The sequence below is a fragment of the Seriola dumerili genome, unplaced genomic scaffold, assembly GCF_002260705.1.
Source record: "Seriola dumerili isolate Sdu_G_001 unplaced genomic scaffold, Sdu_1.0 BDQW01000003.1, whole genome shotgun sequence".
Taxonomy (NCBI): Eukaryota; Metazoa; Chordata; class Actinopteri; order Carangiformes; family Carangidae; genus Seriola; species Seriola dumerili.
This window is the reverse complement of record NW_019174258.1, coordinates 2,202,851-2,347,029: the sequence shown is the minus strand read 5'-3', so window position 1 is coordinate 2,347,029 and position 144,179 is coordinate 2,202,851. Positions and strand designations below refer to the sequence as shown.

The 144,179-nt window shown below is 39.4% G+C and overlaps 6 protein-coding genes across 8 annotated transcripts; 4 read left to right on the top strand and 2 right to left on the bottom strand.

Moving 5' to 3' along the window:
• The first annotated feature begins 79,967 nt into the window (after positions 1–79,967).
• On the top strand, positions 79,968–110,912 carry cdyl2 (chromodomain Y like 2). Of its 2 annotated transcripts, XM_022740544.1 has the most exons (8): positions 80,366–80,439; positions 80,548–80,639; positions 94,732–95,338; positions 100,413–100,630; positions 107,212–107,384; positions 107,480–107,690; positions 107,856–107,999; positions 108,089–110,912. In XM_022740544.1, the coding sequence occupies exons 2-8, from the start codon at positions 80,628–80,630 to the stop codon at positions 108,245–108,247; spliced, it is 1,524 nt and encodes a 507-aa protein (XP_022596265.1). In that variant the 5' UTR covers positions 80,366–80,439; positions 80,548–80,627; the 3' UTR covers positions 108,248–110,912. The 2 variants fall into 2 exon arrangements, with proteins under 2 accessions (XP_022596256.1, XP_022596265.1); XM_022740535.1 differs by lacking the exons at positions 80,366–80,439; positions 80,548–80,639 and adding an exon at positions 79,968–80,287.
• A 101-nt stretch (positions 110,913–111,013) lies between these two features.
• On the bottom strand, positions 111,014–114,300 carry cmc2 (C-X9-C motif containing 2). Of its 2 annotated transcripts, XM_022740555.1 has the most exons (5): positions 114,019–114,300; positions 113,665–113,738; positions 113,090–113,160; positions 112,929–113,000; positions 111,014–112,769 (listed from the first exon to the last, which is right to left on the bottom strand). In XM_022740555.1, the coding sequence occupies exons 2-5, from the start codon at positions 113,699–113,701 to the stop codon at positions 112,686–112,688; spliced, it is 264 nt and encodes an 87-aa protein (XP_022596276.1). In that variant the 5' UTR covers positions 113,702–113,738; positions 114,019–114,300; the 3' UTR covers positions 111,014–112,685. The 2 variants fall into 2 exon arrangements, with proteins under 2 accessions (XP_022596276.1, XP_022596284.1); XM_022740563.1 differs by lacking the exon at positions 113,665–113,738 and having other exon boundaries at positions 113,090–113,206.
• Positions 114,301–116,460: 2,160 nt separating this feature from the next.
• Positions 116,461–120,505, top strand: cenpn (centromere protein N). The gene is made up of 10 exons (XM_022744850.1): positions 116,461–116,724; positions 116,984–117,029; positions 117,118–117,177; positions 117,490–117,563; positions 117,682–117,855; positions 117,960–118,061; positions 118,817–118,871; positions 119,025–119,134; positions 119,317–119,440; positions 120,100–120,505. The coding sequence occupies exons 1-10, from the start codon at positions 116,554–116,556 to the stop codon at positions 120,219–120,221; spliced, it is 1,038 nt and encodes a 345-aa protein (XP_022600571.1). The 5' UTR covers positions 116,461–116,553; the 3' UTR covers positions 120,222–120,505.
• Positions 120,506–121,591: 1,086 nt separating this feature from the next.
• atmin (ATM interactor) lies at positions 121,592–129,923 on the top strand. Its single transcript, XM_022743887.1, has 4 exons — positions 121,592–121,957; positions 124,323–124,448; positions 125,665–125,864; positions 125,972–129,923. The coding sequence occupies exons 1-4, from the start codon at positions 121,673–121,675 to the stop codon at positions 127,743–127,745; spliced, it is 2,385 nt and encodes a 794-aa protein (XP_022599608.1). The 5' UTR covers positions 121,592–121,672; the 3' UTR covers positions 127,746–129,923.
• A 72-nt stretch (positions 129,924–129,995) lies between these two features.
• Positions 129,996–133,581, bottom strand: LOC111220702. Its single transcript, XM_022743901.1, has 3 exons — positions 133,427–133,581; positions 133,060–133,285; positions 129,996–132,633 (listed from the first exon to the last, which is right to left on the bottom strand). Exons 2-3 carry the CDS (start codon positions 133,261–133,263, stop codon positions 131,764–131,766), a joined length of 1,074 nt encoding a protein of 357 aa, XP_022599622.1. The 5' UTR covers positions 133,264–133,285; positions 133,427–133,581; the 3' UTR covers positions 129,996–131,763.
• Positions 133,582–133,937: 356 nt separating this feature from the next.
• LOC111221041 (protein phosphatase 1 regulatory subunit 3E-like) lies at positions 133,938–138,913 on the top strand. The gene has a single exon (XM_022744370.1). It carries the CDS (start codon positions 134,309–134,311, stop codon positions 135,233–135,235), a length of 927 nt encoding a protein of 308 aa, XP_022600091.1. The 5' UTR covers positions 133,938–134,308; the 3' UTR covers positions 135,236–138,913.
• The last annotated feature ends 5,266 nt before the right edge of the window (positions 138,914–144,179 follow it).

Sequence of the window (144,179 nt, the reverse complement as noted above, 5' to 3'; positions counted from 1 at the left end):
CCCCGGGTAGAAAGATGAGCATCCTGTAAACACACACTCATAATGACACATCTCGCACTTGGCAAATAGAGAGATGACAGGACCTCCCTGATGATGTTTATGTTGAGGTTAAGTTTGCGAAGGCAACACAAAAGATATGCCACTAATATACTGTAATCTGATGATTGTAGAAATATACCAGTGTCAAGCTTTTAACAAGCGCACTAGTTAACTGGAATTCCTCTGAGTTACAGCTTGCAAAATGTTTGAATGAAACCAACTATAACCCCAGCTACTTCTTAACTGCAAAAAGAGGTTGGCTGTATATTGGATAAGTAGAGCTTCCTTCTTTTGGCCAGCCTCACTGCTTCACTACACCAATAATAAAAGCAAAAACCTGTTTAACATCGATTTGATGAGAGTAAGTTTACACTAAACAGACGCCATACAGAAAGAACAGACCAGACCACATATATTGAGTATTTTCTCAGTGTCTGTTATTACTTTATGTTCAATTCAATACATCTCGTCTCTCCGTGCCTGTTTCCATTCCCTCATCATCCCAGACCACAGTGAGGTAGATATTAGACAATCTTCTAATTAACAGTAAAACCACAGTCTAGTGGTCACATGTGTAATTTCTCCATAGGACACATTCCCCATCCCCAGTGTTCAGTGTGTGGAAGCTATGGGCTTTAATCGCATTGCCCCTTACGCTAGAATAACTGTGAGTACTTTCTTGGCAAAGGCGTCCACAGCTCAAGGGTTACTGCATGGTCGATCCTCCAGCGAGGTCCTTTCCATTCTGATTCAATCAATCTTTATTCCATCCACTGCCAAAATCAATTGCACTCCGCCTGGGATGCCTGGTTAAAATGTGGGGCGGCGCAGAATCAGGCAGGGTACTCCGTGCTATAGCTATATCTCAGTACTCTGAAAGGGATCCCTTAGTCAGTATACATTGTAATGTGTAGCCGTATGCCTCTGTTCAGACAATCACGCTTTATATTATTTTTGTGCCATCACAGCAAATCATTTTTGTGATTATCACAAAATTTTAGTTTTTTGGGTTTTTTTTGTTGCATTTGTTTGGCTGTTTTGGTTAGGTGGTATGAATACAATCACTATGAATGTGCTTGATACTACTATACTTCAAGTTACAATTAAATTTTTTCTACTATTTCGTTGTGTCCATTTAAAATGAATTTCAAAATAAAACAAAAATGTGAAATTTGTTTTATACTGGTCTTTCTTTCTTTGAGAAAGTGACAGTGCTTCAAATTGATGAACTGATTTTCCCTCATCTTAATAACCTTCCCAGTGCTGCATGTACTAGACTAGATAAACAAATATTAAATAAATGCACAAGAAATTAAACCCTTGTAGTTGGAAACTGACATGCTTTGACAGTCTGTAGTTTCAGTAGCTTGTAGCTAGCTCTAGCCAGGCCCATTTCCTCAAGCACTCTGCTCCCCTCCTAACTGTGTAGTTTCCTTGTAGTAACCTTGTAGTTTCCACCCCTGCCTGGTGTGGACACACTGGCCTCTTCATCCCAGGCCACGACCGCCGGCAGGCACCTGGCAGCTGAAAAAATATGAGGCCTACTTAATGAGTTCTTTAAGAGAGTTGGAAGTGGCTGGTGTTCATGCTCCAATGCCTAGAGTTATGAGATAACCATGCGGCAGCAGGCCGTCCACCGCAGGCTGCAGCTCTGAGCCGGTCCAGGGCTGAAACTACAGAGGAAGATCTGGATAATGATTTTAACCAGCTGTTCTGATAACTATAACCTTGCTTATGATTGGGTTGTTTAGTTAGTTAAACCATGTGAATTCACATGTTTTCCAAGATCAGTCCAAATTACTGCTCAACTTAAAACTGCAATCCTTCTGTACTTCGAATATAAAAAAACTGGTGAAAACTGAATGAATCAACAATAAAATAAATAAAAATACAATTTTCAGTCCAATACTATCTTAACTACAAGTCAGCATTTGTTTGTTTATCCAATTTATTCTTTGTAACAATAGTAAGCAGAGTTATCTTGCAACATCCAACAACTTTTGGATGTTTTGGGAAATAAAATCCTGGTCAAAATCGTTTTATACCAATGTGCCCCTATGGAATATATGAGTATGAGGAGTATGGGCCTTAAATATTATTTATTCATAACTCTTATACTTTTGATTTTATTGCTTTTCTTGCATATTTACAATATCTAACTAGCTCCTGCCGTTGATGATGAAGTGATGGAAAGATGGAGAAGTCTCTTTGAGGCAAGGTAATGACTGCCCCTACATTTAGCTGCTTTGCAGCAACCATCCCATATGGGAAAGGAGGGCAGATAGAAGAGGCTATTGGCCCACATCCAACACAAACACGGCCTTGAATACATAGCACAGAGCTCTCTGCCAAAACACTGGTTCTCTGTGAAGGCAGAAAAAAGAGGGATAGGAAGGGAGGAGGAGAGGAGACTTGATTAGGAAACCTTAATGGGACCCTGTCACATTGCATGGGTGTCTGGGCCATTGTCCAAAGCATTACTGACACTGCACTAAAGTAACAAGAGGAAGGTGAGGATCATACAACTGCTGTACTAAGAGACTTTCCAAAACTCAATTCTTCACTCTGTATGAGTCTAATTGCATTATTCACACAATTAGCCTTTAAAATAAACTAGAGGTGAGGCAGCACTTTATTATATGATACAACTATCACCAGTAAGATGGGCTATGTACCCAGAGAGGCTGTATGCAATCAAATGCATGTCTGATAGTTCTTCTTATCTTCTTTTAACCATATTTACATTCTTATGCCACTGACAGTTACTTGTTGTGGAGAGAAACACAAACAGGAATGGTACACCATGCAAACTGGAATTTCAACCACTTAAAATATAACCATGGTGCCACATGTTAAAACAATTACACAACTATTTAAAGTGTGGGCATGTAGATGGCCAATTTGGGCACTTTGATTTTCCTGTTCCTGAGTCTAAAAGCAGAATGCCAATCTCCAGTGCACAGATGAAATGCATTAGGTGACTGGACGGCCCAGTGCAGGTTCACTGACAGCTGGGAATGTTGAAGGTTAAGGTGTGGCCCCACAGCGCTGAAACCCTCATACCATGCTTCAGAAAATCAAATAGTCAAGAAACACTGTTCCAGACAGGTGAGGCAGGAATAAAACAAAAAACACATAACACATTATACTATAACAACCAAAAATTCATAAAAAGAGCTATTTTTCAAGGTTCTCCAATTCTCCTTTGTGTTTCGACTGTGTTGAGTAACAGCGATTGTTTTTGGCTGGGAAAGGCAGTTCACTCCTAAAGCAAACTGTGAGATACAAGATAAACAAAGTTAAATGAAAAGGGGCGAAAAGAGAGTAACTCAGACCATGGTAATTGCTCATTTGTAACCCAAAGCCTGGCTCCCCTGGTGGGTGCAGTGGAGAGAGTGATGGGGTGTGCTAGCTGTGGCCCAGTGTGATTGGGTGCTCTGAGCCAGTACACCCTCACTTGGTTTCCAGGATGGTTTGCTTGATTTGAAGAGTGACCTTGAGTGAGACAGTGCTCCTCTTTCGTCCATGCTCTCCTCCCTAAACCATCTTTTCCCTCCCTCTGTCTAGGGAATGAAAGCTTTGCCAAGCCACCGTCAACACAAGAGCTTCAGGGGAATTACAAGCTGCCCAAACCAGGGCTTTTTCGATGAATGGGACTAGTGTCCTCACTCCTACTGTGTTTTATGCCTCCATCCCTATGTCACCCTGCTCCAGCACTGTATTCAAAACCTAGGAGAAGGTACGCATAAACCACAGCACAACAATGCCCCTCTCTGATGGGATACTCTATTCCTTTTGGTAAAAAAAAAAAAAAAAAAAATGCCTGACTGTGAATAAATTCCTGACAGTCAATAGCCACATACTTGAGTTCCTTTCTGTTCAACTCTGTAAGGGAGTGGTTGCATCTGGCCAGAAAATTACCCTTCCCCAGACCACTGGCAAAACAAAGTCCCTGTCAGGAATTGGGGAGGCACACAGCCATAGTAAATGTGGGGGTGAAGAGGAGAAACGGGTTAGAGTGCCACTCCAGTAAGAGATAGAGGTGAGGCCATCAGAGAACAAGACATTTCATGTGGATTTTCTGCATGGATTTACCTCCGCTCTTACTGTCATAGTTATATGACAAATACAAAATAATGTGCGTTTCATATAAAATTCTTCAACTTGTAGCTATGAAGCCTGAACATGAGCCCTTCAGCCTCAACTGAATAAATCTTATTCCAATCCAGCCATTCCCTAATTAGAGACAATTACTGAATAAAGGGTGCTATGAGACCAAAGGAGACAGCTTGAAAGTGAGAAAGAGCAGCAGCCCACAGCCATACAGTAACACTGAGTCAGTAATGCAGAGTACAGATAACTAATTCATGGAACAAGCATAGACATTGGAAAATATGGCCCCATGATGACAAAATAATCACAGGATGACAAAATAATAATAGGAAAGAGGAATCATCCTGGACAGGCCTTAAAGCCCCCTAGATTTACTCCATCATATCTTTTAACATGTACACACTGCCATAAGCAGAAAGAGCCATTTCCACTGCTTTGGAGGACTGTCTGGGTTTACATGAGGATTAAGGTTTGGCTGTCATGTCAGAATCCAATGCGAAGCCTTCTATAACAAACTGAAGTAATTAACAGCTCACTTCTAAGGCTAACCACTTTCATCTAGTGTCCTATGGAGCTTCCCAGGAGTGAGGACCTTAACAAATGGCTTTAATAGGCAGACCTTCATAATGTAAACCCATAGTCTTGTGGGACAGCTCACGGCTTTGACCACAGAGCAAATATGAGTAATTTGTATACAAGTCAGCTGGGAGCCATAACAACCGCACTGGGAGGAATTACTTTATGTAATTACTTGAGAAAATATCTTGGTAAAACACATGCAAGGCTATGTCATGCTATGAAAGAGAAAAACAGAGGAAGAGACAGAGAGAGAAAGAGAACGAGAAAGAGAGAGGGGAGATTATGTGATCTATCCCTATGGTGGTTAGGGCGCTCGGTGGAGAGGCTATGAGGCAATCACAAAGGCTCTTCAAATGCATCGAGCAAATTTACTCACATGGAAAATTAAGCAGAGACGGCATTCTGTCCCCCTAAAGACTTTAAGATATATGGCTGCTTTTCTAATTATCATGGGTCAGGTCCTAAATTGAGATATGTTCATATACCAGTGATTTCAGCGTAAATCTTCCTCTATGTGTGATGATTCTTTCAACAGCATACTTGCACGTATATATGGCTTTTCATTTTACATACTCTGTTATCTGTGTGTGTGTGTGTGTGTGTGTGTGTGTGTGTGTGTGTGTGTGTGTGTGTGTGTGTGTCTGCAGTGGGTAATATATGAGTTGCGGTAGGATTGAGAGAGCCCTGTCGACAGCTGCTGGCTGCCATTCACACCTGAGAGGACCCATGTCCTGATGAGAATTAATGTACTCTGACATCCTATGGGACTCTGGCAGCCCCCAGAGGGCCTAATGAAGAAATACAACCTTGCCAAGAGAGAGGGGGCATATCAAAAGGCTCCCTGAGGCCCCTGGAGAGGGCATATAGAGAGGGCATGGGTAGACAGAGGAGACGTAGAACAAGGATATTTGGGAGTGAGAGCAGAAAGCCTCAGATTTATTGTTAGGCGTGCATACTTTCGTTGCATTTTCTTTGTTTCTCTCAGACACAATGTGAGCATCAGATGTTCATCATTATGCTGATCTACCTCACTGTGTTAATTAAACATGCACAAAGTTTCACCAACATATGCTGGAAATGTCTCACCTGCTCATTAAAAACCTAATAATCAATCATTTTTTTTTTTTTTTTTTTTACAACTCTTGAGAATGAATCAATTGCCTGCAGGTTACATTTTCTGACCTCCCAGTGAGCCAGTATAGAGAAGGGGTCCTAAAGGTCTGCAAGGTTAGAGGACCAACCTCTTTGGATCATCTGTGCCCTAGGAAAGGTCACATATGGCCCATCTAAGAAGGACCTGTGTTTGGAATTAAAGTATTGGTCATTATGCAAAATCTATTTGGGTCCCATGTGATGTACCTCCAAGTACCAATTAAAATGCTTCCCTTTAAATTCAGGGTGACTTGTACATCTCTAAAGGGACAGATGGTAAAGCATAATGGTATATTTGTCCAGACGAGCCTACCCAGCTCTCAATAGACTACAAAGTCAGGGCAGGAGGTAAGAACAAATATTCCAGTCCCTCAACCTCAGCTCTCCCAACATCACTCATCTGCTCATCACTTTTCTTCACCCACATCCTTCCCTCAATCTTTCTCCCTGAAACAAAAAGCAGCACATTAGATTTCCCATGCTCCACTACTCTTGGAAAACAGGGTGACTTCCACAAGTGAGACAGGCAGAGTTTCTAATCTCAGAAAGGGGTTTGTAAAACGCTGAAACTAAGACTCAATTTGAAAGTCTGACCACCAGGATGAGCAAAAGAAAGAAAGGCAGACAGACATAGCAGTAGGGTAAACAAAGAAGGTGATGGTGTTGACGGATGAAGATGTCGACACAGTACATAGCATTGTTGACTATAAATGAGACCCAGGATTTTGGCTCGAGTACAGGGGTGCCTGGGGGTTGCCTGGGGCCAGTACAGTTGAGGTGCTCCCAGAGGTTCAGTAGAGGACCAAGGCAGAGAACAGAGTACACTGGAACTTTTGCCAAGAGACCAGCAGCCTCTGGATCCCCTCATGATGTTGACTAGCCATCCACAAACCACCAGGAAATGGCGGTAAGAGCTGACCCAGACAGAATTCCAGGCGTGTGACCATGTGACGTCAGCACAACCAACATCTATCATTAGCACATCCACAAGCTCTACCCGCATGTCTCTCTGTCCATTCAAGCAAAGTTGGAGAATGCCATTTGATGAAGCAGTTTGGGGCGGTGAAAGTGACCATATGCCCGAGTTTTTGCTATTGCACAACAGCTACTGTGAAGTTCACTTCAACTGCTTTTTTAACAGCTGCTCAATAGTCGCACAGCAACACTCGTTGCCAGGATATCCCTGTCTGAATTCGGCTCTGCCACTAATCCCTGAAAATTACAGTGTAACTGCATCCATGGAAAGTCATGGTGGCCACTCAGGCCATCCTGTTCACCCACAGTGAAATACAACCATTTTCACTGAACCTATGGAGAAACATATTTCCAAGTTCAGATTTAATTCTCTGCTCCCTTGACACATCCTTTTATAAAGCTAGCAGCTTTTTTTTTTTTTTTTTTTTTAAATTTAGTTTATTTTATTTCATGTCTTCAACTGGGATTTCTCTCCCAATTCATTTTAAAAGAAACTGTTTTAGAAAAGCAACCACGACCTTCAAAAAATACTTTTAAATACTAATAAATAGATACACTTCTGCCATGAAATTACATGGCAATAGACAAAAACTGAGAAGTGTGGATCCATTTCACTTTAAAATAGTCTATTCTTTAAAACTGTCCTGTCCGCTTCTATCTATCCTCTTTGCACTTCAACTCCATTTGTCAAAAGCAAAAAATCTATTGAAGTCCACAGCTAAACAGTGACGTAGAAGGGGAAGGAGTTGCTTTCTTCTCGGGGTCCAATGTTTGGAAAGAAATTGCTCTTTCATCCTCCATTAAAATTTCCCACACATTTCTGTCAAAACAGTCCCTTCAAAGTCCCCTGTCAAACACGTATGCAGATGAGAAAACACTCTTACCCAGTCATCCTGTAGGCAAATATTGCTTCCAGCTGTGCAAACACGCCGAGACAGAACAAGCTATACATGACAGACGGCTCTAGTTTCTTACTCCATATTGGTCAAACACTATACAGCATAAATACATATACTGTACTGTGTACCTTTGCCATGTTACAGCCTCTAGCTTCATGCTAGCTATACTTTTAGAACAGACAGGCAAGTTTTAGTTGATTTTTTAAAATTAATTCAGTTGATGTAAAAAATACATAAATAATCTTAAAATAGGAATCAAGTTAGTCTGAAGATCTGAATATATATATATATATAAAAAATCAGCTGCACTAAATTAAGCTTGACCTAATGCAAATTCTGGTTGTTACTTATCTGATCTATGTGATACGTAAGTTATCATTCCTCCCACAGTGTTTTATAGCACATATCTACAATATGCAACTATACAACAAAAGAAGAGGCACTACTTCACTCAATCAATGGCATGAATTTAATAAGAGTGACTATTGTTTAGGCCGGATTCTACAAATTACACCAATCACAACATGAGCTGTGTCAAGGTTTGATTGGCTTACCCTCTCTGCTTAACAACTTACTGAGATAAATCTTGTATCTGACTGGGAGATGAAATGGAAATCATGTTGAGGTTATGTTCACATGTAGCACTGGGGTTGTTATGTACTGTATACTGTTTTGAGAAGGTACTTCATGATCCTATTAATGTTTAAATTTCCTATCGTTTGTGTTTTTGCCCATAGATGTAAGCACTGGGCACTAATTGCATCTTATTATGATTTATGCACTGTTCTTTGCATGGATTTTTAGACCAAATAAGACCAAACCTTAATCAAGGTTTGGTCTTAATTGGTCTAAGTGCAGTTTTACGGAATAGTCAATGATCCTCTAGACACCAGTTTGATGTGATCATTTTGCAGCTGCAGGTCAAGTGAACTATGACCCTACATCCCTACATGATAATAGTGAGAGCAGACCCTTGGCCTCTCTCAGTGTTAAACCTTTCATATTGGTCACAATGGTCATGTACAATGTCCACTGTGACCAATAATTAATGAAGAATCTTAAGCCCTTATTTATTGAAATGCATCACTGAAGTGATTGGTGCATGTGTGTGTGTGAAATTTATCTTTTTTTTTTTTTTTAAGCAAAAAAAGAAATTAAAAACATAAAAAGTTCAACATGGAGCCCTTCACTGTCCTGTACAGATAAAGTCTATTTCATTTTTTTTTATAGTTGTTGAATAATCTATTCAGCAAATCACTAATAAACAGTAAACATCGATACTTTTTTCAAAGCTCTGTTTCATTGTAACCTCTGACCCAAGATAAAGAAAGTGGACAGATTCTCTGAACATGAGCCAACTACATCAAAGTGGCTCTGCAGATCTTTTGGACACTTCTGACACCCCTGTGTTGTATAGAAGCACAAAAGCAGCTAATGCAGCAATCTACAGTAACTGTCTAAATAAGCTGGGCACATTATATTCTCCTCCTATGGGACTTCATGTAGACTGCTGCAATGGGAAGGAGGGCGAGAAACTAAGGCATGTCTCAACTCTATAAAGTTTATACTGCAGGATGATCTTTATCATGCACTATTTTTGGGAGATAGTCGGCAATAAGTGAACATACTGTGTGGTTCTCGTATGTTTCTAACATTAGAAATTCATGCAAAGTGTAGGTAATTGGTTGTCATATTAATCTACTAATCTATATCACTTGATGGAAAAGAAGAATAAAGTCAGTAGTATTATTACCCTGACAAGGTTAACAGTCCAGTCGTGTGTTTGAGTTGTTTTTAAAAAGGAGGAAGAATGAGTCGAACTATGAAGACGTTTCGGGATTCTGAATAAGAATCTGGAGTGGTGCTTGTAATCGAGAGAGTGGGTGTAGGAGAGTTATGGCTTTAGCTAGCCTGTAGTTTATGTGCACTCTGGGTAAAATGCAGAGCACTTTGAGAACATTTATCATAAAACACAGGGAAGGGACTGGGATGTAAAATGGCTGCTCGCTCGGCCTCAGTATCTGCGATAAACTCTTCAGATAAATAATGTATGACTCCACTGTTGGAAAAAATGTCAGAGTGCCTCTTATTTCTTGCTCTGACAATTATAATGCTTTGTAAGGTTTTTGTTTTCCTCTTTTCTCATTTGGAAAAAGCTCGACTGTTCCTTTATTGTACTGAGAGCCAAACAATGTGGTTTTGCTCATCCTAATCTTAAGTTCAGGAAAACTAAAAACTTTCACAATGCACAGAATAGTTTTTACATACATTGGTGTAATATGTTTAAGGAAGTGTAAGGTAAGCCATTAAGTAGACGGACTGATTAACAGTGCTCAGATAGAGCTCAGATGGGGGATAGATAAATGTTTATAACATGCCAGAGTTTTATTTAATATTTCAAGCATATAGGAAGGTAACATTATGCTCCCTTATGGAACTCACCTTGTACTAAGTACATGATGAATTGTACCTATAAGAATACGATTGTCCCTTAGCAGAGAAGAAACAGATAGATACTTTATCCCCTAGAGGAAATTCATGAAATAATGACAGATGAAATTAAAGTTGCGACTAAATTTGATTATTATTTAATCCACCAAATTTCTTCATTTACCTGATTATTTTTTTTAAATGTTAGAAAACAATTCTTCATTGTAAATTTGTTTTACCAAAAGTCCAAGACGTAAATGTATTTAATTGACAATGATATAACACACAGAAGGACTCATTCATTTTCTGTTAATTCAACAATTAAAACAACTGTTTCAGGATTAGATGAAACTCTTAGCCTTCCCCATCTCTCTACACTGTTCGTTGTGCGTTTTCCCAAAGACATAAATAAAACCTACATCTCCTCTCTCTAAAGGACACAGGCAGTGGGGACTCCATGCACATTGGCAGCATTTAGCAGGTGACAAATGGAGTTTCCCAGGCTGAACCAGCCCAGAGGCCTCACTCAGATGGGTTGATGAATGTAGAAGTGAGCCCCGACAGGCAGGTTTATTTTTATTACGTCTGTCATTATATCTTTGCAATGTCTCCACAGCAAACACACAGACAGTGTATGCTACACCAGGAGGAGGGAAGTCGTCTTGAATCACAATGAAGGATGTCTAGAGATGCCATTACAACTGTTGGTCTTTGCACTGTTGGTAAAAATAAGGAATCTTACAGCAAAGGAGTCAGATCAATGCATATAACCAATTTCCTTTCTATTTCCTCAAAGAAAACACTGAGGAATGAGGTAATAGGAAACACATAGGAGAATGAATAAAAAAATATAAGGTTAATGTACAAATAAACAGATGTAAAAAAAAAAATTAAAAAATGACAGAGCTCTTGAAGATCCATGTCAGAGTGAGAGAAAACAGATTCGGGTGCTCCAACTACTGACTGAATACATAAAGAAGACTATGAATGCCAAGGTTACAAGCAGTGGCAAGAAAACATCCACCACGATTTCATTCCCTTTCTCTCCCATCGAGAGAAACGCATGATGGCAGGGAAAAACACTGTTTCTTTATTTGGCTGCGCACAGAGTACTTTATCTATTTGACAGAGGATGTGAAATCACAGGAAAGGAGAGTGGAGAAAGGGGGGAAATATCCTTTTTAAGAAAATGATTCATGGGCTTGAGGCTGTGCAACTCATGAGTCAACAATGTACTGTGGGTGTCTTTGGGGGTGTGTTCAGCAAGGGTGTGTATCAATAGGTAATAAATCTCAGAGCATTCCCAGGATGAGGACAGCCTCACAGGTGTTACACTCTCACCAGCAGCTTCAGCAGTACACACAGGTCGTGGAAATACTGTGAATCAGTGTAGACCACAGGTCAGTTTGGAAAAGGGATGTCACGAGAACAAATGCTTCTGTACCTAGTACCTCCCTAAATTCCGAAAATGTGACGGTATTTGTTTTTCTACAGTACCATAGGTACAGAAGATGGCATTAGCACTCGAGAAGTGATTCTTCCAGGACTGACGAGCGTAGCATAACAACCCTGCAAGTGTCCTAGTCTGACAACAAACTTGAAGAGAAGAAGAAGGCAGGCACAGTAAACAACTGATCCACCACGACTTATGTGTGTCACGTATGTTGTATGGAGATATTTTGTATTTGATGCGGATCATCAGGGACAATATACAAGTGACAACCAAAAGCCAGTATGCTAACAGTGCCATATAGCATTTCAAATGAAAAGAGGAAAAAACAGCTGCTAAGCAGCTCAAAGACAGGCATCCAGATCTGTACACAGAATTCAGGGTGAGCAAGTTTCAATTGTCAACTTTATATTACCAACATGCCATCAACATATTCACATCCTGAAATGTTTCCATTGTTTGTGAATTGGGACAGCTGGCATCTGTTGTAACAATGTTCCGCACACAACATTCAAAAAGGCTATGGTTAGCTTGTTCATGCTAACATAGCTCACAACATTAGTAGACTACCATCATTACAGTTCAGTCTGTCAGAATATAACAGAGTTTTTTAAATCACCTTGTTAGTGAATTTAGACTACTGCTTGCACACTGACGATGGAGGTGTGTGCATATGTGTGAGTGTGGTTGTGCACGTACATGTGCATGTTTGCACACAGCATGCAATGGCCTGTTTTCTGTTTTTTGCTGTGGTGTCACATTTTGTATTGAGAATTGTGGAATTTCTTTGTTATTTGTACCGAGCACCAAATTTCTGTAATTTTGACATGATTTAGTGGATCATCAAAAATTAATGACACTGATTTTAACTTGCTTGAATGTAAAAAATGTTGATGGCAGCCATGGGATGAAATGCGCTGTTTTTATATGTATTTGCTCTTTATACGGCAAGTGTTGCATCTGAAGAGCATCTCTAGTACGTTACGAGATTGTGAGAATATTTTCTTTCCTATGACCCAGAAAATATAAGTCTGACCTGGCAAGCTTTGAAGTGGGTACTAATAAAGATAGTATGGATGTGAAAGGCGTCATGCTTAATGCACTGAAAATCATGACAATGAAGAGAGTAAAGAGAGAAGTACGTACACAGCTATCAAAGGTATTGACTGAAAATTCGGACACACTCTTGCTTTCACCTTGTCTCATGTCAAGCTTCACCACCAAACTCAATCAAAGTAAGAGCAGCCAAGCTGAGACCCACTCTTTTCCATGCAAACGAGCAAGGAGAGACACCATGACCTGCTTAATGGTAATAGAATAGTCTTTAATGGGACTGGCGTGAGACAGATTTAATGTAGTGACTTAATGCTGAGGTCTCTCACCTCTCCCCAAGGCTCCAGGGAAAGCTACCATTATGTGATCAAAACCCCCTGCCACCTGATGGGCTGGCTGCAGACCCTGTATAATTAAGGTCGGCATGGGCCCCTGGATAACGCAGTATGGTTCAGGCCTACAACTAACAATCATTTATATTATTGACTAATCTATTGTTAAACTATAAATTGTCAAAAATAGCATCACATGCCCATCAGTGGCCACAGTGATTATTTATTTCCATAGTGAGTAAGGAATCACTAAGAGAGGTCTTTACAGTGATATAAAACAAAGACAAGCAAATTTTTTTTTTTTTTTTAAACTTTGACAAGATGTTGATACAATTACACTTGATTTATCTTATATTCTTTTCATATCGGTTCCAAACACTATGAGATCATTTTTCTTCATTGTTAATAATAGAATTCTTCATACATTAACATAAGAAGCACATTATCCAGTACCACACAACTCACTGCCCTTAAATGAACACTCCTATAACTGTAGCATTTGTCAAACAAGCCTTGGATCTTAAGCCTAAACTGTAGCACAAAATAAAATAAATAAATAAAAATTAAAAACTGTAAAATAAAAACAATGAAATGAATAGAAAGAAAAGAAAAAGGAGGTGACTAGTGTTTTTGTGTGTTTTGTGGCATTGCTTGTAGTAATGGTGAGCATCTTTCAGCAAACCTGTCTGTTCTCAACGGTGATCTTGCTGTGATTTGCAATAAATAAATCAGATCTCCATCTGTCATATTATCAGGTAATATACACAGTATGAAAAGTGCTTGATCTAAACTAAATTCGATGAGATTTGATTTAGATTTCTCTTCTGTTCATTCACTGCATTTTGTTAATTGATGAAAATAAACTATGAACACTTCCATTTTTGAAAGCATTCTTTGTTTACAGCATTTTTTCACACCTGCCTGAAACTTTTACACAGTACTGTACAGTGAGTTTTAGAAATTTAAAATCAAATCAATATTTGGTGTGACCACCCTTTGCCTTCAAAACAGCATCAATTCTTCTAGGTCGACTTGCACACAATTTTTGAAGGAACTCAGCTGGTACGTTGTTCCAAACATCTTGGAAAACTAACCACAGATCTTCTGTGGATGTAGGCTTCCTCAAATCCTTCTGTCTCTTCATGTAATCCCAGACGGACTCGATGATGTTGAGATCAGGGCTCTGTGGGGGCCATACCATCACTTCCAGGACTTCTTGTTCTTCTTTATGCTGAAGATAGTTCTTAATGACATTGGCTGTATGTTTGGGGTCATTGTCCTGCTGCAGAGTAAATTTGGGGCCAATCACACGCCTCCCTGATGGTATTGCATGATGGATAAGTATCTGCCTGTATTTCTCAGCATTGTGGACACTATTAATCCTGAACAAATCTCCAACTCCATTTGCAGGAATGCAGGCCCCACCATGCTTCTAAAATTTTGACTCATCAGTCCAGAGAACTTGCTGCCATTTTTCTGCACCCCAGTTCCTATGTTTTCGTGCATAGTTGAGTCGCATGGCCTTGTTTCCATGTTGGAGGCTTTTTGGCTGCAACTCTTCCATGAAGACCACTTCTGGCCAGACTTCTCCGGACAGTAGATGGGTGTACCTGGGTCCCACTGGTTTCTGCCAGTTCTGAGCTGATGGCACTGCTGGACATCTTCTGATTTCGGAGGGAAATAAGCTTGATGTGTTTTTCATCTGCTGCACTAAGTTTCCTTGGCCAACCACTGCGTCTACGATCCTCAACGTTGCCCGTTTCTTTGTGCTTCTTCAAAAGAGCTTGATCAGCACATCTTGAAACCCCAGTCTGCTTTGAAATCTTTGTCTGGGAGAGACCTTGCTGATGCAGTATAACTACCTTGTGTCTTGTTGCTGTGCTCAGTCTTGCCATGGTGTATGACCTGTGACATGAAACTGTCTTCCACAACCTCACCTTGGTAGCAGAGTTTGGCTGTTCCTCACCCAGTTTTAAGCCTCCTACACAGCTGTTTCTGTTTCAGTTAATGAATGTGTTTCAACCTACATGTGAAACTGATGATCATTAGCACCTGTTTGGTATAATTGGTTGATCATACACCTGACTATAATCCTACAAAATCCCTGACTTTGTGCAAGTGTACCTATAAGAATTGATGCTGGTTTGAAGGCAAAGGGTAGTAACACCAAATATTGATTTGATTTAGATTTTGCTTTTGTTTGCTCACTTTGCATTTTGTAAATTGATAAAAATAAACAATTATTATTTATATTTTTGAAAGCATTCATTTTACAGCATTTTTTCACACCTGCTCAAAAACTTTTGCACAGTACTGTATATCTCTTAAAACATATCAGGAAGGGATCTTTAATGTTGTCAAAAAAATAATCCTCTGTTGTTTGACAAATTAATCAACTAATTGCTTTGGCCTAGTGTGATTTCATTGGCACCTGCCAGTCAAACCAAGCCCACCCGTACACTCAGTTTTCAAATGGAGCAGGACACTTACGGTAAAAGCTCAATCATTTAATGCTGCTACCTGAGGTCAGATGTCTGTATCTGGTGAATTGGAGAAAAGACACCTGCAAAATACTGAGAAGCTCTCACCATCTCACCCACAGCGACATACAGCGTGGGTTCAGTGAGCATTTTCTCCAGTTGTGTGTTGAAAGCACAGTACCCTGAGATCAAATGATTACAAATTTGAATTCCGCTGCGTGTGACATCTCCAAACTCATCTTTCTGCTGTGTCATTTCTGTTTCATTCAGCCAGAGGAGGTTTTCCTCTCCACCAGTTCATCTGGAGTTCAAATGGCGCATCAGGGATTGTTCACCCTGTCTGTGTCCGTGAGGTGTCTTGTAAGGAGCGGTCAGGGAGGAACCCTTTCAATTAGAGTGATTTATGAGAGACCTCATTGAGCTTATTACGCATGGGCTGAGGCTGGGAGTTTTCTGCTCTGTATAGAGGGTCATTTACGTGTTGATTACATGAAGGAGAATTGGAAGCTTCACACATATTCCTTATGGTATCAAATTTCATCCCAACTGTGATCAATCTACAGTAACTTGCACTCCATTAGTCTTAATGAACTTCATCTACCCCAACAATTTCCTCCCCATTTGTCATTGTATGATACCAACAACAAAACTGGCAGAAAAAAAAAAAAAACATTTTCAAAAAACAGTGGTTCTAGTTTTTGTTGTATTATAAGAGGTAGAAATTATTAAACTCTCTATGCCTCTTTTATATGTGCAAATAATGCATATTTTTGCAGTTTCAGAGACCACCTGCCTTCTCCAAGGATAGTCTAATGGTTGCACTAATAATGTTATCTTAGAGTGTATCTATGCTGCAAAGTAAGCTTTTAAATCTCAAACAATTATGTAGACCTCATTATGCAATTCAGGAAAGACATTTAACGATAATGTTACAACTTTGTAAAGATAAAAAATATATCTCTCCAGCACAGTTAAAAAGGTATAAACAGGTTATTTTTCCCTTGTCTAGCACAAAATGGGACCGGGGAAAAGTTTAATGACAATTGTGTAATTTCAATAGTCAGCAGAAAGGCATTAGAAGTACTACCACTATGATAGCTCCACAGAAAATCAGCATAGGCCTCTGTTGGTCTAAAGCTTGAGAAAACAGACTATTAGAGTATGTCTTTTGGCAACAATGTGTGCAGCTATGTGCCAACACCGACTGATATTAGATGATAATCAAACATTACCCATGCACATTTCGTGTATAATCATGCAATCACATTTGAAAATTTGATCTAATTTGCCTAAATTGTGCAACGTCAGGAAGAACAAAAATAAAGAAATCATTGTCAGCAATGTTTCTGACATGAAGGCTGTAGAGGGGAGACAGAGCTCTTCATCTCTATTTCAAGGCTCCACTGCAAGACATGAACTGACCTCTGTAACATGTTTGTTACTCAAGATGATTTTAAAGGGGTAAACTGTGGGATACCGTTAAAAATATATTTATCACAGCAAGAGGGTTAATGTGTGTGTGGGCAAGGGCACATAATAAGAAACAGTACTGTGATCCCTGGAGTGGAGTGGAAGTCCCTGAGTCGATGCTGATGAGAAACACCAAGGGTTGACTTCCCCTATATATAATTGAACTTGTTAAATAGGCAAACTATATCATTAGAGTTAAAATAAATCCTATCTGACAGCTTTCATTGAGGTTGTGCTTAAGAGATATGGAATCTATGCTCTTGTTCTCTCACAATAGAAACATTGGTTCATTTTCTGTCTACATGGATGAACTGCCCAATTTTACGCCAGCCTTTGAAGGTAATTTTGCATTGACTAGGCCTCTCTGATTTCAACTTTGTATGCATTATTTACAGAGAAAAGCAGGGGGCAGGGCAGGTCTATGGAAATACTCCTTGCCCCAGGTAATTATCCAGAAGTCTTAGTCCAACCTCGTTGATGAAATGTGCTCATGTTTATGCACATGAAGGGGATTACGCATTCAAACAGTCGGACCCCTATTTCACTTCCTCACTGTGTAATTATAAACGGATTAGACTGCATTCAAAATGCAAAGACACCCCTTATTTTGAACCATATCCTGTTCCAAATAATATTGCCTGTATGAATACATGTGGTTGTCTTATCTCTGGTTATTTCATTTGGCTAGAGAAAAAAATACAAGGGGTTCTGGAGTGTAGAGAGAGGGGGGAAAAAAACAAAAATGGTGAGACAATAATTTATATTTCAAATCCATGGAGCTTCACAGTGTTAAAGTCATAATGGGCTGCAGGCAATGAGAGGAAAGACATGGTGAATTAATTAGCCTGGCAAAGAGAGAGGAGCCCTGTATTGACCCCTCAATGGGTTTTCTCCCTCCGCCTCTCAGCGAGCAACACAATCAGCAGTGTCACTAATTAAGAAATACAAGTTCAGATTCTGTCCTTTGTAACTTGCATCAGACAAACCCCTGAATTAAAAGTGGAAATGGTGTACACTCACTAAGTAACTGAATATGAGCACAGGCTAACTACTTATATAAACACTATCTGTTTTATCTTTGTATTTTATGGTCTGTGTTGGAGTGGATTATGACTACTGTAAGATTTTATTTTTGTATAACATATGCAATATATATTATTTCATACACACATGCACACACAGGCACACCTATAATCACATCACCAGTGGAGCAGAGGGTGATAATAAAAGCTGGTAATCCATTTGGTGCTTACACATCCATATAGAGTTCAAAGGTGACACTCCAGCTACAGCTGGGACAGTCTTTGAAAGAAAACAGATTGATACGTTTACTGACAAATGCAGTGTGCCTTTACTGTATATTGATTCTGCTTTTATACCTAATGTAGTATTTAGGCTCAGATTTGGTGTAGAGTGTAAAATCTTTTCAGATTTCAAATTCCATTAACGGATGTCTGTATCTTTCAATATGTCCATGCTCCAGGCAGAGAATTAAAAAATGCTAATAATGTCATTCTATCCTAGTGGCAACATTACACTCCCAAAGTGGGGTATTAAAAGCAAAGCCTAATGTTTTTTTTTTGTTTGTTTTTTTTTCCAGGGGTGGGGGTTGGAGGTTATACAATGTGTATATGTTGCTTGCAGATTTTTTTGTTTTATATGGCCTCTCTAATATCACGGCTATCGCTCCAATAAAATATAAAAGGAACATTTACAGGATTAAAGAAATTCATCCAGTAATAATAAACTCAGGAAATATATATACACACACACACAATACATTTAAATGTCTAAACAACATGAACAACTACATGTCTTCACCTAACTAAATACTTAAATGGTTAGTTGAATGACACTCAGGAAAAAAAAAAAAAACTCAATGGAAATACCACTGAACTTTTAATGCACATACAGCGCTAGTAGAAGTTTCATTGTTGTTGCTGTGAATCAGACCCAAGCGTTGGTTCTATGGTTCTTTTACCTTTAATCAAGGAGAAGTCCCGCTGCAAAATGCTGTAATGCTTGCAGACGGGCAATATTACAGCTAAGGGAGCCTTTTGGCACATTAGAGAGGTGGAGGTTGGGAGAGCAGGCCCTAGTCATTCCTACAATAAGGAAGAGTCACACCAGAGACAGAAACAATAACTGCACTTCCTCTACAATGGTGCCCCCATGCACCCAAATGCAGAAAAATGACAGGAGGTGACGTTCCCCGCTGCATTACTTTTGAGTTACGGAGGTGATTTGCAATTCAAAGAGTCTGAGGAGTGCTGACCACAACACTAACGCCTCCACGGGCCCACTGAGGCAAATAAGACCAGGGGCAATTTGCAGCCCCTTTTGCTAGGAAACACACTTTTAGGCCAAGTCATGTAAAATAAAAATATGATAAATACCAAAACTAATGAGGCCAAATTTTGTTTTGTGAACTAAAAATAGAGGCGGGTGTTAGGAGTTAACTTTATGTCAAGGCTACCTTTTCTTGGGGCTACTTTGATAGAGTTGGCCTTGACAATGTTGCGAAGTAGCTTACATGTTTTGCATATATTTGTAAATTAATGTTTTGCATATCTGCTTAACTAGTGAAATCACCAGTAAAGTCTTACTTATGAAAATCCTATACAATGTTTGGATTTGCATTTGTTTCAAGCAAGTAGAATTCAAAAAGTGAACATTTCTGTTTAAGAACAAAAAGGTAACAATAACAATTTGTAATTTGAAATGCATTTCAATTATTACTGCCACAACCTGAAATATTCTGAACTATTACCTGACTATTAATCATTGTGTGTGTGACTTCTGTGTTGCCATATGGAGGAGCAGAATGTGAAGAGCACCAAACTTGCTGATCCTCCGTAACTGGGCCCAATTAATCCTGCCAGCTGCATCATCCACATCAGGTCTGTAGTGTGCTGTGCTCCAGCCAGAGCTAAATACGAATACAGTATTTCTCCCAGCAGCCTGTGCAGTTTGAAACAGAAGAACTCAAAGCACCTGTGATTAACGATGGCGAGTTAAACTACTATAGATGATTTAAGATGACTTGAGAAAAGGGAGGCAAGGGGTTTAGCTTGAGGTTTAGCACCACAGGATATCTGTGAAAGGTGAACAACATATATTTAAGTTTTTTGTTTTTTTTTTTAAAAAAGGGCCATGTCAGTTTTACAGAATGGCAACTCCATTCATGATACAACTGCATCTAAAGCCTCCTATATTTAAGGCACTAAACTGACAGTTCAAGTTCACACCCTGATAGCATGTGAACAGTTGAGCATCATTCCCATTCAAACTTCAGCAAAATATATGACTTCAGTATGTGAATACATTTAAGAACTGATTTAGAGATTCCTAATTTGTGCAGCAGAAATCTCTACATGCTTTAATGCTTAATTTTTTTTCTCCTTTACCTTATGAAATGCCAGAGTATAATAACAAGACTAAGAGTCTGAAACTAGCAGCTTCACACAGTGAGGTTCTGCCTAGAGCTAAATGCTACTGTCAGTAAACCGACATACTCACAATGACAAACATCCAGATGTTAAGCAGATATACTATTTACCATCATCATCTAAGAATTATGCAGACTTTACTGGGCAGCACTTATCAGGTGAAAGCAAGGGGACTCTATTTGGATTGGACTAATATCAGATGCCAATATTTGTATGATTTTCTCTTGATTCCCTAAATGTAACCACTACTGATCAGTAGTATCTAGCCGTATGTTGATTCCAAAATATTTAATGAACAAGGTGAATTTTACTTGTAGTGGGTGTACTACTGCACAGATGTGTAGGCTACATTTTCTGATGTGACTACCTGTACAACCAATTGATTGATAGATTGACTGACCTCTGCAATGTGAGAAGGCAAAAGCCACTTTCTCATGCAAAAGAATCAATCGGTACTACAAGGAGAATCTATGGCTACTAATCAGTTACTGCTTGGCTCAAGGTGAAGAGCCTTATTTTTGTGAATCAAGGCGTGAGCAAGAGTTGCTGTCAGTTTACATCACCAGTGAGTGTACGTAACCAGCAAATATTTGGTATAATTACACCGGAGGTGCTAGCACAGGGGTGTTCTGACAAGGACTTGATAAAAAAAAAAATTTAAAAAAAACTGCAGGTTTGTTGCACAAGGTAGTTTTACAAGTGGCATAGGCTGCACAACTTTAGACCAGTGTAAATTCATCCACACTGTTCCTGCCGTTGTTTAACTGTTTGTGGAAAAGCACATTTGGCAAGCCTCAAGTATCACCAGTAACACCCTGTGTTACTTCAGATGATGCGACTTCAGCAAAGTTAGGCTACCGCAGAGAACTACACCAGTCTAAAGTCAACATTAAGCAAGTCCTTAGTGCTTGGGGGTAATTTAATATTTTGTAGGGGCTGTACCTGAATTCTATTTTATTAGATCTACAGAATCTGGACTAAATTTGAACTCTATTATTATACATTTGAAGTCTATGTTGTACTCTTATTTCATAATCTATTTTTTTCTTAGCTTATTATCAGTGTAAACTATTAAAATCTGCATATCTTTGTTTCATTGAGACTTTTAATATGAACAAAAATGAACAGGCTTACAGCCAGTTCCGACAAACGTATTCAAAGGGCAAGGCAGGAAGGCAGCTCAGGCAGGATGTCCAAAACAGAGGGATAAAGGTTTCAATCAAGACACAGGATATGAGTCTTGAACAAGTACATGCAGAGTGACAAGAATTCAGACAGGGGGCAGAGACACGGGGGGGAGGGGGGTCCTTATATAAAGGAACACTCAGTTGCGCTGCCCAAAAGCTGGAGGAAGGCAGAGAGGGATACTTCAGCCAGGTGGTCAGGAGAGTGGGGAGGGATGGAGCAAGGGAACTCAAGTGGTCGGCAAAAGGGCTGGGGAGCAGCGGAACAGGAGACCTCAGGCAAACAGCCTGAGCACCGGAGCTTGGCAGGGCAGAAGAGTTCAGGAGGGCAGACTGGAGGCTGGACACCAGTGGAGCAGGAACACTGGTAAACAGCTTGTGGACTAGAAAGAAAGAAGAGGCTGCTTGGGAGCATTGCAGGGAATTGAGGACACAGACTTAAACACTTTGGTAGATTCCAGATCTGCTCTGGAGGAAGGGGATATCATAGGTAGAGCCACTCTGGAGGATGGAGATATTGCAGGCATAGATGTTCTGAGGACCTTATGGTTAGTAAAAAAAGAGTTAAGGCCAAACTACTTTGTTTCATAGCATTTCTAATGCTTGGTATACAGAACACAGGATGGAGGAGCTCAATGCAGACACAAAGGAAGATTCTACAGGTTACTTTTAATTAAAACAGAAGTGAACAGGCTTACACACAGTCCAAGCAAACCTATCCTAAGGGCAAGGCAGGAAGGCAGACTGCAAACAGGCAGGATGTCCAAAACACAGGTATAAAGGATCCAAATAGGAAACACGAACTGAACCATGAACAGGTGCATGCAGAGTGGCAATAATGCTATAAAGAGCCAGTAAGCTATACAACACTGACGATCAGCAAAAGAGTGAGTGAACTGGCCTGGTATAAGTAGTGGGAAGCTGACAGGGAGAAATTAGACTACTGTGAAAATTCACCATGAGCCACCCAGCCAAAGACAGTCATGACACTCTGATGAAACCAGTTTGCACTTTACCATTTTCTTGAATAGAGCCAATGACAGGTGCCTCAGAGAGAGATCTTCCAATACGAACCAAATGTCATTGTCCAACAGGTGCAGAATCACAAGACACAAATCTAAACCACTTATCTTGTCAAGGATATACTGTGTAATGATGTCCCATTTTCAGTTAAATTTATGTTTGTGTATATACAATCATTGTACTTGTCAGCAAGATGTCAAAGGGCCATTGTACTGTTTTATGTCAGACGGTAATCACTCACATTGGCTCATGCAAGTCCTGCTGAGCTGACTTTGGCAGTTGCAGTAACTGTTTTACTTCCAGGAAGTGACTGAAAGCGCTGTATTCAGTTATTCCTTGCTATGTTTATGTTGGGCCTCAGTCCATTCAAATGGTGGAGACCATGTGCACTTTTGTTCTAAAGATAAAGATGGCCACTTTAGTCCCCGAGAATACTCCACCTTTCACACGTGTGTGAAACCCACCCTGGGACCCAACAACTAGCTTACTGTATATTGGTCACTGTGTGACATGTAACCCAGGGTGTCACCAGACCAACAAAACCAGCTGTGCCCCTTATTGCACTCTCTCCTCAACTCCAGCTGTGGGAGAAGCACGGTTCTCAGCACCATGTTAGCACTGCTGGGACCTGGAACCTCTTCTCTGCAGGCCTGCTCACAGCAGTTTCACAATAGCAGCAACGCGAGTGCCTGCCTAAGGTCAATCGGGAGTGAACATGTTTAATTCAGCTATGAAACAAAGTCTGCTAGCTGATGTTTACAAGCAAAAGGAGACACAAAGCAGAATTAGCGTCAAACAGCTAACACTGTACGGAGAACAAAGGGCAACCAGTGACCTCCTCCTCAGAGACACAAAAGCCACCAGCCAGACAGGTGTGTTGCATGGAGCTAACCTCTCATTTAACCCGGCACCTTTAGCTTACATGGGTTAGCCTTAAACAAAGAAATACTTTGTTTCTACCCCACATGGCATGCAGCTGCAGCAGCCATCTTTGAGTCTGCCATCTTATTCCTTTCCTTTGTTTACCACCCATCTTGTTTATAGTCTCCCTTGTTTAGGCCATGTGGTCCCAGCGACCATTTTGAGCCAGCCATTTGGTTGCTATCTGCCCCCCCCCCCCAAGTTATTATCAAATATTAATACTTTTAATATTATGTTCATATCTGATAACCTACCAATGCCCAACATTTATATGTACACAATATGCATCCACTGTCAACACTGCAGGTATTGTTAGGTTTTGAAGGTTGAAAACAATGTGATGGAGCACCACAAAAGTTTGCACTAATCAAGCGAAAAAATGTGTTTGCATCCAATGAAATCAAAACACAGGGTCAATCGAGTTGAAGCGGCCTTAAAACAGAGGCTAAAGTTTACATTCAGAGCTCTGAGATACAAAACTTAAACAGTTCAGGAGGATGTTTGTGGCGTCGTCAGACAATTTTTTTTTTTTTTTTAAAAATGGGGCAAATTTTTATTGATGATCATGAGCCATCAAAATGTCCACTTTGCTTTCTGTTGTTGTTCTTTTGTTAGTTTTGTGTGTTGGGTGCATATGCGTGCGTGTGTGTGTGTGTGTGTGTGTGTGTGTGGGGGGAGTGATGCACATGTATTTTTTAAGCACATAAGTGAGTAAATAGAGTAAATGCACAGAACAGGAAAAGAAGCATGTTTTGAGGGTGAACCAGGCTACTCCAAAGTGCCCGACAGCTTAAAACAAGCAAGTGAACCACAGAACTGTAGATAATTATCACAACATCTATAGCATTCAGCAATTCAGCATTTCATTATAGTCCAGCACATATTTTGTTTAAAGTCACTTTGATTGTGTTTGACTTGAGCAATAACCGAGCCTGTTGGACCAGAGTCTATCTGTGTTTGCCTATAACTCAAACCAACACAGCACACGCTCAATGCAGCATCTGGCTTTCACATTACATTTGAGGCTGAGTTTTGAGGAGCCTCTGAAATGTGTTGGAATTAAATTAAAACATGCGCTCTGCCTAGGCAAACTGGACATTTTCCAAGAGTGCATTTCACACACCATAAACACTACAGAAATTTTCAAACATATAACCTAAAAGGGCACTGCCGAGCCTTTTAAATTCAGCGTGCAGCATGCATTTAAAAATCTCCCAAAATTAACAAGCTGTTTTGCATTTGAAAGAAAGGAGGAGGCACTAAATTGCTCAGAATTTATGGTTCTTGAAATCAAAAGTTTTCTTTTCTGTCTTTTTTTTAAATCTTAATATTTCACATTGAGGACAGAGTACCTGGATTTGTGAGGAAGGTAACAATGTGGGAATGGGAATATATTACTCTAATTAATGACTGCAAAGATTAAAATCAAGAGGAATTTTAAAAATGTATATACACAGTAACTGAGATGTAAATGTTAAATGAATGCTATAAAAAGAAATCATCTCACTTCTTTGCCTACTATCCAAAACTTATGGCTATCATCATAATCTTCATTTTCAATTAACAGCACAGCTCATATAGCGTAGCACACATTTTATTACATCTTTGTAGCTTGTTTATGCTCAACAATTCAATCTAATGAATTGAAGCAAAGAGGAAAGAAAACAACATCACAGCTTCCACAATACCACTGTAGTTGCTCAAAGTGAATGCATTCATAAAAGAAATAAACAGGAAACAGCTTTGAACCACAAAGGGAAGGCATTTCTCAAGCAATGTTCACAATAGAGGACCCAGACTGCTTAGAAATCCTTTTAGCTCACACCTAATGTAATATTTTACTAGTTATCAAATTAAGGTTCACATACGGTGCAGCCTCTGCCAAAATCCTAAAAACAAACTGTTACTAAGCCTCAAAATCTATGTCCAATAAGCACCATCTGTACCAGAGCCGATTTACAGTAAAACCAATGTTTCGTTAGCAGCTTAAGCAAAACTACTGCACGATATGGAAACAGATATGATTATATAACATAATACAATAACAAATCTGGTTAAAGCTAACAGGAGGGACAGAGACCCCATTCAGAATCTCAACCTCTTATTATTATTCCTCTCCAAATCTAATCTTGGCAGACAATAAACGACATAAATGCCTCTAATAGGATTATGGCCAGTGAAAACATGTTGGCGCGAAGAAGGATAGAGACATGGGGGAGAGAGAGGGAGGGGGAAGAGTGAGAGAGATAAGTGGGGTACCTTTACCACTTTCAAACACTCAAAGAAAGCATGAATAGAGGGTTGAGACTTGTGAAGGACTACAAGTTTCCTAAACTATGGATCAAGGCTAATTCCTCCAAGCTCATGGCTGAGTGCTGGGTTGTGGCTTCAAACAGAAGTGAGTTTATTTAGTGGGTTTCTGGAACATTCCTGGAGTCTCAGCTGAAGCCCAACAATAAGATGTCTGGTGACCAAATGACCTTTGTCCTCCATTTTCAATTTCAGTGCCCATAAAAATGTTCAATAATTACCAAATCTGGGTGTTCCTATTGCATAACCTGTTTTCCAAATGGTTTTAAAATCATCTGTAACTGCCAATTTCAGTTTCAACTGTTGATTGTGTTGCCACTTACCATTAGCACTGGCCTCACACTGGTTTTACCATGTTTGCCTTGGCCTGAAACCTGCCTCTCCCCACAAGGTTATAAGGCTCAGTGGAGGGATCTAGATCTGCTGACATCCACGAATACAGGGCAGCAGTCATATTTACACAAACTGGCATAAGAGAGGGAAAGAACCCGTTTCTGCAGTGAGCTGTGCTGAAGAGTGAGTGAATAAAAAAGATAGAGAGGACAACCATAATTTTGTCTGTCACTTTGCATTAGAAAAGAAATTACTCCAGTAAATGCACGTATATACACATCCACACAGGCCTGCCCTCTAATGGACTATTGCTCAGTGATAAACGGTCCCGTGCCTCCTCAGGACCACCTACCCAGCAGGAAAATCAGGTCATGCACCTGGAAATGGTCAGAGCCACAAACACTAACAAACGGTATGTGATTAAGGTTGGCTATTACTGAGGACCTTGGCCCACACCAGAGCCAGACAGAGGTGTGGATGGGGAGCAGTATGAGCTGAGAGAGGAGGGATGGACTATGAAGATTATCAGGAGGGAGGAATTAGTAAAATATAGAACGAGCCAAATCAAATTTAAAAAAAAAAAAAAAAAAAACACCACAGAACCTCAAACATACCAGCAAACATACTGCCAGCACACACACATGTACAGCACTAACATAAACACAGGTGTTAGGAAACACATTCAGACCCACACCCTCTAAAATACTTCACTGATAAAGTTCTGCAGTAGTAGCCCCTCAATGGTATGCACTTTTCGGTTTACCTGTGTTCACCAGCAACCCATGGGGGATGTACAGTAGATAAGTATGTTTTTTTTCCCTAACAGAATATCTGGTAGGCGTTTGCATGGAGTCTCCATTTTAGGAAATTCATTGTCACGGTTGCCTTTTTCCAGTATGAACTGGCTGAGAAGTAGGGCTGCACTTATGCAAAATTTGATGAGTTTTTGAGCATGGTAAGGCCCTGAAAAAGGACATTTATTTTCCAGTGCGGACGAATAAAAATGAACACAGCGGTTTCAATAGGCTCCTCGCACCAGTCGGTGCTCGGGCCGTAATTAATTATATAGTTATTTTAGTTTTACTCCAACCATTCTCTGGTTTCAGCTCATCAAAAATGTTTTTCTGTTTTATCATTTTCAAATAAATGTTGGTCAGACAAAACAAGCAATTTCAAGATGTCAATTTTTACAGATTACAGAATACAGATTGTTTTTAGATTAACAGATTAATAAAAATCATAGATTTTTCATTCATGAAAAATAATCATTGGCTGCAGCCCTAGATATTACATAACAGTATTACAGTAATGCAGAACAGTAATATTAGATATTTGTTCTGTCTGATCACTAAACCTCTCTGGTAATTATAAATATATAATAATATAATTATAAAATTCTGAAAAGACATAGAATATCATAGATCAAATGTACATAAAAATACAAATGTATATACTGATATATCTGCAATAATCCAATACCTGACATGCTTTAAAAACCTTAAAAGACTACAATGTGCCTCCTTCAGTACATGCACGGAGTTGCACGGGGTTTAGGGAGAGCATACAGCTAATCAGGGTTAACACCATCTCCCCACCAGAAAGAGACAAATAAACAATATAATTTCTCCCCTGAGCTCCAGGCCTCTTTCTGGCCTGGCTGTTGTTTGTCAAGGACTCCAGAATGTGTCTGCCAAGAGAAAACTCCTGCATGTGTGAAACAGCTGCTTTGAGTTGAGTCCATGGATCTCTACCAGTATAATGATCAGTAATAGAACAAATTAGCAAGACATAACACTCCTACAAAGAATCATATTACTGATGTTCAAGCTCATAGTTAGTGTTTTCAGTGCCGTCCTGCAGGACATTAGACGTATCAGAGTCTGGAGTGAGAGGTAAGCATTGCCTTTTAGTTTTTGGACAGCAGACAAAACATCCTCCCAGTTGTTTGTACTGTAAATCACATTATTCTCCAGAACGCCCTCCAACAAACCTGCCGTCTACCAACACCTCCTACTGTGACACATTAATTATAACTTCCTGTATACAGCCTATCCCAAGCCATGAATACATAATGCCCCAAAATGAGTCATATTCACATAGCAGACGCCCAGCAGTGAATAAATACAACCTATCCATCACACACTGCCCAGTGAAAAATTAATGAAAACCCACAGAGGCAGGCAGGCGGCTGGGCTTAGCCAACGGGAAGAGTGGAAATTATTATACTTTATCTTTAAAAAAAGTGAAATTTAGCAGCCATCACAATGTCCCAATTATGCCATCTATGATGTTCAAGACCTGAGCACCTGCCAAGTGACAGACTAAATGAAAATCAGACCGGAGAACAAGCAGGTGTTCTTTTAAAGTCTGACTTCATATCGTGTCAGTCCAAACAAGGTGCTAACATGGGGTAAAACTTGAATTTTCTCACTCCTGAAAGCCATCTCTGTCTTTCCTAAGGATGGTGAAAAATGCAGCGGAAACTGGCAGGTCATTCGTCTCTGTTGTCCCAGTGGGTGGTGTTGGCTACAGGTTGACTAATGGTCCTGTTGAAATGCTTCAGATGTCTGAGTAATGACAGGCTATAAAAGCTAAGCTGACTATAAAGTCAACTAATCTGAAATCTACTGGCTGTTTTCCGATGATGAGAGCTGTTAAAGTTTTAGAATCAGGAAATGTCATAACAATATGGAGGCTGAGGTGAGAGAGGGTTGGATCTTGGCAGTTATTTAGTGGTCCACTGATAGTGAGAATCAGAGGTCCTTAAAGTAAACAAAAGTTAACAGTAGCTGCCTTTCTAGGGAAAAAATTATTACTGTCTTTTCAACTGCTCCCTAACATTTAAGTACTGAAAGTAAAAAGGGAAGAAATGAATGACGTAACAATTTACCAAAGAAAAGCAGAAGACAACAATGAATGACAGGAGTCAAAGAAAGTAAGAGAGCGGAAAAGTAAAAATTCAATCTGTCCTGAATTCTAAACATCTACTGCCCAACCCTCCTTCCCTGCTCTGAACAGCTCTCCCCACACCACCCCCCAACCCTTCCTCCCCTTCTGTTATTGCTCCTTCTGCTCCTCATGTCTGTTAAGTCAGCATGACATTTTATGATGCCTGGATATTAAAAAGCAGTTTCTATTATGTGTGAGAGGGAAGTGGAAACAGCCATGCTCATGCTAAGTAATTAGGGGAAGCAGGCGAGGGGATATTTATGAATGCAGGGGAAGGCTAGGGGGAGACCAGGGGAATTTGTGTGTAATGTCCTGCTGTCAGTAACAGTTTTCTCTTTAACTCTGTACAGAACACTGTTAAAGGTGGAAATCATTTTGAATCTCATTTGTGACCCATGATTCCTCTGAATCATTTGGTTCTTTTGTCCTTCGTGATGCATCAAACCGAACAATGTCAAATGCAGCAAAGATGAAAGTAGCACAAAGAAGTTATAGTAAATAGGGCCATGGCATTATTTGATTACACTAGATGAGAAGAACACTGATGGGTGACACAGTTAAACAGTCTGCTTGGAGTTGTCAAGAGGGCCTTTGCTTCAGTAAAATACAATTCCTTATGCAAAAAAAAAATTGTAATATGACATTGTTTTAAAGCTGAGAATTCCTGCAACTAAATCAATATAACATGCACATCATATTGGAGTTCATGATTTTGTTAAGATATATTTATTGTTAAGCTTTAGAGACATTCAACTATCACTAATGCTTTTATTTTCTTACACTATAGCTATAGTAGGGGTCTCTTAGTAATAGTAAATCTGAAAAAAACAATACATTTTACAGACAAGGCAGCTGGACTCCTAATGAAAACTTGCAATGTTTTTTATCCTGGCTGACTGTTATAGGGTTTTGAGATTTGTGATTTATTCACCCCAGCCAAACTTTACACAGACTGAAATCTTGACGCAGTAACCTGCTGGCTGTTGCCATGATAACGGGACAAAAAGATTCCCTCAGCAGGCACCTAAGCTCTGAAGTGCCCTGCCCTTCCACAGGAACTCAGGCTTGCAAGATCAGTATCTTGTGAAAATACATTTTGATCAAATTTTTTTTTTTTCTTATTTCATTTCAACCATTGTGTTTTATTGGTCAGCATTATGCTTTAGTCATGCACTTAATTTCTCAATATTAACTTTAGCTTTTACAATTTTATATGGATTGTTGATTTTCTGCTAATTGATTATCCATTGTATTCATATTTTTTATTGCTGGCAATTTTACTTTTTCTATCCATCCATTTGATTCTTGGAACCCAATCTTGAATTTATTTTTTTATTACTTGTCATCTTACGCTTTCATTGTTTTATACTGCTTTCTAAAGCAGCATAAAAAAAACACTGGTTTTAATGTGCTATATAAATCTTATTATGACCAAAACTCATTGCCATATTAAAAATGAAAAAAAAAAAAAAAAAAAGATTTCTACTTGTAATATCCTCTTTATTCAAAGTCTCCTTTTGATTTTTTTAACAGAAACTGCATGGCGCCAGTGGCAACATTTTCACAGATCACCTCAACAGATATAGTATAAAACCACCCTGTGTTCTTCTCTCCTGATGTGGTCAGCATATCCGTTTCTGATACTCGCTGGAGAACTTTGATCAGCCTTACTGACCACAAACCGTGAAAAGTAATTTTCATAGAAACCAAAGTTATAATAAGTTCACCTAACCTGACTTGAAAGCAAATGTACTCTGTTCAACAGCTACACAGGAAAGGAGTTCCTTTGAATGGAGAATCTACGTGAAATAACTGTTGATCAATGTTTAGATTTTCAGTTTTGCTCAGTGGCCCATCTGCAGATCAAACACACACAGTGTGAATTGCATTCGTTACCTTGTACGATCAGGGTTGTGGCTTTTGGCCCTGTGCAGCTGTACTGTATCTTGCCTTTTTCTGTTCAAAAACATTAAACAATATTTCCAGCCAGCCTCTCCAGGCCCCCAGCTCAATAACAATTTGAAGCTGTGAGAGAAGTGAGTGGAGGTGGTACAGACACCTCAGGGCCTCAGGGGCTGCTCTGGGCTCTCCCTGGAACCACAAACCAGCACAGGTCACACTCAAGTTTGTTGCTTTTCGTTTTCTTCACAGCTCAGGGACAAAATGAAGCCTTAACCTCGTAATCTACCCAACGTGTCCCCCGGTAGCACTTCTGGATTTAGAGCTGGGAAATTACACTTCAGGCCTGAGAGGTGAGGAGGGAGAGATGTGATTTTGAGCATAGCTGATGAAAGATGGCAGTTTAGATCACAGAACCACAAGACTGGGGTAAATTTTTCAGTTTTCATAACTGCACTTTCAAACACGATATTCCTTATAGCGTCAATAATTAAAGCAGGCAGCTACACATTGAAATAACGAAGATATCAACATCTGTGTTTATTTCTACATGATTTTATCTTTGACGGTTTTGCTTTGAGGAGTGAGTGTGTGTGTGTGTGTGTGTGTGTGTGTGGGGGGGGGGGGGGCGGGTGTAATGTGACAGCAGTTTCTCTGCCACCTGTCACGGTGTGGCTTTAGGGGAAACAGTCTGACACACCTTCTCCCCAGAGCTGGTTTAGGCCATCCAGCCCACTCTGACTGCTGCACAATCAGCCCTCTGTTCGTGACTCAGGGTGGGTCCCACTCCTTCCATCCGAATTACTGTGAAAACAACCCAATCTCAAACACACTCTCACTCTGGCATACCTATGCGTAAATACACACACACACACACACACACACACACACACACCCCCGGACCCACTTCTAAACCCATCGCCCACCACGCTGCAGCAGGACCTATGGGGAACCTAACCCCATTCCTGCCACTTACCATTATATTCCTGCCTGTCCGCTTCATTGAAAACACATGTATGTGTGCACGCTTGTGTGCTTAATGCATAGATGCATGTAAATGTGGGTCTGCCAAGGTATTCCTTCTGTAACTTTGGGTGCGACTGTGCATACAGACTTCAAACCCTAATAATGTTGGCAGGATGCACTATTCCTGCTATTTCACGTCGTGACTCCTTGATCTTTGCACACCACTCAGGCATATTTAAATAAGCAACCAGTCTGAAAAATCTAACCATGCCACAGTCTGAATATTTACTGACTCTATTAATGCAGCAACTACACTCATAAGCGCCTTTCACACATGCACCTCGTTACATAAATGTGTCAGGTCAGTAGGGGCGGGAATCTCTGGCAAACTCACAATTCAAGTCCAATTGTGGGTGTCCTGATTTGATTCAGAATTGATTTTTTGATTCAAAACAATTCTTGATTTGATAAAACAGAAGGTGAGGCACTATATTTTGCTATATTTTTGCCAGTGCAATGTGTGCCAAACCCTTGACTCCTGTCCTTGAAACATAACTGACAGTTAAGCTAACTGGTCTTGAGGGTCATTGACAGTCTAGTAAGGTGTCTGGCAGTGAAAGGTGTGCCACACTATGCAGCTACAGTTACAGTGGTGTTATTTTATTTATTTTTTTTTTATTTTTTTTTAAAGTTAACTGCATTGACATGGAGGCATGTTAGAGACTTTTTCTTGTATGAGAATAATTAAATGAAAGTGTAATTTACTGACCAACATCACATCACAGAAAGAGAAGTTTGTTTTTGCCCTATGGAGCAAAGGCGGGCAAAGGGAAAAAAGTGGAGTGCTCTGTTATTAATGTTATGTCTCCAGGAGAACATCCTCTCCGCTGTGACGCAAGAAGCCATCGTTATCCAAAAGACCCTCCACCAAGTTTGGTGCAAATCAGTTCTGTACTTTTTGCGTAATCCTGTTGACCAATAAAAAAACAAACAGACATGGGTGAAAACATAACCTCCTTGGCCTAGGTAGCGCTTTATATACAAAATGTGAGCAACCAGTTTGAACTCAGTTTCTTGTTATTCTATTCTTGTGCACTGATGGACTCTAAAAATGGCCAGCTGAATACACTAATAATTAAAACCGAAAAGAAAATCCATTATCAATGCAGCCTGCGAGGCAACAAAAAGCACTCTTCTTCCTACATATTACTTTTCATCTTACTGCAGTTTTCCGACAGTGACACTGCTTCGTTGTGCACCAGGTGTCAAATACCATGCAAACACATGGCTCTTTCAGTGAATGTCTTGTAATGTCTGAAAAGGGCTGTAGAGCCAAAGAGTTTGTCTACAGAATAAAAAAGAACTTCACTGTATCACTGTCCTCTCTCAGGCAGTCACATGATTCATAGCCCTACTTGCCAAAAACATAACACCTCAGGCACAATATATGGCAACAGGGACAAATCACCTTGTGTGAAAATTTCCCCATACTCCCATTGTACGTGATGACACAGGGGGATCCTCCTAATGTATAATGATGAAAATGTTCTGCCACTGTGACAAGGCAAAGTCTTTGCTTCAGCGTAAGAGACCCATGAGCCAACATATGGTTCAGTGTATTGCAGCCGACATTGACGTATTGCGAGTCGAGTTGGAGTGGGGCTCACATCAAGAGGAGGCTCGTCCAAACCACTTACTCTATAGATCATCAGAGACAGAAAGCTCTCCCTCAGCCTGTGCACGCTCCTGAAGTGGGCCCATTCAGTCAGAAATGAAAACAGAGAGAGAGGGAGAGAGAGAGAGCGTACTACGTCTTTGGCATACGAGCGCATTTTTGTGTGTGGTATGAAACTCAGACATAGAAGCATAAGGGTGGGCCAGTACTCCTTACTTAGACCACACACATGCACAGAAAAATAATCATGCACACATACATACATGTCTGCATGCACACTAACAGCCACACATCACTTAAACACCCAAACAACACAAAATGATAACCACACGCCAAAAAACACAGGCCTGCACTGTTGCCGTATCCCCTTCCAGAGACAGAGAGTGCAAACGAGCCTCAACATTTTCCACGGCTGGGTGCACTAGTTAAACGCTCTCAGAAGTCATGTCTCTTTGACAAGCTGTGGTAAGTGATATAATAATCACACAGCCCCACATTTGCCAGAACACTTGTCCATGTTGCCCTGACCAGCTCAATGCCCTTAAAGGAGACTGAGGCAAATAAACAGATCCCATTTCTAAAAGGCAGAGGCTTGTATCGAGGAATCATGCCCTGCAAGATCAGCCCACCCCCCATAACAACCACCACCCTCCCACTCAAGCGTTCGTCACACATTCCTCACTCACAACAGTGGTATCGTTGCTGCTGGGGGTAGTAGTGGAGTTTATACAGCCTCCAAACCAAGGCCATCCATCTCTGATGAGAGCACAGTGGAGGGCTTTGTGTCACTGCACCATTTCAGACGGACACAGACAGACAGACAGACAGACAGACAGACAGACAGGTGAACACAGACCAGATAGGCTCTTAGTGACACACACACAGACACACAGACCCACAATACCCTGATTGATCATTTCTGCCACCAATGCATCAGACACCCCATAACTCACAGTGAGGCTATAACCATCAAAGCCAGTGATACACTGGCTTAATTTTGAGACAATAAAGTAGATGGGCAATTTTGTAAAAGACGACTTTTTTCATTATAGTTTTGTTCCTCAAAGGCCATTTTATCAACACCAATTTTGTCCCATCTGACACCACCCATACCTGCTGGAAGCAATATCTATTATCACCATCTCCAAAACTCAGACATATCTCTTTTTGCCCTTGCAGAGTATAAAAGACACATTTCCATGACATTCCTTGCACATATGTGGACCACAATCACAGGTGCTAAAATGACTTGGCCAATCTTTCAGAAAACAGTGTTATTGTCTCATTCATAACCCCAGAGTCAAGAGGTTGTATCCATTTCTGCGGTAGAGCACTGGTCATGAGAGAACTATAGGCTTAAAGATGTAATGAAAACAAAAACTATAAACACTTCACATAAAAGACACACACAGCAACTCTCACAGGTGACTGGCAGGGCAGGACAGGAAGCACTTGGTGATTTATGAATATTCATGCAAAGGATTTCATCATTATTTTTGCCATATTTTTGTAAAGGGGAATCATGAACACTTAAGCCACAGGGTCCACACTGAGGTCAATTGTTCTGTTAGATCAGCCAGTTAAATCAAAACCACAAATCAATCACTTTCTGTGACCAACAAAGACAGTTATGTGGCTGAGACTTTTGGCTGAATTTGACAGATGAAAAACATGAAAATCTGAGATCAAATCCTCACGTAATCAAAAAAGATTCTTAGTGAAATCCAATTGAATAAATTGAGCATTTCTCACCAAAGCCAATGTATCTGTGAGGGCTAACAGACAGAGTGAATACACTGCCTTCCTTATCAAACATTTGCAAATATGATTTTTTGGATATATTGAAAGATGAATTGTTTACACCCATGTTTGTTAGGCGTCTGTCTTCTTCCATGTTTTGCCGATGTGCTGCTGTTTCCAAACACGTTACAGTCGTAAACCGTTGGACATTAGAAAAGTAAAAAAGCGTGGCGCTTCAGTGGCTCAGCTCATAGAGCGCATACCACTTAGTCCTTGTGTCATGTCATCTCCTCTCTCTCCCAACTTTCCTGTCACTTTCTCACTGTCCCGGTCACAATTAAAAACTGCCTGAAAAAATTACTTTGGAAAAGTATAAAAGTGTCATCAGGAATGTGTATCATATTGCCTGCGTGTGTCCTTGTGTGATTGCATTTTCATGAGATGCAAAGAAAATGGGTTCCTGCTAATAAAACAAAAGCCTTGTCCCATAGTACCATAGTGGTCAAAAACTCCACAGGGTATCGTTAAACATGCAGACAAACCCCCAAAACCTCTTTGATGAGATTAAGGACACTGGATGTGCTTACATTAGTTTTAGTGATGACTGTATAATATTACAATGCCAATATCAATTTTGAATACTGACTGAACAGGTTTTTAATCTAATGTCTCTTTCTTATATTCTGATAAATTGACCCCTGCTGTAAGTTAGTCAGAACAAAATCACAAAAAAATGAAAACAAAAGTTGGGTATCAGGCCTGAGAAACACTAAGCTAAAATATTGACATTAAACCAATTTTTACTGAATATATGGAATACAAACCACACTCACCATTGCTTGGTCTATATTTTCTTCATTTTCAATGGTTATAAAGCAAAGGGGTTCGGGGAACTGTGAGCTTGTTCATAGACTTAGAGGGTAAAGTGTGTGTATATGAAGAACCAAACAAATAAATATGATGTGGTCCATCAGTCTCAATATTGACATATCCACAGATTCCTCCACCCCCTTAGCTTTCTCCTTCTTTCTCGCCATCCTTATTTCCCGCCTGGTAATAAGCACCTGAATACATAAAAGATGTTGCTCAAGTCCTTCCTGTTTATATTAATGTTTTATTTAGTGTTTTGTATTATCATAATCAAAGTTCCAATAAAAATAACAAAGTAGAATAAAATATACATATCAAGTGACAGCCTAGTTCCGTAACCTGTCCCGCGCGGAATCTTGATGTTATGTTAACAAACAAATTAGCATTTAAATGAGTCCTGCATTTTATCCTTCAAGGTTATGTTGTTATGGATATTAAATTAGAGTGTGTGGATTTGCCTGTGTGTGCATTTGTGTTTATGTGAGTCTGTGGGTGTGCGTGTGGGTCTGTGTATGTCTGTGTGTGGTCCATAAGCTGCCAACCGACAAGTCCCCCAGAGAGGTGTTAGAGCAGGTTTGTTTAGGGTTGGTTTGGGAGAGAGTGGGGTAGAAATGTGCAGGTTAGAGTGTGTGTGGGTTTCGGTCTGCCCATGCTTGAGGGGAAGCAGTCCAGACATTTTCTAATCGTGGAATATTTAATATCCATTTCTCCTGATGGACAAAATCATAGTAGTTGAAAAGTTATTCTCAGCTAGAGTGCCTAATATTTCTGTCTTTCCTCAAGGACAAAGTCTGCAGAAAGCACACTTTCACAGGTAGAATAGCTCGTGCATGTGCTGGCATGCTTTAGATTGTTGATGATTTGGGCTGAACTGTTAGAGCAGCAGTCACAGCGATGAAAGTGTGTGGACTGTTATTGCAGAGGTGCTACACAGTGACTGTTTAAACAACAAACGGTGCTTAGACACACATCACTCAAGCCAGAGGGCTCAACTGCCAGTTTATCAAGTAAATTCCAAAATAGAGACATAGTCTACTGTGTGATCAACATTGGATAAGAACTAGGACTTCCTAAACTTGAACTACAACATGATCTACACCTGCACTTGAGGTGTCAGCATTTGTTGGAAATGCATTAGTTACTTTAAAATCCAGGTGTGACAGCTCCATATATGATAAAATAGAAGTTCCTCATCCAGAATTATGGCTCATCTGAAAGGGTATTAGAACAGTGATGATCAGCTACATGCTACTAAACAAGCCAACCCTCCACATACACGGTCACTACAGGAAGAGATATAACAATGTGTGGAGGCAGAAGCATTAGGTCGCACTCACCCTGCACACATTTAAATCTGCAGATGATAATGTGGTGAGTCCACACTTAATCTCTAAGGCAAACTAATCTCCCCTTTAATATAGTTGATTCACGAACCTGCTCAAAAACATGTTGTTTTTAATCTACCCCTCGCCGGCTCAGCAGCCATAATAAAATGTGGATTAACTTGTAAGCTGGGTGATATGTGAAGTTTTTTTTTTTTTTTTTCAGTTTCGTATAGCAAAGCGTCTCCTTCAGTCTGCAACAGTAAATATGTATGCTAATACAGTAGCTCATAAAGTCTTCAAAAAACACCTCCCCATGATATTACAGGCAGAAAAGCTCACATATTCAAACACACACCGTCCATATGTTCATACACACCTTGACACACAGTGATGACTTTGCCTGGGGTAGTTTACATCTACAAGTGTAACGTATATATTAAGTCTATACCTGTTTTTGCATTAACTCAGTCATTTAGTCTTTCAGTCATTAAGGTAATGTCCAGTCAAAATTCATTTGGAATCACTGCAGGTGATGATCCAGGGCAAGACATCCCAACCTCTTAAATATGACACTTGTTAAGCCTGAGAGAATAATGTGTTCAGATACTGTTTCTGTACTGATTTTACCCACAGTTCATACTACTATAATAGTGCATCATTTTTGTAGTAGAAATACAAAAACTGATTTTCCAGTTTTGGTGGAAATGAGCAGCTTTTGGAGAGGAAATAAAGTTTAATTCATTATTGTTTCCATTACTTTTGCCTTGTTTTTGTTTTGTTCTTCTACCTTTACCAAAGACAAATTGAAATTTCAAAAAGGAACAAGAATTTTGTGTCAAGTTGGACACACAAGAGCGAATGTTGGTCAATAACAGCACAAAGTACAAAGACAGTGACCAAAGAAAAACAGAAAAGGAAAGGGAAATGTACTTGAAGCACCTACTGTGTTCAACAGTGTTTTTTACTAACATTCCTAAAATAACAGTTCTAGCAAGTGATATTGAAAGAGCAGTAAATAATGTAATGTGAACATGGGATAAGTGAACAGCCTTGCCCATGTTTTTGTTTATACAACATAAAATATCTTTTCAAGTGCTTGGTAAAAAGACAGACAATCGTTAACCAGTCTGTGGTCTACCCACACCCCTTTAATCCATAGGTGGGGTCCAGTGATTTGATAGCATGCACAGAGCTCCAATGATTAAGTCCATGTGGACATGGTTACAGTTGGGCCTACTCCCACCTATTAATCCACCTGAAACTGGAGCTACACTCCAGATCATCACTTGGACATTCCAAGACACACTGATCTATCACAGGGAATGTCAACCTGGAAGCACTCAGGCCCCCAAGCAAACTATTTCCTGAAGCCCTACCTCCACCCATTGCCCAGGCCAGACATTTATTTTTTTAACATTGCTACCCTGTGCGATTTGGGCCATTGCAAAAACTAATTTGGGAATTTATGGAGCCTGGTTTCAAACGTAGGGTCTATAGTGGAGTGTCTGATATGTTCTTGTGGGTTTGTGACAGGAAATAAAGATTTACAAACGGAGTGGAATTCGTTTTAAGACATGCCAGTGTTAGGTGGATTGTTGTTATTCCGAAGTCAGAAAATTCCACCTCCACCCCAGAAACACATATCCCATAAGTCCACATCCACAGAACATATCAGAGCAGGGTGTCTGCATCAAAGGGTATATATCCTTCTATCTGAAAAGATCTTAAGACTGATGGAAAAACATCAATGCCAAAACACAAAAGCACTTCAATTAGATATGATAGGAGCATGAAATGACAGCAAATTATCTAATGTATTCAATCTTATGAAATTTTACAAAAATAAATTTTAGGAAGTTCAAGAAATGTCAGCTTCAAGGAAATGAACCATGGATCAATGTTAAATGACCAGTTTGTTAACAGTCCGTGTGTTGTCTACAGGGAAGGAGACTCATCTTTTGTCTGTCTTCAGTGAATGGTTCCTGTTATTTGTTCTGCAGCACTTCTCAAACAAGAAGAGACAACAATAGATGGAAGAACAGGTCAGAGGATGAATTAACACTACAGAAATCTGTGGTTTATCGGCTGGTCAGCAGCTACTCAGACCTTTCTTTCATTATTGAAATGCACGAGACCTTTGTCAATGCTTTGGGTGGCAAGAAAAAAGGCAAATTAAAGGGACTTTAGCACTTTCTTTCTCCCCCTGTTTTTTCTCTCTCTCTCTCTCTCTCTTCTCTCATACACACACACCCACAAAGTACAAGGGACTTGAAAGACCTGTTTCAGGTGTTTGAACTCATCATTACCAACTCCAGCCTGGGGATCTGCTCAACCTGACAGCCTTGTTGATAGATTGTAATTGTACGGTCGCAATTGATTGACTGCACCTCACTCAATGTAATATGCATTTGTTGGAGGTTACAGGTAAAGGGAAAAGCAATAATGACTTCCCTTCTTGTCCTTTGGCAAATGACCCTGTACAAACTCTGATGGACACTTTACCATATTGAAGGGGGAAAGGATACTTTTGTGGATATTCTGCTTACCGGGCAAAAGAAGGTTCTGGTTTCCCTTTTAATCAAATTTCAATTATTCCAATGGAGGAGAGGAAACACACTCGTTTTGTGGCGGGCTCTCTGTGTTCTTTAAAACCAGTATTTTCCTCCAGCAGCTCCAGGTAATTAATCATCCATACATGTTTTAAAACATCAGCGACTCTCCTCGCTCCGTTCTCTCAGTCAGTACTTTGTCTCTGTTGTCCCAATGTGTGAGTGATTACCACCAAACTAAATATATTACATATTCCAAAGTGTGGAAAATACACATATGGCATGGTCTTTGAAACAGTGTTTTATTTGAAGCATAAGCGGAAAAGAAAAAAGGAGGCTGAATGGAGTGTGACTTCCAATGTACAGGTGCAGTTAACGAAGCTGTAGAAAAGGAAAGGGGAAATGTACAGTAGCAGGTCAACATTTTTCACTTTTTTTAACAAGCCAAGAGTGAGAGAAAAAAATATTTTCTTGCCAAAGCCGTGTGTATTAAGCGTCATGCTGCTGGTTGGGAAATATCTTGGAAATATCTCTATTTAACCAATGGACTTTCTGGGGATGGTATTTATTGGTAGTAATGGTCTTTATTCTAACTAACTTCAAACAAACCTAAGTCACCATTGTTTCAAACAGAAGCTTGGCAGTACAGGCTTGGCCCTCTCACAGACTCTACACACTTGCTTGCCCATCCACTCCATTGGAGCAGGCCACTGAAATTTGCACGTCCTTCTAAGGGCCTATCAGGATCAAACAGCAATCCCCCTCCTGTGTTAAGTCTATTGTATCCTAAACCAGGACACTCTCTCTAAGCACCATTAACTTTAGTCAAGGATGGCCTTGTCTCTACTCTGACCCCAGTGCCCTAGTCTCGGCTTTGCAGTCCCTTTACTGCCTGTGATGTTGCTTCCTCTTCTGGATCAACCATTCCTGTTTCCGTTTGCAGCTCTCTCCAGCCACAACTTGAACAACAATTCATTCATTACATAACACAACGCAGGAAGGATCCACTACACTAGTACAGGGATCTTGCAAGATCTTCCAAGACTATACCTACTGCAAATACTAAATGCTCCTCCATTTTCAATTACACATAACTGACGATTAGCCAATTGGTTCACTACTGCATGAAATTGGGCTTCTCTATAAAGTAGTCTTTCCAAGGATACAGTTGCACCTCCATCCTATGTGTGTCCCATGGACTAACATTGGACTCCTGAATCCACCTTCTACCTATCTGATAGCAGTCATTTAATATCATCTTTATGTTACCATGACCAATAGGAATGATTACAATGGCAAAAATTATAAAAAAAAAAAAATAAAATAAAAATACAGATTGTTCTAAAAATGTATATATCAAAAAAGAAAATATGTCTCTTGTTTGTGTTTCATGTTTCTGATTAACCAGATTGATGATTAAGAAGAGAGATTGTTTTTTGTGTTTTGTTTTTTTTTATTATTATTATTAGAGACAAAGTTGTCTCTTTTCTTTTTTCTTTTATGGCTGCCAGATGTGACTGTTACGTAAGTGTGTGTATTTATAAAAAATGTGTCAGCATTTTAAATGACAAGGTTTTTCCTGCATAGAGAATTGGGAGGCGGCCGCCGGCAAAACTCTACTACTTGTTTTCTCGGTACTCGGTGGATTTGACATTTGTAACTGCTATTGCGGCCATACGCTACTACGGCCATGTAGTTCTCAAGTGAACAGGGTTGCCACCCATCCCGTATAATACGGGATCATCCCATTTTGGAAAATGAAATGCTGCGTCCTGTATTGAATCAATACAGGACGCCTCCACCTCCCAACAAAATTCTAGTACTTGTTTTCTCAGTACTTGGTGGATTTGAATCAATATGGGACGCAATTTGTTTCATTCATGTTATGTCCTCAAAGTGGTGTGAATAACGTAATGTCAAGTAAAACAAAACCAATTGCCTTTTTTCACATAAAATGTGGCAACCCTACAGATGAATATTATCTCTTTTACATCCAAGCACACCCAGCTTCTTGAAAAGTTTCCCTAAATTAATGTTATATGGAGGAGAGGATCAGAGTGCGGAGGATCAGAGTGCGAGAGAGGAGTCAAGGCGAGAGTACCAAGTCTTTAGGAGTGCATTAACAGTTTTTATTAATCTTCCCAGATGTTCTGAAAAGCATAGAGTGAGTGGCTTTGACCTGCAGTGGCTGGAGAGATAATAAAAACATAATTATTGCCCCGCCCCACCCCCTGGTCTTGTGGCTTAGTTACCAAATGTATGGTCAGTGTTTTAAAGGGTCATCGGCTAAAACTATGTATCTCTCATAGGCTAGAAACAGCTTCAACAGCAGACTGCATGATATGCATGCGCACACACACACACACAGACAGACAGAGGTGCAGACACATGGCTTCCTCTCAGTGATACTCACATACTTTGCACACAACTTGCTGTGTCTAGCAATACTACCATAATTCTTTTGTTTCATCGGGCAAGCTTGTGGAGAGTGGGTCTAAATCAAGCTTCTAAAAGTTACATATGAGTCTGAGATGTTTCCTGGGTTATCTGACATAGACAGAGGACACAATGAGAGACAGATCAGTTTCACCTCCATCTGCTTCTCCTCCTCCTCCTCCTCCCTATGCTAAGTCTTCCCATCTCTCTTCTCTGCCATTGTGAGATACAGGACCTACACCCTAGTGCACAACCGGATCACACCAGGCCAATCTTCCCTCTGAAAATAGAGGGAGGCCGGAAAAAGACTCACATTTGCTGACGTCACCTTATCGAGAGCACGGGACACAGGGGAGAGGTAGCGACTGGATTACCGGTCTCTAAAAATAAATTTGAAATATGGCTTGTGCTCTGCAATCTCCCTTATTCCATCTCTGTATGTTTTGTTGACATGTGTCCCTTCTCCATAGTATGATGCATTCAGAGTAAACACTGTTAAATGTGGGTTGACTTTATGATGAAGTCTAGTAGTGCTCACAATGATCCTTGTTTAATAATATACTTACAACAAAAATATTATATAGGTGTGGCCTGGTTGAACATTATTGTTTTAAGCCGCGGCCTCTTGCTCTGTTTTACTGGTCTCAGAGGACAGCGGGCATTGAGTGCTAATTGGTTCCAGAGCGAACCATAACACGGACTCCACCAACGACTGTCCGCCTTCATCACCACAGGACCGTAACGAGTGTTTTGCAAACAACACAGTTAGGCTGATAACAGGCCAGGTGGGTAATTGATGTGGTTACTAAGTGGCTAATTTGCATTCTTTATGCATATCAAACTAAGCGGAGGGAGAGATAAGGGGTAAATTGGACAGGGTGGGGGGAATTACAGTCATGAATGACAACATGAACTCAACATTTAGTCTAAAGTGTCCAGAATTCTTGGAGAAGACACATTAGTAAAGCACTTAAGGAGCTTGACAGAGTTGAGTGTAAGGGCTGGGCAATATGGCAAAAAATGTCATTGGAATATTTTCTTCCTCGTCAATGAAAAGACTTGTCTGACTTCAAGTCAGAATTTCTGTTGAGCTTCAAGATGGACTTAACCTCAGAAGTTCCTTTCATAGGTTACAAACCAAAAATACATTAAATAACAACGATACAAATATAAAAGTAGTGTTTCCTAGACATTGATTTATTTGTGGCGGCCCGCCAAAATAAACACTGATGCCACATATTGATTTTGTAATTTTTTTTAGTATTTCAAATGGGTGAAATCTTATTTCATTGGAGAACTGTGAGCAACAAATTATTTTGCTCAGCCCCTGCTTGCCTCTGTTTCGCTCTCTCTCTCTCTCTCTCTCTCTCCCTCTCTCTATGTCTCTCTACATCTACCTGCCCTCTCTGTGTGGCTGTTGGACTGCAGTAGCGGGGCCAACCCTATAATCTGGAATGTCCCTCACTGATTGTCTGACTGACTGAGTGATCATATTTCCACCATTGGTCAGCCGAATGCCATGTCACTGATTTGGAGTTTCTGGCACTAACAGATTTTATTTCGGGGGTGTTTACAGCCTGCAATGTTACCGATTTACAGCATTGTTGCTAGATTTAGAGGCTGTTTTTCAAACAAGACAGGGTATATACCTAGCATATGGCTGGACCATATATGGGTGCCAACCGAGAGCTTAAGGCTACACTTCTTGTTACAGGCAGTCACTGAGCTGCTCTCATTTCTCAGCTGCTCTGAAGCTGCAGGGAAGCGGAGGAGCACTTCCAATTCACTGAGCCCCATTGCTAAAAATTAACTACTACTACTAAATAAACTTTCATTAACATGTATAATTATTACTAAAGGAGGCAGAGGAGTAACTAAACTAAAAGTGTCGAGTTTGCATTAACATGTAATGCAGTAACTTTAACACAGCAAACTGTGTGGCGGAGTGACTGAAAATGAACCTTCATACTAAAATTCCACTATGACCCATTATCAAACATGGAGAATTAGAAATAAAGACCTGCCTCTAATATAAGCCTGCCTTTCCATGTTCTGGAAATTAAGTAAATAAAGGCCAACAACAACAACAACAATAATAATAATATTAATAATAATAATAATAAACTGTTGTGGATCCCAGACGAAGGTTGTGCGCTGTGTGGGATACAAAATGAGAGAGATATTCTGTTTCGTCTAACTTTCTCTCTGAGCGATCATTTTACAGTAAATATATTGCTGAAATCACAGCAGAGCCTGTGTCTTTAATTTATGTGTCTAGTGATTTTGTCAGACGATGTCACGGTTATAAAATCAAGATTTGACTACAGTCAGACATATACAAGGTTTTGACCTAGTATTGTTAAAGACATGTAGGCTGCCATTAATTTCATATAAATAACAAAATGACAAGATTTTTGCTGTAAAATAAGGAAAAAAACAAATGAAATGCTGGCACAGCACACATTAATGCACTACTGTTTATTTAACTCTCAAAAAACATTGAGCAAGATTTAGAGCCATACAAAGATAACAGCTGGAGTGACTTTTTCCCATGTAAGGACACATGGCAGCTGCACTATTACCATACAATGCTTGGCTGTCTGCTGGTGGGAATGACAAGCTGTTCCACAGTGACAACAGTGAGAGTAGGGATGATGGCTGGTGACATTTGCAGGGTAAGGAGATATGATGATGGCATCACAGAGAGACTTTTTCTTTGTACCACTGTTGTTGAACATTGTATTTGTGCTAATTGGCCAAAAATATAGGGTATCAGGTGCTGTGGGAGTATCCTATAAACCTAATTTACAGATGCTATTACTATTATCTCACACAGCTCAGTGTATACCGTGAGCAAGAGCAACTCTCTTAGGAATCCTGAAGCCTCTTTCCTGACAGGCAATAGGGGACCAAATTAATGGACTCTGCAAAGCACTGATTCAACAGGCATTTAGACACGTGATTGAATGGTCATTCGGTTTAGCTTTTTTTATTTTACCAAAAACAGATCAACATTTTGTGGCATCCTAGTCTACCCTACTCTCTCCTTCCCTGAGGAAAGGAGGGGTTCAGTTGTGACTATTTGCAGACTGCACCACATCCATAGGTATGCTAATGATACCCAAACCATGTGCGTTCTTCTCAACCTGTTCCCTGGCATGGTTCCGAGCTGCCTTGCTAATGCTTGCTCATCCCTCAGGAACACATCTGCTGCTTTAACGCTCCACCAGAGTTTATGGAGGTCTCAGCACAGGCCAGAGCTGCACCTGCAGACCCATCCAAACAAGAGGAACAGTACTTGTATTGTAAAAGGAACTCATGACGTAAATATCTCTGCTGTCTTAACCCTAAATTCATATAATGTGGCTGGAACCACGTGTGTTTAAAGTTGTTCTCAAGGTTAGCTGCAGATAGTGGGAAAAAAAAATACAGGACACAGGAATAAGGCACTGAGCTGGAGGATAAAGACAGATAGCAGGAGAAATTAGCAGTAAATCTTAGAGAAATGTGAGGCAGAAAAGTGACAGAGAAAAAAGGAGTAAAAAGAAAAGGAGAAAATGGAAACACTGTGTTGCTGTCAATTCCTCTTCCTGTGTAAAGAATTAATCAGGCCACCTGCGCCAGATGCTGGCTAGGATCATTAGGCGTGTGGCTAAAGGAGAGGTGCTTACCCAAAGAGGAGAGTGGTGTACCAAGCCCACCTGCCCAGGGCTAAGAATCTCACTGGGACTCTTAAGCTGAAAGGAGTAGAACACTGAGCCTCTCTTAAACAGATGAAGCTAAATAAAACCAAGGCTATTTATCAGTGTAGCAGCCACTCAACTTGTCACTCTTCACCCTGCCTCCCCTCCGTTTAACCATCCATCCACCACAGCGCTATCAGCCCACACAAAGCAAATCAGATGCATGAATCAGGACGAGTACTATGGCTGAAGTAAGCCAAAAATGACTTCTCCAGCTGGCCAAGAGGATAAATTAATATATAGAGTTGGGCACCACTTGAGAGTTGCCATTTGACTTTCATTGCACTTTGGATTATGTTGAACCACACAAACTTTAAAAGCTATGCCTGGTTGTTGCTGTTTGTAAAAGGCATTCTCATTGTGGAGAATATTTCCGTCACTGAAAGTATGACCAAACATTTCAGAATGACCTGGCGACCACACCATTATCTAATCACTACTACTTCCTAGGAAAGTCCCTGGGTTTTACTCAAGTTCAATTGAACCATCAAAAATCGCAAATACAATCTAAAAAACACTTCAGTTTTTGGTCAGCTGTAACCACTGACTGTTCTCCTGCCCCTCCGTGTCCATCTCCATGCTTCCCCCTCGCAACAGTGAGGTGATTTCTATGCTCATTTGTCATGTGAGGAGCCAGTAGCTAAATCCTTGTCAGAGCTGAAAGACTGATTCCCGCTGCTACTGTGTATCACTAGCGCTGTTCCCCTGTGGCAGATTTCCCAACACACATGCACAAAGTGGGAGACAGATTATTTTCACCAGACTTACCCACTCCAGGGGGCAATTTGTCTGTGTTACAGTGGCGTTAGCCACAGGGATGAAGGTACTGTGCTCCGCTACAGTCTGCAGAGTTTCTCTCCTTTTCCAAAGTGGTTTTAAAACACAAGTAATTATGCATGATATGTTAAAGTAAATGAATGATCGTGGTGTGAACTAGTAATTGCCCCCCTTCTTTACCATTACCACTTTATTGTACTGAAAAGAGGATTTGGGGAAAAGTTAGAAAGCAGCATAATGGGACATTTTGAGACAGACAAAATTGTCTTATTATGATACATTAGACAGACTCCTCAGATCTGCAGCCTCAGAGGTTTGGTAATTTTGGACCCACACGTGTATTGTTTAATCAGCATTGTTATCATTACCACTCTTCCTCCTCCACTCCCCTACACTAAAGTGCTGATGCCGGTGAATAACACCATGGAACTTCACGACACTCAAGTGTATCTGTCCATTATGCTACTAGACTGAATCCAAACCAATAACCCTTCACCAACCTTTAATGATCAGCCAAACTACAATAATGTCCTTAAAAATAGATGTACCTTGTAATACCAGCTCTACTGTAGGTGTTTGTTTTTTGAGGCATCATATAATGACCTCTAATCCTGGAAATTGATACGTCTCCTTGTTTTTGTACAGCCGTAATCGGTGGTAGGCAAACCATTCAGTGCGAAAGCCATGTCTAATGGGGCTATAATGCAGGGATGAATGGCTCTATCTGCTGGGGAGAGTCAGCCCTCTCAGCAGCCCCTCAGGCCATCGCCTCAGGTCTATTTCAGAGGAAATTCTCAAGTGTTTCATAATTTCCATTTATAAATGGCTTGTTTTGATCACTGAGCTATGGCATTATGTCTTTTTAGTAGTTAGCTGGCTGTTTGACAAATCAGATCATCAGCTTTGTTCATCCTTAAAATTATCCCTGTTTATAATTGGAAAATAGACAGTTACCTTGCAATTTATTCAATTTTGTCACTTTTACAGTACATGACCATGTATTCAGTCAAGATCAGGGGAAGAAACAGAAAAACTGCTATAAAACAATTTTGCATCCACAGTGCACTTCAAATCCAAACAGTCCAGACAAACATGGGAAATGGGTCCTTTATTTCATTTTATTTTATTCCTTTATTCGTGTGCACTGGTCTCTGAGGAGTGCTGGCATCGATTGCTGATTTAATAAAAGCGTCTGTTCCTCTCCCCCATTCCTCACTCCTCCTCCAGGTCACTCTGCTTAAAATGCCTCCGTTAATCAGATTTCTGTTAAAAGCCGTAAATAGAATCAGAGCTCTGGTGCCAAGACACAATCCCCTTTACTTTAGTCTTCATTCTGTCTTTTTTCTATGATTTTCCCAATTTGTTGGGCCTCCCCTCTGAGGTACAAGTTAACAGGTAACCCCTCATATTCACACAGTCCCACATCTCTCAAGAAAGAAAGGAATAACACAGCACCTATCCTCCTGTAATAAAACAGAATGCTGGTAACAATAAGAAAATAACTATTTTACCACTTGGTTGCTAGGACTGTTTCCCTGTTTAAACAGTATTTCTGGGATAATAACCCATCCTCTAATCCTAGTTCTCAGGTGTCTTGTTAGTAGCTGGAGAACTAGGATTGTCTAGAAAGCATCTGATTCTATTTTATAAATGTGATCAAGGAACTATATAAGGTGGTATATACTTATACCATTTATTGACAATAAGAATGGTACAAATTAATTGAAGGACATCCTCGTAAAAGAACAGTGGTACATGTGAATTGCAAAATGACATTCAGTCCATGTTAACAAGAGCGCTACATGGGGATGAGCAGCATTTAGGATATGTTGCCTAAAGTAAAATAATACCCAATGTACATGAAGGATTCATTGGATATTAGGTACAGGATACTCCAAACAGGAGGATTTTAAACTCATTATGTGGTGCACATTGATTTTTCATGCCCAGTTCTATTTGTTCATTATAGTTTACAAATGGAGATAATCACCAAAGAAAAACCTCCCAGTTTAGCAGAGGTCTGCCTTTACTCAAAATATAAAAAAGGACAGGCTGTGAACAGCTGCATATGGAAGAAGTGAAAGTTTCAATCTTGTCTTTAGTGCAAAACTTCTTTTGGGCCTATCCAAAGTTGAGGTATTACCGTGAAATGAAATCACAAACTGAGAAAGTAAAAGACAACCTGTTATATTGTCCCAAGTAATCACTGTGGGATCCTGAACGTCACTGTTGATTCTTTAAATATTTACCCATATGAAAGGGGATCAGTGTCCTGGATGGCTAAGGATTCAGGGTGGTGGGTCTTAGGGCATCCTTCACTAATCTGCCTTGCAGATATTTAAAGGGTAAATCTACACTTAATCAGATACGAAGTAAAACTGCTGATGCTCTCTTTTGGTTGAACATTTTAAACATGTTGCAGTGACCATGAAAAATGGCCCTGCTAACCAGTTGTATAAAACAATGCTACTTCATTGCTTGTTATGTTTATAACAGGAAAGCAGGTCAATTTACCTCTTAATCCCTGAGGGTCTGTTTAGGTCAGTGAGTGATTGTCAGAGTTTATGTCCATTTTAATTGCCCATTTCTTAAATGTCTTGTAATTCCCAGACCAACTGAAGGCCCTTAGAGGTAAGTAAAAACATGATAGACAACACTGCATGAAAAAAGTACCTGTTCAGCAAATCCCAAATAAATGTTCAAAAGTACGAACACAAAGTTTCATTGAAGTAGCCTACTGAAATACCATCAGCCCTTTAAACTTTCTGCCTGAAATTCAATAGCACAAATTCTGGTTTGTTGCAATTCTCTACTTCTGCAGACCTTGACCTCTGAAGACCAAAATGCTGCTGCCCACCTGGTGTTCAGCTTCCCATGTTTTCCAACACCACTTTCTACTTCTGTTGCAGCACACATCCATTTGAAGACTTGGTACTCGCCTATAGGGCAGCAAATATACATGGAAAGGAAAGGAACTGCTCCCTCCTACTTCCAAGTCATGATCAAATCTTATACCCCAACCCAACCATTGCGCTCCTCTGCCTCTGAAAGACGGTCACTCATCTCATTCATCTCGTCTGTTTTGGCTCCACAGTGGTGAAATTAACTCCCCACTAAAGTCAGGACAACAGATTTAAAATAAAATAAAAAACAACATCCAGCTCTTTTGTTCCTTTTTAGTTTTCTGACAGTTAACATATTGTGTATAGCCCAACGCTCACTTGAGAATTGGAGGCAAGTGAGATAAACTTGCACCACCTCCTCAAATTAGAAGGTCCATATGGGATTCAATATAATATTTTTGCAAGTTCCTACCCTTGCTTTACAGAGACCATAGAAGTAGTGTGCCTTCACTCTATCACTCAGCTTACAGTGGAATGTTCCCATGCATGTCTATGTACAGTATGAAGTATGACTGAGTTCTGCATCTGACAATATGCATAACTCAGTCACATGCTCTCTTTTTTTAAATTAACACCAATTTATGTGTGGGATTGGTGTATGTATGGTTTTTGTGCACACAAATCATGTATACATCTGGGCTCAGGTATTTGAAAGTGTTGTATGTTCAATTACATGTATGTGTACATTATATTTTTGATATAAATTGATTATGCAGTTTACCAAAAAAAAAAAAAGAAAAGACTACAATTACCACCTTGCGGTTGTATGTCTCTGCAAAGCAGCCAAGTTGCAGGAAATATGGGCACAATCTCCCCTTCCTGATTTACAGCGTTGAATAATAGCCAGAAGTGATTTTGGAGAACATTATGATGTCACTGCGAAGTTGACCATTTGGATATAAAATGTCATCACTTCATTTTGTTCTTTAGCCATTTGAGTTAAATTGTGTCATAATAAGTGTATGAATTCTTGATTTTTTGCCAAAAACACAGGTCACAGTGACCTTTGACCTCCGAAATCTAATCAGTTCATCTGTGAGTCCAAATGACTGTTGGGCCAAATTTGAAAAAGTTTCCTCAAGGCGTTACTGACATCTCGTGTCCACAAGAAGGGGACAGACAGATGGATGGACAGACATACAGACAGATGGATGGACGGACAATCAACCCATAAACATAATGCCTCCAGCCCTGGCTGTCGCAGAGGCATAAAAAACACTCCCTGGGCTTACAAATCTTGATTAGTTATTGTGTATGCTAAAGAATCCTTTAAAATAAGACTTTACTTTTCTTCCCAGCAGATAAGCAGCACTTAGACTGCCACAAGGGCTAATCATCACATTGTTCCTGATGAATAGACAGCCAAAATGATTATGCACTCTACAAAAACTCTTAATTAGCAAAGTCTCTTCCTCAATCAAGTATCTAAATTACATTTGTACAGTTCAGTGATTACTGACCAAAAGAAGTATTCTTGAGCTGTGAAGAATATGCCGGCCCATAAATGGTCCCATCGAATGGGTGACCACTCACTGAATGAATCATGTCCTAATAATTAAATTGTATGGCATACCGAGAGTGTTAACTTTAGTGGATGCACATTGAGCGGTTCTGACTTTTCAATAGGCTTTTAAAGAAATTAAGTGATGGGCTTGGACAATAATTTCTCTTTTCTGGGTCATTGATTGTTCTCTTTTTTGGCTCCTCCAGACCCATTTTGCTCCTTCTACTTAAGATTTCCATGCAGGGACTCTTGCCCTATCCCTACAACCTCAGACAAGTCAAGGCAATAAGAGATGCATGAGGCTGAGCTGTCACGGTTGTTATATTATTTACCTCAGACTTTTATCTCTTTTGATTTCTACTTTCTTACTTTGTACTTAAAACAAGTTATTCACTCACTGTAATTGTTCAAGAAAAAGAACAGATAACAGCAGTAAATTAAAACAGGTATGTCTGTGAGGACATTTTGCCATTTGCCTGCAGCAGAGAGAGCTACTAAATAAAACACAAACAAGGAGACTAAGACTCAAGAGTAGATTTTTCTTTATCATGTTCATTTGCTCAACAAATATAAATAAAAATATTAAGTGTTTAAATCTACACAGTGTACATGGATGTAACATGGATGAAATTCTATAATATGAACTTCTCAGTTATGAGCATTTTATGCCTGAATCTATCAGGACAACAATGTTTAACATCACAATCGGAATATATCAATATAGCCAATCATTAAATTCTGCAGATTTTCACTCTTAATTTGAATGATATCTCTGTGAAGAGTATCACTTGTATCCTTTCACTGTCTGTGTTTAACCTATGAAGTGAAACACCAACATAAATATGCAAAACTTAATAACCTCCCCATAGAAGCAGAAAAAACAGACAATTGTTGTTATGATACCTTAAATTTAGGGGTGGGCGATATGGCAAAAATATATCACGATTTTTTAAAAATAAAATCACGATTTCAATTTTATCACGATCTTAAATTGGAAAAAGAAAAACAGACAATTTAGACCAAAGAACCTTTCTTAACAGATTTAATTTCAAATAGTCGCAGTTTTGCCTGCATGTGCAAACAACGTAAAGTTTAAGGTAAACAACAACAACATTCTGGTTCGTCGTGTTACCACCCAACGTGCGAATGGTTTCTGTGCAAACTTTGCAAATTACATTTGCTTGCGCTTGATCAGTTGCGGAAAATCCAAACCAATTCCATATAATGGAGGTGGAATTTTTTTTAGCGACCAACTCTGTTTGGCTTTCAGCCATCGCTCTCCATGTGCTACCGCTACACACACAAACAAGGAGGCGGGTAGGAAAGTGCGTCACTGCCCGTAATTCGCTATGATTGGTCGGTCAGGTTGACAACGTCAATATGTCTGGTGCGTCGGTGCATCAGCATAGAACTGCAATTTATAGAATGTGCCCTAGACGATCCCACGATCTCTGCAGTTTGAAAGATTGTCTTCACGTTGTAATCCTTCATGATCTAATATCGTCATATCGCCCACCCCTACCTAAATTTAACTATTCAAGCCAGTCAAAAAAAAAAAAAAAACACCTGATAAATCTGAGGCAATAAGAACATTTGTTTAACACATTGCGACAGTCAAAATAGTCAAATTAATCACAATACAGACAGCTTTTTCTTTCAATAACATGATCATTTTTCTTTTGACCTCAGAGAGCTAACACTTTGCTGGAATCTGTTAGTAACCCGCTATTAATCAAGCGACTGCTGAACAGCTCGCAGGATTGTTGTGACTTGAGGACCATAACAGCATCCTCTCTCTGTTCAAGCTGCTGTATTCCATTAGTTTCAGTTTTACTAAGCAACCTGTCAGCATGTCATAATATTAAGTCAATGATCAAAGTCAATCAGTATCCACCTTCCCTCCATTTTGTACCTAGTCCCTCTCCCTTCCCCTTGCCATTCCTTTCAAACTTGAGAACGACCACTGCTGCCTTTCTATGACAGTTTTTTAGCTATCTAAAAAGGGGTTTTACTGATATCAGGCTTCTTCCTGATCAATAAATAGCACTGTAGGCTAGAGCCATTTATCACCTCCAAAACAGCCTACCTGATGAGTGATAGATCACCCATGCAGTCTATAATCTAAAGATTACTCATAAAGACTGAGTAGAGCGAAATCACAACCTTCCTCTTCTGATTCCTGTACATATCATCAAAAAAAGGCTTCCTTGAGTCAAGCAGCCATATGATAGACGAGCATTTCCAAGCACGAGGCCGGGGTATTGTGCACGCCATGAAGCTTATTTTATAGGGTCCATGATAGATGTTGTTTAGAGCGATTTAAGCGGCCCTTATGCTGGTGTCAGCATCTGACCCCTCCACAGTGATAAAGCTATCAGAAAGAGAGAGTAGCACCAGAAGTGAAATATGGAGGGAGGGACACGTGTGCCAGATACACTCCTGCATACTGGGCACCCGCCCAGCTCTGGGAGGGGAAAGCCTTCAGTCTTATCTGCATAAAATTTAAGGAGTGGGGGGTGGGGTGGGGGTTGGGGGGGGGTGGGGGGGGGGTGGGCAAGTGTAGAAAGATTGGTTTCAGGGATTGCCTGTGAAGCCCATCAACAGTCCAACTTCCACAACTTAAATCAGAAAAAAAATAAATAATCAAATGAGCATTTCCCAGCAAGAACAATTCAAACTGACTCTTCATTAAATAAGTTCAAATCAGAATAATAAAACAAGTCAAGAAACCTGACCACCAAAATCGAATGAGTTCATCCTCGAGTCCCAGTGGACATTTGTGCCAAATGTGAGGGGATTCCCTTGAAAAGTTCTCGAGATATCCCGTTCACAAGGACAACACCGCGTGACCTTTGACCACCAAAATCTAACCAGTTCATCCTTGAGTCCAGGTGAATGTTTGTACCAAATTCCGTCAAGGCATTTATATAGATATTGTTGAGAATGGGACAGACGGATAGACAGACAACCCGACAACAATATGTAACATGGCTTTGGCTGTTGCGGTACAGAGTCATAATAAAAAGAGGGACCTGATAAAAGGTTGGACAAGGGCTTAAAAAGTCATGTTAAGAAGTGATTTAAAAGATGAAACTAATTCGGCCACTCTGAGCAACTTTGGCCAAAGTTTAGAGGCCAAGAGTGAAAGGCCCCTTTCATACTGTGAACTAGGGACTGGTATGAAACAAATATAAAAAAGGGTCTAAAGCTTACTTAACAGGCAATTTGTTGAAACAACTAGAGAGCCCTACCTGAGGAGCTCAGCTGCCCTGTCCTCACAGCATGCAGAATGAAAAATGTAAATTGGTTGATACAGTCTTAAAGGGCCACTTCACTTATATCACAAAAGCATATATTTTCTCAAATACCCCTATACAGGTGTTTTTTGTTTAATTTGTAAAGATGCAACAAACACCCCACAGTGATGCTGTGGGCTACAAATTCAGTCCTTTTTTTTGCCTATATTTGTTTTCATTTTGATAAAAAGCAACTTATTTAGACCCACCTTTATAATCCAAACAATTAAAAGTTTGCTATTATGTGCAATTTGCAGTGCACTCATGGATGTGCAACAACTATCAATGAATTGCTTTGATACTCCAGAAAACTTGGTGACGATTCTCCAGGAAGGTCTGATGCTACAGAGAGCACCTTTTTCCTGTGATTTCTAAGCAGATTTATACATGTTTATCCATGAAGGACATAGAATATACTCAGTGTGTGAGTCACACTGCTGCAAATGCTGACTGTATTGATGAGTTGGCCAAATCTGAAAAGATGCCCCTTTCACCTCACACAGCATCTTTGCCTTGTGTCCGTAATTTCACAACCCCACCCTCCACCCCCCCTCAACTCTTTCAGTTTGTAAACCTTTGCTTTGGGTAATGGGATTGCCATCCAACATAATCCCACCAATACGACCTACCGTATTCAATTAATATTTATTTAAGAATAGTCACATCCATATAGATCAGCTACTGGCTGGTGATGTTCCTCCCTCCTTGATTTTGGTTTACAGATCTGGAAAGCCAGCCATCCATATAGGCGATATGTTTTAGTTTTATTTTATTTCTCTCAAGGCTGCATTGGCCACAGGTGATCACGTCATGTTGTGTGCTAGACAGTATGTCTGAAATATCATAATGTTTTGCCCTGATATTACAGGCAACATGACAGACAACCTACTATAGCTGATTACATTTAATCAGACCCAACTGACCAATACATCCACTTTCTCGAAACTGCTAACTATTTGTGTTGCTGTAATCTCCAATGTTTACTACTCATACCACAGGCCATGTTGTCACATTGTATTAAAAGTTCTGTCAGTCAAAATGTGGGAAAATGTGTTCATTCCAGCGTGTCAACTCAACTTGATTTTTTCACCACTCTTATTAATCTCACAATTAAAGAATAATTAAGTAATACTTTGCAACAGAAAATGAAAAAAACATTATAATTAACCATACCCAAATCCAAACTCGATTCCAACCAGCTTGAAATGAGCTAAAACACAAATAAGAGAACAAGGAATGGATTCAGAGTTGTACTGCAGATAAGGAAAAGTGCTGGCACAAAAATATTCTTCATCGTAGAGGTTACTCTTTAGGAAGGTATTACAAACCCAATGGGACATTAACCCCACCTCCCCTCTCTCCACCAAGCCCTATAATACAGACGTGGCCCCAAAAGAGTAGTTGGTGTTGTCATGTGAAATTGAGACCTATTGGTTGTAATCAGGAAATGCGACAGACCTGTCCCCCTCGAAGAGCAGGTCACCTCTACTCCCCTGCCCTCCCCCTGTTCTGATCTGTTCAGCCTTCATAAGGCCCATGTTTTATTCCCCCATTTCCATCCACTCACATTTGCCCTGTCATTTTTCACCCTGCTGACTGATTACTGGTTACACTGTTGAGCCAATCTCCTCTTACAGCTCCTTGTCTTCTCTGACTTTACAACATTATTACATGTCTTTATCACTGCCATCAATACTCCTAGCCCCATAGTGAGCAGTTTCAACACCCAGTCCAGAGCAGGCACAAACACCATGAGTGTTGGCTGGACAGAGACCTGAAGCAATACAAGTTTAACTAAGCTGAGGTACTATAAATTCAGCATTATCAGCACTTCATTTATAAAGCCACAGTAACGTCTCTAGACCTATCTGTTCACCTTTGGATCTTTTTTTCTTCTTTTTTCTATTTTTCTGTGGCTGCACAAACTAAACTATGATAACAGAGGTTCGACAGTTTGACTAACAAAGCACGTGAATAGTCTGTAATGAAATTTAATATCATATAAACACAAAATTAATTATATAATCATATTTTATTATATTTTTAACATATAAGAGGGTGAAGTTAAGTCACACACAGGGATAATCCACAAAAGGGGAGAACATATAAAGTGTCAGGCAAGAAGAAATTTCTATATACTGATCATACTGTACCATATGTAACAACATATTGTACTTTGCAAGAGCATTGTATTTTTCCCGTTTTGAAAATTGTTATTTTTAATAATCCTCACCATTCCTTAAACATGATTATTATTATGGGAGCTGTCTCCTATACTCCTCACCTTGAATGTTTTCTCTAAATCAATGCAGTTAAACTAAACTTCCAGTGAGAGATGACACTGATTTCAGAGTGAAACAAGGAGATGGAACATATTCAAGTGATGGAAGCAAAAAACTCTAATCACATCCTTAATTAATCAAGCAAGTCTAACAATTTGCCATAAAAAAAGTGAAAGACAATAAAACATTCACTCTATAACAAAAGGTACTTCTAAGTGGTCACTACACTCTCAGTCTCAATACTGTTTGTACTGACAAAAGCATTCATCAGTATTACAGATAACTGTTTCCTATGTCCTGACTAAAAGGTCAGATTTTACCTGGGCCAGAGGTGGTAGTCACACAGGTGTATTGCTACAACCTAGTTCACTTTATATTGTCTGCATAATGGAAAACATTAGAGGACATAATAAAAAATTTAAAATCATAAAATAAAAAGATATTACCACTTTTCCAAGAGCCGCTTGAGATTTTTCATCTACATTTATCATTTACAACTATCACTGTAACTAACGTTTTCCATACGAACACTAATAATTAAAAGCACAGATACAATTTTACTTGTGAAAGAAAAACCAAATGCAACATTTCTTGTTGTTAAAATGTTCACTTTTAATACTACTTACAGTTTAACAATGTTTATGATCTCATGTTTTCATTATTCAAATTACTGAGTAATTGTAAACTGGCCAACTGAGTACTGATGCAGCTCTCCACACTACAAAAAGGAACCTGAACAAGTTAGTATTGCACGTAAGGGCTGTCCAATGCAACCCTGAAAAAGGGTTATTTTAGGGCTCCTAAAGGATTTTTTGGAGTTTCTTGGAATGTAATTTCACTCCATGTCAGTAACAGCAGTAGCATATTTCAGACTGTGCATAAACGTCCTCCAACTTCTGTTTGTAATGGGGATGCAATTACCACACGTCAGCAAACAGTCTGGTAAATTTGTGTATATTGATATACATAAAAAATGTTAAATGAAGAAAGAGTAACAGTAATCCATGTTTTACAGTCATTTTTTCTCAAATTTAACTGAAAATCCATGTGTGTATATACTGCAAGTGTACGCATGTGTGCATTAGTGTTGGTTATTTGAGTGCAGTCATGCATGACTGTCCCCGGGTGGGTGCAGGGACGTGTCTGGGTGCGTGCATTTGGGGCGAACAGGCACTCGGACACACACAGTAACTTGATTGAAATGGGGGATTTTAACATGAGAGGCGTAAACTCAGTTTCACAACAGGCTGCCTCAATGTCAGAGGAGCACTGCACTGGTGGCAGTTACTATTGACATCACACTAATTGTAGCTGAATAATTAATCCTCACTCTTCTGGAGTACAGGGACCTGAAAAGGTGAACTGGATGTGGCAGAGTTGAACTCATGCACAGTAGTATGGTGACTAATTGGAATTAGGAGCATTTTGTTTAATGGACAATTATAATATTACCTTTTCCAGTTTAGGTCATGTTTAAGGAGGCACAGTAGCCATAATTAGACTCGAGACCACGGCATACCAATTAATAACAATTACAGTATGAATTCAAATATCCACACACAATGATCTTGAAGCTAAATAATTAGTAGACATACAAAACTGAGTTCATCTCATGAAAACAATATACAGAGCATCTGTTCAAGTAATAGGCTAAGAGAGTTTCACTCTTAGCAATGAAATGTACAGCACATGCCTGCCCTCTATTGGACAGTAAGCTTAAAGTTGTCTTTCCTCTTCCAAGGATGCAGAGCTGTGTGTTATCAGACACATTTTAATTACACTGAATTTGGTGGTTTTCACAGGAACAAACAGAAACTCTGTGTTATTAAAACAGCAAAGTAGCAAAATAATGTTTTTGAAACTGCTTTGTATTGCTCCAAAAATCGTGGCGATGACGAATGTCAGGATGCCTCGAGTTAAAGCGAGTGCTGCCCAATAAGAAAAACTTGTCTGTATCAGTAATTAAATTTGAGCAATAACAGTTCAGTGTAGCTCCTCCGACCTTTCTGAAGGCCCCAAAAGATAAATTTCTCAAAGACATCAAAAGGTGTCAAAGGCATTTTTTACATTACTCCAATAAAAATTTGCTTTGATCACATACTTTTGGAAAATTGTTGAAAGAATGGAGTTCACTATTAAGAGAACTAAATGAGAATACAACATAAGCATGTATATTCTCATGGACCTGTACCAGAAACTTATATAGAACTTTATAGTACAAGAGACTGTGACTACCATGGAACTTCCAACACCAAACACAAACTAAAACTCATGTTTTCTAGAGGCTGACCCACATCCAATTTTAGTTTACAGAAGAGATAGTCAACAAATTTAATATTTCACCTTGTAATTTTTGTGACTTAAAATATTAATGTAAGTGTACTGTTCTGCTTCTGTAAAAAAAAAAAAAAAAAAAAAACCTTCTTTTCTAGATATAGTTTGAAATTGTTATGTGTAGGTGTAACACTGAATTTTATTCAAAAGGACCTGACTGACTGGTTCATTCAAGTCATTCCCTCTATCTGAGTGTATCTTTTTTGGAGGCAGCCTGACATATGAGATGAAATTATATGAAGTTTAATGTGGCTTGAGATGACATGACACCTCTAATCATTTACCAGCATAAAGCAGAACAAAATGTACCAGTGAAAATGTTGTTGGATGTATGACAGCAGCAGGAGGTGGTGATTCATCCTTCTTATCACGGATGTGTGATACAGCTCTTAATCTATTGTTAATGGTCTTTTATTATCTGCTTATACTAATCCAACCTGACACAACCTATTGAGGTTTCGTTCTTACTGGAGAGTTGAATCTGGCATTTCCTGATGAGTCAAAATTGTACATGCATGACTAACCTTTGCACGCAAGCGATATGCACAACACCATTTCCTTTTCCATAGTAAAGATACAAGAGCAAGATTTAAAATTTGAGAGGGTAACCAGGCCATCTTTCAAATGTAACACATTTGGGAGACTCATGGATTTGGGAGACAATGTTGCCATCTAGTGGGTAACGCAGAAAAATCCTTTCTGAACCAAGTCAAGCTAGTTCATATTGTGAAAGAACCATTTTTCTCCTGCTATAAATAGTCTTCACCACCTCACCTTTGGCAAAACTAATTTTCCTATTTTTTTGTGGTATTTTATTTTTTCAAATGGTTGTTTATAGTGCTTCACTTTGAACTGAATGCAAAAATGCCGATACTCTTTACCAAATATCTGGGCAAGCGTAGTCTATCCCTCAATGAGATGCAATGTTAATTTAATTTCTTTTTCATCTTGCTTAGTGGTACTGAATTGGGCTGTATTGCCCTGCAGATGGCATCACCTGTGAAACTGCAAACTGTATGCAGCAAATGCAGTGAAACTTTAAAACAAAAATATTCTATACAAAACTCCAGTTATGGGAAAGGTGACATGATAGCCACTAAAAACTCTTCATGATGGTAGGATTAATTGCATGACTGTTCTATTAGACTACATTAGTTTTAAGGTTCAGTTTCAGTTCAGCTGATAAACATTTTGGAGGATGTAGTTTGTGGTGCAGTTGAATCAACACCACTCAACAACAACAATTTCAATAAAAACTGAACATGATAACTGTCACAAAGGTAGGATTTATTGCAGGACCATTATTTTAGGCTGCATTATTTTAGCTAAGCATACCTAATAAACTCCCTGCTGGCAATTATTTTTCCTCACCAAGTGGAGTGTCGTGACGGTTACAGTTAACCTATCCACCACAACTGTCTCATTCCCATTGGAAAGGTACACAATGCTTTAGGACTTTATTCATTTTATCTACTTGATCATTTATAGTAACAGCTTGGAGATCAGAGACAGACAGAATGTCATGATCTAAAACCCAGTAAAACAAGTGCCAATATGGGGACCTTATTTTGACAAGTCTATTTTGGATGTTGAGTAATAGTGTGAACAGCTTCTTTATTGTCATGTAACTTTCTTATGGCTTCAGACGTTTCATCACACCTCTCTCCTCAGTAGCATCAGCAACAGTAAACCTTTTCCTATGCACACAACTAAAAAACATAACTATAATTTCCACTGTAGTTTGGTTTTACTCTGTGCTACTCACCCCATTAATATTACATGGTAAATGGCTTCAACTGTTATTTATAGTTCTATGAGAGCAAACTGCCCTCCACATTATTCATCAGTGACAATATTCAAATCTAGCATTGGTACATTTATGCTCGATCCAAAAGTTCCAGCCCTAACTCTTTAGGCTTCACTCAACATCATAAACAGCTCTCTTCCAACAGTATGAAGTTTTGCCACATAATTATCCCAGCATTATTTTTATAGTTATAAAAGGGCTCTCTCACCACAATACACTTCATTAGTTTCAAGGGCAGACTATATCATTTATATTTACACTTTTACAGTCTACATAAAAGCATAGCCCTCAAGTTCTATGCTGCTCAAAAGTAGCTTTGTTTGCTGAACACATGTTATGTTATTTTTCTAAAAGCCAGATGAGTTAAGACTGCCACTATTAACACTGTTACCTTTACTGGACAAGGAAGGTCTCAACATTTAGTCACAGAAACAGGTCTACATAGTCTAAAAAAAGCCGTCCAACATGTTCTATAGAGATTCATGTTAATCAGGGCAGTATCAGTGATACAAAGAAACTTATCAAGCCATGGTACTGTGTCCCAGGCTTCACTAATATATTCTCATCAGTTTACAAGCAATAGCATTTTACAAGGTCATTACCACAAAATTATGACCAAAGAAATCTCTCTCAAATGACAAAATTACTGCCTGAAATATCTGCCTAGTAGTCCCTGATGACAAAAACAAGGTGTTGTGTTACTCTCGTCAATGTTCACGTTAATAAAAGCTGATACAAAAAGGTATTCATCTTCCTTTTAATAGGATTCAAATAGCATACAGATGTCAAACCAGGATTTTTACTCCTCAATATCACACAGTTGTTGCAGCAATGGAAGAACATCATCATCAAATCAAAGTTGACATTTGAAAGTCCATGCTCATTTTGAGAAGCAGACACACTGTATACTAAATACAATGCAGAGCAAAAATGGAAAAGAATTCCAACAAGCAACTACCATACATCCTGTATAGGACAATAAACAAATAAAATCAGCCCTGTCTGCCTGCAGCTCCAACCAGCAATCATATATCAATAATCTAATGAATCCCCAAAAGCATAACAAGCTAACACATGAAAGTTGTGAAACGAGTTGCTTAAATCTAACAACTGAGACTTTTTTAACCATATTTCACACACACAACATACAAATGCATATTGAATATGTTTTGACACACCCAACAGAGAGCAGTAACAACAAGTCACAAAGCTGAAAGTATTAGCCATCTTGTTCTGTCATTGTCTCTGGTTCCCCACTTTTTTTTTTGACCTCAACCATAATTGTGACCACAAGTGAAAGTAATCTTAGGGCACTATCTAGAGGACAAACTGTGCTATGACATGAATTTGTGGATTTAAATCATGAGTTCTAAAGTTGTACATCAACATAGTGTACATTGAAATAAAAAAAAAAAAAAAAAGGTTTAAAACTAGATTTGGACATGCATTAAACAATCATATAGAAGACATCCTGTAGTTATTTCAGGTGATATTGTGCTTCGATGGTGCAACTGACAAATGACACAAAGTGAACCAAGGGCTTTCTGGCCCCTGATGTCTGAGACCCTGGATACAGCACTTTGTCCAGTTTAACTCAGTTGTAATTCAGCCTTGAACATTGTGTGTTATACGGTGCTATCTCTGTCTGGAGAGGATGTTTGTGTTATCTGTAGGGGGTGTGCTCCTGAAGGCTATTTTTTGGCATCCACAGAGATGAGTGAGACAGAGTCTTGCTAAAGGGAATATACACTACAAAACATTAATAAATTAATCCCAGTATTTCTTTTAAGTTACTCATTTTTTGCTGACCTGCAGGCTTTGCCCAACATCCGCAGACACTTTCAAACAATACATTGCCCATGTCTGGTTTACAGCGCAATTCAAGTTTTAATAATAATGTGCCTTTAACAACCTTTTAATCCATTTTGTTTCTCTTTCATGAGAAACGTTAATCTATCTTTTGATTTTGTTCCAGATTCAGTTATTCTTACTTCTTATTCTTCAAAAATATATTCAATGAGCTCTTTGCATAAACTTGGAACTCCAAGCTCTTTAGAAATATCTGCCTGAATGTGGGTTCAATTTATAAAAAAAAAAAAAAAAAAAAAAGGGGGGGGGGTAGCAGGAATGTGAAAGTTTAAGTGTACAGCTGGGTAAATAACTCACAGATCATGAAACGTCACACTCAGAAGCTAATATTTGAAAATGATCCAAGGTTATTGAAATGAACTATTCCATTCAAACAACATACCAGTCATGTCAGACATCACTCTAATCTAACTTTGTAGCAATGTAAATCTGAGACGAATCTGCTTCCACAAACTATACATTAGTGAAAAACATGCACACATGAGAAACACACAAACTGCAGCTTCTGTAATGGCGACTTCAGCAACAGGGTAAGAGTGGTGATCTGTGGGCCCAACACGCCCCTGAAACCCCCTAAAACCTTTAACAGTGGCGACCAATATAAAATGCATATTGTTTGCCAAAAAGCACACACACATCAAATGTCCAACGTAGAAATAAGTAAGACAATATGCAATTGCTGTATGCATCAAAACACGTAAACCCTGTGAAATTAACATCACAACAAATACAGCAACTACCTCTCTGTACACCAGTGAATCACTCACAAGACAGCTGATAGAGAAAAAATTAAAATGCGCTTCTCTCCATCCAAATCCATCAGCCTGCCACCTCTATCAAACCTGAATTAGGCTTTAAACCCATTGGCACCTTCAATTACACACTTGACACACAGTTTACGCCAATGATTCATTTAGGGCCCAACACCTCTGCACTGCTCACTAAATCAGCAATAAACATATCAAAGCCAGCAGTCCTACCTTAATCCAGGTGTTTGTTATTCTTCGCCTTCCTCCGTCTTCGCAGGACCGTCCACCACCATAACATAATCCAGTTCATCCGTGAAACCAGACGTCCACACTTGGAAAAGTATGCGCACATGGGTGGTCTTGTAAACTAGGTCGCTGGTTAAGCACATTTTCAACCTCCTTTGTCATCAAAATCGTCCTCGGAGTTATCGTTGCAGTTGTGTGTTTTCGGTGAGTCAATTCCGTAGCCTGTGTCCATCAATTTGCCCGGTGTTAATGTCTGTTTCCATGTAGTCCGGCGCCATCTGATACTCTTCCAGGGCTGTCTCCATGCTCACAACTTCGGCATCAAAAGTAAAAGTTCATCATGTAGCGCGCATAATGGCCCTCCTTACATTAGGCATTTACATATTCGAGGGAAAATAACGTTTAGTACCATGAACAATAACTGCTCATTTCAGGTTTTCCATTTCCATCATCCAGTCAATGCTTACAGAGAGCAGGGCCCTAATCAATGTTATCGGTAACACCTGTGCTTTTTCAAGGTATCCAAAATGGCCGCCATGAAAAGGGTCTATTAAACAGGACAGATACACGCACACAACACACACACATACATACAACATATACATATATGTTGTACATATATGTACATATACGTATATGTGTGTGTGTTTGTGTGTACAATAGCAAGGGCCTAGACAAAGCGTATTTACTGTTTTAGCATGACCAGTCATTAGGCGCTGCCATTGTCCCAGTGAACAAACAGGTGACAAGGAACCAACACCCTAACTGAAGCCCCGCCATGATGAGAGGACTGACAGATTGCATTTTCAGTTTGACCCCAAAAGAGCATGGTGACATGAAAATGAAAATGTAATAGACTGGGGTGTTGTTTTGTTTATTGCATTTAAATATTGCACACTGTAGAGCAGGTTAAGACTATGAACATTAAATATCAAATGCCATTTTCATTTTCAAACAAAAAAATTGCATTTTCATTGTTACCCCAAAAAAGTGTAGTGACATGAAAATGTAAATGCAATAGATATTTCACTGATTGCATTTGAATAATCCACTATAGAGCAGGTTAAGACTGAAAATTTAATGTCAAACACTGTTTTCATTCTAATATTCAGAATTTTGGAAATTACATTTTCATTTTAATTGTGACCTGAATATTGCTTGAATGACTCAGTTTAAATTGTTTATATTGCATTTCAGTTTTCAAATTTGAATTAACATTTGAAGGTAGCTCTGCAGCAAGGTGACTGTGACTCCCCACTTTTGGATTATTGCAGAAAATATGCTCTGTGACAAACAAGTTTAAGATATTACAGGTTTTGTTCAGCACAATAATATTCACAAATTAATACTTTTTTTTTTGAAGCCTAAACACAATTACCAGAAGTAATGTTAGGCTGTAAACTGAGTATGCCACAGTGGCATGACTTTGTCACCACTACTAAACTTACAACTTTTAGTTTGATTTAGTGTTTAGCTCTTCTACAAAAGGCTGTCCTCTTACAAAGTTAGAAATAGTTTGCAAAAGCAAGAGTATAAACACAATGATGCTTTCAAAGCGGACTGGGGAGCAGTTTGGTTTTCATGTTCGGCATCATGTCATGATGGCATAATCTTCCCGACAATCTCTGTAGCCTAAATTAGACACTTATTACCAAACGGCCTTTTTTGTTTCTTTGCTTTCACATAAAAGCTTGAAGAAATCTTCAGTTACAACAGGGGTATTTACTGGCTTGTTATGTCATAGAATAAAATGTGAAAATGTCCTGAGTGAGCGTTAACCACAGACCTTATTTCAGGTATCAAACCAAAAACCCATTCAAAAACCTGTAGACTATGGGACAAAAGAACTGTTACGTTTGACAATTGCTGTAAACAAACACTAAAGGCAGTGGGTGGAAAAAAAGGTAATGTAATGATGAAAACCGACTCACAAAACAGGCAAATCACAACTAAGAAATAATTTAAAACACAGGAACAATAACCAGAGGCACCAGGAGCAAAACAGGAGCAAACACAAATTGAGGGAAAGACGCAAACTTAAATACACAAGGGAGGCAGGGATGATTGGACACAGGTGAAACACGTTTGGGTGGGGCAGAGAATCGCAACCGAGGGAAACTGGACAAAGACAGGAAGTCACCCAAGACACACAAAGGAAGTAATTTCAAAGTAAAACAGGAAATCAACAAAAGTCCAAACAGAGTCAAAATAGTCCACAGAATTAGTCCCTTCGGGGCAGACCATGACAATTTCCGGGTTTTAGGACTCCTGCAGCACTCTATTACACATGATCTTTTCTCATGAAAGCTGGATACGAAAGGCAGGGTACATTAAGTATAGTACGCAAGTTGTACACAGATTGTTGAAAACTATTTTATAGAAATTTCATTGAATTTGTTACTGAATGTGTGATGCAGTGGCTTTAATACATATGATGTCACATCGTCTTCTCTTGTCATTGTTCAGGAAAGAAGGAAACTCAATTCAGGGTACATGGAGGACATGCAGATTTAGAACATGTTTAGCATGAGGAACTGTGATTTTATGGATTGTATTTTATACAATGTATGTTTTTGTAACATGTCAACAGGAAGAAGAGCTTGAGCGATTGAAGAAGGAGCTGGATGACGCCATAGCTTCCCATCGTTCAGTGAAAAACATCAAGTTTATCGGGGAGCTCTTCAAATCAAAGATTCTGAGCGCAGCTGCCATTCACGTTGATAAGCATGTAAAAGAACAGAGATGAGGAGTCTCTGGAGTGCCTGTGCAAGCTCCTCAGGACAGTCCACAAGGATCTGGAGGTGGCCACAGCAAAGCGGGACATGGTCAGAAAGGAAGGGAAGATATCATCCAGGGTTAGCCTCATACTGTAGGACTTGGCAGATAAACTGTGTCCTGTGTGAAAGGTCACTGACAGCCAGTCCTCAGCCTGATCCTGTAAGATCCAACATCCAGCAGAAGCCATCTGGTAAGCACCTGTTCTCATTACCTGTAAGGCAGTCTAGACTGGGGAAAAAGTACCAGTAATCAAGTTAGGCATGGACAGAAATCACTAAGAATCATTGCCCATATATAAAACATATTGTGTACAAAAGCCAAGCATTGAAAAAGAATTGAATATAATCATTTTGTAACAGTTTAAAATTTAGATTAAAGTTATGATTTAAGATTCCATGATTCCTCTTCTGGTAAAACTTTATCATTTATTTGTTCTATGTTTTAAATTCAGAAACACTGAGAAATCACATTACGAAAATTTCAGTAACAAATGGACAATGGAGGTGCACTAAAACTTTTGACCAGTAGTGTACATACATGTATGTGCAAGCACACATACACTCGCTGAGTGCTTTATTAGGAATACCTGTACAACTGCTTATTAGTGCAATTATCCAATCAGCTAATCATATGGCATATGTGTAGTGCATAAAATCATGAAGATACAGATACCGATACAGGTCAGGAGCTTCAGTTAATGTTCACATCAAACATCAGAATGGAGGAAAAAATTTAATCTCAGTTACTTTGACTGTGACACAGTTGTTGGTGCCAGATGTACTCGTTTGACTATTTCTGCTGTAACTGTGGAGCTGCTGTGATTCTCTCAGACAGTCTCCTGAGTTTCCTCAGAATGGTGTGAAAAACAAAAAACATCCAGTGACAGTTCTGCAGATCGAAACACCTTGTTGATGCGAGAGGTCAGAGAAGAATGGCCCGACTGGTTGGAGCTGACAGAATGGCTACAGTAACTCATATAACCACTCTTTACAACTGTGGTGAGAAGAAAAGTATCTCAGAATGCACAACACATTGAACCTTGAGGTGGATGGGCTACAACAGCAGAGGACTACATCAGGTTCCACATCTGAGTTTTGAGGCTGCAGTGGGCACAGCCTCATCAAAACTGGACAGTTTGAAGACTGGAAAAATATAGCCTGGCCTGATGAATCTCAATTTTCGCTGAGGCATGCAGATGGTAGTGTCAGAATTTGGCATCAACAGCATGAATCCATGGACCCAAGCTGCCTTGATGTGTCAACAGTCCGATGCTCCTGGGGGTGATGTAATGGTATGGGGGATATTTTCCTGGCACACTTTGGGCCCCTTTACACCAATCATTGTTTGATTGGTACAGCATATCTGAGTATTGTTGCTGACCAACTGGTTTCATGAACATGACAGTGAACATGACTGGGTTCATTGTACCTCAGTGGCCTCCTCAGTCACCAGGTCTGAATCCAGTAGAATACCTTTGTGATGTGGTAGAACAGCCATCATGAATGTGGAGCTGACAAATCTGCAGGAATGTATGCAAATGTAATGCAGTCATGACAACATGAGCACTCGCCACCAAGAACTGAGGCTGTTTTGACAGCAAAAGGAAACCCTACCCAATAGTGTTGCTAATAAAGTGCTTGGTCAGTGTATCTAAATATTTGTGTATACATATTCAAATACATACATATAAATATGAATATACCAATACTAGGGGTCACATAGATTTGTTTAAGAGAATGCTTAACTGAAATAAAAGGTCTGCAGTTTACTTTTGAAATAGGTGTCAGAGCAAGTCTACCATCCATAGCGGCCAAAGTCAGAACCGCAGCTCACGTGATCTACTGCACCTTGATAGACTTGTTGGCTGTGGGGCCTGCCCTATAAACATAAATGTTCTTGACTGACTGTCTGACTAAGTGAGTGATAGAGTTGAGTGACCGAGTTACCACCATTGGTCAGCTGAATGCCATGTGACTGACTCATGAAGTTACACTATTGGTCGTCTGACTGAGTGTTGGAGTTTCCCCATTGGCTGTTGCTCTTTCAAAATTAATTAGCATAAACAGTTTCTATTAGGGGCATGTTTACTGCCTTCAATGTTGCCAACTTGGTGCATCTGTTGCTAGATTTATCTTTTTTTTCTAACAAAAAAAGCACGTAGGAACAAATTTAGCGACTTTTTGGGCAAACCTTAGCTGCTTTCCATAAAAGAGAGTAACCAGCAGGGGTTAAAGTGTGCCAGAGTGGTCTGGAATGGCATTCCAGTTGCTTTGAATAATGACTAAACAAATCTGAGTGTCTAAATACAAAGCGAGACACATGAGCAGACATACACACACACAGGCTCCTGCTGCTCCAGGCAGATCATAAGGTGATAGTCCTTTTAACTTTATTGTTGCAGAAGAAGTTCTGCCCCACTTATCCAGGAGCACATAAAAAGCTCATCACTATACTGTAAATTCATGAGGTTATTGTAAAGATCAGCTCTACATGTGAATAAAAAAGAGCAGAGGAGCATGAACAGAATCACTTGTTGACAGCACCATGAAAAGCACTTCTGGTGTGAACAGCCAGGCTACTGCTTGTGTGACAAAGTCAGACTGGTCACTATTTCAAACTTGTTCTGTTTTCTGACAACAGAGACAGATAAACAAAAGAAATTGAAAATTAGAACAGCTTCATTGGGAATTTGGCTGTATAGAAATATCCTATAGGCCTATATGACCTCAGAGAGTTGGAGAGAAGCAAACAGATAAAGGGCTGAAACCAGCTGACACAAGGCAGAATGCAAACACAACACAATGATGTCAGTTGTTTACAGCAGCTCCACAACAGTTTTCAACAATGTACTCAATTTCACACATTAACCATATGCGGTTCAGTCATATACTAGGTTTTGTAAACCTTTTAATATATCTTTTCTACTGTGAAAAGGGTATATTACACTTTTTTTCATAATATAGGAACATGTTTTCAGTTGAGGGTACTGAGGTGTGATACAGAAGCCGAGAAAGGCCATACATGCATATTTATTTATCCCGGGATCCGAGATAACAGAATGATTATCCCATTTATAATGAAATAATTATACCGTTATCTCAAAATAATGGAACTTTGTTATATCAGGGAAAACAAAGCTTTGTTGTAATGGGATAAAAAAATATTTGTGAATATGGCCTTTCTCAGCTTCCGTAGATGTGGCACTGCCAATCACACTTAATTTGTGCACAGTGGCGAGACACAGGCAATGCTGAAGTGTAAAAATAAACTGTGGGAGCTAGCATACCAAGGCTAACTTGCTCAAAAAGTCTCTGGCATATACAACCACGGATCATAAATTACATTTTAATAGCCTTTTTTTTTTTTTTTTTGGAAAAAATTTAATCTCAGTTACTTTGACTGTGACACAGTTGTTGGTGCCAGATGTACTCGTTTGACTATTTCTGCTGTAACTGTGGAGCTGCTGTGATTCTCTCAGACAGTCTCCTGAGTTTCCTCAGAATGGTGTGAAAAACAAAAAACATCCAGTGACAGTTCTGCAGATCGAAACACCTTGTTGATGCGAGAGGTCAGAGAAGAATGGCCCGACTGGTTGGAGCTGACAGAATGGCTACAGTAACTCATATAACCACTCTTTACAACTGTGGTGAGAAGAAAAGTATCTCAGAATGCACAACACATTGAACCTTGAGGTGGATGGGCTACAACAGCAGAGGACTACATCAGGTTCCACATCTGAGTTTTGAGGCTGCAGTGGGCACAGCCTCATCAAAACTGGACAGTTTGAAGACTGGAAAAATATAGCCTGGCCTGATGAATCTCAATTTTCGCTGAGGCATGCAGATGGTAGTGTCAGAATTTGGCATCAACAGCATGAATCCATGGACCCAAGCTGCCTTGATGTGTCAACAGTCCGATGCTCCTGGGGGTGATGTAATGGTATGGGGGATATTTTCCTGGCACACTTTGGGCCCCTTTACACCAATCATTGTTTGATTGGTACAGCATATCTGAGTATTGTTGCTGACCAACTGGTTTCATGAACATGACAGTGAACATGACTGGGTTCATTGTACCTCAGTGGCCTCCTCAGTCACCAGGTCTGAATCCAGTAGAATACCTTTGTGATGTGGTAGAACAGCCATCATGAATGTGGAGCTGACAAATCTGCAGGAATGTATGCAAATGTAATGCAGTCATGACAACATGAGCACTCGCCACCAAGAACTGAGGCTGTTTTGACAGCAAAAGGAAACCCTACCCAATAGTGTTGCTAATAAAGTGCTTGGTCAGTGTATCTAAATATTTGTGTATACATATTCAAATACATACATATAAATATGAATATACCAATACTAGGGGTCACATAGATTTGTTTAAGAGAATGCTTAACTGAAATAAAAGGTCTGCAGTTTACTTTTGAAATAGGTGTCAGAGCAAGTCTACCATCCATAGCGGCCAAAGTCAGAACCGCAGCTCACGTGATCTACTGCACCTTGATAGACTTGTTGGCTGTGGGGCCTGCCCTATAAACATAAATGTTCTTGACTGACTGTCTGACTAAGTGAGTGATAGAGTTGAGTGACCGAGTTACCACCATTGGTCAGCTGAATGCCATGTGACTGACTCATGAAGTTACACTATTGGTCGTCTGACTGAGTGTTGGAGTTTCCCCATTGGCTGTTGCTCTTTCAAAATTAATTAGCATAAACAGTTTCTATTAGGGGCATGTTTACTGCCTTCAATGTTGCCAACTTGGTGCATCTGTTGCTAGATTTATCTTTTTTTTCTAACAAAAAAAGCACGTAGGAACAAATTTAGCGACTTTTTGGGCAAACCTTAGCTGCTTTCCATAAAAGAGAGTAACCAGCAGGGGTTAAAGTGTGCCAGAGTGGTCTGGAATGGCATTCCAGTTGCTTTGAATAATGACTAAACAAATCTGAGTGTCTAAATACAAAGCGAGACACATGAGCAGACATACACACACACAGGCTCCTGCTGCTCCAGGCAGATCATAAGGTGATAGTCCTTTTAACTTTATTGTTGCAGAAGAAGTTCTGCCCCACTTATCCAGGAGCACATAAAAAGCTCATCACTATACTGTAAATTCATGAGGTTATTGTAAAGATCAGCTCTACATGTGAATAAAAAAGAGCAGAGGAGCATGAACAGAATCACTTGTTGACAGCACCATGAAAAGCACTTCTGGTGTGAACAGCCAGGCTACTGCTTGTGTGACAAAGTCAGACTGGTCACTATTTCAAACTTGTTCTGTTTTCTGACAACAGAGACAGATAAACAAAAGAAATTGAAAATTAGAACAGCTTCATTGGGAATTTGGCTGTATAGAAATATCCTATAGGCCTATATGACCTCAGAGAGTTGGAGAGAAGCAAACAGATAAAGGGCTGAAACCAGCTGACACAAGGCAGAATGCAAACACAACACAATGATGTCAGTTGTTTACAGCAGCTCCACAACAGTTTTCAACAATGTACTCAATTTCACACATTAACCATATGCGGTTCAGTCATATACTAGGTTTTGTAAACCTTTTAATATATCTTTTCTACTGTGAAAAGGGTATATTACACTTTTTTTCATAATATAGGAACATGTTTTCAGTTGAGGGTACTGAGGTGTGATACAGAAGCCGAGAAAGGCCATACATGCATATTTATTTATCCCGGGATCCGAGATAACAGAATGATTATCCCATTTATAATGAAATAATTATACCGTTATCTCAAAATAATGGAACTTTGTTATATCAGGGAAAACAAAGCTTTGTTGTAATGGGATAAAAAAATATTTGTGAATATGGCCTTTCTCAGCTTCCGTAGATGTGGCACTGCCAATCACACTTAATTTGTGCACAGTGGCGAGACACAGGCAATGCTGAAGTGTAAAAATAAACTGTGGGAGCTAGCATACCAAGGCTAACTTGCTCAAAAAGTCTCTGGCATATACAACCACGGATCATAAATTACATTTTAATAGCCTTTTTTTTTTTTTTTTTCAAAAGTAGTGTCCTTGATTTAACTACAAGGACAAGAACACAGTTGTTGCATTTGCAATTGAAGTTGTGTTTTAAGCTCATGTGTGTGGCATATTACACAATTTGCTTGTAAGATTCTCTGTCAAACTGCATAAACATTTCGTATAGCAACATGTCGTTGCTATACAGTCCTTTAACCCATTTTTTCTGTGGTGCTTCTTTTTTTATTTCCTCATATGGTTTGTGTAAGAGAAGCTTGAAATACCATTTGCATCTGTCACATCTAAAATAGAACACTGAACAAGAAAAAATAAATAATTAAATAAATGTAGCACATAGAAACAGGACAAGAGGATTCACAATATTGCCATATGATGCAGCATTTTAAAAAAGAATTTAAATAAGAAGTCAAACTTGAAGGAGTAACAGACAACCATGCAAATACTAGGACTGTCCAAAACGGCAAAATTTTATTCTATTTCTCCATTGCACTGTATATATTATTTATTTTGTAATTGCCCTATATTTTCTGTTTTCACATCTGTAAATTATAAAGCACTTGTAAAAATGCTTTGAGCCTCAATGAGATGGTGAATTCACAGTGACATTCAGCAAAGATTCTTTTGTGTTGAAAGCGAATCATGTAACAGGCCTGCCTTTAACAAAAAGCAGATTATGGTAGGTTTAGACAATTAATTATTAATAGGACAGTGAAGGCAGTGGACAGAGTAAATGGCTACATTCTCTTTCTAACTTCTAACTTTAGGCCTGTATATAAATAGTAAAAAGCTTTTTTTTGTCATTTACAGGTAATGTGTTTCCAGAATATTTGTTGACTTGAATTGTGGTGGTGGGCTGACAACTTTTAACTGTAGAGGGTGTGAGTTTTAACTAGAGTGGGAATTTTTATGTAAAACTAAATTAGGCTTTTGAAGGTGATTTCTAACAATCTTTGTCATCTACATTCAAATCTGAATTGACAGAATTATTTCTAATTGCCTGTAGATTAGTGATTCACATACATTTAGCATGAGGCAGGTGTTGTCAACTCGCAGTCTTATTTATGGCTGGACTGAAGGCTGAACTTGTCAGAATGAGTGACAGAATGAACTTTCAGCATGGTTTTGATTGACAGCCTTCTGAAAGCACTGTAACAATGCAAGATATATTCTCCCCTATATCAGTCTTGAGGATAGTTTTAAAAAAAAAAATCCAGAGTTAATGGTGTCAGTAATTCCTACATTTCCACATGTTACATGGACAGCAAACAGTAGTTGTTCATGGGTACTCAGGTATGTTTAAGCTTCAGTTAAAATGATGCATGTTGACATACATGGGAAAATGTAGGGAGGTTGAGGAGAAGCCAGGAGCAGCATTTAGATGAGGTGTAGAGGTCACAATAATATGAACATACAGTAGGTGATGTCATATGGAAAGAACTGGTTGAATTCATGTTTCTGAGTGGAAATAATGCAGTATAACATTTTCACTGTGACTGGCCTTACGTGATTGTAGGTCAGTGATGGTAAAACCAACATTGCATGCAAACAACTCAACGGACACACCCAAGAATGACTTTTATAAGTGGATAGTGTGCACTGTAAACACATACAGTACCTGGAGAGAATGGTTAACAACACGGGAGATAAACCACAGGAGTCCAGATGTCCGTCTCGCCAGCTGTGGTTGCAAGAGAATTTTATGAACAGATCATGTGTGAGTGAAGCAGCTGTAGCAGAGTGAAGCACTGCAGTGACAGAAAGAGCACAGAGCTTGCAATGTGGATTGTTCAAGCCCCAAGTGGTGCTGGTACAACTGGGAGGAGTTATTTAGAGCAAGGATGTCAAAACATCAATATTAGTGTTTAGATGCAGTGTGTTTGAGTGTGTTTCTTAAGGTTAGGTTATGGTGAAGCGAGATATGAAATGATAAGCAGCGTAATGTACATAAAGCAGGTCATTACTGCAAAAATAAATCCACTCAGGGCAACTTGTGTTAGGGTTAGACTTTCTTTCTCCTCCATTTTCCCCTTCCTTGTGTGTTTGTCCATTCCTGGTTTTGTCTTTCTCCCTGCCAGTGTGCGTATGTGTGTTTCTGCTGGGTGTGGCTTCCTGGTTCTGTTCCCGCCAATTCGCCTGAGCACCTGCGACTCACTCACCTGCTGCAGAATTTAAACACTAGTTATACCCTTCAGTCTCTGACAGACTGTTCAGTCTCCCTCATGCTACAGAGGCTTTGGCCTCCTCTCTGAAATGCTCAAGTCTTGTTTCCTTGTATCGCTTTTCGTTTGACTAACTTTGGTTTCCCTGTGCTTCCGATTCTTCGCTCTCACTTAGCCAAGATACCCTTGCCAGTTGCCAGTTGGAACCTCAGTGCACACTGTCACTTCCTTGTTCCACTCCGTCAGCGTGCAATCCATCTACGCCACCCAGGCCTCAGTCTGGATCACAGCTTCTCATCTCCCCCAAAATGTACTTAAGTTTACAATAAAACTACCTTGCAACTGTTACCGGCCTCCTGGTCTGTGTTCTGTATTTCGGGTCTGAAATTTGCTTAGTATAATAACTTGATTCAATCTGTCAAGCGTATATCAAAAAAATAATCACTTTATAAAATTCCTTACTTGTTCAGCAGTCACATTGTTTCCTTAATTATTTTTTATTGCATCCACCAAGGAGCCTATGCTTTCATACTGGTATGGTATTGGTATTTCAAAAACTCCTTAACAGATTTTATTCCAGTTTGGAGAAATATTGGGCCTTGGGAGAAGGAACAAGTGATTAGTTTCTGGTGCAGCCTTTGGCTATTTAAGAAGCACATCACATTTTGGTTATTTATTAGGTTTTTTGGTCGATCCAATTCACAACTTTTGCAAATGTGCCACTCTTCCTATGGTTGGCTGTACACGTCTAAACATTTGCCATAACATTTAGCTTTTTTAGACCAATTTAAATAACAACTACACAAATCGACCCCAAGTAATTGCAGAACATTTAATGACATTCTGTAAAATACAAAAGCATGGTAAATTTAAGGGTGCCCCACGAAGTTCTTTTTAAACAAATTAAGTTTTGTTTACATTTGGTGTTTCTTACTAAAATGCATTGTGTATATCCTTGAGGCCATTTGAATATATTTCCTTCATCATAGCCACTTATTTGGGAGATTTTGAGATGTGGAATAACTTGACATTGTCGAAAAATAACAGCATAATCGTTTCAGCAAATGCCCAAAAATCAATAATTGTTGACGTGACAAAGCTCTCTAGCAGCCATAGTAGGGAGTCGAGTGATATCATAGAGCCATAAAGTTGACATATGGTGAAGGACAGAATGGATGGGTGTGTCAATAAAATGTGGGACTTCGCCACAGGTGACCATTGGCTGCTTCCTGATTCCCACTGACAGTCAACACTGGTTTCTTTTAACCATGACCATGACTGTTCCCTAACCTTAACCAAATGTTCATTATTGTAGCCATTACGATGAAGGTCCCTTAACCTTAGCCTTCACTTTAAGTAGTAATTTTAACCCAAATGACCCCAAACGACCTATCCAAGGCTAAACCCCACCAAACCTTTACAATAGTGATAGTGATGTGTAACAATTTGGGAAGGCACATACAAATGATACGACAAAAGATCAGAAAACGCGACAGTGTTTCAGTCAAGAGGGCCTGTCCTTGGGCATGTCCACATTATATAAACAAAATGGGGACCTGCCAACAAAAACATTGCCTCACAGGGTTCCTGGTGGTCAAAAACTTTGCAGGGTACCCTTAAGTGACCATAATTCAAATGCAGTAAGTTTGACTCACTGAGAATTTATAAAAGGCAAGTGCTCTTTTCTTTGTTTGCTCTCTACTAATGATAAAATCTAAATATATTGTAAATAATTAAGTGCATGTCAAGCTGCAGCCTATGTCGAAGCACTAATTTAGCTTCACAGCTCCACACCATCTCGGAGTGGTTGACAGCTTTGGCATTTGAGCCCATTAATTTTTGCATCTTGTTTGTAGGAGGAAATTAGAAAAAAAAAATTTAGTATATGAGTGCTGTGAGTGAATCCAGTCTGCCCTAATGCAACATTTTTTCCTTTTATATTTATTCATTTATTCAAGATTTTGTTATGAGAAACATATTCTTTTACACACCAGAGCAGAAGATCACAACATCACAGCACAACATGTTACAGTTGTATCATGAATGGACACTCCATTACAGGTAAAAGTTCATTTAATAACATATTTAATAATGAATCAGTAGCTATCATGCTATTCGATGTAAGGAGAAAGTTCAAACTAATAGTAACTCATATGTCACTTGTTTCTGTTGTGATTACTGAACATATTCTAAGGATACTATAAGCTATATTCCCGATGTCCTTTTCACTGAAGAGGTCAGTTGTGAATTAAATGATGCAGGTGATAGACAAGTCACACTCCCACCTGTCACGACAAGAAAGAGCAACTGGCTCAACACTAATGACAGATACAGGAAATAACATCTATGTGGCTACAGGAAAAGAAACTTTTCATTTCCCTTTTTCTCACAAATACCTGCATCATTTGAAATATACAGTGCTGTCAACAGCAGATGCAGGTGTCAACCAGAAACACATACATCATGATACAGCATTTGGTCTATATTGTGAAACGTGTCTTGGGAAGCGTCTATCGAACAGTTGTTTCCTTTCATGATTTCCTCATGGAGAAAGTTTATAAGTAACTGTCTCCTGAACTACTGCAGCTAACTGAAATCTATCCAGACAACACTTCCTGTTTTGCCATTTCCTCGTCCTTCCCTCATATCTACAGTCTAAGCTGATTTTCATTTACAAAACAGAGCAAAGGTGCTCTGTATTCTGTGATGGAGCCATGGAAGTATATAATTCTAAATGGTCAAATTGCCTGAAGCTGCATGATCTAGCCTTTTGCAATTGTTTAAAACCGTTTTTGAATTTTGTCAGTGTTAATCATCAAGGAAAGTCCAATGTTCCTTTTTCCTCCCATTCAAGAACGTTTCCCTTCTCGCCTTAATAAAACACAAGGAAAAGTCTACAATGGCTTTCAAAGAAAGATTCATAACGAGAGCGCCATATGAAGTGCGCTGAAACAGATGCCTCAGTGGTCACAATAGATGGTGTCCTGGGACCCGAGGAAACCTTTTCGCATTCACTGACACATGTTTTTGTAACGTCCTTGATTGACATAATACATTAGCCTCTAACCCAAGCCTTAACCATCACAATTAAGTGCCCAACACCTCTCTTTACTCTAAACTGAACCTACGTAAAACCTGCATTAATCTTAACCAAAACCAAACCTTCCAAACAGCTCTTTGAGGATTGACTAAAATGCCCTCCCTTTTCCAAAAGTTCTCACTTGCAAGGTCTAAAACTGAAATGGACAACATAGAAAACATAAAGATATAAAAACAGACAACATAAATATAACAATAATAGAATATAGGCTACCATACACACAATTCCCAACTCACACAATGTTTTTATATATACAGACTCAGGTGATATGACAGAATTTCGGTAGCCTAAATGAAAAAAAAACTTATTTCATATGTTCATCCATTAGTGTTGTCTCACGTATGAGCTTTAATACTTCACATGTCAAGCTCCAGCATGTTATTTAGAAAAAGTGGGCTGTTATTCCCATAAATAACAAGCAAGACCAACACATTCTTGTTCGAGATATTAAATTATTTTCAGCATATCTTTAGGGTCAGTAACTCCAACAACTTATTTTGGTCCAGAAAATGTCCTTGAAAATGAAATGAATCTGTTATTATGCTAAAAGTCATTCTGTGCAGTGTTTCAAATCCTCTTAGCCGAGTGTAATTCACATTAATATTAAATGAAGGGCAAAATAGTGGGGCAGTTTACACCTCTGTTGTGATATCAGCAAGGCCTATTCAGTGTTTTCAACAAAAATTATGTGCTCAAGTTTTCCTCAGTATTTGTTTTTACAATGGTGGCATCAATTTCTATTAAAACAGCATGGTGAGACATTTTTTACTGTAAAGCACACACACAGGAACAGTTATGCTCCAAATCTAGTATGGCCTGGAGAACAGTTGCACCTCGTCTGCACTAAGATTCTTTTCCCAGACCGCAGTATCAATAATGTGAAACAGGTTGAATTAGTTTTCATACACATGCTCCAAGACACTGAAGGGATTTTTCAGAATACCTTACTATGCTGCGTAGTTTCTTATAATTTGGGATTTAAAGACTGTTTCAGTAAAATAAGAGAGTGGTAGTGATAGTGACTAATGGTTTCTTATGTCAATGTTTAAAATGAAAAAGAGAATGAAAGGAGAGTTATATAGCTTTCCACAATTTCAGCATATTACAGCTGGATCTTTTTAAAATACATTTACATTTACATTTTCTATAATGTGCATGATATATATATATAAAATACACCTATTGTAGATATTACTGTGAATAAAAATGAATTTCTTACACCTGTGAGATCCAAACTCATTAACAAGACAGCTTCTCAACATTTCAGTTTGAGCCACATCATTTCAAAGCCACAAATAACCACGAGTCATGATGGCACACTAACTCATATGGCGCTTTATCTTTGGAGTACAACACTGCTGATGTGGTGATGAGCTGCCCACATGTCCTTGTTGGGTGACATAATTTATTACGTGCAACAGGGTGATTGTAAAATGAAAATCACCATCATGTACTTTCGCATGTCAACACACTGCTTAATAATTAATAAATGTTAACCATGAATATATAAATATTGTGAAAGTGATGGCGATTTTGTGGTGATGCAGGTTAATGAAGGTGTGTAAACACACATCAACAATTTATCAGCTTCCAGAGGGTCACCATTCAATACAAATAGTTCCAATGAATTTGTTCTACATGTTTCCTAACAAATCTAAATTAAGGTCTGGGCTGGTCTTTCCCTTGGTAGTAAAGTGGACAGGTAGAGTGGGTGCTAAAAAGGGATCTATCTCAGTTGGTGTGTGTGTGTGAACACCCAGGATGTGATCTCCCGCTGAGTAGTTAGATTGCAACAGAGCTTAGAGGAACAGGGCGCATGCAGACCATCAAGGCTGTGCATTCTTAGCCGGGGACTAGTTTTTAGTGCTCCACTTGGGTCTGGGTAAACAGCACCGCCCCGATGGTTGTTTGTTTTAAGTGTGGAACGATCCATCGCAGAGCGCCGGGCTCGATTGACACTGTCTGCTGATCTGCTACTGCGGATTGCTCAGAATAACAAGGCTGCTCGCTAATTCCCGTCTATCGGGGCTTTCGGCGAAACACCGAGAGAGTAGGGTCCAAAAAAAGCCAACAAGGCAGGCAAGAACGCCGCGCCGCCGGAGTCCGCACCCCAGAATGGCTTCAGGAGACCTTTACGAGGTAGGATAAAACCATGTCCAACAAAAATGCTCTGTAATATTGACGAATAATGGAATTAGGAAGTAAAGGGGAGGGCGTCGCGTATGTAAAAAGCGGTGTCCTAAGCCCTTTAACAGGCGAAACTAACCCTTCTCAAGCTTTGCGAAGATAAGGTTGGTACATTTATGCTCATACTTTATGTCGCTTCTGATACACTTTGACGTAATTCTTCACGACTGTAGTAAACAGATAAGATGTAATTTGCGGGCTCAACTCCTCAGTCTGTCGCCGAGTTGAAAGTCGTGGTAAAGTGACAGCAGCGCTGAGCGGACGGACATGGTGAATAGCTACAGACGGAGTGATGATTCTGAAGGTGCGCATACATGCCAAAAGATATTTTGTCATCACAGCCTTTTTTTTTTTTTGATTTTACAGCGGTGTGGCAGTTTCACAGGCTGTTTGGAACATAAGCTGAGACACCAGTTCATTTTTATCGAGCGGTATAAAGAAGTCTGTATGAGCTGCTCTCGTGGTTCACGTGTGAATTTGTGAAATTATGACTCCGACAGTGTTGGGAGTAAAAGTTGCCCCAGATGGGTGACAGGAAGGTCACGCTGCCCTCGGGCGCAACATCACTCTGGAACCGGTGCCAGAATTTGCATGAAGCCTGGTTCCTACATCAGCTTTACTGAATCAGGCACTTACTGTCATTAGCCTTTGTTACTGCTGACACGGTGTCATATGTTTCACTTCATGGTGGTGACACAAAGAGATGGGGGTAGATTTCAGTGTCTGATGACTTCCAAGTACAAACAAACCAACAGAGTCAGAAATAACAAGTTTTTCTTTCTTTCTTTTTTTTTTTGTTTTGTTTTTGTGAAGGACTCGTTTTAAATATCCCTCAAAGATGTCCATTTGACAAACGTGAAACTAGGGGAACCTCTCATGAGTGTTGAAGTAGATAACATTATCTCCTCACAGCACTGACAAACAGCATAGGACATCAGTTAGAAGACAATACATTCAATAAGTGAGAAGCACTAAGTAATTGCCTTTTCACAAATTGTTAGGCCCACTGACTGTAATCATTATGTAGGCTATTACAATTATTACTTTTTTATTGCTGAAACTCATTCAAACATAACTATATGACACAAGTCCTTTTTTTGACTATTACCTCCCATACCTCCCGTGTGCTCACTTGTGTTGTTCACATGTTCATGTATTTTGGTTTGTGGTTCTTTCTTTCTTTCTTACAACATATTACAACATGGATTTTAACTGCATATTTCTGCTTAATTAATTATGCGCCTTGTATGCTCCAGCAAAAAACTTGATTGTTTTATGACGCATTCAAATCATTCAGTAATTACTGAGTGGGAAAAACCATTCACGCCAGCCTCTAACTTGTAATTCCAAGTTGTGTGAATGTAGTGTTACATCAGTGGAGTAGTAGTGATTAATACTGTACTTTTGTTTTTAAGCTTGACTACTAGGTTGAGAAGGCAGCTTGTTCCATGCAGGCTGTGGCCTTGATGTGAAATCTGCCTCATGTGGCAGCCTGTATGTGGTCACTGGAAGTTGATTAATTTCCTGTCGACCTGATTGACTGATCTTTGTTGAACAGGTCACTGGTTTATCATGATTTATTAGTCACAAACTCTGATTTATTTTTGTAAGTTAGTACTTTGGCGGGTATCATGGCACATAAACAGTCAGCTGAGTCTTTGGATTGCTCCCCTACTCACACATCAACAGCCGCATGGGTGACAGTTCGGTTCAGAGTGACCAAAATTAAGAGAGTGGCTAGATTTTAATGATGCTGTATAGCTTTATTTAAAAATGCCCAAAAATAAAAATTTTGAGACATGGAACATTAAATGTGGAGAACGGAGTCTCCTGTTCATGGGTGCAAGTAATCATTTTGAGGACTGTGTACATGTCGGGAGTGCCAGCACCAATAAACTAGTTAATAATATTGTGTAGAAGTGGTTTGTTTCATGGTTCTGTAAGATAATATAGTAAAGTGGAGGCAGTATTGTTGGTTCATGTCTGTAAGTGTTGTTGAATTTGATGCATAGGACTGTTATAGCAGAGTTTGGGATTTAAGTTTGAGAAAAGAGGTCAAGAAATGTTGTATACTGTCTATATCATGAGACCCTTGAATGTTTTTTTTTTTTTTAAAAGAAAAAGCAATGTTACTCCAAACAGCCTTATACAGATGGGATTCACTCATTTTACACGGACCGGGCCAACCTCACAAGTTTTACAAAGAAGAGGAACATCTTGACATCACTTTCTAAAATATGTGGTGGATGCTGAGTTTTGGTCATTAGCCTTATTTAGAGGTCTTTTGTTAGAAATTTCATATTTTGGAAATATGATTTTGGGGAGTCATGGAAGTGTAGCCTGTGGCTCAGAGGCTTTGAAATGAGCAAGCAGTGACCTCAAAGACTGAATGAGACAGGGTGAGACTATGGTTGGGTATAGAAATTCAGTGTACTTTTCTGGTATAGTTCGAAAGTCAGAAAGAATTAAATATTTGCCCTGCAATTACCTGTCTGAATTCAATATTCAGTCTATAAGATGGTCAGATATCATGACATCAAAACACCTGAGAAGCACTGTGGGAAGCATTTTTGCAAAATTGTGGATAAAGGTCAAGCTGTCTCCTGACTTAGTAAAATGTAATGAGGTAGTGGATGTACTAGGAAGGGAATGAACAGTGTCAGTTCTACAATGTAATTGAGAAAGCAACAACTTGGAGTCAGTTTGTGAATCTCCTCCCAAATCTGCCTTTTGAGCATCAAATTCTTCCCTCCTATTGGCTTGAATTATAGCTGTCAAAAGTTTGTTTTACTGAAGACCAATGGCTGTGGTTTACTGAATCTTGTTGGTTGCAAAAGACTGTAAAAATGAAAAGTTTGAATCTATTTCCTCACTGTCCTTGTCGATAATGGTTACAAATAATTATGGATATACAACATAAGGGACTGCTTCAGTGTTTAATGTGGACACTCTGAATCTCTGCTTGAAGCTGCATCTTCTTTAGTCACGCTGAAACTTGGTACAGATATCCATGGTGCCAAGTAGGGATGGACGTTTTCAGTAATTTCAATATTCGAATACTCTCATTACCTTATGAATGAGTACTTGATTACTCATAAATTAAATATATTTATATGTATGTGTGTGTGTATATATATATATATATATATATATGTGTGTGTTTTAAAGAAATAATGGAAGTCTGTGTCTGACTGGAAACACAAGCGGAACCAATGTTAAGCTTGTGTTTCCAGTCGGACACGGACCTTCCCGACCGAACCTACTGTTTGGCTGTCGGAGAACATGATATGCAAGTTTAACGCCACATATCTTGCACTGCAAATTATTGTCATCTTTTTTATCAAAGTATTTCCAGACATCACTTTTCCTGGTCACGGCTGCCATGGTGCATGTAACGCCAACTGAGTTGAACTGTTGTAGCCAAAAACAACACGTGCACAGGTGCAAGAAGTGAAACGCTCCTCAAATAATGACGTCAACAACGAGTACTCGAGTCGTACCCATCCCTAGTGCCAAGAGAATTAATCCTAATGACTTAGGTGATCCACCGACTTTTTATTTAGTGGCAACAGCAGGTAGGGATGTCGTGATTCCAGAATTTTGGTAGTTTGTATCAATACCAATGAAGTTCACTGATTCTCAAGACCACAGCAACAACCAGAGAAGAACAGAGGCTTCTGCACATGCAGTGCACACACACACACACACACACACACACACACACACATACACACACACCAGAGATGCTAACAAGTCATTTTTTGCAAGTCCAAGTCAAGTTTCAAGTCTCTTAATAGTTGTAATGAGGGTTCTATTATCTGCTGCATGCCACCCAGTCTGCTTGGAACACTGCATTGCCATATCTGAGGAATTCAAAGCATGTACTGTATTATCATCACTCTTTTATCTATGAAGTTACGCATTATAATAGGGGAGGGAATGGCGTTCAGCTCGATTAGAATTTAGACTGGCTGGTACAGTAGTTAATGCAACACCAGACATATTTTAATGTAAGTAGTTGGATTTCTCTGTAATAACATTCTGTAGATCTCTGATAATCACACAGAGTACTTTAGTACTTTAATTAGCATATTAGGATTCCTGCAGGAGCAATAGTAGAAAACAAAAATATACAACATTATCCTGGTAAATCAACTCAGACTAGATTGCTGTTGTATTTTGCCTGTCGCCTATTCTGTAAAACTGGACTGACAGTCAGCTGTGGTCCTGAACTCACTCTGCTGTTCTGCTACTGTCTGGGACCGAACCAAATGTAGTTTGCTGGGGAGGCAGACATGCGGGAGATGATGGCCACACAGAACCAGAGTGGGCTGTGTAGCCTGCTCCAATGGGCTGATTACCACGAGACTGCGCTATCGATTTCGCTCCCTCTTTGTCTCTTTCGCTCCCTCTGTCGCCCTCACAGCCCAACAACCAGTGTGGCCCATCAGGAATCTTCCCATGCCTCCTGATTAGCCACTCTGTGCCTGACATACAGTATACCAGACTTCACAAACACACAAAAAAACAAACAAACAAACAAACAAGAAAAAAAATCAAAGTCACAGTAAATAATGTAGATCTGACCCAAACTTTAGTGGGTTATTCCCTGGCCCAAGCCCCATTCCTATGCAAAGCTTGGTGCAACTCAATTTGGTACTTTTTGCGTAATCCTGTGCTGATGAATAAACAAACAGACATGGGTGAATGGGTGATGGGTGAACAGATAACTCCTTGGTGGAGGTAATAAAATAATTCACAAGTTCCAAATCTTGAGTCTCAAGTAGGTTATTTTGCAGATTAATCTCAAGTTAAGTCTCAATCTCACTATGTGTGTTTCTTAATTGCAACTTTAGTCCAAATCACAAACTCGAGTCCCCATCTCTGGGACCCACACACACACCCATACACACCCATTATGAGCTATCGCTATGTTAGCCTAAACATGATTACTTTAGCCTTTGTGAACTCACGCTGAATTCTGTGCACATATCTGGATAACTGTCTTTGTGTCTTTGAGCTGCTTAGATAGATTTGAGGTGGTTCTCGTTTGCAATGCTCTGTGACACCATTTGCATACCGGCTTTTGGTTGTTTATAACTTGTCTCTGATGATCTGTGTCAAATACAGAATATCTCCATACATCAGTCTTTTTTGATTGTTTTCTGTAAGTCACATCGGGCCTGTTGCTCCACCAGAGGCCTGTACTACGAAGCAGGAATTGAGGTTCAGATTTAACTCTGGGTTTTCAGTCCTATGGCGAAGGTTCACTTGTTACCGGGGTAAATCACCATGGTAACTTACGCTGAACTCCTAACCTGCTCCGGCACAGGTTAACTTCAGAGGATCAGAACAAAACCTGCCAACAGCCAAACTACTGAACAATGAAATCACTGGAAAAACTGAGTCATCATTCCTACAGGATCCGGACAGGGACAAAAGAGTTTACAATAAAGTGATCAGTAATAACTAGCAGTAGATATAAAATATAAATCAGTTGAATTGTTTTCCTGTTTTAGTCTTTCCATGTGTCCACTCTAGTTTTTAAACAAAGCTTCTAAAAATGCACAGAAAAATGCAGAGTTTATCACGCTAAAGCGTGATAAACTTAAAATTAAAATATAGCTATAATAGTTATTATATAGACCCTATATAATATTATTAGTTATTATTATTATTATTATTATTAGTTATTATATAGACCCTATATAATAACTATTATAGCTATATTTTAATTGAACAAATATTCTTTAATCTGACAGGATTTCTAACAGTGTCGATGCTTTTACTCTCTTCTTCATCACTGCAGCTCAGAATAACATGAGATTCTGTGACCACAACTGGAAATTAAAACTAAACCTCTGATGTCTTTGATTAGAAAAATTAGCCACACACTGTTAATTATTTCCATGATTATAAATGAACATTTCAGTTGGTCTGACTCATCAGATTTAACATTACTGCACCATTAATATGTTATAAAAAATAGTGAGTTAATTCCAGTGTGTAGAGCCTCTCTATTCATGACACTGAAAGTAGAGGTAAATTCAGATTGGTAAAATGATAGAAATGTCAAAAATAATTTGAATAATAATGGCTAATTATAAAGCTAGTTAGAGTCAGTTAAGTCTGGCTTGCTTAATTTTTTATATAAATTTAAAAAACAACTTGAAATTAGCGCATGACATGATCTATTGTCATAATGACTTTACGTGCAGGCTGCAGCTACTTTCCATCCGAAATAGTTGGCAACACCGGTTGATCCCCAGACCGTGACTCTTGTGCCACCAGCAGGTTGGTTCAGAGTTAAATATCTTGACAACTGGTGGATGGATTACCATGATGAATTATAATAATTAGTTTTTCATTTTGATTTATCTCCCAGTGCCATTGGTCAAAATTTTAATTTCCCCACTATTTCTTTTATGCCTTAACACCTGCAGCACTAACAACATTCCCCAAAAAATGTGCAATGTAGTTTACATTGGGTTTGTGGCCACATATTCAACTTGTGATAAACTAAGACAGCAGCTCATTACACAGTCAGCTCTTGCTCCTTCCCCCCCAAGGCAGACAAGGGCAGCTCACAGGCATAGTTCAGAGGCTGGATTTCTATGTGATCACTAACCTCAGAAAAGAAATAATAATCTAGACTCTGCATGACTACATGGGTGTGCTCTCTTTTGCACGTGTAACCACACCCAAAAGTGATGTCAGGGAGTACATTATACTCACCTGTCTTGACATCCCAGAGAGACTTTCTTTGCTCTTCTCACTATGTTTTGGGTTGCAGGATGCTGAAAAGGAATTTGGCAGTTGAGGGAGGATATGCCCACCTCCACTCTTCCAGCTCATGCTTAAGCTCTAAGTGTTACTAAACCTCTCTGGTCTGTGTATACAACTTGGCCGTTCTATCTACCTCCTCCGCTCACCTTCTCCTTCTCTGTGTTTGTGTCTCTGCTATGCTGTGGTTAAGTGTGACATTGTCAGGGACTGTTAGCCTTCAAATCTCTTAATTTCAGTGACTCTTATACAGCTCACCCATCAAGGGCTGTTTACTCGTGTTAATGTGTTCAGGACATCGGAGAGCACCATGAGCAGTTATTACCACAGATGCGTTGAACTCTCTGTTGAAACTTTTCAACTATCCTCCATTTCTGACTCAACAAACAGTTGGCGAGGTCAGGTCCAATTCCCATTTAAGTGAGTATTCACAAATGCACATCCTGCGAAGGGATGCACATGCTTGATCTTGTGAATTTTCATGCTTGTGTACCTTCATATGACCAACCAGAAAATATTGAATACCTCGATTCGTTTTACCTAAAGCCGGATTTATAGTAGACACAAGGGGTTCATGGGAGTCCCACAGTAGATACCTATGGTGTAGGTTTGGGTGTATCCATAGACATGCATGAGTCATATGTGATCATGCCATATCATGCCTTAAGTTGTTTCAATCACTGTCATAGCAGTGATCAATATGAATTTAAGGTTTTCAGTGGGAATGTCTCTGCTAGATGTGTGTTACTGAGTAGGAGAAGACCACTGAGTCTTTCTTCAACATCCTTAATTTTGCACTAACCATGATCAGTCTCTACTGGCAGGAGAAAACACAAGCAGCCCAAGTTGACCAATCTCAGATCTTGCATGTGGTAGCCGCCTTAGCTCTGATGTGTAGTTAAATTTTTGAGTAGCTGCACATTGACTGCAGCAGGTATGCTGTGTAACTATAAACCCACGTTGCCCAGTTAGCAGAGGTTATAGTGATGGGCATTCTTATGACATCATTTCAATTAGGAAAATTAACCCAGATAAATAGAGAGGCAACAAACAATGCAACTACACATTTTTCCTTTAACAAAAACAGGATTGAGCTTTGTATAGTCATTATTGCAAGGACAATTCAACATACTGTGCATAAGAGGAAATAGCACAGGCAGTGGCAAAATTATATGAGTGGATTTTCCTGAAAGAATTGCATCTCCAACTTGGGTTTGTGTTGCCGTTTATTACATCTTAGTATCAAGTTACTTCCTTTTTCTATGTCCATTTTGTTGTCTGTTACTAGAGCAACAATTGTTCACCAAACAGGACTAGTTACACTGTTCTTTCTGCACTAGCTTATAGTATTAATGTGACAACCTGTAAATATTATAGGACACAGTTTCAGTCTATAGCAGTGGTATGTGTTGAGGCCTGCCAATACAGTAGTGCGGATGTACTACACACATTATTAACTGTGTGACTACACAACAGAGAATGTGTTCACAGGAGATGATTCTTGAAGGGCTTTGTTTGTGACCTACTGGATGTTGCATTGATGCTGCATATGGAGATTTAATATTATAGAAACAAGTTATCATGATTCATAATGCACCATGATCCTTCACCTTATCCATCACTGTGTCCTACACCTATGGGCTAAGTCCAGCAGATTGTGCCCTGGAAGTGCCCTTGTTAACACTAGGACCACACTAGCATTCTAGCACCCCCTAAAGCTGCGACAACGGTCTCCAAGTCATATGTATTTACATTGTTTGGGTTCACAAGCAGTCCTTGAAGTGGAAAAAAATTAGTGTTAGTACTTCTCCTTCTTCATATAATGTCAGGGGTCAGGGGGTGAGGGTGGGGGTACATTACATTAGAGAATGATTGATTAATAGTGACCACACGGCATCGCCTGACGCCCCTATGGCACACACCTGCATGTGGAGACTGTGTGTGCGCTCTCATGTCCAGAGCTGCTGTCGCTGTTCGCTCAGAGATTTATTAGATTGTTATTTTTTGTTATTGTTTATTATCAGCAGCCAGAGATTTTTTACAATCGTTCCACCTGGAGCTTATGTAGCCTACGAGCTCTCACAGAGACCGGTGTGGCGTGTGTACTGGACTGGACTGCAGCTGGCAGCACAATTGAGATTTATCAGGCTGCATTATAATTCATTATTATTATACATGATGGGGATTTTAGATGTTGCTTACTGTTTGTAGCCTAAAGGCCGACTATTTACAAAATCAAGATCTAGTCTGTACTCACAAAATAGAGTTTGCAAAGTGGCTGCATCTGGAACGGACATGCTGACAGATGTGCCAGCCGACAGTGACGTTCCTCATAACTCATCAGACTCCCCCTTGCTCAGGTCCTGAGAAAGTGCCGAAGCCTCTTGAACATCGTATATTGCTCTTATTTTTACTCTCTCCATTTCTTTCAGTTTCTTTTCAGTTTTTGCTGGTAGGCTAAATCTGGTGTGTGGCGACGTCTCTCAATTTCTCTCTCTCGTTTGCTCTCGCTCTCCCTCTTGCTCTCTTTCCAGATCTGCATATAAAAATGTACGCCTAATGTTAAAAGAAACAGTGAAAAAAAAAATAGACGCATGAAAACTGCGAAATGGAAACATTGTTAATTTCTATGGCCACAGCTGGCCACAGCTGGCCACAGCTGGCTGGACTGAGCTGTATGACAGTGGTCGATATGATTGCTTTGGCAGTCAGAGGAGTAAATGCTCAGAATTCTTGTGTTTTTTATTTAAATACCTTCTAGACTTCAGAAAACATCAAAAACATATATTTAGGAAAAGTCATGGACTGAGAGACCTGTAGTTTTTATTTAAACAAAGTTATTTACATAATCAAAACTCAAACGGTCTGTCAGACCGTCTTGGCGGTTCTAGTGTTAAGCCAAAACTAAAGCAGTAATCATTGATTAGGTGGTCCAGTTTTACTTTAATGACGACATGCAAATTTCTGTCCAAATGATTTCCTTCATAAGAGATGATTATGAGGCAGAGATGATGGGGATCTTGGACCTTGCTGCAGAGAGGAGAAGCTTTGATCATCAGAGAAATGGGCACTGGATATTTCAGTATAAAAAGTGCCCTAAAATGAATTTATTGGTCAGGTACAACTCATTTATTGATATTTTTGGCTGCTCAACAGGTTTTAAACACAACATTAACATATTATCATCCCATAAAGTTCTTACGGCTTTAGAAAACAGTTGTTTATACACACATCCAGCAGACACTGAGCAACATTAGCATTCAATTGGAGTCATGTTTCTGACCGCCTGGCAAATATATGTTCATACTCACTCTCCTTAATCTCATTTTTTTGTATTTAATGACTCCTGGGGGAAATATCTGGCTCTTAAGCCTATAAATACTCCCTTATATTTACCTGCTAGTTGCAGACTTTGTCTGTCTGTCACTTGGTACTGGACATGTAGCTTAGCAGGTGGTTTAATAGAAAACAGATGCGTGTCATGGCTAAAAACAACTCTGAGAGTGGTGACACTGAACCAAAACAGTAAAGTCACTGGCTGCAAAACAACAAACACAGAACAAAACAAAACAAAACATAACAAAAAGAACTGTGGGTTCAGCACTATGAATGATCCATTTCACACTGCACCTAACCAAACAGGTTTTAAGTAAGTCCCCTGTTTAACCCAGTCATCTAAAACTTTTATTTAGAACGGAAACCGAAAGTGTTATCAACCAAAATTTGTAAAGCATAAATATTCTATTGCATTGTAAAACTGTGTGTGGACACGAGTAGAATATGTACAGTTGATCATGATGAAGTTTAACCCGAATGTATCAACGCAAGATGTAATGCACTTTTACATTGGGGAGTTTTGGGTAATCGAATCTGTTTTTTATATAATCTGTTTGAACTGGAGAATTTGAATTCTGTCTCATCATGAGGTTTCCCTGGTCATTCTGATGTAAAGGCTATGGAAATAAAAATGTTCTTGGGTCTGCTGTAAATTGCACTGATAGTAACATTTTTTTTTTCAATTAGCATTAACAGCACAGTGTATTAAATTATCAGTAACAACGTAATGCAGATGGTCATCGCGTTGGACTGAATATTTTCAGGGGCTTTGGTTGTACTGTTGGTTTTTTAGTGTAGTTTGGATGTTGTCATTTCAACGGACCGGAGTGATGCAATCTGCTGGACTTGGTGGGCTGTTCTGGCATGATGGGGTGGGTGGCAGTACATCCACACAAAGCTAGATTTTCTCTCCATTTCAGCCCCCAGCCCACTCTGAAACGACGTTTTTCTCTGCCAAAAGCAGAGATTGGGTTGGAGTGTGTAAATCATAAAATGGTTTGGTGCTTTTTTAGCGTGTATGCGGAAAACTGACCTTTTTCAAAACAGTGATGTAAGCTGCCCAGTGAGGGCTATGGTCTGTGTGGCAGTAAAGTTAAAACAACAGCTTTCAGTTGCCTCTAACCCTCTCTGTGATCGTTCACTTTTAAATGTCAGTATAGGTGAGCACACATCCTGTATTTATTCTGATTTTGTCAGATGAAGTCACATCTATAAAATAACCATTTATTCAGCTGGTCAGATGTCAAAGTCTGTTCCCCCTTCGAATAGTGTGTTCCCCCCTGTTATAACTTTGTTGTCTTACCCACCTACCAGATGTTGGCTGTGATGTGCAGTTTTGTTGTTTTCCAAATGGGAAGAGGATGAAGAAGAACAGATTTGACTGTTTTCAATTGTTCATGTGTTTCTTAAAAAGTGACCTGTGAATACTCATTCAGACGTAAGTCGTTTCGCAAGAAAATAGCTTTTTCAAAATAATAGTTTTATGTAGATGTAGTCTTACCATTTGGTCATTGTGCTAACATTACTGCTGATGGTTTATCACAATTAATACACTGCATGTGATGAGAGGAGTACCCTATGGTTTGTGTTGGAGGGTAGTGATGTCCCACATTTACATTCTCTGCACCTCAAACTTAAGCATCAAGTGTTTCCAAACCTCTATGGTCTTTGTACACAAGTTTACCCCACGCTTTCCCCTTCCTTCTCTTCTTTATTTGCATGTGTGTCTCTGCAATGCTGTTGAGTGTGATATTGTCTGGGGCTGTAAGCAACCTAATCATCTGTTCATTTCTGTGACACCCCTACGGCTCACCCATCAAAGGTTGTTTACTCCTGTTAATGTGCGCAGCACATCTGAGAACATGATGAGCGGTTATTACCACAGCTGCTCTAAAGCCTCAGATGAAACCTTCCAACCATTTTCCATAAGTCTCATGGCCCAGAACAATGCTACTTCTGAATGTCCTATGAGTATTGTTGAACATGTTTTTCTTGTCTTTTCCTGTGTGCTTTTAAGTCTTGAAGACTAAAAAGCTGCGCTCAGAATTTTTCTTAGGAGTTATTGTAAGAGACTGCTGTAAAATCAGAGGAGCCTTGCATGATGCCTGAGGATGTCAATTTTATAGCGCTAGTCATATGGTTGTCAGCATGAATGTATCTCCTGTGTACAAATGTCTAACCAAAACCTGTATGTTACATGTGTCTCAGATGTGATGACAGTGGTGCAGGTGTTTATATGTAAATGTTGAGACTGGGTGGTGCTGACAGATTCTACTGTAATGGTTTATTGTGATGTGTTTGTGTGTGTGTGTGTGTATGACAGTTTTTGATGTGATTGTGTCCCAGGTCTTATGTGTGTGTGTTTTTATGTTGATTTATTAACATATGTTTTGAGTATGTTTTTTTTAAGAAGAATGAAATAACTAAAAAAAATAGAACATTCAGGTTAAATTTGTAGGTATTTTTTTTTACAACACTCAAATCTGGGAAATTGAAGACCAGCAGAAAATACATTATTCGAGTTGAAACCGCCCAGTCTAGTTAATGAAAAGCCCACCTGTTGAATTAACAGTATTCACAGGCACTTTAGCTTGGTCAGTCAAGATATTTGTCTTGTCACATACACATTGTATGAAGTACGTGTGGAGTATGTCACTGCCCTATTGTTTATGCAACAGCAATACCTTACTTTTTACACTAAAACATATACTTGTTTATATAGCGCATAATTTTTGTGAATCAAAGTAATTTCATATATGCTCACAGAGAAAGATAAAAACAATCCTGAGTATGACAACATATAGTATGTATGTATTTGTTTGGTGTCTGACCAATGTCACTTTTTACTCTGGTGTTATACAATCACTGTTCATAATTAAGCAGTTGTGTCAAATAGTTAGATTAACTGGTACTTTGTGATCTCTGTTGGCCATATATAATTAGAAAATGGTTTATTCAATGTTTTTCAAGTGTTGGTTTGACCTCGAAATTCTGATGACTGAAGTTTCTTCATCACTGCAGCCTGCAGCACATCTCAGCTCCACTCTGGTCTTTAATCTTTCTCCTCAAGGGTATTAAGTCCTTATCTTAAGTTACAAAATGTACCTTTTCTGTAAGATTTGACATAATTCTACAAAAAATTTGTATGTACAGTATATTTAAAGTAGGTGGATTCATCCTCTGGGAAACATGAATGTGCTCAGTCAATTTAAAGCAAATCTGTGGGTTAGGTTTAGATTTTCTTGTGTAGGCCTATAAATTTGGAGTATTTGGCCTGAAGGTTCACAATACATGAAAAACATGAGGATCTATACTCTAAAGATCATGAATACCAACTGCAAATTTCAGTGCTTTGGCTGCCAGATCCAGAATGTAACCATGTATGGTGCTAGGCCATGAAGTATACCTGCAAAGGGGCTCCATCCTCCAGAGCCTGTACCTTGTATTAGTATTAAACAGGACACACAGGCGACACATTTTAGGAGGCAGTTTGATAACATTTACCTGAGGCAAACTCCTACCTTCATGCAGATAATGAATAGATTATAAGTAGGTAAACAGTTCTCAGCTGTCTGTTAGTTTTATCATCTGCCAGACTGACAACATTCCTAGCTTTGACCTGTTTGGTAAAAGCTGAGGTGATTGTTTTAGTTTTGTAATTGCGTCATAAAATCTGACAAGAAAATTCTATGCTACCAAAAATATCCAAAGGAAACAAACATGCTTACTATCATATCATATCATATCATATCATATCATATCATATCATATCATATCATATCATATCATATCATATCATATCATATCATATCATATCATATCATATCATATCATATCATATCATATCATATCATATCATATCATATCATATCATATCATATCATATCATATCATATCATATCATATCATATCATATCATATCATATCATATCATATCATATCATATCATATCATATCATATCATATCATATCATATCATATCATATCATATCATATCATATCATATCATATCATATCATATCATATCATATCATATCATATCATATCATATCATATCATATCATATAAAGACACACTGCAGCAGACATTTTCATTCATAAAACCTCTACCGGCTTTTTAGATAAAGATTTTTCATTTTCTTTTTTTGTTTTTTTGCTGATGGGTTTGTTGTTCTTCATTTCTAAAAACATATTCCTTTTTTTTTGGAGCAGGAAAAACTTGTGAATCTATATGCCAGAATTTCTTTTGTCTAATGTCACTGTGTGTGCTGTCCTCAGGTGGAGCGGATCGTCGACAAGAGGCGGAACAAGAAGGGTAAGTGGGAATACCTGATTAGGTGGAAAGGTTATGGAAGTAAGGAGGACACATGGGAGCCAGAGCATCACCTACTGCACTGCGAGGAATTCATTGACCAGTTCAACAGCTTGAGACTGCACTCACACAAACGGCCCAAAGCTGCAAAGAATCGTGGGGAGTCGCTCCTCACCGGCCACCCATCTGCTTCAGAAAACTCCAGAGCTAGGTCCGAGGCACGAAAAAAGAAAAGGACTTGTGGCCCAGCTGTGGGGGTTAGAGTAGGAGCTGTTCTAGGGGTTGGAAGTGGAGGGTCAGGACCCACCCAGAAGCAGAGGAAGGTGGGTGTAGGCCCTGGGAAACATACTTTAGGGGACAGAATGAGCAAACCCGTGACATACAAAGCTCCTCCACCAGGGGGGCCTCACTTTGTTCCTCCAGTAAGGGTTCCTCATAATGGACTCCAAAATGGAGAGATGGAGCCTCTCGTGTACAGATCAGCAGCAAGACCACATAGACTGCCCTCGGACAAAGTGGACGGAGAACTGGGAGACATGGATACCAGTGGACAGCAGTACACCACTGAACTAGGTAAGATCTTAAGATATTGAATGAAATGAAAAATAGAGCTAAGCTGATGCTTGATTTTTGAGGCAGATAGTAAAAGCTTAATGTGTATATTAAAAAAGAAATCTGATAACAATATAGAGATCCAAAGTGAAACCCAATCTCCGGGGTTTTGTTCCAGAAGTAAGAGAACCTCATTCAAAATCCCATTCACATTTGTAATAATAAGAAAACCTTACTCAGCAGTATTTTATGTTTACTCCATAAGTTTAGATGAGGATGATTTAGAAAATCATTGTATTTTTAGCTGAGTTTAATGAACACCAACTTCCATAAGAGACCATCACGAGTTAAAATGACACTGAGACTTTTGCTGAACTGTGGTCACTGTGGCCATAAGTGACACTTAAAGGAAATAGTAAATGGTAAAATGGCATGCAATAGTAGTACAAATAGAAAAGAGTCATAAAGTCAGCAAAAAGACTCGGTAATGTCAGTAACACAGGAATATCTATCGACCATAAGCCACCATTAGCTGCTGGTCATACCTGACCAAGTAAAGGTGTAGCAGCAAAATCCAGGACTGTACTGAATTGAACAATGTTGTTTTTTTTGGAGTTTTTTTTTTTGCTCATGAAGTAATTTGTTTTGTAATTTGGCCTCTGTACACCACTGCAGTGGATTTGAACCAGAGCCATCAAAATCTGATTGAAGTGTAGAATTTCAGCTTCAGTTCAAGGGGTTTTACAAAAACCTTGCATTAACTGTTTAGGAATTAGTCTCTTTTTTTTTTTTTTTTAAATAATCCTTCTATTTTCAGACTCAAAACAGTTGACTAGCAACCAGTTTCATGGCTAGGTGTGGCCTGTTCCCTCATTAATTTCATGATGAATTAAGCAGATGAAAGGTCCGGAGCTGATTCCAAGTGTTGAATTTGCATTGGGTAGCTGTAAAAACAATACAAACCTATCAGAAAGATAGCAGAAATGTTAGGAGTGGCCAAATCAACAATTTGGTAAATTCTTCAAAAGGACTGCACTGGTGAGCTCAGCAACACAAAAAGGCCTGGACCACCACCACAGAAGACAATGAAAGTGGATGATCGCAGAAATCTTTCCCTGGTGAAGAAAAACCCTTTCACATAATCTAGCTAGGTCAGGTTGAGGAGGTTGGTGCATCATGGTCAAAGTCTACAATCAAGGGACGCTTTCACGAATGTCAATATATTGGGTTTAGCACAAGATGCAAATCACTGGTGACACTCAAGAACAGAAAGGCCAGATTAGATTTTGCCAGAAAATGTCTAAAACCACCTGCCCAGTTCTGGAGCAAGATTCCTTGGACAGATGAAACCAAAATTAACTTGTACCCAAATGATGGGAAGAGAAGAGTATGGAGAAGAAAAGGAAAGCGTACCACATCATTGGGCAAACATCGTGGGGGCAATGTTATGGCATGGGCATGCATGGCTGGCAATGGGAATGGGTCACTGGGGATGATATGACTGCAGATAGAAGAAGCAGGATGAATTCTGAAGTTTATTGGGCTAAACTATCAGCTCCAATTAAGCCAAATGCTGCGAAACTGATGGGACAGTGCTTCACAGTACAGATGGACAATGACCCAAAACATACTCCGAAAGCAACCCAAGGGCTTCTGAATGCAAATAAATAAAATATTCTTAGTGGCCAAGCCAGTCACTGTCTTCAACCCCACTGAGCATGCTTTTCACTTACTCAAGATAAAATCTGAAGGCAGAAAGATCCGCAAACCAGCAGCTACTGAACGTGGCTGCAGTAAAAGCCTGGCAAAGCATCTCAATGGGGGAAACTCCATTATTTAGTGATGTCCATGGGTTCCAAACTTCAGGTAGGCTAGTCTGACTGCAAAGGATTTTCATCCAAGTATTAAAATAATATTTCTAATCATCTTAATTTGTTTGTTACTTAATGCAATATTTTTGTTAAACCTTTTGTGATAGTTTTTTCATCATATTTTAAATGTAATTTTAATTTTTTAATTTTATTTTTGAGTATTTCCTGTTATATGATAGACTGCATTGCTTACAGAGAGCAGGCACTCTTTAATACTATAGAGGCTTCTGCTGACACAAAGCTCATAAAGCTCCTACTATGGTCCTTTACTACAGGAACAGCTGATAACACCTTTGAATTTCACTCCTGGGTCACAGTCCAGGGCCTGCACCACTATAGTTAATCATTACATATGTTTTTCAAAAAGTCATCTCGACTTATTTAGCAGAAAGTCTAGATCAGAATGGTTTGGTTTTTTTTTTTCCAAATTTGAATAAGAGCAGTATGGTATTGCCAGTAGATTCAATATGGAATTTGTCTATTCTTCCTGTCCATAATGCCTGTTCAGGGAATCTTTGATCCTCTGTGGTGGGTGTCAGAAGCTTTTGCTGTTATGTACAGATGCTCTAGAATATACAGAACGTGTACATTATGTGCTTGTTGTGGTCTGGCTGACTATCAGTTATTGCCCAATTCCCATAATTCCAACCATGTTATTAATTGTATTTATGGTGCAACTGATGGTTGAAATTAGGGCGATGGTGTACATTTGGCCATTATGTTGCCAATTCTAGGCACACAACAATGTGAACTTCAAAATAGAACAATCCCACAAAAACTCACTCATTTCAAAACACCACAACTTAATTAGTGATTGTATCGAGAGTTTATCTATGTGAAAGCATGAGGGCTATCAGCCTAACCTGACGGCTGTCGGTCTGGCAGCTATTATGGCTCCTAGGCTCCTAATCTCCTAATCCTTGAATGACTACTCTGCTCACATCATTCAGCACCCTCAGCTCCACCCATTAACCCACTATAGTGGCAGAGGGTGTCATTGGGATTGTCAAATGACAGCACAACATGCGCACACACACACACAGTCATGTCATGTCATGTCATGTCATGTCATGTCATGTCATGTGAACAAAAACAGATCTACAATAGATGATTGTGAATATTTGCTTGCACTAAGATGGTGCCAAATTTACTTTATTTACTTTGTGCAATTTTGATTATGAGATCCTTGTTTAAACATTCATGCATTCATTCGCCATACTGCTTATCCTTTTAGGGTTGTGGGGGGCTTGAGCCAATTTCAGCTGACATTGGGGGAAGGTGGGGTACACCCTGGACAGGTAGCCAGTCTATCACAGGGCTGTCATATAGAGACAAACAACCATTCATGCTCACATTTAAACCTATGGGCAATTTAGAGTTGCCAATTAACCTAACTTGTATATCTTTGGATTGTCGGAGGGAGGAGAACATGCAAACTCCACTCAGAAAGAAAAACCCCAGCTGACCAACAGGTTCGAACTCAGAGCCTGTGACCATGCCGCCCGCCTCTTTAAGCATTCCCATCCAGTTTCTGTTTCACCTCAGAAAAAGAGGTGCCCTATCAAAAAAAATATTGAGCCTTACGGTCTTTACCAACTCCTCAGGCACTTCTTTTTCAAGCATATTAACAAATTAAAACCTGTCACAGCATGAAAGAAACTATGAGAAGACAGGATATCATAAATCTTCTTAACTGTACCACAGTGTTTAAGATACTGGATTCCATCACAGTTAGCTAGCTACTGGCAGCAATCTGGACCAGTAGTAGACCTGTTTACCTGTTCTGTAGAATATAAATGAAACAGTCTCTTAATTTGAATCACTGTTAATTCAGATTCCAACTCCAGATAATTATGTTTGTTAGAAGAACTAACCCCAATTTATTAAGCTTAAATATATGATTTGAATTGTTGTGTGGTGCGTCCGGGTTTGAGAAAGCTTAGAGGGATTCTTGTATCTTCAGCAAAGAATGCTAAATTAGATTAAAATATAACACCAACTCTATTTATGTTTGCACTGGTGACTCAAAGGTCAAGTGTCTTTTTTTTTTTTTTTTCAAACACTGGCTGGGTCTACCTCTTCACTATATAAATCATTTAGAAATCACAGACTGAGGCTCTCATTGCCTGTTTTCCTGAATGATAAATGGCTTACTTGTGGGTTAGTGTTTCCTACCAGTGTTTCCTACCTGGATCTTAGATAATGGACTCATACATTGTTTAACTCATAGTTCCTTTTTGTATCATCCATTCAGCTGATGAAAGTGCACAACTGTGACTGTGTTACTCAGCTCTCACAGAAGTATTTTTATCAGGATGTGAATTTGTTGGATTAATGTTGGTCGACTAGACATTTTCACTGACATTTTTGTGAAAATGCCTGAAAATGATGTTGCATAATTTCCACATCTGAAACTTTAGTTGGCAGAAAATTCAACTTTATTTGTGTTTTCAAGCTTTGAATATTAATACAATCAAGAAAAGTTCAAATCCATTGGATCTTGCTTACATGATTTCCAGCTCTAATTGTCCAGACAAAAGCCTTGTAAGTAGCTAACAAATACGAAGGAGGAGAAAATGCTGTGAAGATTTCAACAAGAGTAACAGTCCTACCAACAACAGTCTATGTACAATGTCCATGTACATATATCAAAGGTCCTGTAAATTATGGGGGATTTTAGGTTTATTAATTAATTTAATGAGCTCAGAAGTTCCATTTATGTCTTTGCAATAAGTTGCATAAGTTTAATGCTGCAGTAACATTGCAAATTTAGATATTTACTAGATAAATATGAAGAAAGTCATAAAAGGGTTGATACTAAGAAAATGCTCTTTTTGGGAAACATACATTTTTCAAGGTAAACACAATTGTACCTGAACTAGCCAAACTTTGCTGGGTTTCATCCACACTTCAGTTAAAAAGCCATGCCATTTTTCTGTGCTACTTCCTGGTTCAACTTTGATGTGCATGCACACAGTTTTTGATGGAAACAAACAACTGTAATGGACATATTAACTATAAAATGAGTGTTTGTGTAGCAGTTATCGAAAACAACATCAACCAAGACCCCATGTTATTGCAATAAAAACATTTTTACACTGAGAAAGTAACACTTAAGGTGATGTTTTCGTTGTGGAGGTGTTTTTGTTATCCGGTTTGGCAGTAGGTGTGTAAGATCCACACAAGACAGATTGACCTGTTATGTCATCCCTCATCTGTGTCAGGCTCCCCTCTTGCCAACGGAAAGATGCATCTGCACAGCTCAGTAAAGCGGAAGCTGGCTGAGGAGAAAGGCTACGTGTTCGACAAGCGGCTCAGGTACAACGTGCGACAGAACGAGAGCAACTGTCGATTCCGAGACATCGTGGTGAGGAAGGAGGAGGGCTTCACGCATGTCCTGCTCTCCAGCCAAACAACAGACAACAACGCACTGACACCAGAGGTGAGAACGGCAATGCACACACACACACACGCATACACTGTTTTATTGTTCATGTCCATTAGGCCATTGAATTTTTCTGTTTCTCTGGTACAGTATGTATCAATGCCTACATGTACTTCTGTAACTTTCTGATTGCTGAGCAGATCTAGTTTTGGAAATATAAATGAGAAACGTTTCAGTAACTGCTGTAGAGATGCCCTGGAGCTATGCACTAACTCCCCAACTGCTCCAGGGGAGCTTTTCAGGAGACAACTATAGAAAACTGTGGTTTTATTTGACATCTTGCAGGTGTGAATATGTTTAGCTACATGAATCTTACACAGAGCATTGTTGAAAAAGAGCATGAAAGCGCAGCAAAAAAAAAAAAAGCAGTTTCCTCAAAACTGCCTCCTGCCAAACAAGGTTTCTACAAGGAGGGTAATTAGGGGTACATCTAATCTAGCGCAATGCCATCTGTTGTTATTACAGCAAAATGTAAATTGAACTAGTGAGGAAATCATGCAACAGGTTCGTAATGGAGAGCCTTGTGTAATCATTCTTTAATAGAACTGGATTTCCGCTGCTTGGCTATGTAGGCATAACACTGACATCTCTGCAAGAGTAAAGAAATGATGTAAAGAAATATCAGCTCAATAATCAAATGCCTAAGTGCTGTAATTTTTGCAATATTGTTTAGTTGTGAAAATGTAGTTTGTCTCTCTTTAAATATGTTGGCTTTTAAAACTGGAGCATCAAAGTCTAATATTTAATTTATGCTAAAAAAAAAAAAAAAAGATGCCAAAACTTTTACAGTGTTACACAGATATTCCAATACAAAAGAAGCTGTTAAAATAAAATGAAAAGAAATTTCATCAGAACGTGTTCAGTAAATTATTAATAAATTGCTGATTTACCATTATAGTGAGCATGTAGACAGGATCTCACTAGTTTTAGAAGCACCTTTGTTGCGTTCTGGTGATAAACCAGCTGAGTCTTTTCTACAGGCATTTCGGGCACATAATTAGAGCAAAGATGCGTTCACTGGCTTTTGATGCCTTTTCTCACAGTTGCCTTCGCACTTTGTTGATCCCCTGCTAACTCATATCAATCAAATTCCCCACTATAAAATCACCATCAGTGGCAGAGCAAACTGTAAATCCTATATACAGAAGTTATTATATACATTGCAATCTATCATGATATAGCACTGTAATGACAGGGATTCAAATATTTTGTCACAGTTTTGTCATATTTACATACGCCATTCTTAGTGAGGATATGAAACTCAGAAAGATTAAAAGATTGAATGAAAGAGTTTATTAGGGCTCGAATGTGTATGTGCCACACTAGATGTGGTTTTATGACTCTCTGCTCTGATGCTGTAGCTTCCTGCATTGTGATGATTCACTCATTGAAATGGCTGTCTGCAGGGATGTACCAGCCTCTGATTGGCTGCTCACTTGGACTCAAGGATGAACTGATTAGATTTTTATAGTCAAAGGTCAAGGTCACTGTGATTGCTCAAAACAGGTTTTTGGTGTCTTGAATGTGATATATCAAGACCGCATTGAGGGAAATTCTTCAGATTTGCTACAAACATTCACTTGGACTCAAAGATGAGCTCATTAGAATTTAATGGTCAGATGTCACAAAACATGATTTGGGCCATAACTCACAAATTCATATCATAATTATGACACAGTTTAACACAAATGTGCAATAGGATAAAATGAGGGGATTACATTTTATATCCAAAGGTCAAAGGTCAACTTCACTGTGAGATCATAATGTTCTGCGAAAACACTTCTGACTATTATCCAATACTGTAACTCTAAGGAACTGTACTGCTGAACTGCTGTAACTCCTCTAACTAAGGAGGGGGAGATTGTGCCCATATTTCCTCCAACTGGGTGGAGGCATACAACCAGTTAACCACAGTTAACACATTTCACCCACTTATATTAACCATTAAAGTCTATATTTATAATTTAAACTTTTAAAATTATTGCTGGCATATTATCATACAGAAAATTATTATTACTTATACCTCAATCTTGATTGTTGACACTTTTTAACAATGAAAATTAAGTTTTTTTTTAAAGTTATTTGGCACAGACTCCTTAGAGGTTTGTCAATAGTGGGGTTAGAGACAGACAATGGCATCTATCACAATCATCCACCCCTGGCTCATAAATCTAAGCAAACAGGATTTTCCTCCTCTCAGATTGTATGATATGTCTCAGATCTTCCACAGAGGGATGTTCTGGCTTTGATACAGTGTCGTGTGCGCGGCCGTGATACTTCACAGGCACTGAAGTGGCCTAAACTGTGCGTGCACATGTGTGTGTACTTTCATGTGTGACAGTAAGCCCGTAAGCTGTGGGCTTATCAAACAGCTCTGATAGCGCCTTCTCTGTCTCTGAGTCTTTGAAGCTTCAAGAACAAGAGAGTCTGCGGATGTGCTCACTGAATGGCTTTAGCAGAGAAAATCTTCAAAAATATCCCCATACTTTTTTTTAATTTTAAACACTCGGTGCTTGCTTTAAGTGAGAAAGTCTATTAACTGGTACTCTTTCTGTCACCTTCCTGGCCTATCGTGCTGTTCCTGTGCTATACTGCAATTGAAATGTTTTTGAACTGACTTCTTTTATCACTCTTCTTTTATCATCCATATTCTGTCAATATACTGACTATAAAAGCCCTGAAATTATGAATTAAAATATGAGTGAACAAAGAGATATTTAACAGTTTCTCTTTCACTGGAAGTAATGTAAATCTATCAGGAAATTGCCTTGATCATTCCCATTAGCTGTGAACGTATTAGGTATTTGTCAAAGTCATTTGAATAGAGTCATAATAACGTACAGTGTCTACACTCTCTATGCAGTATATGTAGGCTTAATTCCTGTACACCTACTTTAAATAAAGTGGCAATTAAAAGGGGCGAAAGGAGTCCCACTCTCAATAGACCTTGAAATCATCAGACATTTTGACACATTTAGGTGCTGCTTATAACATTTATGATGGTTCTGTTCCATTCCATTGTCCCAATTCGTCATGACAGTGTGACAGTGAGCCACGATAAACAATACCAGGACCTTGACACTGAAGCAGCTAAATAGAATTCAGCCATCATTCATTACACCTGTGCTTTTCCTTTTGTGATATGTGAAATTGTCTCCTGTGAAAAATTCCTCTTAAAATCTTAAATCCCACAGAAAATAGAAGCTGTTGATGGGGCTCACTGAGACACCATATTCAAAACCTCTCTCCATTTACTATGTAGTGCTCTGAATTTATTGCTGGGCATTTGTGAGAGCGTCCGAAATCTGGGTGTGACATATGCAATTTATATTGTCATCATAAAGCCCCACAATGGAGCTAAAAAAGTACTTTTTGTTAACAATCTCAAAATGCAATGTGTCGCATTTTATAGATGTGAAAATTATAGTTGTGTGATTTTACAGCTGTCAGTGAGGTCATAAAATTATGATTCATAAGTGTCAGGAATCTCAATTGACTGCTCACTATAGAGTAAACTATTGTGTGTCCCTTTATATTGGGAAGAGTGAAAGATTGAACGAGGGAGTGATTTCAGGAAAAAGGCAAGTTACATCTGCTTTGAGCACCTGTCCTACAGAAAAAAAAAGCCAAAAAAGAGTCATCTGGAAACTAGGAAGAACTCCTAACTAAAACAGGTGTGTCGGATCTACTCAGTCTTATAAAGCATAAAAACATACGATTGACAAGGGAGCTGATGCATACTGTTGCAAGTGTCTTTATTGTGGATACCACTTTGGTTTGTCTACAAATATCCTTGAAGCCTCTGATCACTGCACATGAATTCCACTGTGACTGCTCTCTTCTTCCTCATTGTGTCACAGAGAGCATCTGCCCATCTCTGCTTCATGTGTCTGAGCAGGATTATAATTCACCTTGTGACACACACACACACACACACACACACACACACACACACACACACATACACACACACACACAGAGTTAAAACTGGGGACAGATTATGTGCCTGGTGAGACACAGAAGTGAATCTGATTAAAGTGTGCACATTGAGTGCAGACAGTGATGGGGTGGTGTGGGTTTGGGGTTTCTAGACAACTTCTGTCTCACAGTGTCAGCTCACTCCCGACTTTATCACATGAGACAAAGACAAAAACACTTGTATTCTGATGCAGAACGATGCACTGTTGATAACAACTGGTAGGGTTAAACTTCTGTCCTCTCAGCCCATCATAGTGCAAGTATACTCAACTGGAGGCTGAGTACTTTTTTACTCAACTCAAACAGTGTTTCACACAACTCCTATTTGGCCCACACTACAGCCAGGAGGAGTAGCTACCATCAACATACAGTGTATGTTGACTGTATGTTGGCAGACTGTACAGCAAGTTGTCATGTAAACATTTCACCTGCACTCTGCCACTCCACAGAATGTAGTATTAACTAGCTAGAACCAAAGTCACCACTGGAATCTCACCTTCTACACTACAAACAAGCAATGCTTTCTTGCGTCGATTCAGACTTCATAACCCACTCCCATTTAAAGGTAATTGGTTTGGAATGACACTCAATGTGGCGGACCCTCCACACACACATGCAAACGGAGTGAGAGAGGGCAGGGGGAGGGTGTTCGGGTCGGATTGGAATTGGGCCATAGATGGCCATTTTAACTCAGTCCCCCAGAATCCTTGACCTTTCTCACCTGGGTGCCAAACCCATCCAGGGACCTTACAACCAGCTATTATTGGTCACTGTGTGACATGTGAACCAGGGTGTCACCAGGCCAACAAAATACAGCTGTGGTTGTTTGTTCTCTCTTTCTGGGTCTTCCACCCAGCTGCGTGAGCACATGCTCTCTCTCTGGCTCAACCCCAGCTGTGGGTAGTGCTGCTGCTATCTGAAAAAAAGCTCTTCTCTGCAGACCTACTCACAGTAGACTGCTGCACTGCACTCGTTCTACACGGCAGAGATGCGAGTGCCTGCTTCAGATTAGTCAGGAGTGAACAAGTTTAATTTGGCGCCAGTGGCTATGACACAAAGTCTGCTAGTCGATTTTTACAAACAACAGGAGCCACGAATGGGACTAAGCGTCGAGCAGCTAACTCTTTATGGAACAAAGAGGCAACCGATAACCTCCTCAGAGACACAGAAGCCACCAGCCAGACAGGCCTGTAGTCCACCAGGAAGCAACACAGGCCTGCAGCTCACTGGGTTTTACAAAGAAGCACACCGGAAAGGACTTCTCTTTTTCAATGGACTGGGCATATTTGACTGGGCCTAACCTAACCTAGCATAGCATAGCACCGTCCGGCAAAGCAAAGTACTATTAACCTTTGTCAATGTACATGTATTGATTTGGTTAATATACCCACTGAGCTTTATTGTTGTTGTTTGATGCTAGTATATTTCACACACACACCTGTAGTACATCCCTTTACTAGATTTTGCATTTAGCTAACTCCCCTTTTAAGATGGCACCTTTAGCTTACATGAATTGCCTTACTTGGCATACTGTCCCAGTGGTCATTTATTAATCCACAATCTTGTGTAGTTCCTTGTATACTGCTATCTACTGTTTGTAGTCTCCCTTCTTTAGCCATCTTGTCTTTGTCTGTTTCCCCACAGGCACACATGCACACACACGCACACACACGCACACACACACTCACCTGTATATAGCACCACTTGCTAGATTAGCCATTGTGTGTTTTTACTTTTGTTCTCTTCAAATAAATGTTTTGGAATATACCTGCTGGTCTGCTTAATACTGCACCAGAGTGAATGTTGCCAACCTCGACTCTGCAGAACTCCAAATCCCTCCGCTTTTACATAATCTTGATATGGTAATTATGGTTATAGTTATTAAGTCAACAATCAACATTGGCTATCTTGTCTCCCCGAATAGGATGGTGCCCCGAGGATAACTAAAGTTAATATTTAATATTTACATTTTTAATATTAATGTTTTTGTTAATATTTGATAGCCAATATTGATGCCTAGGGCACTTTTTATAACCTGATTTGGCTCTATGATTTTTGTTGAATGAAACTGCTCATCTGTTGCTATTTTTAATGTGTGGCTTTAATGAATGTGGCTTCTGCCAAAGCATGCTTCCATTAGAATGTCTTGATACAGTAATTATTCAATAAGCTTAATTGAAATGATTTGTTGCTTATAGATATCACGGTAAATCAAATTATTAAACAGAAAGAAGTTGCAAAATAAAAAAACTGTTATAGGTGTAACTTGATACTAAAAGGTTGCATTATGACATTTAAAGATGTTTTAATATACAATATATATGACCTGCAGAAGAGCAAAAACTTGATATTAACAGACTGTGGCTCCAGACTTTTTGTCCCCATTAACAGTCAGCATTGAATGATGGAAATAAGCATTCTTGCAATCCCAATCAAGTGATTTAAAAATTTTTTCAGACCTGTATATCTGCAATAAAAAAGCTGGCATTAGATGTGAAGGCTTACTCTAAAGGATTCAAAACTTATTTCATCTTCCCTGTCTTCCTCGTGTGTCAAGTAAGATAATAATGTAATACACATCTCCCCCTTTTTCTCTTCAGATCATGAAGGAGGTGTGTCGAGCTCTGGGTAATGCAGCTGCTGATGACAGTAAATTATTATTGCTCAGCTCTGTAGGAACTGTTTTCTGCAGTGGCCTGGAGCCATCCTACCTGATAGGGCGTTTGTCCACTGACCGCAGGAAAGAGAGCAGCCGCATCGCAGATGCTGTACGGTAAGAAAAAATCTTTCCACTATAAACACAGACTGTCTTATCACTTGCCATCAGACTGGACAGATTTGGTAGTGATTGTCCTGTGACCTCTTTAGGGACTTTGTGTTGGCATTCATTCACTTCAAGAAACCCATTGTGGTGGCAATAAATGGTCCTGCTCTGGGCTTAGGGGCCTCCATCCTGCCACTGTGTGATGTAGTGTGGGCCAGTGAGAGGGCCTGGTTCCAAACTCCTTGTGCAGCCCTTCATCTCACCCCCTCTGGATGCTCCTCTTACACCTTCCCCCAGATCCTGGGCGTAGCTCTGGTGGGTCCCAGCAATATCAAGGCTTTTGGCAAACTTCACTTAATCTAATTTGGTCGCTTAATCTAATTATAACCTCATGATTACCCTGTGTTTACCCAAATCAAAAATTTGGATAGCATGAAATGTTTAAAATACTGTGTAATTTCCCCCTGTCTCAAACGGCAGGCCAATGAGATGCTGTTCTGTGGAAGAAAACTCACAGCGCAAGAAGCGTGTAGTCGAGGTCTGGTGTCACAGGTTTTCTGGCCAACAACATTTAACCAGGAAGTGATGCTACGTGTGAAGGAAATGGCGTCATGCAATGCAGTGGTAGGTCCTGATCTAGACAAGCCAGAAGGCGAAGCTTTCTTTCGAATGTAACCAAATGACCGTCTCCCCTTTCTGTGTGTGTTTGAAAGGTTTTAGAGGAGTCCAAATGCCTGGTGAGGAGTATCCTCATGTCAGTCCTGGAGGAAGTGAATGAGAAAGAGTGTCAGATGCTGAAGCAGCTGTGGTGTTCAACCAAAGGACTAGAGGCACTCTTCAGTTATCTGCAGAACAAGGTGTATGAGAAGTAACCATCCACACTCAGGACACCAGGGTCAGTGAAGATCTGACACTACCTACAGAGGGACATCCAGGATGATATGGTTCTGATCTCAAACTGAAAGATATTAAGGGCCTTTGTTTCCATCCATCAGCAGAGGGATACTCTGGAGTTGTGTTTTCTTACATCGCTACCAAAAAAAAAAAAAAATCTTCATCATCAACATTAAAAATCCCCTTTTTTTTTTTTTTATTGGACCCACAACCGTCCAGATGTTTCTTCTCTTTTTAAAGAGTCAAAGAGAAAAGGGCCAAATGTGCATTGCTTAAATGCAGGGAGGTACAGAGTGTTTCTGCACCTATGCCAGACTTAATCATCAGGATGTATGAAATAAATGTATGTCTGAAAGCACATGATAAAGTGATGATAATATATATAAATATATATTTATTTCAAGTGTGTAAAAGAGTTGCTTTCTGTATATAAGATGCATTTTAAGAATTTTCTTATAGTTGCTTCTTGTTTTGAGTTGAAGTGTAAACCAAAGTTTGAGGACAATGATTCTTGCTCCTTAACATACACATTCCATCCACTCTGTATAACAGAAGACAACTACTAGAAAACTGGTTACAAATGCTCATACATGCTCACAACAGATTCACAGACAGCTCAAAGAAAACTGATTTTTTTTTCTCTCTTCATCACTTAATTCATTATTTATACTGTAAAAGTCTTTATTACACAGAACAGACATCTCGTTTTCCAGTGACTTTGTTATCATTATCAGAATCACCAAAACTTTGCTTCCGTTACACAAAATCAAAATTAATGCTTATGTACTCATAGTGCATTAGTACATGCAATATCATTCTGTCAATATCCATCTGTCTTTAGTTATTTTTACAGCTACAACATAACAGATATGGAAAGAATTTCATTTAACTTTTATTAATACAAATTTTTCTTTCAAGGGAAACTTGTTTGAATTGAAAGGTATGTAGAAATATTTTGGCAGAAATGGAGAACACTGGAAGGTTTTTGTGAATGCTGGCACTAAATACAATTGTGTTTGTTCATAATCAACTGGCATTTTGGCTTGAGTATAAAATGACTTTAGATGATTAAATGAATTAGCGGCACATATCACATGGAAGGATTAGCGATGAATTTTATCCCACTTTATCTGAGCTACATAATAGCTTTACATGCCGCACTGTGGTAGTTCATACATAAAACGTGGCTTCCATTTATCAATGCAGATAGTCAGTGATCAATATTGTGGAAATGCAACAGTTGTGTAGCCGGAGTCGACTTTGTCCTTATCTGCATGTGATGATTTAAGATTTCAAGAAATTTTATATTTGGATGTGTACTATAGTTAGGGATCTATTTTGGTTTACCAAAAAAAAAAAATGTAGTTCTGTGAAAATTGTTTTGTAAAACTCAGAAGATATTTGTGCATTTTTGCAGTTGTACACATGCAGTAAAGAATAATATATAGATAATGTAGACTGTTTTGTGTAACTAATTGCATGTAATATACTGTACATATAAATGTGTTGCCTGTCTGAGTACCTTGTATTTCAGGGTATATTTTGTACCAGCATTGTAAGTATTGTTAGAAATGTTGCAGTTTATTTTTGTATTTATTTGAGATAAATGTGTGGACGTGCTGTGCCATGTGGTTTCTTTCGCTCCAGAGGCACCCCGACCCTCCCAGTCAACCTTTTTAAATTATCCCATAAAAACTTTGATGAACAAAATGGGTCAGGAAAATGGATAATTTATACACATGTAATTTCAAAACCAAAATGTTTAAACACTGTTGTCACTTGAATGTTTACATTTTCATTTGACATTATCAGATTAAGTATGTTGTTGTAAATTATCAAATGCTTGTCAGGTAATTTAACAAATAATATTATGTTTTACTGAGCTTTATTAGTATAAACAGATGATTGATAAAATGACCTTTATTGTCTTTCAGATTTGTCATTTTCATGCATATGAGACTCTGTTAATGCTCCATGACGTTGTTAATGATTTTATTTCTGGCCGTTGCAGTTTGATTGCAGTGAATAATTAATGGCTTGAAGCGTTTGTCAACATTTTTAAGCCATTAAACACTCTAACTCTAACTTTGTACATCTAGTAAGACAGGATAAAAGGATAATCAGCTGCAGAGATTCAGCTCTTAGAATCAAAATTGTCATGTTCTCACAGGCAGCTTGGCAGGTTTGTAACCAAAAACTCCATTAGGCTTAAATAATCATTCAATTTATTTATTTTTCATAATGAAAGGGTTCCTACATTCACTTCTTCACCTATATTCATTGTCGATTGGTAAATAACATTTAATACCCCCATTATTGCTTTAGGGCCCCAAGAAGAGGTGATAGGGACCTGTGTAATGTGGCTGCGAATACAAATTACTCAGGTCGACTGAGTGTAAATCACACTGATCCTTAAAGAAAGGGGTCTTTATGTATTTATTACTTTATTTATTTTAATTTGTAAGATACTATAAATTCTTTTCAGTGTGTCATCTGAGATAAAGAATGCATTTTTTCAGTTTCACACTATTGGTTTCTGTCTAAGGCACCATATCTTGATTCCCACCTAAGCATGTGTTTGAAGTGTGCTTGATTATAAAATTTGATGTTTATCAGTTATAACTTAAAGAACAAACAAAACTTACTCCTGTTTGCTTCATTATTTATTACAAATGACAGCGTTTTTGATAGGTTTCTGTGTTTTGTCTTTTACAATCACAATATCTTGCATTGTCTCATGTACATTTTTTTTTTTCTCCCACATTGTCTCAAAGCACATCTTGGGGTGCCTTACAATTTAAATATCTGTCAAATATTGATCCATACTTTGTGATGGGTAGAGTGAGCTGCTTCAAATAAAGAAACAGTACTTTCACAATGTGTTTTTTGTTTTACATTTCTGAAAACAGTATAGTAATAGTGTGAAAATAGATGTTGACAGTCATGACTGTGATACCGCAATAATTTACAAATCATTATTTAGATATGAAGGAACTGAGCTTCAGTCTACATTTTGAATCCTTTGCTGGTCACATCTTTCAGTCCTATTGTCATTTAACTTGGAACAGTTGTTGGACAGACAGGGGCTTGGCATTTCCTGTGTAGGTTTTAAGGAAGTAAGAGTCCTTCTAACTGATCTAACAGATCTGCTGCAATCAGTTTTTAGTGTTGTAGCCTTTGTTTGATTTTTGGAAAAAAAAAACAACAACAAAAAGACAACCTTTGGAAAGGATATTGAATGTGATAAAGATTATTCAGCCTTAAAGGTCCACTTAGTAATGATTCTGAGCCCAAGCAAGCAAATGGCTCAGGTGTCATCTTGAGACCTAAACATAAACTTTCAGTCACAGGAACACAAACTTATCAACCAAGAGCCAGTAGACAGCTGAAGAGAGGTTTAGTGCATCCTTCCACAACCTTACCAGCTGAAGTTAGAACATTAACCATTTTTAATACCACATATAGAATTCAATACCTGTTTTAATTTTTAATACCATACCAGCCAAAGCATGAAGGTATGACAAGTAGGTACTTTTTGAGGGCTTTCAAAGACCAGTACATACCCTGATTGATACTTAGTTGTTTCAGTGTTTTACAATTACACAACATATCAACTTAACTGATTATATCTCTTTATTTGGAATCAAACTTCTCATGAACCAATAATTTCCCCTTTCAAATAAACTTTCAAACAACAATGAATATACTCAGTATGTATGTACTGTGTACTGACATTGAGTGTAACCCAGCCACGGGTCTCTCTTTTGTTTTTATATGCATCTTTTATACCCTGAAATGGACTCTCCATGTTTTTATGAATCACTTTCAGGTACCAGAATATTCCTGAGGTGTCCTGCCAACTAAAATAATGGTTGGATGAAAGGCTTCTGCCACCAGCTTCACTGATCTCTTTGATGTGGTAACAAACTGCTAATATAGGGGGAATTAATGAGGATCAGCAGCCATTTTTATTCTAAAGTACTAGATGTTATTGTTTTAATGATGACCTAAAATGTTCTGGAAGGTTGTAGGAGGGTTCATTACACAGTAAATACAAGAATAAGCTGTACAACTTAAGCCAGGTTTGTCACTGCTGGTATATGATCCTGACATTTAAATTACCTGTGATTGTGTGTGTCTCTCAACAGATCAAAATAATAGTAAAGCAATAATATACAATAATAACAGCACCTTGAAGTAGCTGATGTACGCTACCAAATCACACTTAGACCTGTCACTCCTGATATAACCCACTCACCTCTGAATTTACAGAGACAGAGTCACAACCTTCGCTCTGTCTTGACACAAAAACAGCAGGGGAGGCATGTTACACAGTGCCAATGCTTAAACTAACGTCCCAATATCTGAATACTTCTAAACTGCACTGCCAGTGGAAAAGTTGCAGTAAAATGTCCTTCAGATATGCTCCTTGGGCCCTTCTTTCAGCCTCCTTTTCATCTCTTGTGCATGCTGCTTGCTGCGCTCCCGCTTTTCCAGTCTCTGTTGAATGGTAAGGAAAGAAAGAAAATATGAATTAAAAAGCTACATATATATATGTATATATATATATATATATATATATATATATACCACCCAAGGTCAGTAGTCATAGCGCTTGTTGTGTCTTATTCACAAAGTGCAAAAAAATAACTGACAGACCTCTTTCTTCAGGCACTGACGCATTGCGCGGTCCATATCATTACACGTGCCAAAGAACTTCATGACATTGTGCTGAGGGTAACATGAAAGAAAATTTGAATAGTTTTGTTTTCTGTGGCTGTAGAGCACACAGCAATACTAGAATTTAATGAAAAACCTACCTCTGTGTGGCACTGCCTCAGATGACTTATTAGTTCATTGCACTCATCCGTGTGCAGGTGAGGTGACAGATCAGGATGCATTCTGAGTTAAGGGTTTACTGAACCACTGCCGCAATACTGAAAAGCCACAAACAAGAGGAGCACTGATTGAGAAGCACCAAGTTGACAATAATGAGAATATTATAACAGATGGGATTTGGTGGTAATACATCTTGAAGTGCACCACATGCAGCTAAGTTTACCTTTAAACACAGTTTTGCTTTCTGCTGTACTGCACTTTTCCATTATGTAAGACATCAAATCTACACACTGAGTCTGAGTTTTGCCTGGTTAACAGTACAAAAGCAAAAGAAAAAGGGAGAATAACAGGATATCTTGTCTGAGAATCTGGAACTGGTACTATTTTTGCTTGATAAATGGCTTAAGCAATTGATCGATTTGAACTAAAATGTTGATGAATGCTCTGCTACAACCACTAATTAATCACTCCACCAGTTGTTTCAGCGCTTCTTTCTTTACACTATGTCATCTCAGCATTGTTAATTAGACTTTTGCCAAGGACATGCCAAGGATACTAATGCCTCCCCATCCCTCTCCTTCCTGAGCTGTCATTGTGATGATGAAGTTTATTCTTCCAGTGGACACTTACCTGCAGACACAGAGAGGAAGAGAGAGAGGGGAAGAGTATATAACACTGGGATAAATACAATACCGTGACTTTGTAAACGACCTGCATCAACACTGAATCCTCTGGATTCATGTGAACAATATAGCACTCACTACAAGACTCTGGCTCAGGATACATGACTACTTAAATAAACTATGGGGTGTTTTGACATTTGGCACTGAGCTGAGTTTTGACATAGCATTGCAACAGAATACCTTGGTTTATACATAGTGCACATCTAATAATAATAACAGCGTGATACCGTTTACAGTAGAAAGGCTGGGTCACCGGAGAAGTTTTCCTGCACACCTCGGTGAAATGTCACGCCAGCTAACCGCTAGCTGTCAGCTAGCATTGACAATATAAATCCATGAAACCACGGAAGACCTACGAAGGGCTTCGTCTTCTTTCCTGTTGAGTAACGCTCAGGTTACTGTAATGCTTCTACAGTGTCGACTAAATTTGTTGTACTTGTACTAACATCAATATAACCTACAAAAACAACAAGGTCCCGTAGGACATGCTGCCTGTTACAATGCTGAAGCTTTCGTAACTAGTTGATAGCCAATTAAATGACAATATTCAGCAACGAATCGGCATCCGCTTTTTTTCTCAATCCACCAATGGCGTGCGTTGTTCTCATAAAAGGTGGGACTTCTAATGGCGGAAGTTTACACGAGACACAAGAGGTTTGCATGTAACGTACGTCCGTGTTTGCTTCTGGATGCATTTGACGCTTGGCCACTGCGTCTTTTCCTTCCCTTTCCTTTTCTTTTTTCTTTTCTTTTCTTTTCTTTTCTTTTCTTTTCTTTTCTTTTCTTTTCTTTTCTTTTCTTTTCTTCTAGCTAATGTTGTTTTGACAACTATGTACACTGTGTATCCTGTCTTATTTTAGCTAAAGGTATTTGTGATGACTGGTGGAATTAATGGGCATTAATGATTCGTTTTCATATTTCCACTTAACATTTCTGCTTTCGTTTCTCAAAAACAATTCAGAGATGATAGCCCTGCTGCTCCAGTAGTAGCTGTAGCTGTCAAATAAATTTAGTGAGTTAAAATATATAGGATTTAGAAAGTAGCAGAAATGGAAATAGGTCACCCAACCTCCACATTAATACACACTCGGTGACCTCACATTCAGACAATGGCATATAACAGACAAGCCTTGTTATCTTTCTATGTGTCATTAATTCGCAAGATGTAGCTTTACTACAGATGTCACTGCAGCTCATTAAACGAAGCAACTAACTAAAAGAGAGGGTAAACTCCTGGTAAACATATTACATAACTACTTATTGTCTATTCACCTGTTTTGTGTGTGTTTGGGTCCCCACCCAGCCCACTCTCTCCCCAGAGTTCTGTATAATTAACACATACACAAAATGCAAACAAACAAACATGAATGTATACGTTACTGAATCTCTGTATCTTCAAACACACTTTTTTTTATTACCTGTGCCATGGAGGTTATGTTTTCACCCATTTTGTTTGTTTGTTTGTCAGTCAGCAGGATTGGAAAAAAAAAGAAGTACTGAACCAATTTGCACCTAACTTGGTGAAGGGGTGGGGCATAGGTCCAGAAGAACCCACTGAATTTTGCTGTGAATCCAGGTAGAAGGACAGATCCTTCTTTAATCACTTTCCTTAACATTGCAATATAAATCTTGATGTAAAAAAAATCAAGTGTATTAATGTAACACAATTTGTTGCAGATCCAGATAATAATCGGGATCTGACTGATTGTTTGGCATTGGCAGAGGTTTGCACTCTACTGAGTGTCATTCTAGTTATCAAATGCACCTCTGTTTCTCTTTATCAATGTAGGAATAGAGAGAGTGTAGACAGGATTGCAGCAAGTAATGGACCTTATAGAGTTAAGCTAACATTATCAGTTTAGTGAAGCTTGGTAATAGGGCTCCGTCAACTATAAATTTTAGTTAATAAGAAATATACTTTTTTTTAAACACACATTTTTAAACATATCCACATTAATTATATTTAGCTATAAAGTGTAAAGATGTATCTTACATTTAAATTCAGTATTTACTTATTTAAATTAAATAAAATGGCAATTACTGAATAATACCTAGTCACACGTTCATATAGATCAGTGGTCCTCAACCTTTTTCACGTGACACGTTATCACAGGGTGCATGTCTATGAGGTTGAAGTTCAAAGAATGATTTCCCCTATTCAGACTTTTTGTTTAGTGTTAAGGGGTGAAACTGTGACGTTTTTCAAAGACAAAAAGCAAAGATTAAAGAAATGTTTGACAAATAGACATACTGTTGTGTAGCAGAGCTTCTTCTTTCCTTTTTTGTACTCTACTAATCATCTCAGTGTTGTACTGTATGTTCTTTATTTTATCTCTGAGAAAATCTCTGTTGTTTTTAAAATATTTTATCTTCTTCTCTGTTTTAAATATATTTTTTATGTTTTTATGTTTTTTAATGACAGATAAGTGAGTCAGATAAAGTATTATAATTTTTATAAAATGCTCTATTGGTAAGATATACCATGGAGGGGCAGCTACAGTAGTAGCTAACAGCAGCTTCAGTACTAGATTATTACCACTCCAACTCAGCAGGGGGCGCCGCAGGAAGTGCGCGTAGATTTTCTATTAGTATCTGATTGGTCTATTCGTGTGTTCTTTTGTCGGCGGTTTGTTTGGATTTTCTTAACTGCACCAAAGCCTGGCTCTGACTGTACCGTGCGTGTTGGACAGAGCCAAAGGTTTTAATTAAACTCAAGAATTATCATACAATACAATTAGTTTTCGATTACCGTGAGAGTAAGAATGGATAACTCTACTAGACGCTTACTGCAGCGACTTATGAGACGGATACCGACTCCATTGTTAAAAACTACGCTGGAGAAATGGGGTCGTTTGACGGTGGCTCAGCGACAATCCATGGATTTTACTCAGCCGAAATGGGCGGTAACGGAGAAACTGCTCGCCATATGTGAGGTATGTAGCGTGTTTCTTAAACATTAATTGTGTGAAATATACAGTGTAAAAAACGGCAACCTGGTAGTTGGCTGAGGGCATGTTATTTATCAAAATACTTGCTGAAATGGGTCAACTTTGCCACGTTAATCTAATGACATTTGAAATTTACTGTTTGTTCTCGATACTTTTCAATATACATTACATAAATTGCACTTTACTAGTGTTTTTGTGTATTTCCTTTCCTTGAACCTCCATTCTTTTGTCTTTTTCTACACAGGAAAATGAGTGGACAGCTAAACAAATAACAGAACTCGAGATGATATGTAAGTCAAGTGTAAGTCATTTGGGCTTGAAACCATGTCATCAAACCATTAACGCTTAATGTGTCGCTTTTGTTTCATTGTCTCTCAGATATCATTGACAATCCAAACCAGGGGATGTGGTATGCCTTCCAACTCATGGACCCTGAAGGTATGCAAAAATAAGAATATGTATCTTGTACAACGGAGGGCTGGGCGTCTGCAGCTTTGTGCTCTAACCTGGTGGATCAGGGTTTTCTTTCTGGTTTGCACACTTAATCAGTCAAAAATCCTGCTAGAGTCTGGGTCATCATGTATTTTACACTTACATATAGCAAGGTATATACTCTTTGTCTGTTTTTCTGGGGAATTCAAAGCAATATTATAATTGAGTTGAGTTTACAACTCAAACCCATATTATTATGTTTATGGCTTTTACTTGTGTCCCTTTTAATGTACATTCAAAATTTTCTTTGTTTTCCAGATGATGCTCACTCTGTCGAGCTGATGCAGTTTAAGGAGCAATTCAAATCTCACCTCAGTGAGCTCGTAAGACATGTAAGTCCTCCTCATAAAATCCTACCGTTTATACAGTTGCATCATTAAAATATATTTAATGGGCTTCTCTTTGTTTAACATCCTATATTAAAGGTATTCTTTTGACATTGCATTCAAGGTCTCTGTCAAAATAAAGAAGCACACAGATGAAGCTGTATGGATTCGGATTGCTTGGGGAGACAGCTTATCTCGGCCCAACCACCTGAAACCAACATATGTTGTCCACTATCTTCAAACCCCCTATGTCTTTGTGACCAGCCTGACTTCAAAGCAAAAGCCACTGTTATCCCAGGTGAGGAGTGACTTTCATATTTAATCTTGACTTTGTCCAGTTTCCATGGTATCTGTTTTTTTCTGTCTTTCTATTTTCCACTAAGAGAGCGATGTACTTTGCAGGCCCTGGTTCTGTCCACCAGATATCATGCTATTAAGGATGCTAACCTCAGTGGACGGAAACTTACTGCCATTAGGGACCTGCTGATGAGGCAATATCAACAGGTAAGCCTGCTATGATTGTTTTTGTTTGTTTGTTTTTTTTGGGTGGTGCTGCTGCCAGTTAGCACGCTGAGGAAGGATGGATGCCCAAAATGTACTTCTGAGCTTCGATTTTTGCCTATTCAGCACCAATCTATATAGACTGAATTTGAACATGTTGAATCATTACTCTGCTCTGTCACTGAACTCTTCATGTGCATTAAAGCTATGTTGTGTAATAGTGTGAGGAAAGGTATTGACCTTGATGACCACCTGTTGAAGACAATTATAAATTGCCATGTTCACCCTTTTTGCACTTCATCTACACTCTATCTACTACTCATCTATTATCTATTGAAAATGTCAATTATGTTGCAGAACTATTTCCTGGTTCTAGTTTGACCTTTGCACTTAGATTTTGACTGCAATTAACAGTGTTTTCACTTTCAGATGAGTGGTTTAGATAATAAGGTTTATGTGGAGGTTTGCTGTAATCTTATTAACTGTGTGACTGTTTGGATATAGTCAGAATTATAGTACCACCACTTGGTATAAACTAATAAAAATAATAAGAATTTTTGACAAGTCACAGTTGGTGTCAAGGGGGCCACTGTACAAAGACCAACAAGTGTTAACTAATTATAACTCTAGATAAAGGTTTTCTTGTGAAAAGCCCAGCTGAGGAAGCCAGTTGTTTATTTTTTTTACAAAAGATTGAGCTGATGTGTATTGTAAATTTTGGTTTGGAGTGGATTCTCACTTCTCTTGTTTGCTTCTAGGCGTTTCCCACTAAATATCCCAGCCCTCTTGCAGAAAAGAATCACACTGTCTCAAGTATGTTTATCAAATCTTTCGATCTGAGTTTTATTAATATTTTTTGTATGATGCCACACATATATATTTTTTTAGCTTTATATGTAGTTCTGGTTAAATTCTGCATTGTCATTTTATTTATTAATTCATTTTTTGCTTTATTTGTATTTATAGACCCACGCATAGAAAGGGAACAAGCTGGGCTTATAGCAAACAGACTTCAGATGGCCTGTGAAGCCTTCGGTGATGGGATGTTACCTCAACTACAGTCTGCTGTTTACAAGGTACCCTGAGACATGCTTGTGTTTAAATTACTGAATGTGTTGAATAAAAGTAGAATAGTAATTAAATATCAGAATCCAAAAAACAAATGTTTCAACTCACTGTCTCAGTGCAAACATGCAAAAACTCAGCACTAGTCTGTGCTGTGATCATCTGAATAGTGTTTATGTTTATCTTTCCTCAGCTGGAGACAAAATTCAAAGACCACACCAACAAGACCATGACAGAGCGGGATGAGCCTTTCAAATGTGTTGTCAAATTTGCAAGCACCAACCTCCTGGAGTCACTCAGACACTGTGCATCCTCAGGTACAAGGAATTTGTTAGTCACAGACATTAAAGAAACCATTTGTGTCTTCACAAGGAAATGATATAATAATAATATAATTAATATTGTAACTCAGTGAAACAAAAAACCATTTTGTTTTATATTACTTGCAATTCCACATTTGACCACAGGGGGGTGCATACACTCTAGAGGAAATATCAACATTGTGGTGCTCTTAAATTGTTCTTTAAGAATAAGTCATGGTCAGTTGTTATTTATTAGTGTTATATTATGAGAAAGTGTTTCCTACTTCTCAACTATCCTTTGAGAACTTTGGTACATTCACGAATGGAGGTGGAAATCAGTAGCAACAGGTAGAGACCAGGATATCTTGTCAAAGATACGGGACACATGCATCCCAATACCCATAAATGCTTCCAAATGTTTTTTCAGTGGCATATTTTCTCACAAGTGGTAGTTCCTCCCATCCAGGAAAGATACAAGAGATTTTGTGCGTAATGTCCTTTGCTTCTGTCAACAGTAACCATCTTGTACAAGAATGAGCCCTTACTACTATGGATTTCTCCCTGTATTATTGTTGTCCAGACAAATAGCTGTGATTAACTATCGTGTCAACAAAGTCATAAATACATTTTTTCAAGTCAGTTCAACTAATCTAATGTATTTTTATATTTTACAGGGATTGCATCCACTCCTGTCACCCCTCTGCTCTCATCTATTCCTCTTAAAGGAAGGAATTATTTTGTCATCACAGACAATGGCCCGAGTCCCCCCTCACAAATGCATGCATCACAGAACTGAAAGGTGAATGACCCTTGATTTAAAGGACTAATGATTTTGCCTGTTCTTACTTCTGCTATGTACAGTCCACCTATGGTTTGCTTTTACTATTCTATCATTGATCTTTTTAACACAGCTCTTGAAGAGTCATGGCTCCCTGGACCTCAGAATCAATTAATGTTGTCTTCTGTCTTTATGCGCTTGCAACTGTAAATATACATGAATTTAGCAATAGATGATTGTCATTTTATTATCCTTTGTTGCTGTTCAGGTGGCAGAATGTTTCTGCCACCAAATGTTATATATGTCCAAACTGAATATAAAAGTAGATCTCTTAATCCTCTTTAAGTTTGTAACTTATGTCCCCTAAAAGTCCTTTCACCCCACCCATTAGTTCTCATTCCATCTCTTTTCAGTGTTTTTCATCACCTATCATCCAATGAAAGGTCTGCTGGGAGTGAACTTTAAGTTCACTGCCCATACATACTTTGAAAGAGCTATTGGTTTATTCTGTCCATACTGGCAGCGGTTTGATTCCCGGCTCCTCTTGTCCACATGTCGAAGTGGCCTTGGGCCAGATACTGAACCCTAAATTGCCCCCCATGTGTGTGAATGTGGCTTGTAGTGTAAAGCATTGACTAGAAAAGTGCTATGTTAGTGCAGTCCATTTACCATTTAACACAACTAAGAGATGGTTTACTAAATGAACCCCAAAGCCAAAGCTGATATGAGGCTTCAGCAGTATGAATTAGCCAAACCAAGTGGGTATCATCAGTATCATCAAATCACAGTCTGTGTGCTCCAAAGTCCCTCTTTTCTACCCCACTTTACAGATTATCTCATAGACCTTTGATGCCACCCAAAATCGAAATCATAAAAATCAAAACATCTTTTTATCTTGCAATGAACCTAACCATTTTTAATAAGGATTGTAACAAAAATGATTGGGACAATTTATGGTGGATAGGCTATGTGATGGCAACACTTTCTATGACATCTAATCTATAATTAGAGGCAGATAAGCCAATGTTGGCCAGTAATATCAGCACAGCCAATGTTTTGGTCATGTTCTGCTGACAACACTTTGGTTCATTTGTTAGAGCTAGGTAATAGAATTGCTAAACTGGATAGTATTTCTTTATTTTTTCATCAGCTGTAACCCACAATGGCCAGTGTAGGGTTCAATCAATACATGTACTATAATTTATTTTTAAAACAATTTGGGTCAGAGTAAGAAAAAACACGTAGACTCTGTGCAGGGCACAACAATGTCTTTTTAAACTGTCACCACACACACTATACCAATATCAGAAAAATAAGTTTTATAGTAAACTTTAGATCTTTTATTTTGTAAAACGGAAGTATACTAATTACACCGGAAGTACCTCCGCTCTCTCAGCTGTCCTCTCGAGTGAAGGTGGCACAACAGCCTTTCAGGCAAAACTGAGGGACGGTATGCTGCCGTTCATTCAATGCTGCTACCGGGGCTATCAGCCAAACACAGAATGGACTGTCAACACAGAAACATGGCTGCCTCTGCAACGGGCAAGGCGAATAACAGAGATAACGCTATAACAGACAGTCCGAAATGCAATGAAGAGTCTCTGTCGCAGTCACGGGAAATAATAAAACCCACTATCATGGAGCTGACCAAAGAAGTGAGGACGAACATCCTCTGCACCGTGGAAGGATGTGGCAAGATTCTCCCCAACACACCTGCGCTGAACATGCATCTTGTGAAGTCACATAGAATAAAGGTAAACGCTTACAAAACCTGGTTAGTGTCCACAGGGTTTAGGCGTGTGCGTAACTGCAATGCTAACTTGGCTAACTCACTATCGAGTAAACACTGTCATAAGATTGGAAAACGCAAGTCATCCGTAACAACTTCGCGTAAGCTAACACAGTGGGGATGCTTAACAAAACAGGAAGGTGTAGTTGACGTTAGATAAAAGTTTATGTAGCTAGTTTTTATGTTGGTGAAGCTGCATAACATTTAAGTTTACCATTAGCTAGCTAGCTACACTGTAACTAGCTGCTTATGTTATCTATTATTGATTTGGATCACACGTGGTAATCGATTGGTTCTGCATTTTTGGATTCAGATCTCCACCCTTCGTTAGAGGTTTTGTGTGGTGGACTCGTAGTTGAGGGCAGGAATTTGGCGAGTATCTGATTTGGCTGTGGTAGTGTGTGAAAGGAGGAATCTTTTTAACGTTGTGTGGTAAGAGTCTTTTCGCCTCTCAAATACGACCCCACGAGCACTATTGATTTTCTGAGTCTAATATAGTCTACTACTCCTACCACTGCTACCACTAAACAGTCAGCAAAATGGAGGCAGTCCAATCATTTGGACCAGAGTTTACCCCCTGACCCTAGTTCTTACGTCCTCACTGAACTGGGCTTTTTCGTGGGAGGCAGTAACTCACTGTTTCCCCTCCATGAATGAAGTTCTTTGCTGGGAAAGGCTGCCTTTTGTCCTGGAATAGACTAAGCTCTTTGTTTAAAATAGGTGAATGTGAGAATTTGAATGAGGTCTTAGACGTAGTCCATTTAGTCCAGCTAGAACAGTGTTTAAAGGCCCAATTTGGCCATACTGTACTGAAAGTTTGAGTATATTACTATTGGTCTGAACAAACCTGTAAAAGCTATAGGAAGCTTTTGATAGCCAATGTTTAATTACTGTTCATCCATATACTAAAAGATGTGTCACTTAGTGAGCTGTGGAAGATTCCTGCCCTGTATGTTGAGTTTATCTTGTGCAGCCACACATTAATCACAGATTGTGTCTTTGGTGTAAAGTGAGAAAAGAGGGCAAGCGGCAGTGCTTCAGTAATGGTTTTTGATTTTGCATCTTTGACTGAAAAGTTATTTTTTATGCACAGCGATTTCAACAGCGTCAACAGTGGCAATGATATTCTGGTTGATATGATGACGAAGTGCTTAAATGCTGGAACTGCTCAGTCTGTATGCTTCCTCTGCATTATTCAGAAATTAGACTACAAGAATGAGGCATGATGTGAAACACCATATCTGGTTATATTACGTCCACTTAGACACCATTGTAGCTATCCTGCATCATTGCACAGCAGTAATGTATTTGCTGATCAGTGACTGTTCATGTCTCTGAACAGGGTAGCTGTCTCCCCCGTGAATACTGATGCATTTCATTTGAGCTTGTGCACTCAGCCCAGATCAGATTCCTTTCATAGGCCTAATGTGACTGTTTTTGCCTTTTAGCCGCCTTTCTATCTTTCCCTTTACAAAAAGGAAAAACAGAGTTTAGAGACTGTTACTCAGAAAAAGGATAGAATTTCAGTAATGACTACGTAAAAGGCTGTGGAAATCTTGACTTGCTTTGTCTTTTGAGCTAAAGCCAACTACTGACTAATGACAAATAATGTCATGACATGACTCAGGATTCAGCCCACAACCATATGATGTAGCTGAAGCCAACTTCAAGAACATTTATTGTTTGCAGGATGTGTCATTTTATGCTAATTCCTTATGATAAACCAGGAGGGTATTTGTCAGCTTCAGCTGTTCGGCTCCCTCCAGTGTTACAGCAGATGGAGGTGACCTTGACCACTGGAAGGCTGTAGCATTAATGACTGTTATGGAGTCTTGTGGTTTTTATCTGTTTTCACCATGCACACCATACATTTAGTGTAGGTGCTGTTCTCTATAAAATGCATCGTGCTAGTCATCAGTCAAAATTATTTTAACGATACCATGTGCTGACAGCTGGTTTAGCAAGTCTGCCCTGGGATGTTGAGGGGAGGGGTTGTGCAGCAAACTGTTAAATTCCAATAGCTGCCAAGTGCATTCATTTCTTTTCATCAAGACAAGCAAGGCAATGTACAACCATCACTTTTATTTTTGTAGTCCTGAAAAAAATAGTATAAAACAGCAACATTTTGTATTTTTGATGTACAGCACAGATGGCATTTAGTGAAAGCACTACAGGTCTTTATGATGGCTGTTTGTATTTATGGTGATATCAGAATTTATGATATTCTTTAACACTCACAGTAAGCTATGCTGAGAAAGGGTATAATCTTAACATCTAAAAGCTCTTCTTTGTCCTCTCTCTTTGTCTTTTGCTGCCATTGTCACCCTCAGGATGGTATTGTCAATCCCACGGTCAGAAAGGACATGAAGGGCTCTCAGAAGCTTTACTGCTGTCCCATTGAGGGCTGTCCCAGGGGGCCCAACAGACCCTTCTCGCAGTTCTCCCTGGTTAAACAAGTAAGCTTTTCCTCCAGTGACTTGTAAGCCTTTGCATGCAATCACAGTAAAATGATGAGGTGTCAGTTCTGTGAAAGAGCTCTTATTGTAATACTCAACACCAATATGTTAGAAAAAAAACATTTTGCAGGAATGATGTCATACTGGTGGAGTTCATCACAGATGTAATAATGGTTTTACACAGTGTATGAAAAGGACTGCAAAGGGCTCTACATTCTTTAAGATAGTAATGACATATGTCAAACACACTGTAATTTTTCTATTGCTTTGGAATCTCTCAAGCAAAGCAATAACAAAAGTCAAGAGTTTGCTGACATCGTGAAGTAGCATGGGAATGTGGGAGTTGTTGTCTCTCATTGCCGTCAGCTACTCCCAGTTAGGATTCCTTCAGTGTCGGTTAGTGAGGAAATTTTTACCAGGAGCTGAATTATTCATAGAGGTCTCCTCCTCTCCAAAACAAATTGACCAGGTGTTTAAACCGGTAAAGCACTGAACAGTTTCACATAAAAAACTGACCCAAAGGTGCAGCAAGCCAAACTACCACTAACGTTTGCTCAGCTTGTTTCTCTGATTACTTATGATCCTGGAGTTCAGGATATTTTTACCGAGAGCTGAATTACCCTCAGAGGTCTCCTTGCTAAAACAAATGGACCGGTGATGAAATCAGGTAAAAACACTAAATAAAACAGCTTCACTTTAAAAATCAGTGTTTCCTTGGCACTGTTTTCGGCAGATACAGGACAACTCAAAGGGACTGGGAGCTGAGCTGCCGCTAACATTTGCTCAGCTTCTTTCTCTGATAACTTAAGATCCAGACGTTTGGTGACTAAAATCCTTCATCCGGTTAAAATATATAGTTAAAAACGACCAATATCTTAAGTGTAGTGTAAAGATGTGGCTTAAAACTGGATAAAAATTCAATTTTGACCACTTCTGGCAGACTACCACAATGCTGACGCATGCTCAAAGGGGATATGTCGCCGTTGACAGGCAACCAGATGAAACGGACTGTTGCTTTGATTAAAATTACAGAGTTCTTTGTTTGAAAATTTATGTAAACATTTGGGATAATGTAAGTAGACAATTCAACATAATATACAGTATATCATAGATCTAGTCGATTTTAGACATTTTAATGTGGAAAAGTTACATATTATAGCTTGAAAAAGATATCATATTCAATATATTCTTTGTTCTTTGATCGGTTTCATTGTAGCACTTTATGAAGATGCATGCAGAGAAGAAACACAAGTGCTCCAAGTGCAACAATGGCTACAGCACAGAGTGGGACCTAAAGAGGCACATAGAGGACTGTGGGAAGACCTACCACTGCACATGTGGATGCCCCTATGCCAGCAGGGCTGCTCTACTATCACACATCTACAGGACAGGACATGAGATTCCCACAGAACACAGGCATGTACATTCATAGTGGAGAGTGTTTTTTATTGAAACTTTGTATTAGGTTTGGCTAAAAATCCATTTTGGCTGACTTTTTCTGTATCTGTTTTGTTTCTTTACAGAATTCCTCCAGTAAAAAAGCGAAAGATGGAGAAACTGTTAAGTGGTTCTGAAAAGGTTAAGAGCATTGAGTCAAGCTGTCAGATCATTCCTGCTACTAAAGAGCTGACAGAGACTGCTCTCCCTTCTCATACAACTGTTCAAATCCCAGACTCAGTGAGTCAGAACTCCAACCCACGTAAGAGCCTCCAGAAGTTGCTTCTACCAAAGCCCAAGATGGCATTGGTTAGTGTGCCTGTGATGCAGCTAGCGCACCTGCCTGTCCTCCTTCCATCCACAGAAAGTGGGGCTCTGAGGTCTGTAGTGCTGGCAGTAGACACCCAAGGCTCCCTCAGCACTCTTCACCTCCTGCCACAAGCCACAGGAGCGGTGGTACCCCAACTTGATGCTAAGAGTTTGGGTTTCAAGGATAGCATGCCTACTTCCCGTTCTAGCCTGGGGCCCATTAGCACAGGGGTCCAGGTCAGTCTGGATGCAGAGGACTCGCCCAGCAGCTTGGCAGGACAACCAACATTCACCTCCACCAACATTCAGACAGACAAATCATACTTGTCAAAAATGCCCACAGGGTTGGGTGTTGGGGAGGGAATAGGCTTGTGCTCTGTGGGTGAGTCCTCAGTATCATCCTGCTCCCAAACAGACATCAGCGTGAGTGCTCAAGTCCTCCTCCCCGTCAGTGTTGAAACCCAGACATTCTCCTCCCGAGCCAAAGCCACATCTTCTATTGGAGCTCAGACAGATAGCCAGTGCCTGAGCCAAATTCCTTGCTCCTCTTCATCTGTGCCCCCATACAAAACCAGGCAGACACAGACACATTTTGCCATGCCACAATCAGAAGAGAAGGCTCAGGACCAGACTATCATGTGCACTGACCTATTTGATAATGACTCCCTGAGTGTCTCCACCCAGACAGCTCTGGACTTAGATGACACCCTCACTGCTGCAGGAGACAGTATATATGAGGACTCAAAGTCAGCAGGTGGTATGTGTTTTGGGGTGCAGACAGATGAGCTCAACTCAAACAACATGGCAGACAACCAGACCCAGACAATGACCTTGTTAAATGACTTAGAAAACATTCTGTCTGACAGCATGTCAGGCCACCAGGTGCTCACTGAGGCCTCCGCAGGCTGTGGTTCAGGTCTGGGCTCTGTTCAGGAGCAACACAACGGCATAGACTTTGACTTTGAAGAGTTCCTCAATGCCGTGCACATCCAAACACAGACAGAGGAGAGTGAGTTGGGAGGATTGGGCAATGACACGCCTCTGGAGTCTCTGGACATCCAGACCCAGACAGACTTCCTCCTGATTGATGAATTGGACCAAAGCGAAGGACCAAGTCGAACCCAAGCCAGCGACCTGGAGCTATTTGATACTCAAACTCAAACTGACCTCAATTTCCTGCTGAACGCTGGAAGCCACATGCCCCTGAGCAGCATCCTGCGACATTCAAGCTTTTCTATGAGCACCGAGTCCTCAGATACAGAAACACAAACCGATCTCCCTTCATTTGCCACTGGCCTCTCTGCTCAGACCCCTGTCAGTCAGGGTGAACATGCACGGCTGCTGAACAGCACAGAGACACAAACTGTGACCAGCCAAGCAGAAGGCCTGGGACACCTCTTCCTGACCAGCAACGAAACACAAACTGTCATGGATGATTTCTTGTCAGCAGACCTTGCGTGGAATATGGAGTCCCATTTCAGCTCCGTGGAAACCCAGACATGTGAGGAGCTTTGTGCTCTCTTTCAGCACCCTGAGAAACCCAACAGCTGAAGCCCTCTTAGTGAAGCTGCTTAAGCTTTTGCAGTACAGGTCTCTGATATCTGCCTCTTCCTGTAAGAGGAATCAGTCTATGCTGTCTTCTGGTGGACCATAGTCTTAGCAGTAAGAAGTCTGAAAATGTCTTTGAACATTCCACTGAGGTCATCATGTCCAGAGCCTTTCCAGGTGTATATCCTGGCTGCTGTGCTGCACTTTATTAGCTCAGTGGGCATGGTTTATCAGCTCCTCTGACCGTTTACATATTTATTTGCACATGAAGTAACATATTGTATGTGTCTTGTCTTAAATGCCAGTTTACTTCTATATTTCAGTGTATAACCACTGTGGATGGTTTTCACTGTTTGGTCTTACTAGCAATTTAAAAATGACTTAACATTTCATCAATGTTAGATCTGCACTTAAAAGGGATGACATCTTTTGCTGTGCGTGGCTGTCAGGAAAAGGCTTATAAAATTGTTACCCTGTATAACAGCTTTCAGATATGCATATACCGCATGAACACAGTTTCATCTCAATCGTACAGTGCACAATATTGTACATGTAGATTACGTATGTTCGAAATGTGCATGGAGCCTTCACTTGGTCAGCAGCACAAACATAAAATATCAATTCTCCGCTTGTGTATCTGATGGATGCCTCTTTGATGTTGCCTTGTCAGCAGCAGCAAAACTATAAACTAGTAAACCAGTGGAAAACTTGAGCAGTGATAATCAGTTTTAGAGAATTAAACCCTGTAAAGCCTTCAACTAGGCATTGATCCAAGCTGTTAAGATGCATCTCTGAAATATACCGTTACTCATACAGATGTGGCACAAGTATAAATGAAATGTTTGTCTTGTCGGTTGTTGCAGACCTTTCATTGAAATGTGATTGTGAAGTTTGATGTTTCGTAAACACGTTTTTTGTGTCTGGGTCTCCATAGCTAAGCAGTCAGTTCAAGTCAGTAAGCAAAATAGGCTGTCATCGTCTGTGACTTATTCATTAGCTGGGTGTAAGTGTATACAGTAGCAGTGCTCTGTGCTGAAGTGATCCAGTGATGTTAACTGTACAAAAACACATTGTGGATTAGAGCTAGGATTAGCACAGAGTTATTGTATGTATTCACCACCTGATTTTGACTGAAAGGAGTCCTGTTGAATATCTTCTATGAAAATGATTAGTTTCCACTCCTAACAATTTGGACACAGTATTTTAGTTTATTGTAATTATTTTTACTCTGTTCTCCAAGCATTTAAACTTAATGTTTTGATTGTGTTTTTCATTATACTGTTGCACTGAGTTACCTCATTATCCACAGGCACCACATACAGACTGCGTTCCACTAGGCAATATAGAGCTGTAGGCCTTGTTTATTTGTTCATTTTGTTACGTTGGTGCCTTAACCTAAGTATTAACTTTAGTTCTGTTACAGACAATTGAATTTGCTGCTTTGAGGTAAAATATTTATCAGAATTATACAAGAATATGTTTTGGAAAATCACACTAAAAAATTGTCAGAATCCTTTCTGTCTTTGCTTTGCATGTTTAGTACGTTCTGTATTGGTATTTTCATCATGGTTGCATGAAATATTGGAATGTCCCTAATTGTTCTCCATAGTTTCTATGGAAAGATTTATGTCCTGAAAATAATGCTATGCAGCATTTTACTGAAGAGTTTGTTTGATGCCATCTTACTATTTTTATGGAGGGATGGTTAATGCTGATACAGTTTATAGATGTTTGTAGAAACTGAAGAATGTACAGAACATGACACTGTGCCCAAGTTTAACATGCTCTATTTTTTGCACCATATCCAAACAGTTTAAGGATAATTTCCATTTGTTAATAAGGATTTTTGACATTCATATCAACTTCAACATTTGTTGTATTTACATTAGTACTTCTTGGTTGTGGTTCTTGAATACAAATACAGCATAGCTGCTCCCCGCTGGTTTAGTGGCATGGGGGAAAATGACTTGCTTACAACAGAACTATGTGTAGAAGCCATGTCAGTCTCAAGTGTCAGTGCTTTATTTTCCCTTCTGTAAGAAGTGCATGCTGATATTTTCCCAGCACAAAATATTTGTTTTAACTGAATTTGAGTTTTCTTGCCTGTAGTAGAGTTAATGGTTGCCTTGATTAATTGTTGAAGCTACACTACAGATGTCATTAATAAACTGCTGGAAAGTATATATTGTATTCCTTATCAGTTAGTATAGAACAAAGGTAGAAGAAGAAAAACTCAAACAGTACAAACAAGGAAACTGGGGTACATGTTGCCACAATCAGTGTCTACAAAATGTAAAAAAGGTTATTTAGTTAGTTAGACTCTATTGTCCCTGGTAGGAAATTCTTTTTCACAGCACTGTACATCACAGGGAAAATCAGCATTACACTTTACACACAACATCATACAATAATGACAGGAAGAAATATGTGAAGTACAACACAACAGCGACAGGCAAAACAACATGAGAACAAGACATGTAGTACCAAACCCATTCAGAATGGAACAGTTTAGGGCAGCTATTGCTGCAGGTACCAGGCTTTTGTCAAAGCAAGGCCTTCTGCACCCCAGGGACATGTATCTGTGCCCAGAGGGCAGTACAGTGACATAGTGGTTGAGTGGGCCTGTGTGATGTCCTGTGCTATTGTATTTGCAATACATGTGATGGCCCCAGAATTAAGCTCTGTGAGGTTGGATGTGGGAAGACCTATTATCCTGGCAGCAGTCTGGGTTATGTGTGTGAGTTTGGCCCAGTTTGCGAGAGAGAGCATGTTGAAGAAATGGTTGGAGCAGTAGATCAGGATGGGTTGAACAGTACATTGGTACAGCGGTAGGAGGAGATGGAGGGCAACATGGAGTCCTTTTGGGTTTCACACATCAACCACGTTTGGCATGGGGATATAAAATGCACAGATTTTGATGATTCCTTCTTCAGTGTGCAATGTATTTTGTTCTTCTGTGCAAAACTACAAGCTTAAAGGAGCACCATGATAGATTTCAGTAGGTTGACCCTTTCTCATACTTATTATAGAACAAAATAAAACTTCATAGTATTGTGTATTTCATCTTTTTACTTTGATGCTGTTATATAGACACATACAGACACGCTGAATTGAGGTTTGTGCCAAATATAACAACCCTTTACAAATCAGTTCTAAGTAACCATTTTATTTTATGTGCACATTCAGGTAAGACAAACATTTGATTTGATTAGGTTAACACTGCAGCTCTTTTGATTATAGAACAATTCCACTATATTATTCTTTTATTTTACAAGGCAGCTAAACCCTAAAGAGGTAGTGTAATAAGTAACAATCATCCAAGTTTAAAAAGTATTGCAGGATGTGGCTGGTCTTAGGAGACCAACATGCCATGCAGTATATTCAGGGATCTCGGCATAATATTGCACTGATAACCCTTGTACACTGTACAACCCAGACCCCATCCATAGCCACCAGGAAACACTTATACCTTCCGATATAAAACTGAAGGTGCACTGAGCAGATGCAGTAGTTTGGCCACAGCTTATATCATGCATAGACAGAAACTACAATGCGATACTAAAGTTCTGACAGAGCTTTAGTGTAGGTTGTAGTTTAAAAAGCAGAACATGTGCCTGGCAGGCACATAGCCAGGCTTCTTATGAGGTAGTTGCACCGTTGCTAGGTAACTAGAACAGCTGAAAAAACACTTGTGGGAACTAGTCAGAACAAAATAAAGGCCCAAATGACATATGGAGCGTAACATTTCAACATTGACAATTATTGTTATTGTAAGTATGGTCTGACATGTGCCAAAGAGGACTGACTGAACTCTTAACACTAAATGAATTACCTCTGCAATGAGTTACTTTTATGAACACGTTTCATACATTGATTTAATTCTTCCAGCTGACTATTGTAATGGAAATACCATATGATGCATTGGTAAAACAGATTTTACTTTGTTGAACCTGAGAGTTTAAAGCTGTAAAATACTGAATACTAATTTCACAGGCCTCACACAGAGTGACAGCATACAGTATTAAGAAAACAGGCAGCTGGGGTGCATATGGGCTTGTGCACCTGCTGCAGTGCTGGTGTGGAGGGCCTGTGTGAGGCTCTTGCCCATTGAGTATCTCCTGTGGTGCACTGTGTCAGGTCTCGAAGAAACAGGTACCTGATACCTCTTGGAGACAGAAACACTTACAGCAGAGAACAAGTGGGGGTTATGTTGACATGTCCGGTACTTGGAGGTCAGAGCTGCGGAGTAATTGGGAAGCTCTGTATTAACAGCAGGGTCCACTCTTGTTCCTCTTGTCTCACTCTTATTATCAAACATGAAACAGTTTTCCTCTAAGGTTTCTCCCTCTGAAGCCTTCCTCCCACTGCAGAGTTGGCCACCGACCTTGGGATTCAGGTGTGGTGACTTGATTGGTGGTAAAAATGTGAAGTTTTTAATGGGAACAACTGTATTATTGGACTTGTGGCTGTGGCTGACTCTCTGAGGCTTAGTGGGCTTATTCTCTGACACAGAGTATTTTAAAGACAGATGCTGAGGCTGCACAGGAGTCCCTCTGAGCATCCCTTCCGCCTCCATCTTTTCTTCGAGTAAGAGGTGTGACGTAGTTTTCTGCATGGCACTGAGGACAGGCCATTCTGAGGCATCTGGCTGCAGGGCTGCCACAGGAGTGTTACTCCAAGATCCCACCTGCTGATTTAATGGCATGGATTTCTTTAAGTTGTTATGAGAGCCTGCATGCGACTCACAGCTGGCTGAGCTGTCTGCATTAAGGAGTGTTGGGTCAACAGATATGGTGGTTGGGTTGTCAGCCTCCTTGTGCTTTGGTTTCCTGTATCTCTTCTGAGTCAAAAGTATGCAGCTCAGTGGAGCAACTCTGGCCCAACCTCGGACCTGTTTTACAATGAAATAAATTGTTCAATATGAAAACAGTTTTGAAAACACACCAGAGAAATTACTTATTAGGCCAAGTTAAAATGAAAAGTGAGGAAGTTGAAATTATGCTAATATTGATATGTGATATTGTATCAATATGATACCAATATCTGACAAATTACCATATAGATAAGGGTTATATCAACAGTTGAGAATATAATTAATCAAAAATTATATTATATATTATATTATATATATTTAATAGTTGTTCTCATTTGAGCCTGTAGGTTATATAATTTTGCTGCTGACTCCAAACTGTGTTAGAGGACACACAAAGAATCATCATATATAACTGGTACAACTCACTTTAAAGGTAACATTAAGTACATCAGATAAAAGCAGGCAGTAAAAAGTTTTGTAGCAAGAATATATTCATTCACTTACAGCTTCTTCCAAACCAGAGTAACAGTGATACTCATGTGGCTCCAGTTCTTTCAGGGAGTCCTCCTCACTAATATCTAGAAGGACATCAACATGTCTCCTCTCTGGTGTCCTGTAAGGCTCTTCCCCAACTGCGTCCTCTTGTGTTGGAAGCTCCTCGTCTGATCCACCGACAGCTGTGCGAGCCACTTCTTTAAAGGTCGCCATTATTTAGTTAGCTTTTGTAGATCTAGAGGAGGACATAAAAAACAGAGTATAGGCTACCAAATATAAACTGTAAAATGTAGCCTATATTGTTTTGCGCAGAGTCAGTTTTTGCCTGAAACCTGGAAAACGTTACACCAGTTTGTCAAAGTCAGACTTCACTCACCATACTGAGGCAGGCTCAATCCCTGTTGCATTTTGAATGTGTTTGTATCACTATTCTCTTGTCAGAATTCACCACTCATAAAGAAGTATTGCTATCCGTCGTGAGGAGTAGTTTTCTCTCTGGTCGACAGAGTTTTCCCTAACAGACGTGTAGAGGCGACGAATGCCTTTAGAGACTAGCCGCAACGCTGTAGTCATGACAACCCGTACGTGCGGCACCGGAAATATGTGACGTACAGAAAATGGGAGGGGATGGGCTACTGTTGCAGCCCTGACTGGCCCAGATGAATTATTACATCTGTTATGTAATAGGTCTAACTACATCACAAAAATGCCCCAAACTAAGTTAAAATGTGTTTAAAATAAATTTTTATTTCTTTTATTTGGCCTATCGAGGTCACTATGATGCCACAGTGTGAAAAAGCGGAAGTTAACCGGTGGTTCTGAGGAGGAAACCATCTTGATTAGTTGCGACGTTCAGTTCTGCACGTAGATCCTCAGTAGCCGTCAAACTCTGAACACAGGTTCAAGTCAGCTGTGAGAGGACATTGCATGTTCACCACATGGAGACGGAAGCGAGCGCTGGTTGTTGTGAAGAGAGAGGTATTCTCGTTTTATCCTTTTTTTTTGCAGTGAGCAGACAGTGAGATATTTTATTCACACACTCCGAAATTTAAAAGTGACCGATCAGCTGGAGCAAACTCGCACGTTGCACAACAACAGCTTGGTTTATTGGTGCAGCCCTGCATAGTGTCAGCTTCTGACGCAGCCTGAGCACCTATCCGCGAGGGGGACACTGACACCTGACGGCTCCATCTCTTAACTCTCCGGTATTTTTCATCACGACCACTTCGGTTCTGCAGTGCAGGGACTGCTGCGTTTTATGGAAACGGAGTCTGGGCATACTGTCGTGGTCATGCTGCCTCCAAAGAACTGCCTGCCGAGGAACTACAGCTGCATAGCTGGACTGTTCGGAAGCCTGGCAGCGGCAAACCCGCGGCTTGATGATGGGGAAGACTTTGACTTGATGAACGGTACTACTTGTGAGCCCATCGAGAGCCCCGTGGTGGACGAGAGACCACGGGGCAGAGAGGTTTTCCAGAAACCTCAGCAGAGTCCAAACCTGCGTCGGAGATGCAAGTCGCTGCCTACACCCACAGAGAGAGCAAAGTTAGAGATCTCCCGCAGCAGAAGTCCAACCAGTCAAAAGAAAGTCCGGTTCGCCGACTCTCTGGGCCTAGAGCTCATTTCAGTGAAGCATTTCGATGATACAGATGTGCCAGAGGTGCCAGAGCGCATCCTGGCAAAACTACCCAAAGGACCCCTTCAACTTAATCATTTGGACACAAAATTCCCCCGGGCTCCTACGCAGTCTGTGTTCATGGAGTTGCAGTTTGCCAGTCCCGGCATTCTCCCCGGCTTTGAGCAGAAAGTGAGAGAGGTGAAAGTCATGTTGGAGAGCGTTGAGGCAGACGAATTCAGCCTCTCCGGTTTTGTGAGGGTGTTGAATCTGGCTTTCGAAAAGAGCGTCTCTTTGCGGTATTCATTAAACAACTGGATAACATTTATGGACAGTTTGGCGTCCTATGTTCCTAACTCAAGCGACGGTGACACCGATAAATTCTGTTTTAAGATCGTCATGCCTACCTACCTCGAAAACGGAGGCACATTGCAGTTTGCAATTAAATACTGTGTCGGCGGGGAGGAATTCTGGGACAATAATAATGGGAACAACTACAAAGTGCGGCGTCACCAGTTCAAGATATCCCCACCGCGGGAGTGGGAGAATGGATGGATTCACTTTATCTGAGCTTTGTGGTCTGCAGTGGCACACTGCGTGCGTAATTTGCGCGTAATTGATCCCCGGGTACCTTAAATACGACTGTAGCCTGTTAAAATGATTTTCTCTGCCATTGTCAGATAGCCAACATACATTTTGTGACACAGAAAATAATTTGCCCTGCTGTGGTGACAGACTGAGTGTTAAGGACCACTGTGTAAGCCTTTGGTAGGTGTCAGGTGTGGGATGCTGTTAGATAATTTGCCTTGATGTCAGGGCTCTGTACAGCTCGGTGCCCTTTGGGAGGGCATGTTCATGTTATGTAATGTAGAAACACGTGCCACGGAAAACGTGCTGGGCAATGCCGATTCCAGGCTTCACTGTTCATTTCAGGAGATGCCGTAAATTTATTAGAAGGCACAGTGTTATTAAAAATAAAATTTTAGTTTTGCATGTGTGCAAAAATATCGACTTAATAGGAAACAGCGTTGACAGACAGAAATATGCGATATATATTTTGTTTTATTCGAATAAATTTAATGTATAATTTCCCACTGTCATGCCATTGAAAATGCCTTATTTTAAGCCATGATGTGGGAAGTTGTGCATTGAATGTCATACAGTAATTTCTTTATTAGACTTGAATATACAAAATGCATTGAATAGGCACTGGGAAACGGTGTCAGTGTCCATACATCTGCAGGCTTTAATCCAGGGACCCCATACGTAGTCACAAACCTGCCTTTTACACATAGGTATATTTGCTCCTAATCAACACCAATTTTATATTTTTTCCTGCATTAATGTAAAAATTGTTAAATATTTTTGCCAAATTTACAAATCAAAGAGGCCTAACCTAAGATCTCAAAAAAGGTTGTTTTTTTTTCTGAAAAAACAATTCCCCATATTATAACAGCATCATGCATTTTCCACCAAATCACAAAGACTGATTATAAAAAATGGGCTTCAACATTCCCCTCCTGCACTGAAGGATTTTTTCCAGAATGAACCCCTTGAACGTGGCTGTTGTTCTCCCAAGGAAAATAGATTTAGTAGCCGTATCAAAGATAAAATTTACCTCAGATTACTTGTGGACTTTTTCCCATCTTCTTCAGGTTGATCGATATAAAACAGATGTTATTTTCACAGTAATAATTTTCTAACAGATATGTTCAAACAGAAAAGTATTATTGTACATTTGCAGATTCAAAACACAGTGCTTATTCATTTCTAATGTTTTTGATTACACTGTGTAACTTTTTCACAGAGCAGTGTTGTCTGTAGACAAAGTAGCTATTGCACGGACGTGTGCGTTTTAACCAGCTTCTGCCCCTGTAAAGGTACATGATAGCCATCACTGTGTAAGAATAGTGCTGCTCCTTACACTCCTCACACATGAGCAAAAGGGTATGGATCACATGACTGGCCAATATTTCCATCCATAGATTGCAAACTGTCTGATTGCTTCATTTTCATACAATACAATATGCCTTGATGTTACACAGTAGTCTTCCAAACCTGCTCCTGATCATGTACGCATTCTTTATGGCAAACAGACTCTCTTGTTTCAGGCACATTTGTTTACCTAAATGCAGTTATTCATCATGCTTTTTCTTTAGTTGTATCATAATGTCAGTGTTTGTGAGTGTGTGGAGAGTTGAGACTCCAGTTCAGTAAGTAGAAGAACAGCCAGAGTGCTTTTAATTTCCACGCTCTGACTGTAATCTCAACATCACTTTGGGCTTTGTTTACATCATCATGGCCTCAGAGGGATGCTCTCCACTGAACGAGGCCATCAGGTCGGGATGTGGATAAAAGACTATTCCTGTAACCACTTAGTTTTTTTGGAGCAGCTCCACTGTGAATCCATCACTGTTTGTCTCAAAATCTGACACGGTTTGTGTCATTGCAGCGCTACACCTGATGTTGTTAGAATAGTTTTTTTTTCTAAAAATGAGACATGGCCTGTGGTGAGTTGACATTTACTACCACTCAGCTTAGCTTTATCATGTACAGAGCTGCATATATCTCATCTGTTCATTTAAATACACTGTGGTTATAAAAGGTCTGGCCATAGCAGAGCTTACTGTGTGTTATGTTGTTAGATCAGTGGGTATTTACATATTGTCTGCTTTGGTGTATGTAAACTTTGTTCAAGCATCCATGCTGTGCAAGGCCAAAAAGCATTAATTATCCAGGATGAGACGACTGATTTGGGGATGGAGAGATGCATCAATACCAATCAATCGCTCCCAACAAAGGATGTGATTTTTCAAATTTTACCATTTGGCTGACATCTGATCAGATTTGCTCTATATAGTGTTGGGAGTGACTGACACAAATGACAGTGTGAATATGATATGTGCTCTGTTTTCCATAACACGTAACTCTGGTTAAAGTTTCCAAAAGCTGTGAAAACTGTTGTTATTGGTGCATCCCCACCATAAGAAGGGCTTCTGGTTTGATTAGATTTTCACCTCAATGTACACATAACATTTTGCATCAGAGTTCACTGATATATAGATATGTATGTAAATGTGTTAATGTTTCATATTGAATGTCTTCCTATTACTGTTCTATGTTGTGTGTATTTTGAAGCATTTTAAAAGCAGACTTGAGGGACGTGAATGGTAAAAGTTTGTTATCTGATGATCCTGTGAAGCTGGAAGATAAATTGTGAACCTAAACTTAAAGAATTCCTAAAAGCACACTTACGGATGACATCATTCTTCAGGGCCGTTTAAAATAAGGCTGATGATAGAATTGGCGGTAGCATGAATTGTGATATTTTGTCTCAAAATGATGTTTTATATGATGGTAAGATATTGCAGAATTTTGCCTGAAATGCAGACCAAAATGTGAGCAGTGTATCTGAATGAAATGAAACATTGGAAACCACATGTGCACAGCTATAGGTGTACACTGCCTTACTAAACCCTAAGTTTACTTAGAGACATGTAAAAAAAGATGGGAGATGGCAAGTGCTGGTTTGTTAAGAAATAATGTGACGGCAGAACATGTGAACAATGGACAATGATGATGACCATATCTGGGAAAGAGGGATAACATGAGATGCACTGTGGCGTTTGGAGTTTTTGACCTGAGTGACTTATGATTGTAGCTGATACTGAGCAGACTCAGTCAAAGCAGGTCTTATGCACTTTGAGTGAGAACAAGGAAAGGGGCATGGTAGATAAATGAAAGCTTCTCCTGTGAATAGCTACTAACCAAGATGTTTTCCTTTCTTTCTCATATTTTATTGCACTTTTCTCTCACTGTGGAAAACCTCAATCACCTCTGTCAAATTTATAACCATTGTATGGCACTGGATTTTTTTTTTTCCTGGTTTGCTTTCTAGTCAGTGAGTTTATTGTTTTCTGTAAATCCTATGCAGCTCGCTTTGTGTTGTAACATCAGCAGTCATCTGACTGTTTTAATCTGTACTATGAGTCTGTCTATTTCTTATGTTGAAGTGAATGTTAACCATGTTTGCACGTATTGATTGAAACATACCTTTATTTTTACGTTTTGTTTTTAATGTAACATATTTTGTTAAAACAATGGTTAATAAATGCATTTGTGATGATAACCAAACACCCTCTCAGTGCTTTAAGCTCACAATCACCTGTTGCAATTTTTATACTGTCGCCTTCATTCAGTTTCTCCTAGTTTATGATGGGAACATTGAATGCAATCTGTTGCATAATAGTGGGATCATAGCTATTATTCCAAAATCTTATCTCTTGGACTCAAGCAAACCTCCACAGTTTACTGTTATTATAACATAAATTAAGATGTTACTGTGATATATGAGCAGTGTCTGACTGCAGACTGTGCATGTGCGCGTGTTCCCAAGGGGTCTGACTGTTACATCAGCGGAGCATCTCATTTGCAAAGGGCTGCTGCTAGTCCCCATTCATAAAGTGACACACCACAGTGGGCTGTTGCCATCGCCATTATAGACATGGCTGCGGACATGTCCTTGAATCGATTACAGTCTGACGTCATGCCCCCCCCGCCCGTGTTTATGAAAGGGAGGGGTTGGAGCTTAGAGCAGGAAAAGGTGCAGCAGGAGCTCGGCAAAGGCACAATAAGCAGACAATAAAAGAGCATGTAAACAGATAATGATATGATAGTATGTGTGACTTTTTTGCTTTTGGTTACATCTATTTTGAAATCAGGGGATAAGCTCTGTACATTATTAAACATCCTCATGCCTCCATACATACCCCACAGATCACATACCATCATATGTTTACATGTTATGCATACAGTATAAATAGCCTACTAACTCTACTCAAAAGATTCCTCATTTATATGTGGCATAGTTCTATTTCATAGCCTGACTTTTTCTGGCCTGACTATGTTGTATTTTGGTTAACACATTCTAACACATCTACGGTGTTTTTACTTTCAACAATTGTACCATTTTGCTCTTTAAACAGCATTGGTAATTCTTATTTAGTAAATACTAAGCCAACTGCCATGTGATTAAATAAAGCCACAGTCTCTAGAGTCCATCAGCGAATGCCATTTAATCGCTGATAATGGAACTTTAATATAATTCTTGACTGATGAAAATTAAAGTCTGATACTGGCGGTTTATTTGAACGATCATGCAATACAATTTTACGCTAATACAATAAATTAAGTATGCTTAAGATAAAGATTTATGTGTGTATGTGTGGCAGTTATACATTGTGCATGTTGTGTATGTTGCGTGGGGGGGTATTGGGGAGCTTCGATGTCAGATTTGGAACATGATCCTGCTTAATCTTCATGTAAACCCTACGGCAGTGATGACTGAGCTGTGCTGGCCCACAGTCAGTGAAAGTTGAGTTCAACTTTGCTTACTTATGTCTGTGTTGAAGGCGTCCTGACAGTTTGTAGCTGCTCTGCATGCCAGCATAATGCTCTCATCAACCAGTCAGTGTGAATCCATATGGCTCGTCAATAAAAACCTGCTGTGAGGTTCCAATTTAATTCTATGATTAGAGCTACTCAGCAGCTTGCATAAAATGGAAAATCACATAATTCGCTGAAATACAGATAAAGGGAGATTAAAATATTCAATGTCAATAAGTGGTGAAGCAGGAAATTAAGACATGCACAGTTTGATTTAACTGCAGAGTGGCACATTTGTCTTGTCTAGATTTTATTTGACGTTTTATGAGATACATTAGCTATATCGACATCAACCACTCAATTTGCGGCAAAATTCACTTTTAGCTACCATGTATTTCAGCAAAGTGCGTGTGTTGTATGCTTGCCTTTGTAATTACCAAGTGATTGTAATCAGGCAGCCTTGCCATGCTGTCTAACAACAGCTGCTTACATAAGTGCTGTGCTCATGTGACGGTGACGTTTTGATTGCTCTCTCCCTCGGGCGTCTGGCATTATTAGACTGCAGCACAGACCCACAGCCGTTTTCATCCCACCTGCGCAGCGTCTCCCTCCTCATCCAAAATGTGTCCTTCAGCTCTAATAATGTGGCCAAGGCGATGCACACAAATAAGTTTTGTGATTTCAGTTTAAATAATTCATGTGAGGCATTCAGAGAAATATTTTGCCATGAGATTAATCCTGACTCAGCAGCAGCCAGGGCTGCAGTGTAGGGATGGAGCCATAACCTTGTCTCAGTGAGAACTGGACCTGAATAATTAATTCCCTAAATGCTCTTTTACAACTTTGGAAAAATTCAGTTTGATGTTTTGAAATATCTGATCACACACAGCTAACCAAGATGAATGATTTTGAATCCTTATTCTTTACACTCCTAGGCTTAATCACACATCATGCCTCTTTCCCCAAAGGCTCTTGTTAACACTCTCCCCTGCCCCATAATAAAATCTTACACATACAGTATACACTTACATTCACTCACTCAGAAAGAGGTAAAATCGGATAAGGCAGGAGTCAGACTTAATATTTGCCATTCTGCTTGCCCACTTTTCTCATCCTCTTTCTCTCTTCTCACATTTCATCTTTCTTTCACAAGACACACTTTCACACCAGCCCCACCTTTGTTACTCTTTAGATCTAAGCCTTTCTTTGTTGTCAGGACTCATTTTTATAACATAATTTCACACATGAAATGTCCTTAAAAGAATGTGTCATGTGAATTTGTCTTGTGAAATGTCTGAAAGCCACATGTGCATATGAACTTATCACATATGAAGTTCAATGTCACATGTGATTAAGTTACAGTTTTCATTGTTTTATACATGTACATCAGGAAACACTGGTGGAGGTTGAAGCCCAAGATGCAGTAGACTGAGTAATTTGCAGGTTTAGCTGTTGGCTTGCTGTGAACCCTGTCTGAACAGGTAGCTCCCTGCATCACTGCTTTATTATGTAAAACTAGACAAACAAACTAGAATATGCATACACATACACACACACACACACTCAAAGATAAGATCATAATGCAGTGGGTTCATCTGTATCTATGGGAGACTTTTCTGTGTTCCAGCAATGTCTTTCGTGTATTGCCCTCAGTGGAAGTTTCCATTATCTTGAGAAGGTTTGTTGCCTCGTTTCCACGCACGCCATTTTTAGACATGATACAGGAACTAGGTTAGAGAAGTTTCATAGGAAATACTTTCCCAACAAAAGAATGGCCATTTGCCATAACCGCATACCAGACTTTAGATAAATAAGCTCATATGTAATTCATAACACAAGAGCTTCCAGAGAAACAAAGAATAGACCCATGTGTAATTACCGGTCCTGCATTGTGAAACAGGAATTCAAAATTCTTGTCATAAGTCGTAGTCACAGGAAAAAATAACTCAGGCTGAACCAAATTTTCTGCATTCATGTCTTTGTTGCTACTAGCTGGCTTCAAGAGTTTGGATGATATCTAGGTAAATGACATTGTAACACACAGTGACACTGTAGTTGTATGGTTTGGTTTCACTTGCTATTTTAAATACAGCTACCCTGGATTCAAATATTAGCATTAAATATACCAGTTTACTGTGTATTTTAATATTATTCCACCAAATGCTTGCACAGGCCTGGTGCAGATGCTTAAGAGCAGTCATGCTATATACAATGGGAGAGGCTATTCTGTAATATGTATTTGTAAGATGTTATTTCATACGCAGCAAATGGAGTATGTCTGACACTGAAAAACTGTAACTGTTTCAAAAGCACCCTGAAAAGAGGTAGTTTCATCCAATGTGTGTGAGACGTGAATCCAAAGAGCGGTGCAGGCGGTCCTCTCATCAGTGACTGTTTAGTATGCTGCTGATCTTATTCTAGACCTCCTAGGTCTGCCAGACCTTATGCAATAAAACACCAAGGTTTGTATCATATGAGCATAGCAGGAATTATTGCACCAGGTAATATCACTCTGAATAAAACAAAAGGTACAAGCCTTTCATTTTCTTCCTCATCTTAAAACTTTCATCCCTTTCTTTTACTTTCATTCTCCATAGTTTTCATTTTCTGTTATCGCTACACTCTAGGGATTTTATATAGAATTCAGTTTCTTATCTGCTTCTCATCCTATACATTTCAACAGTTTTTTTTTCTTTTCTTCTTCTCCTTCTCTCCCTCCTCACTTTTTTCACTGGACTGTATCTGGTATTCCAATAATGCAATGAGCATTCAGACCACTGCAGACACAGTAAATTTCTTACACTGGCACCAGAGAAGAAGTCTGGGCCAGAGGAGCTCTCATAAATAATCTACTGACCCAGACTGTTTCCATACTCTGTCATCAGCTCTGCAACATGTCAGTCTGACCTAAGATGGATAAACAGAAAGACACAAAGCATCACACTGACAAATAGGTGGAAAGACCAGCTGGGTATGGGCACTTATATAAAAGAACGCGGTTACGTGATTTCACACATGCACTGAGGGGTCACTGTGGTGAGTGGAGATAATCAGTGGAACATTAAGCAGTCCCCAGCTGACAGGTGACAAGTGGAGGTGACAAGTGCATACATATGGCCACATGTACCCACAGAGATATAGAAAATTGAAAATGTCTACCTGAAGAACAACCGGGGACTATTTTAGGTATGTGAAGCATTTATCATAAAAGTATACACTATGTGGCCAAAAGAAATTAGAGCAAAGAACACTCATGTGATTGTTGCTGTGATAATGTCCTGGAAAGGCCCTCTGCAACATTTTGGAAACTGGCTGCAGCCACAAGAGCATTAGTAATGTTGCACGCTGATGTTGAGCGATAAGGCTTGGCTCACAGTCCAACTTGTCCCGAAGGTGTTGGATAGGGTTGAGGTCAGGACTCTGTGTGGGCTAGTAAATCCAGCCACACCAAAAACTACTTCTTTATGGATGACATTTTATACATGGGTTTGTTGCAACTCACACTATTGTTGAAAATGCAAATCTATACTGTAGCATTTAGATTTCCCTTAGAACTAATGGACGAAACCATAAGTACACAAATGTATGTGGAGGGGGGTGGAGGTTGGTGGTTAGTTGTTGGTTATGAGTGAAAGGAGCAGTAGAATGGGCTCACTTGACTGGAGTAAAGTGAACAGGGTAAGAGAGATAATAGAAGGAATCAGGAAAGGCAATGAACAGACGGGAGCCAAGAGGTGTGGCTGAGACAGAGTCAAGAGTGAAGAAATAGAGCAGAGTGAATGAAATAGCCTTGACTGTAATGTTTGCCAAGCTTTATATAGGATATTAAAGTGCCCGGGAAGGTTGAGCTATGTACTGGTTTATCAGGCATGACATTTTTCAGGAAGTGGTAGTTGAATCCAGTGCACACTGGGACAGACTAGTCACCAGGGAACATTGTGGATAAAGCCATTCTATTAGATTAGCTATCTGGTTCACACGCCATTAAAGCACACACTGTGTGTATGCGTCTTTGTGAGTGACACCAGAGAGAGAAAGAGAGAACACACTCAGCAGCAAATGGAGAAGGTCATCCTTAACAATACTCAACAGTGGTAAGAAAGGATGTATCAGCCTAGTGTGCCTCTCT

Excerpts from the sequence above, each read along its gene's own strand:
- cdyl2 (XM_022740535.1), top strand. The coding sequence starts at position 80,264 with ATGGCTTCAGGAGACCTTTACGAG. Across the intron at positions 100,631-107,211 it reads ACAACGCACTGACACCAGAG|ATCATGAAGGAGGTGTGTCG; the intron begins GTGAGAACGGCA and ends TTTTCTCTTCAG. Across the intron at positions 107,385-107,479 it reads CGCATCGCAGATGCTGTACG|GGACTTTGTGTTGGCATTCA; the intron begins GTAAGAAAAAAT and ends TGACCTCTTTAG.
- cenpn (XM_022744850.1), top strand. The coding sequence starts at position 116,554 with ATGGATAACTCTACTAGACGCTTACTGCAGCGACTTATGAGACGGATA. Across the intron at positions 117,030-117,117 it reads AACAGAACTCGAGATGATAT|ATATCATTGACAATCCAAAC; the intron begins GTAAGTCAAGTG and ends ATTGTCTCTCAG. Across the intron at positions 118,062-118,816 it reads TGATGAGGCAATATCAACAG|GCGTTTCCCACTAAATATCC; the intron begins GTAAGCCTGCTA and ends GTTTGCTTCTAG.
- LOC111220702 (XM_022743901.1), bottom strand. The coding sequence starts at position 133,263 with ATGGCGACCTTTAAAGAAGTGGCTCGCACAGCTGTCGGTGGATCAGAC. Across the intron at positions 132,634-133,059 it reads ACTCTGGTTTGGAAGAAGCT|GTCCGAGGTTGGGCCAGAGT; the intron begins GTAAGTGAATGA and ends ATTGTAAAACAG.
- LOC111221041 (XM_022744370.1), top strand. The coding sequence starts at position 134,309 with ATGGAAACGGAGTCTGGGCATACTGTCGTGGTCATGCTGCCTCCAAAG.
- atmin (XM_022743887.1), top strand. The coding sequence starts at position 121,673 with ATGCTGCTACCGGGGCTATCAGCCAAACACAGAATGGACTGTCAACAC. Across the intron at positions 124,449-125,664 it reads AGTTCTCCCTGGTTAAACAA|CACTTTATGAAGATGCATGC; the intron begins GTAAGCTTTTCC and ends GTTTCATTGTAG. Across the intron at positions 125,865-125,971 it reads GAGATTCCCACAGAACACAG|AATTCCTCCAGTAAAAAAGC; the intron begins GCATGTACATTC and ends GTTTCTTTACAG.
- cmc2 (XM_022740555.1), bottom strand. The coding sequence starts at position 113,701 with ATGACAGCTCAGGAAGGAGAGGGATGGGGAGGCATTA. Across the intron at positions 113,001-113,089 it reads TGAGGCAGTGCCACACAGAG|CACAATGTCATGAAGTTCTT; the intron begins GTAGGTTTTTCA and ends TGTTACCCTCAG. Across the intron at positions 112,770-112,928 it reads GTCAGTGCCTGAAGAAAGAG|AGACTGGAAAAGCGGGAGCG; the intron begins GTCTGTCAGTTA and ends ACCATTCAACAG.